General features: G+C 41.3%; 2 protein-coding genes across 10 annotated transcripts; one reads left to right on the forward strand and one right to left on the reverse strand.

Annotated features, from left to right (window-relative positions):
- Window positions 1–3,751: 3,751 nt before the first annotated feature.
- On the reverse strand, window positions 3,752–57,977 carry Rprd1b (regulation of nuclear pre-mRNA domain containing 1B). 2 transcript variants are annotated; one of them, XM_005392549.2, is made up of 8 exons: window positions 57,412–57,587; window positions 50,423–50,552; window positions 41,949–42,082; window positions 34,161–34,273; window positions 32,750–32,876; window positions 26,396–26,571; window positions 9,571–9,669; window positions 3,752–6,303 (listed from the first exon to the last, which is right to left on the reverse strand). In XM_005392549.2, exons 1-8 carry the CDS (start codon window positions 57,560–57,562, stop codon window positions 6,154–6,156), a joined length of 1,080 nt encoding a protein of 359 aa, XP_005392606.1. In that variant the 5' UTR covers window positions 57,563–57,587; the 3' UTR covers window positions 3,752–6,153. The 2 variants fall into 2 exon arrangements, with proteins under 2 accessions (XP_005392606.1, XP_005392607.1); XM_005392550.2 differs by lacking the exon at window positions 9,571–9,669 and having other exon boundaries at window positions 57,412–57,977.
- Window positions 57,978–58,018: 41 nt separating this feature from the next.
- On the forward strand, window positions 58,019–111,246 carry Tti1 (TELO2 interacting protein 1). Of its 8 annotated transcripts, XM_005392544.2 has the most exons (10): window positions 58,020–58,103; window positions 68,216–68,283; window positions 76,533–76,630; window positions 80,057–82,396; window positions 87,138–87,326; window positions 91,998–92,146; window positions 95,090–95,230; window positions 97,187–97,391; window positions 97,665–97,752; window positions 110,527–111,246. In XM_005392544.2, the coding sequence occupies exons 4-10, from the start codon at window positions 80,098–80,100 to the stop codon at window positions 110,804–110,806; spliced, it is 3,351 nt and encodes a 1,116-aa protein (XP_005392601.1). In that variant the 5' UTR covers window positions 58,020–58,103; window positions 68,216–68,283; window positions 76,533–76,630; window positions 80,057–80,097; the 3' UTR covers window positions 110,807–111,246. The 8 variants fall into 8 exon arrangements, with proteins under 8 accessions (XP_005392603.1, XP_005392601.1, XP_005392602.1 ...); XM_005392546.2 differs by lacking the exon at window positions 68,216–68,283 and having other exon boundaries at window positions 58,019–58,103; XM_005392545.2 differs by lacking the exon at window positions 76,533–76,630.
- Window positions 111,247–137,486: the final 26,240 nt, after the last annotated feature.

Raw genomic sequence — 137,486 nt, forward strand, 5'->3', positions numbered from 1 at the left:
CTCGTAGGTACACACCACGAAGAACTGAAATCAGGTGTTCAAAACTCAAGTAAAAATATTCACAGCAGCACTACTGACAATAACCAAGAAGCAGAACCAACCCAAAGGTCCATCAACTGATGAATAAAATGTGACATTTCCATGTAATAGGGTATTATCCAACCATTAAAAGGAATGAAATTTGGATACATACTACAACATAGATAAACCAAACTTTGAAACATTATTCTCAGTGAAAGAAGCCAGACACAAAAGTCGTGTACTGTATCATTCCACTTATATTAAATGTCCAGATCAGGCCATTTCATAGACAGAAAGCAGATTTGTGGTTGCCAGGTGCTGGGAGTAGAGGATAATGACAGCGAGGGCTTAATATGTATGGGGTTTCCTAGAGGGGGATGAAAGTGTTTTGGAACTAGATAGTGGTGACAGCTGCACAACATCATGAGTATACTCAACGCCACTAAATTGTACACTTAAAATGGTTTAAGTCATAAATTTATGTTGTGTGCATTTTAAAATTTTTAAAAGGTATTCACATATACACAGAGGGATAATTTATGAACTCATTTACAAGTAAATACCAAGAAAATGAACTTTTTACATAGAAATAGTGGAATGATGAACCAATAATTAACAAGTCCTAAAATAAATCACATTATGTGTAACTGTTGCAATAATCAAGGAAGTTGGTGGGTCTCTAACCATGAAGCAACTGTGTGTTCTGGTGTCCCTTGAAACCATTTATAGCGCTAGTGCATCCCCTCACTCTAGAACTCAGGCTTCCACTGCTGCTCTGGGTAATCCTATTTAATTAAAACAGAAATGCCCACTGTCACTGTTAAGGTGCAAGTCCTAACTTGGAAATTTAAATGCACAATTGGTCCCATAATGAAAATGGCTCCCATGTGAAGGTGAGGCCTCTCTGGGCCACTGCGGGTAGAAGCCCAGTAGCAGTGAGAGAAGGGTTCTGATCCTTCCAGGGACAGCAGACTGTGAAGGAAGGGAGGGGCAAGAGATAGTCCTCACCTGAGGGGTTGTGGTGAGTAGGTTCTGCTTGGTCTTGGCTCAATAACTCCCTCTCCTCCTTATCATCCCAACCTCAGCCCCATCACCAGAGGTCTCTCAGGGACCTCACCCTTCCTGGCTCCCTGCTCTCTGCACCTTCGTCTCAGTACTCCTTGAGGGGCCCCCGGCCTCCTGCTCAGATTGTGAGAGCAGACCAGTGCTTTTGTGCATTGTTCCCACAGGGTAGACTTGAATAGAGGCCATACCCACCTCTGCCATCTCCCCTGCTACCTCTCCCAAGCACTTGGCCAGCCACTGGCACCTCATCCTTAGATTTCTTTCCCCGCTAAGGCCGGAGACCTAGTGCACTGGATAGCTGCAGGGCACACTGTGAGTATGGAGGTTCTTTTCTCCAGCCTTGAGAGAAGGGGCCGGTCGTATTCAGTGCTCTCCACTGGGAGACTCCAAACACACCTGGCTCTATTCAAAGAGCCCTATTCTCATCCCAAATCCTCTTCCTTTGACTCTGCCCTGGGTGTGGAGTGGAGGGTACAGACTTACAGGTTTTTGACTACCTCCACTGGAAATGCTGCTTGTGGTATGGGTACATGGGATCTGTCTGCCTTTTAGCAATCATTGATTGGACCTCTTGTTACATATAAATACCCCACACTCATTATTCAACAGAGTAACAGCCCCACAGAGCCCTTAATTTTTCCAGACATTGTACTAAACCCTTTTCACAAACATCACATTTAAAGTAACTAGCAGGCATGTTTGCAACTGCTTTATTTCACAACTAAGAATTTACACAAATAACTTGCATTTAAGCATCTATGGCAGACATTACTCAGATACTGAGTTTCCTGGTAAGACACTCAAGAATAATATTCTGGAAGCTGAGCAACTGAAAAGACCTGAAAAGAGCTTCAGAGGTTACCTAGCTAACACTACTCATTTCCTTTAAGAAACAGCTGAAGATCTGAGCAGCTGTGTGACTTGACCAAGGTCATCACAATGACAGATCAGAAGGCAGTTATTACTTACTGCAGCTGCCTTATTCATTAAAAAATCAGATCAACTGACTTATACTGCTAATTTTAGTATTTGTCAAACCCATGGTAGAAATGAATTTTTAATACAAAATAACTTTCAGCCTAAAAAATTGAACAAACCAGGCTTTGCATACTACATAAAGCTGTATGAGTCCCAACCTACTGTGCAGGAGAATAATGGATTCTTAATTGAATCTGTGCCTCAGAGTGGAAGAATGATTTTTAAATGGGAAACCCCACAGAGGCAGTGCTGAGAAATGAGCTTAGCCAGATGAATTATTCTAGAAAAAAGTTAAACGAGCAAAACCAGGTTGGAAAATGGCTTTTTCTTAAAGCTCTCAAATCAAATGCAAATTGTTTGCACCCAGTAAACTACTGTGCTCACCACTAGTTTCCTAGTCAAGGCACCGTCTCTTGATCTGGATCCTTAAAGACCACAGTCTCCAAGGGGTCCAGCAGAGAGGGGACTGTATTCATTCATCTAGCAATTACTGGGAACCCAGAATATGTCATCCAGACTTCTCAGAAACTTCATATGCAATACAATAATCACAAGTTTTGGGGCCTGGCAGGGAACCTAGAAATAATTCAGTCCAGCACATTTCACAGGTAAGGAAACTGAGGCCCAGGGAGGAAAGTACCCAGCCCAGGAAGGTCACACAGTTAATGGCTTTAATCACGAAAGTTAAGCGTTCTGACAGATTCATGAACTCTTGGGTAGCTTCATCTTCAGCTCTGAGGACCTCAGAGTCATTCTGTGGCCTGAAGTGCTAATTAAATCAGAAGAATTATGGACTTACTATTTATAGGTAGGAGTGAAGAAATTAACTAGGCCATGAAACTGGGGGACACAGAAGGAGATCGTGTCTCCTGAGATCTACATATTACATTCAACCTTCACATTTTAAGACAGAACATGGGTAATGCACTTTCCAAAGCTGGGACTTTTGAGTGGCAGTTGGTCTTGACAGACCACTGCTACGAAAGATTTTCTGCACTGTGAGGTAAGTGCTCACCCCACTTCTGGCAAATGTTGCTATCACCCAGTGGGAAGGTTAAAGCGATCCTTTCAAGCCTATCAGTCACTTCAAAAGGACTTATTTCAAACCATTTTTCAATTATTTTGAAAGTTTTAACCAATATGTTTTCACTGAATATAAAAGGGAAAGGGAGGAAGGAAACCCATGAGAATGCGGTTAAAAGATACACCATTTGGGTTTGCAATTATCTTGCATTTTTCTTCTTTTTTACTGTTCAGAGTAGCTTTCACTTTACTGCCAAAATCAAATAGCTCTCAGGAGGCCCAGGGGTGTGAACAAAAGCACTGAAATCAAAGAACTTCCACATTTTAATCTGCCAGAGTCTGGCTGTGTGGCATGGGGAAGAGTCACCGAATCTCTCCCCATCAGTTGCCACTTCTGTACAATGAGGATAAAGTGATGGAGGCACACCTCTCTTGGGGACTGTGTGGATTGGCTAATTAAAGCTAATTAAGCCCCTGGAAAGAACCAGAAAATACTATGTAAGTGCAGAGTATTTATGTGCCACTAACAGTCAGAGAAACTCCTAAGGGACCAGACCCTGTGCAGAGAGCACATTCTGCACTGGTGATTACTAATCATCCACTGCCTACAAAGAAAGCACCATATTTTCTGGAACAGGGCAGGGAAAAGAAACATCACACAATGTTGTTCAACAACACCATCTTTATTCAAAAATAGATATCTATGAGACATTTCAGAATATACTGCTGCCACCAATGGCAGCCTATACTTCTAAATAAAGTCCTAAATTAATATACAAATTTAAGCTTTAAAAATATTCTTTAAGAAAAACAAAACAAAAACAAAGGAAGATTGAAGACTTTCTGAGGAATATGACCTAAAGGAGAGGTCCTTTAAGGCCTACAGATGCCCTAAGGTGAAACAACACAAAACCAAAAGCCACCCATCCCACTCTGCCAGATCGGCTCTCACAGACAAGGAGAAAGGATCATTTAAATTAAACAAGGGAAGTAAAGCACACTTTAAAGGGAGGTCAAGGGAAGGAGAAATAAGATTTAAACAACAAAAGCATTTCATTAAAACAAAACAAAACTAACTTCCTCACTGGAAGTCCACTAGTAACAGGTGTTAAGAACCCAACACATTCATTTACATAATTGCTACAGGTTCATTTCTTGCTCTTGCTGTAATGATTACGCACCAGTTGCTGGTCAAAGACATAAAACATAGTAGTGTGCTAAATCCATTCTGTTGTAATAGTTTCACCTAGCTGAACAGAGCAAATATCAGTCTTCTGGCTGGTTTATGGCTGGTAAAATTCTGCCTCCTTGGTGAAAGCACTGTCCCAGGCGGGTCTGTTCGGGAATAGGCCCATATATGGGAGATTAAAGCAGCACATCATATGGGGAAGGGGCTGTGTACAAACAGCAAAGACTAAAAGTTATCTTGCAATTTCAGTGAAGTCACTGATTGCCTCTGGGAGGAAAACTTTATAGGCTCATTAATTTAACAGTGACAGAACAGGCAGTGTCTATAAGCAAACAGCACACAGAAGCAAATCTGAAAAGCAGCTTCAACACTACTGGGTTCTACAGAGTTAAACCAAGTACCTGTTACAACTCTCCCTTGTTCTCACGTCACAGCAGGCAAGAGAGCTTCGGGAAGGGAAGCCTGTCATACTTCATAAAACACAGGTTATGCTTTAACATGTAAAAGAACATGTGACTTTTGGTGATCTTGAAAGTAGCAACTCAAAACAATGAATTTTCAAGCCCCTTCCACTGAATTCCTTTTCATAGCTTCTGAATTTCAGCCTTGGGGCTATCATTCCTATCACACTATTGGGGAAAATTGTTTTCTGCCCTTTCCAATGTCAAAAATTCACCTGCCAAATCAGAATGATTTACAGTTAGCAGTCTTACCCTTTATTATACGCAAGATAAAAATTCTCTCTAACTACATTATTTAGTTATCATGTCAGATGGCATGATAATGGAATTAAAACCCCAAACTAATACCTCCCACTTTCCTCATCCCCTGCCAGCTGTTTCAGTAACACCTGATACAAATACCCTTCCTCTTCCTCATGCGGGAATACAGTACATTCAGTGGTGTGAACTGACAGATGGACGCGTTTGGTGTCCTGTCTGCAGGAGATAGCCAAGCTCAGTCACCACACTGTGGACATATGTATGCCCACATGGTGGACTGATGACAGTGTGCCTGCTCTAACGCTCAGCCACAGCCATGCAGAACCAGACTCAGCACACCTGTGTGGAGCCTTCACCGTTTGGGGACACCATGCTGTCCTTAACAACCACCAGTTTTTAGAAACTTACTCTATGACAACTGGGGGGGCCCTTGAGAAATGCAGCCTGAGGAAGGCTATTACAGGAACCAAGCAAGTTACTTGCTTGTGACCACTATTATTCTTGTCTCTGACCTGTTACTCTATGTCCCATGTCAGCTATGAATCGCACTGCTCGATTCTTTAGTTGTTCATAATAAACACACTCAGCCTTGACTATACGTTGCTAGTAGAAGTAATGATAGGAAAGGGCCAACAATTTGGCAAACTTTTTATGGCAAAGCTGCCCAACAGCTATGCCACCAACCTTTTGGGGCAGGTGGCAGACTTGAAAGCCAATGTCTGCACAGCAAGGCCCTTAGTGGGAGCCTAACTCAGACAAGTCCAGCTCAGAAAGGAGGTGCTGTTTCCATGATACATGCTGTCACAGGGACAAGATTCTTCTGAAAGCTTCCAGAAGTACCCATTATTTTCATAACTTCTTGGGTATAACAGAGAGCTAAGAATGGAAAACCAACAGGGGCATGAACACATGAAGTGGGAGAAAGAGTCTGTATTTTTGCAAGTATGAATCTAAACTGGGTTCCATAGCCACTGCTCTGAACTGTGCTCGAGATGAAGGGCTGGAGAGAACTGCGTATCAGAGTCTGTGCAGCTCTTTCTGGTGGTGGGGGGCCAGGCAGAAGAGAGAGAAAACCAGGGGCCAGAGGGTTATCTGCAACCATGACTTGCCTTCTTCTTTCTGGCACAGATTGGAATCTGGAGCATAACAACTGTCCTAATCAGTTGAAAAGAGGTCACCGGCAGAAGGCAGAGGGGCCAAGCCCCCTGTGACATTGGGCAGCAATGAGAGGTCTGGTAAGCTCTGAATATGGGACTTCAGTTCCTTGCGGACCTGGGTTACCCGCGCAAGCTTCTGTTTATATTCCTAGGGAGACAAGGAAAAGAGAACACAGTTAGTCCCTGTGGGTGCTGATGGCCCAGTCCACCACTCTGCTCTCACCTTCCTGCTCTTCCTTCTCCCCACTGGACCGCCCCTCCCTACCGTGATACACACCCATGCTAGAGTTTCATTCTCAAGGGGACAAACTTCACCAAGGACAGCAGAACACAATCTTGGCAACAGTGGATTAAACAGTATTCAACTTGACACTTGAGATTTGGAAGTAAAAAGCAGTGACCTTTAGTATATGAGCTCTCTTTTAATTGGCTGTCAACTGTTTCAAAGTGTTTTATAAAATAAAATATAGAGGTTCAAGTTTCAGTTATTTTAAAGGATCCTCTCAGACATGGCTAGAAAAACCACTATTAGGCTACACTTACTAAGTTCAAGCTTAGAGATTAAGTCAGATTTATCATTTTCACAATCAAGCAGTATGATACAAGTTCAGAATAACCTACTGCCACCACCTGTAGCCAGGATCTCATTACACAGCTGAGTAGTTGCAGGAAGTCACTGATGAAGCCTTCTAAAAGTCTCCTCATCCCTATTTCCTCAAGCATGGGGCCAGGTTTACCTTCCACAACACTGGCTTCACCCAGCTACTCCTCTGAGAAGGTGAGGTGCACATTTCACTATCCCCAGGCCTGTTCAAGCTCAAGACCTGCTCAATCAGTTGCTGCCCAAAAATGTTTCTCCCAATTTCCTAACTTCCTTTGTACAAGCCACTGACTGTGCGGGCCATTTGCTCAGGATTCCTCTCCAACCTGGGAGAGACCCTTCTTCTCTCAGTCCTGGCAAAGCCCTGCCTCTATCCCTCTGCCTGGGGAAGATTCTTCTTCACCCAGGCTGCTCTGTTCTCTCTAGACATGGTAGATTTCCATGTTCTCCTAGAGTAGGACTCTCATGATGGCAGGAATGCAGTAATTATTATTATCTTTCCCTAGCTCCCAGCAAAAGTTACTCTTGATAAACCCGTATAGAAAATAACTGCGTCATGTAAGGTCCATAGCTTCTGGACTCTTTGGGGCTTATATTTCCCTGTACGCTTCTGCAAGGATAAGGAGGTCCCTGAGTGGGCCCTTGCCTGAAGCTTTTCCTGCAGGAATGGAACCAAAAGCACTGGCTGAAGTTCAGAGCCTAAGAGCATTTGTGCTGGCTCTACCTCCATCATGTTGTGTGCCCAGGGAAACATTCCCTCCTTTCCTAGCTGAAAGTGACTGAATGGACCACACCATAAGACTTTTATTCAGTGTCTAAATTTCTTGATGCTCAACACGTTAAGTAGACTAGAGGAGTAAGAAGGTTAGAGGAGTTATGCAAATTACTAATAACAACTCCTCTATCAAACTAGAAAACCACAGAAGGATAAAGCCAGAGCCTCCTGCTTCACCCAGCAAAGGCCCTGCAGTGTCCCGTAAAGAGTAGGCATCCAGCGTATCTGTCAGGGAATTAACAATATATAAAGCAAACATCAGGTACCTGCTCACATTTCTGAAACCTAGACTTTAGGCAATGGTAACCTTTCATTCTTGAAACTAGTAGCTAAGTTCAAACATGAGGTTCTACAATGCCTAGTTTCTTAGTCACTTTTTTCACTGCTGAGACAAAATACCTGATATCCAAAGTTAAAGGAAGAAAGGTTTATTTGGCTTACAGTTCATAGACATTTTAGTTCATGGGTGGCTAGCTCCAAGGCAATGTGGCACAGCAGAGGGGCATCACAGAAGAGAAACAGTTCATTGCACACAGAAGACACCAAAAGCAAGCAAGGGAACTTAGCAGCTTTTTTCTGCCCCTTTTATATTCTATCTAGACTACTGGGATTAGGGTGGTGCCAAATCAATGGACGCATTTAGTAATCACCACCCTTAACCTTAGCATTGTACCACGAATCAATCACATACTCTAGATTCAGCCACCTCTGAAAAAAAACCCCACCTCTGACTGCATGAGGCTTTAGGGGGACATCTAGACATGAGCCGTAACACCTAAGCCTCCTATTTCTTCCCACATAAACATTCAAGTGAAGTTAACGTAAAGCATGAAGGCCAGTGATCTCTTTCTGAACGCTGATTCATTTAAAAGACTTTTGTTGAACACTAGGTATGAAAAGGTAAAGCAGTTAACCCTTGCCCTGTACTGAATTCTTTGTCCAAAGCTGACAAATGAAAGCCACTTCAACTCTGAGCCATCCACTCATAGCAATTATACAGGCTTAATTGAAGGAGTTCATCAAGAACCATTTGAAAACTGCTCAGTCTCTTGTGAGTTGAGCTAGGATGAGAATCCAAGATACTTGACTCTTGAGGGATCATCAAACTAACTTACCAAGTTCATCCAGGTTAAAAGGGAAAGTGTGTCTAACTGGATCAGACACCTTAAATTCAAATAATTCACCCTGACAACTGAAGAAAAATCCCACTTTCTCCTATTTGGGATGGGGTATGATGTTTAAGCTGATACTGCATTCCACACATCATAAAAAAAAATTTCCTCCAAGTAAAAAGAAATATAGTCTACAAGAAAGCCCTTTCCAAGCCATCCTGAAATCAGGTGGAAGCTGCCCATACCTCTTCCCGCCACTGGGATACTTTTTTTCCACAGAAGTCTACTTTAAGAACAGGCATATGTGCCTAGGAAGAAGGCATCAGTACAGAAAGGTAAGAAGGAACCCATCCCTGAAAGCCATAAAAAACCACAATAGTAAAAATAAAAAAGTCCCACAAGCCAAAAAGTTTAAATACATCCGCAAAGGTGACCAGGTAAATACCCCAAACAGCTAAATCTAGGGAACAATTTCCTTTAAAACATACCTGCCTAGTGGGGACAATCTAATGACACAGCTTAACAACTTGAGAAGCGATCAGCAGGTTAAACTGTGGCTACAGTAGTATTTATAGGCCCCAAGCGGACTCAGCAGCGACTACTCTGTCTCCCACCTCTTCCCTTTTTAAAAAATACATTCAGGCTTTCAAGATAAAGTCAGCTATAAATGCTGCCGTGAGCCAACAACAACAAAAAATAAAGACTAAATCCAAATAAAATTACTGCCCAGTACAACTTCAGCCTTTGTTTCTGTTAATTCTGATTTTTATCTTTTCCCTTCCCTTCCCTTCCCTTCCCTTCTTCCTTGTGTTGCTGGAACCCAGGACTTTGCATATGCCAGGGAAGTGCTCAACCACTAAACTACACACCCAGCTCTTCATTTTCTCCCTTCTTACACTACCCCTTTGGGTTAGGGTGTGCTCTTACCAGATGCCTTTCAAAGGTTTTCTTTTTGGTTCTGGACAGGTAAAGTAGATATAGTTCAGGAAAATTCAAGAGTCTTGTCTTAATATACCGACCTGCCTCCTGGTGAAGTGTGAAGAAAGTGTGTTACAAGGCTCCATTCAGTGCCCTCAGCAATTCCTAGTCTCAGAAGAAATTCAGGTCTCTTTCTGTACTACCGCTAAAACCAGATTCATGTTATGAGGCCACCTGGAGTCTTCTGGTTCACACCAAGTGCCACTCAGAGAAATGATGGCAAGGTGGTCATACAATCCTAATTTAGAGTATTTTACACTTGTACGTGACAGATGACTAGGCCTTTAATCTAGCACGCTTCCCTGCATGGTCAGGAATCTGCCAGCTCAGGACCACACTACAGACCAACAGGATGACCTGGCTACAGCACTGCTGCCTGTCTACTTCTCTCCCACCAGCCACCTCCTCTCTGCCATGGATTTCAGGTAGTCATGTCTTCAGATACCTACCTTTCTGCAAGAGAAGACACACCGAACTCAAGAGCCCTACTACCTCTTTCCCTTTTCATGTCTAATTCATACTGAGAGGCTAAGGCTGAGTGCACCTCAGCTACAGCATCTACTGGATCCAACCTTGCTCATGGCAGAGGTGCATAGGGAGTGGTGACACAGGAGTCACATCAGACCTGCTGCTGCTACCATTTCAGGATCCGCAAGGCAGGGGCACTGGTAATAAGCTGCCTGGGCTTGTGTAACTGCCAAGAAATGTTTAAAAATGTTTAAAATGTAAAAGCTAAGGTCCATTCTGTAGTTTTGAGATAATGATTTATGCTCTGGCAAAGCTCTGGAATCTTGCCTCACAGACTTTGCAAATTTGCAGAAGAAAATGTATCTCTAACATCCTTTGCTTTCTGTGGATCCAGCTCACACTGTGAATTCAGACCATCATGGAGCACCAAGGCAATTTGCTGAAGGGAGTAGAGCTTACAAATTCTTTGCCTTTTATGGTCAGAGCTGTAAGCCAGGCCCGACATGCTGCAGATGAGCTCTGGGATAAGAGGGTTAGAAATGACAGGGGCTAGCGATGTGATGACCTTTCTACAGGAATTTCATTTTCAGAACAAAATTGTAAGTGTTTCCTCTAACAACTCATGTAAGAAATGCTGATGAAAATGTAAACTTATTTACACTTGGTTGTCAAACATATTCTCCTCCCTGGTAAGAAATATTTACATAAGAAAAAAACATGTTAGTATTAACTCCACAGGCAGGGACTTGACTTGCTGAGACCCGCTCTCCAGTATCAAGATTCATGTTTTCTTTATAGCACCCTATTGTGCTATTGGACATATGGTACGTAAAAAAACAAAACAAAACAAAACAAAACCCACACACTGCTTGACTACCCCCAATCAATAGTCACAAAGGGTAGTTATACACAAAAATAGTTAATTAAGGGCCCTGTTTCAAAGGTGACCTGCCATGGTATGGTCAATTTTTTAACTCACAGAACTGTTTTACTGCATGCAGAGAGAACCAAGCCAAAGAAGCTGACCCTTGAACAAATATGATTTAATTCACCCACCCAGCCCTTTTTATCCTACCAGGAAGTTTACCCCTCATCATTTAGGCCTATGGAACCTACACTTAGAAATCTCAGCCTTTACTGAAACCCCAAGCCAGTTGCGGTGGTGTGCACGCCTGTAATCCCAGCACTCAAGAGGCTGAGGCAGGAGGATCACTGCGAGTTCGAGGCCTGCCTGGGCTACAAAGTAAGCTCAAAGCCAGCCTGCACTACAAAGTGAGACCCTGTCTCAAAAAGAAAAGAAAAAAATTTCATTCACTCACTCACTCACTCATCATTCACTCACTCATGTGTTTTTGGAAAATATGACATAAATCTTTGAACTCAAAGAATGCCACTTTTAACTTCCCTTCTGAGATCCATGCAGGAACAAAAACCCATCACTGACCTGAACCTCTCTCCCAAGCCAGCTCCATGCTCCCGTAAGACTTACTGGTAGCTGTGCCACGTCGAAATGATGCAGTGTCACACAATGGCTATAGATACTGAGTAAGATGTTGGGGAAGATACAAGGAAAAGAAGAGATTGTGGCTCCAATCCTAATGCCTAGGACTGCTCAACTCCACTACCAAAACCAGTAATATGGGTACGCACAATGTATTTCCCAAAAGAAAAAAATGACAAAATGGCTATGATTAGAGGAATATTTCTGGAGCAGTAAAACCATCCATGGGAGGAGTGAAAGGGGAATAGGCTTCTTCAACTTGGACTACACCACAGTATTTTCAGGGTACCTCTTATTCCCCAGGGGACCCTCCACACAAAAGTGCTAAGAGAGCTTCTTACTGCCACAACAAAACCCCCAATCTGACAGAGTTTTGCAGAAGCAAGGGAAAATTAAAAGCTACCTTCTTACACATAAACTAATACAAATAAAACAAAAATAAAATTAATTTTAGGACTGGGCAATTTTTCAAACCTTAATACAACTATAAAGCTAAATATTTATAATTTAATAATGTGCTTTAAAAAGTACTTATTAAAAATACATCTGGGTCCTTCAAAAATGCTTACACTTATGCCACGGTACTTCTCATAAAGCTCAAGTGCTAAAGATGAACTAGTAATAGTTAAGGAGAATTTTCTCCTAAAGTTGACCATCAAAAAAAGTATGCTATATTAAAGTAATAAAGACTTCACAAACGGAAAGCCAATGATGGTTTTGTGGAAAGTTGGGTTACAGACGTTGTAGAGACAAACATTGAGGGTATACCAGACTATTCACACTGTTTCTCCTTTTGAACTAAATACTGGTAGTCAAGTGTTCCTGGAGAGCAGCTGAGAAACACAAAGTAGAAATGAAAAAAACAATTTTCACATAAAATCACCTTCAGAAATGCTTATTATGATTTTAAGTGCTAGCAGGTCTGTCCAGGCAAGGCAGTGTGTAGGTCACTGGTCTGATTTTAGATACAGATCTCTCCCATAAGCAAGAAGATTTCATCCATTCCTTCCTACCAGCAAATTAAAAGCAAGGAAAGTATGTTTCCAACCTCCTCCAAAGAGGAAGAAGGTACATCACGTTCCCCTGACTGCAGGGAGGTGGCTCTGGCAGGCTGCAAAAAACTCTGAGTCACAAAAACCAAGTTCAAATCCTATTCTCTGCCTGTGGTATATCATGTGACTTCACAGGGCTCCCTAGTACATAAGATGGAAATGGAAACAATGACTGTGCCATGCAGTGTTGTAAGGTTTGGATGAGCTCAGGTACTACTAAACTGTGCAGTGTGAATCAACAGACGTGAGGAAGAAAAGAACAATCAGTCCTCCCGTTTTACTGCTATATAAGCAATACTTAATCTTCCTGATTCATATATGAAGATCTGCAGAGCTAAAGAGAAAAATGGAGTACAAATCCTTCTTTCCACAAACTACCTGAATATTCCTTAAAATTTAGCACATTTACTAATATGCTAATATGGAATATGGAAAGTCCTTTGATTAGTGGCTAATATGGAATATGGAAAGTCCTTTGATTAGTAGCTCCCTTCTTTTTAATGGTCCACCTCAAGATTAGGAAAAAAGTCACAGCATTCTTTAAGCTAGGTGGTATCACAGTCTAAATCCATCAATCTACAGGCCCAGAAACAGGAAGGAATGTGTCTATGGAGTGAGCCTAGATCTCATGGGACCTCTAGACTCAAAGTGGAAGAAGTCCTCATTAAAGATATACTCTGACCTTGCCTAGAGATGAACCAAGCTCCCACTGTACCTGTTGCCCCAACACCAAAATGCTGGGGTAAGCATCATCATCTGCCCTTCTGGGGATGGGGGTGCAAGAGCAGGAATAGAGATGGATTTATAATATACACCCCGGGGAGTAACATCTAGCAAACAGAATGACAGACTATGTGATGCTCTGAGGAAACGAGGAAGCTAGGACAGTATATATGGGAAGAGAGGGGGAGGAACTAGGTTTTACAGGGGCAGGCGTCTGAGAGACTCTTGCCTGAGGAAATACTGTATGACCTGAGATATAAGCAATGGACAGGGAACAACTAGGTTAAAAAGGTAGCTGGCAGAAGTAAAGAGGACAGTATTCCAGTAGGTAGGGGGAATACCATATATAAAGCTTGAGACAAAAAAGGGTCAGCATGGACAAAATGCCACAGAACACAGCAAAAACATGTTGATGAGGTGGACAGAGACCAAGCCATAGGAGGACAGACAGGAATTTGAGCCCCTACTTTAGGAGCAACAATTAGCCATTTCCATGTTTCATCAGGAGACGACATGCTGAGTGCTGCACTTTGAAGGCATCACAAGGCTGCCTGGTGAAGAATGGACGAGGATTACACGGCATACAAGCAAACAGATGGGGTCAGTACTGAGGCTATGGCAAGGGTTCGGGGGAGAGATGATGACAGTCTGAACTAAGGAGACCAAGAGAAGGGCAATAGATACAAGAAAAATCTGTTCTAAGAAAAATCTAAGGAGACAAAAGTCACAACGGGTGACTACTCTGTTGGAAAACAGAAGGGAAGTCAATCTGGCAGAATTTCAGCAGAGAAACAGCAGGTGACTGGGATAAAATGAGGCTGAGCAATACATCTGGAAAGTGGAAAAAGTCAGGGAAAAATAGGTGAGGTCTATCACTTAGTTTTGATGAGTGTCAATGCCATTCCTTAAGCTAGGGTAAAAGAACAGTAAGGAAGAAAACGATCTTTTCCAACTTATTCTTTGAAGTGTGTGGGTTATGTAAACCATTAGCATACAATTGATAACTGAAGCCAGGTCAAGTATAAGTCACCCAAGGAAAGAGGTCCAAGACCTGGGATACAGCTCAGTGGTACAGCACTTGGCCAGTAGGCATTAGGCCAAGGGTCTGATCTCCAATCCCACAAAAAGTAAAAATATTAAAAACATGGAGTAGTAAATGCTATGGAAAGCTCCAAAAAGAGAAGGGCAGATGAAAGTACTGAGAAGTAGCTTTTGGCTTTAGTGACTCCACTCTGCAGGGGGAATCTATAGATAGTACTTTAGTAAAATGTAAATTTCGCATTCCAACCTGCACTGCAGTAAGGGAAACGGACAGAGGTTGAGAAAATGTGCTCATAAAAATGCAATTAATTTTTTTTTTAATAATGGAGAGGCAGGGCAAGCTTTGTGCTGAGCAGGACAACCTCAGCCAGTTTTCTGCAGGTTTTTTTCACAGACAGGAAAATATCTGGCCTTGAATGCTTAGGCACCAAAGGAAAAGCAGAAACTAACAGGTTCAGGTTAGTCAGGGTGTTGGAACCTATTATCTTATACGAGGGTAAAATCGTCATTTTATAAATGAAACATCACATCAAAGATGTAAGGAAGGCTACAAGGATCAGTGGACTCTGGAAATCAGAAACAGGCAATTCAGCTCATTATTACTAAATCACAACTTAGGTAAATGGGTTCTTTATAAAAATAATTCCTAGTATGCCTATGTTTACAAGAACAAAAACAGGCTGGGTATGGTGGCACAAGACTGTAATCCCAGCATCTGGGAAGCTGAGGCAGAAGGATGGCCAGGAGTTCAGAGGCCAGTTTGAACTACATAGGGAGACCTTGTTTCAAAAAAACAAAAACAAACACGTAAGAACAGAAACAACAAATAAAAGAAAAGGAGTCCAACAAGCATCTGATACATACAGAAAAAGTAGGGGTATCTATTAGTAACCACTCCCCAAACCCCCAGGAATGCTCAGAAGGCTGCTGGTAAATTTTGTTGAGTTCACATTTGCAAAATTACTATACTTGAAATTCTCAAAGTAGCTAATGAATGAATGAAACAAAGAGATGTTTAATTACAAAGGACTTAAAAATAAGGGAAAGAACAAAAACTGGCTGGTAACATCCTTTTCACTCAAAGTTTGCCATACTTTTTGGAGCTCAGAGATCTCATTTCCAAAAGTTTCCCTTTTAACACCTAATAATAATCAGGATATTTCTGTCCTAATCCCATAAAAACTGTTTCTGATCTTATTCACAGTTCTATATACTTATACAGAGAAAGACAAAGTCAAAGACACAATTTTTTTTTTTTTTTTTTTTTTTTGGTTTTTCTCCGGTACCGGGAACCGAACTCACGACCTTGCGCTTGCCAGGCAGGCGCTTTGCCGCTGAGCTAAATCCCCAGCCCCTTTACTTTTTCTTTTTTTTTTTTTTTTTTTTAAAGACACAATTTTGATGATGGCAAAGTACACAATTTCACTTTCTCCAAAACCTCATCTTAAAGTGGGAGGAGAAAGTCTACCTAACAACAGCAGGAAGATTCATAAAGACTAAAATAGACACTTGCTCAAAATAACATGTACCACTGTATCTAAAAGGCAGCTACTCCAGGTCAAATTTCTATAACCTGAAACCTGCTTTCAAAATTATGTTCACTCAAGTCAATGTTGTAAGTATCTGCTATTTTCCCACAGCTGTCTCAAATGTAAACAAGAATATTTAAAAGCCAGACGAGAGCCCCATTTGTCTAACGGAACTATCCAATGTTTAGTCCTTCATGAAACATAGACTCATCTTTTAGCTTGGGGTGAGTTACATTTGAAAACTCAGTGAAGTTCTAGACTGCCTAAAGATGCTGTGAAAAAGAATGATAATGCATACTGGTGGCAAAGACCCGGAATGCATAAGACCCTCAGTGCACATAAAGACCAGCAGACATCTAAAGTACACACAGACCACTGCGAACTGTACAGAAGGTAAATCACTCAAATGCTGAGTTAGCCCACAGGAGACGGGTGGAGAGAGAGGCTCAAAAGGGAACACTGACTATCCACACACGCTGGTATTCAAGCAGCCATTTAAAATGCTTAGAAAATTTTGTTAACAAAGGAAAAAAATGTTAATGAAAAAAAAAGCATGACAGAACACTCTACACATTTTAATCCATTTTAATTTTAGTAGTAGTAAAAAAAAATAAAGGAAATATACCAAAATTAAAAATAGTTCTAGAAGAGTGAAAAAAAATAATGCTTAAGACTGTGAACTAATGAGTTTGTTTTTCCTCATATTTATTTGCTGTTTCCTCTGATGTGTTACGTTTACAATCAGAAAAAAAGAAACCAAGAAAAAACTGAGAATTAGGTGAGTATAAGAATGTTCTGGCAGGCAGGGAGTGACAAGGGGCCCAGATGCTGGAATGCACATCTATGCACTTGATGTGTTGTACACATCAGTTGAAAATCGGCACAAAAAAGCAGATTTAATGCTGTCAATGATATGGAGGTATACAGTTCACTGACAGAGCTTCCTTGCTCAGCACAACAAAGGAAAAAAGGTTGTGCTACAAATACGAAAATGCTGTGGCTAAAAATATGAAATTCATGCTGGAAAAGCTTTGAAACTATCACTTTTCCAATGTGAAGTACATTACAATTTGGCTTTTTTTTTCCTGGAGTGAAAAGAAATATCATAGATTTGATATTATAATAAAGAACTTACACAAACATACCCAACAGATGAAACTCCAGATGAAAATCTGGCCTCAGCTGTGACTGAAGTAAATGAGAAGAATCCAAGGGCCTAATATACACCTTCTAAACAACTTCACATCACCCACAGAACCTGCACATCAACTCCACTAAAGTCCTCATGTATTAGAGGGAAACGTGAAGAAAAAGAAAAGACTTCCATGTCGAAGCAGGGAGGAAAAGGAAAATGAGCAGGCCACAGCCTGCTATGTGAGAAGGGGTATGAGTAAGTCCCCCACGGTCTTCCGACAGGTGTCAACAGACTGACCTGTGTCAATAACCACTCTCATGGCCCCTGGAGGTGACAGCACTGCTGCCCTAGGGAGGGGGAGGCTGTATGCAAAGGAAGGGCAAGGAATGTAGAGGACTGTTGGCCAGGTGTGCCCGCCCTTAGGCAGGGCCTCTTCCTTCCCAAGGAGCACAGTGGATGACCACTGGAGTCAGGAGACTGGTACTGGTCCTTGCTAAGTTCCGCTGTAACCCTGAGTTACTTATATAAACCCTGAGCTTGGTTCTCTTATCTAAAATGAGGATTAGATCACCTGCTTCTATCTGCATTTACCACAAGTGACAATGAGTCACTGGCTTTGAACTTGACCAGGAAGGGCATAGAATTCACTCCAAAGTTGATTTTGGGGAGAAAAAAAAAGGGGGGGGCTCTCTATCTCCACCTACTTGCCTGTCCCATTACTGAAACTAAACGTCTAACCATCTGCACTCTAGTGAGGTGGGGAAATGCTGCCAAAAATGACAGGAGGCCATTAGTTTGGTTTAATAGCCCCTCAGCTGTAGCCAAAGAATTTTTTTTCCAGTTGTTATAATCATAATGCAAACAGAAATATGAAGAGTCACAAGGCAATGTTGGATTCTAGATCATTCCCCCTTTCCTAGCTGTGTTGTTTGAAGTCAAAGACCTTATACCTGAATATTCACTGCAGCCCCAGGGGGAGGTGGCAAGCCGTGGAGAAACAGAAGCAGGCCTAGTTCACTGAGCCATTTCTCCCTCCTACAAGAGCAAGAGCTCATTCACGGGCACAGACAAGACAGTGAAGAAGAGCTAGTTCTCTCACTTAGGTCACTCCAGAATGCCTCTTCATTCTCCCTATATGTCATTTCTCCACAAGGTTCTCACAAACTGTTTAAATGATTCAACTTTGGCCATTCTTCTGTGTACCATTATTTTCCTGCTGTTTACCTCATGAAATAAAATTTTAAAACAATACAAATCTAACAAAGTTATCTGATGACTGTCCTAGACTTTATTCCTGGTATGTGGCTAACTGCAGCCTCTGGGTCTACGTTTCTTCAACCAATTCAGAAAACAGACTACCTGACCTCTAAGGTTCCATTCAGCTCAACAATCCTGTTAATGACTATACCTAGACACCCAGGCTTGTATGTGTCACTTTATTCAGCAAAGCTGGCTTTCAGACTGAGCTGCATTCATAAACATATATATACCTTCTAGGTGAGGACTGACACCAACTACTGAGAGGTGACACTACTGCTCTCAACTTGTGGTCCCTGGTATTTATGGCACCTAGATACAGTCTTTATAATATCAAATGCATCAGTTAGTGGCCCTCTAGGATGCTTTAAAATTCTGCAGAAGAAACTAAAGCAGACTTAAATAAATGGAAAGGCATCTTGTGTTCATGGACTGAAAGACATAACTGTTAAAATGGCAACAGTCCCCAAATGATTCAGATTAAATGCAATCCCTATTAAAATTCTAATGGTCTCTTCTGCAAAAATGGAAAACTGACACTCAAGTTCATATGGAATTGCCAGATGTCATAAATAGCCAAAACACTGAAAAAGAACAGTTTGAAGACTCATGCTTCCCAATACTGTATTTAGCACAAAAGCTACAATAATTGAGAGTATGAAAGTGTAGTATCATCATAAGCTAGACACAGAGTCCACCAAAAAAATGTATACACATTTCAGGAAAAGAAAAATAGTATGATGTTCTATGAACAACAGATGGTATTACCCTCGGATGGGGCGGGGGGCCCTAGAGGCTACCATATACCACAGAAAACCCACTGTACTGCCAGTCCTTAGAGGAAAAACTGAAAATGCATGTGCAGTGATCTCAATGATCAAGGCTACCCAAGCAGCAGTTCATCACACTAATAAATGCTGAAGCTAATGGCCACCACTTGGAGGACCGATGTAATTATAGAGGCCAAAGGTAACTTGTATTAATCTCATGATGTCTCAATGAATTTAGTAATAAAATATTTATACAAGGTTTTCTTTTCCTGAAGTGTGTATCTATATTTTTGGCAGTCTATATAAATCAATAGTATAGAATTGAATCCAAAAACAACCCACATATCTATAGCCAAGTAATTTTTTTAAAGTTTCTTGGTACAATTTAGATACACAATGACCACATTCATTGTAGAAAACTTGTACCTGTAAAAGATATATCTTAGATCCTCTTTTCCTCCCGTCCCCCTCCCTTCTTTTCAACCGCTTTCCTTCCTTATTTACAAAACTTTGTTTCCATTTTATCTTTTTTTTTCTCTTCCTTTCCTCCCCACCCCATTCCCCTTTACTTCCTATTTTACATTATCTATTATATATTTTGGTTCTTATTTACATTTTCAGTTTCTCACACCAAAGAGACAATGTAATATGTACACATGTGTGTCCAATTTATTTCACATAAGAGTACGGTTTCTAGGTCCATCCATTTAGCTATGTCTCAAGTTTATTCTTTTTTACAGCTGAGTAGTACTCCACTGGATAAAAAAATCTTTTTATCCATTCACCCATTGACGGGCATTAGGGTTATTTCCAAGATTTAGTTATTACAAACTGTGCTGCCATAAACATGAGTGTGCATACATTGTGGTGGTATGACACTTTTAATTCTTTTGGGAAGATACCAAGAAGGAGAATACTTGGGTCAAATGGGACCTCTAGTCCTAGTTTTTTCAACAATCTGCACACTGATTTCCACAGTGGCTGCACCAGTCTACACTTCTACTCACAGTGGAGAAGGTTTCCTTTCTCTCCAAACCCTTACTACATTTGTTCTTAGCTAATTTCTTGATGACAGTCATTTTTTCTGGAGATGGCATCTCAGCATTCTTTTAATTTGCATGTCTCAAATGATCAGTGATGTTGAACATTTTTCATGTATTTATTTGCCATCTGTACTTCCTCTGAGAAGTGTCTATTCATTTCAGATGCCCATTTTTGAATTGAGTCCTTAAATTTGGGAGGTCTGATTTGAATTTTGACAAGGGTATGAAGCATTTAGTTGGAGGAAAAATGCTACTAGGGCAGATGGATATCCACATTCAAGAAAATGAAAATAGTCCCTTACCTCACACCATATGCAAAATTAACTCAAAATGGATCAACAACCTAAATATAAGAGCTCAAACAATAAAGTTGCTAAAAGAAAATACTGTGATAAATCTTCATGACTTAAAATTTGACAATGGATTCTTAGCTGGGACACCAAAAGCATAAATAACAAAAGAAAAAAGTTGGAACTAATCCAAAAACAAAAAAGGGACAATAAAACTTGACTTCAAAGGATATTATCAAGAAAGTAAAGTTGGACATGGTGGCACACGCCTGTACTTCCTAAACTCTAGGAAGTTGAGGCAGGGGGGTTGTTATATTGGAGACCTGCCTGAACAACTCAGCAAGACCCTGTCTCAAAATAAAAAATTTAAAAAGGAATGCTGTAATTTGTAAAAATAAGAACTCTTTATAAGGTGGCTCATTGTAGGAAATCCTGTGCCTTCCCCTTTGAGCACAAATGTTGCCTGAACAACAGTTTGCTGTAAGAAACATACCAGATTAGCCACCATTAGCATCTATATCTACTTTGCGTTTAAAAATCAACTGGTAATTCTGAAACACTGCAGAATGGATAAAAATTATTTTGTGATCATAACTCTTTGTTGAACTAGAGTATTTTTGCAGCATTCCTTGTCATCAGAAACACGGTTAAAGCTTAAAATTAGAAGCAACAGAAAACTAGCTTGTAAAATTTATCCAAGTAGAGTGCAGGCGAGGATGTCTTGAGGAAATAAACATTAAAATTTAAAGCAATGTTTTACATGGGGGAAAAAAAAAAGAAAAAAAAAGAAATGCTGGGGTTGTAGTTCAGTGCAAAAGCCCTAGGTTCAAATTACAAGACAACTTAAAGAACAGGAGAATACATTTATAAATCATGTACCTGTAAAGAGTGTGGTATCCAGAATATATAATGATCTCTTATGACTCAATAACAAAACCCAATCCAAAAATGGGCAAAGGACTTAAACAAACATGTCTCCAATGAAGATACACAAATGGTCCCAAGTACATGCAAAGATGTACATTAATCATTAATAATTAAGAAAATGTATATCAAAACCACCATGAGATACCACTTCACATTTACCATGCTGGCTACAATAAAAAGAAAGATAATAGCAAGTTTTGGGAAGGATGTGAAGAAACTGGAATACTTGTACACTGCTGATAGTAATATAAAATACTGCAGTTACTATGGAAACATTTTCCTGGTTCCTTAAGAAGTTAAACACAAGATTACTATACGATCTAGCAACTCTATGCCTAGGTATATATACACCCAAGAGAAATGAAAATATATGCCCACACAGAAGCTCGTACATGAGTGGAGTGTCTACAATAACATCATTGGTAACATCCAAGCAGAATTCAAATGTCCATTAACAGAAAATTCATAAATGGCAGAACCATATAACTATTACCTTATTAATATTCACCCATAAACAGGAGTGAAGTATTGATACACATTACAGCACGGTTGAACTGTAAGACACTATGCTAAGTGAAAGAAGCTACACATTTACAGGTGATAGTTGGATAATATTGTGAATGTGCTAAATGCCACTGAAATGTACACTCTTTAAGATGGTTAATTTAGGGTTATATAATTTCACCTCAATCAACAAACAAATCTGCATCTAGGAATACAAATTACATCTACAGCCGTTCTGTCAGTGTCATATAGTTGCTGTGCTTCAATATACTGTAGGTTCACCACAGGGAGGATGGTCCCCTTTTAGTAGTAGATCACTGACAGACACCATGAGCAGAATGCAAAGCATTGACACATATACCTGATGCAATTACACATACCTGACTCTTTCTGAAATTTTTAAAATGCTTATACAAATAGACCTCCTCACTTCTTTATGGCTTTGACTGACATACCCACACCATGCTTTATCCACACTGACAACATATTGATTCTGTCCACCCAACTCAGGCTAAGGCTTTTGAGCTTGAGCAGTCACTTGGGCAATAGTCACTTCTCTTAAAAAAATTCATTTTGTTCTAAGAAATGACATTCAGAGTCTTTTCTGGTATCTTTGGCCTTTATCTTTCTAAATCAACCTTCAAGCTTGGCATGGTGGTGCATGCCTGGAGTCCCAGCTACTTGAGTGGCTGAGGCAGAGGGATCACATGAGCCCTTGAGTTCAAGGCAAACCTGGGCAACATAGCCAGATCCTTTGTCTCAAAAACTCAAAAACAAGGGAAAAAAAGGCAAAAACCAGCCAGGTGTGGTGGTGTACACCTGTAATCCCAGCACTTGGGAGGCTGAGTCAGGAGGATCGTTGCGAGTTTGAGACCAGCCTGGGCTACAAAGTAAGCTCAAGAATAGCCTGAACTGCATAGCGAGACCTTGCCTCCCAAAAGACAAAAAAAAAAACCCACCAAACCAAAACCAGAGGCTGAGGCAGGATGGTTACAAGTTTAAGACCAGCCTGGGCTATATAGTGAGACCCTGACTCAAAACAAATAAAAAAGATTGGTGATATAACTCAATGATAAAGCTCCCCTGGTTTGAGTCTCTCTAATGCAATGAACAAAAACAAAACAAACTCCAAACCTTTTATCAACCTTCTTCTAGAGCTCCCACATTGCATACCTTATCTCTGGGCTGCTATTTGCATTTAATTCCACATGCTTGCTTTTCTTTTTTTAGTTTTTATCATGTTTATGACAAAGCATTATAAACAGATTTTTCAGCAGCTTTCTTTCTCACTTGCCCTGAGTTGAAGGGAAAGGTGATAGGCCAATGTCGATCATCACACCCAGAAGAAAAATAGGATGGTAAAAATAAAAGATTACTATCTCAAAATGAACCACAATTCTTCTGAAAGTAGAACAAAAGAGAAAATCCATGAGTTTCTATCAAATAGTCATTTTTACTAACATACTCTTTATAACCAAAAAATCAGATTTGTTAAACCACTAACACAACCGAAAAATAATTTTTTCTTAACAGGAAAAGGTTACATCAAATAATAGATTTCAATCACAGAATATTTATTGAGGAATATGTTCCTGGTACTGTGAGACCCATCAATGAGCATAGTCTAGCAGACTTTGGAAGTCTTGCTGAAGGCATATGATTCAACAAAGAGCTCATGTATTTGATAATTTTCTTATACTTTCTAAAAACATCTGGTCAGAGGAAGCACATCTTGCTCATCTTTGTACATCTACTGACTGGTACAGATACTGCTGACTCTGAATGTTTAAGTAGCCTCGTCAAGACCTTTAGTCCCCCCACTGGTGGTGTCCAAGACCTCCTTCCCACACCCTCTGTGTTCGTCTTTCTTCACATGCCTGCCTGGACCAGTGTGGCTGCTCCCCTTTTATAAATATACTTCTCTTCTTCAACTGCTGTTTCCTTTTACAAAAAGGCTTTATTACCTCAGAGGAAGTTTGGATTTACCGTAAGCCACCATCAGAATTGTCAATTGTTTCCTTAATCTACAATATGCACAATCAGTTAGCTTGGTTTTATGTTTATCTATGCTGTTTACAGGAGAAAGACTTCCTTGAAACACAATCTCCCTTTGTGAGCCATAACTCCCCCTCTTACATTCTAGGCTCTGCACCAACACAATGCTTATCTCCAGGTTTAGGAACCATAAAAACCTAACATACAACTCTCAAGTGAAAGAAAAGAGATGTCTGTTACATAAGAGAACATAAAAATTCAAAAAGGAAATATAAATAAATGGAAATGTTAACAAATTAAAATTCAGGGGGGGGCAGAAAGAAAATATTTCAAAAAATCCTAAGAATTTCTTATTTTTATACACTAAAAGCAATGAAAGGATTAAAAATAAAAGATTTAATTAGTATTCTGACTTGGTAGTTTTAAAATAAGGTCTGTGCAACCAAAATGAAGGTTAGAAACAATTGGTATACCCAATGCACAATCCCCATCAGCAAGACACTTTGGGAGGATTTGCAGAAATTCACAATACCAAAAACAGCTTTCAAGTTGCACATCAGGTTTCACCACCACCACAAACATGTGATGTAATAGGACCATCCCATAGTGAGAAGTGAGAGAAAGCAAGATTCAGAAGAATAGACTCTTCACATTTTCAATAAGCATGGGTAAAGAATTAAAGCCATCTCTTAAAATCTCATTCTACCTAATCATTTATTTTCTAAAATGTAGCTAAGTTTGCTCTATTTTTATAATGACCGTTTCTGTCCAAGTGGCTGGATGACGTGGCTTTGGATAGGAATCTTTAGTTCAGACTCTGTGTTTTGCAGTGCTGAGGTTTTTCTGTTCTCCTCCTTAACCATGGGTATTCATTCCAATGCCAGTCTACTAAATGAACTAGCACGGGAGTGTGAGCAGAAAAGTACAGAACATGGCCAAATCTCTGGTTCATTTCTATACCTCAGTGACCTCATATGGTACCCAGTAAACCACTGGTTCTACAGAAACCAGAATGATTCTTGAATAGACAGGGGAAGGACAACAAAACAAAGAGTTAACCAGCTCTACCAACAGTCTCCTTCTCAAAGACTCTGTCCTCTATGGTAGTTTGCCATGTTCCACCCAATAACAGCTGCTCATGATAATCAATGTCTGACAGATCAGAGAAAGCCCTTAATGTGTCGCCAAGGGGCAGTTCAACAGATGGCATGGTGACTTACAACCAGAATCATTAATTACACTCTCTTATTAGTCCCAGGGCACAGTGCTGAAAATGCTTCCTCAGTGAAAGATGAGCATTTCAGATAAATGACCGTCTGGTACTTCCTATGAAACTCCCTTTAGGATTTCTGGTCAGTGCCGACTTCTATATCCAAGCCATAGTTATTTTTAAGGCTGTTTTCCATATTCAAGCTAGGTAGGAATAGGCAGTCCCTACTACCACTACCTCATAATCAATTCAGGTAAGGACATAGTAAAAAGAAGTGCTCAAGTCAGATGACTGCGTGGGATGACAAACACTACAATCTCAGTCTGAGCTAACTCAGTGTCCCTTCTTTAGGGCCAGAAAACAAGTTCCTGAGTTTGGAGGAAGGGTGGCTTTTCCGCTCCTTTACCTACTGACTGGGCTTTAAGAAGCGTTTCTTGTAACAGAATGTGGTTGATTCTCCTACTCAGATCTGTCCTCCCTTCACAGAACTGGCTAAAATTCTTCCTTGTATCTTTTAAAAAGAATAGACAATTCTTAAAAAGAAAGCTTAACAGCTTGAGACAAGCAAAAAATCTTCAAATGTCTACCCTGCTGTCTCTGGTATCCCAAGAGATGAGGCCAGTGGCAGCAAACTTATGGCACACGTGCCATAGCAGGTTGTGTGTATCATCGAAAGCTCTAAAAAGTTTGTCACTGTTGGACTAGGCACTGGAGTTAAATCAGGTACTTAATAAAGGAGTTAAACAAGTGTACGGCAATGAATGTTTCTGAACTCCTCCCAAGGACCCTTAGACTCATGTCTTTAACTCAGGGCAAAAAAGTGTTCCTTCTCAACAGCTGCAGAATCAGGCTCTATAAACATTATTGTGACACTTTAGAACTCACATAGAACGAGCTTAGAGGCACATGACTTGTTGGCTTTATTAGCACTGATACAAGTCAGAAATAAACCTCAAAACAACTCAAAAGCAATTTTAAAGAATTTCCTATATATCACTAAACATTCTTTGGCTTTGCTCTCTTTTCTGTACACTTTGATGTGCAATTTGTTTCTCCTGTGAGGTAAAACTAACTCAGTATTAAAATCCTAAATGCTGTGATTAAGGGTTCGCTATTTTCTCCAATCCAATTGGTTCTTTTCTGGACATATAAAACCAAGACTTAAATTTTTAACTAGGCTCAAATAATTATAATTTCTAATCGGTGTTCCAATCTCATGAACTTATAAAAGATAAAAACATGTTAATTAATGCACAATAAAAAAGTGTTAATGTGGGTTATAGAAAAGAGAAACTTGGGGAATCTGGGTCTGCTTTGCAACGTACTCACTTCTAGTTTTTTCTCCTTTTCTGACAAAACATCCTTCTGGTTCTGGGTGTACTCCACCAACATCCGAGCCAGCTGGCGCCGATCTTCCAGTTCTGCTGCCAGGCGTCCGTTATATTCTGCTAGTAACAGACATGCTTCATCTACTGTTTTTGAAAGACGTTCAGCTGCCTCTTTGTCTAAGTATAAATGAGACCAAAAAATAGAGACAACATGCAAATCAAATAGGTACAACTGCAACCACTTCTGGGGGGAGGTTTACAGTTTCTCTCCTGTCATAGAGAGTCCAAGAATAAGCCAGGACCTGTAGACAGACAATGAGTTGGCTGGCTAAGAAACCCAAAGGCTTTCACTCTGAATTACCTGAAGTGGGGTAGCTGTATAGAGAGGTAAAGCTGACAAGTATTTTTAAATGTCTATTCCTTCAAAATCTGTACAAACGAAACAGACAGGAAGATACATATTTTCTTTTTTTTCTTGGTACCAGGAATTGAACTCAGGACCTTGTGCTTGTCAGGCAGGCGCCATGCCACTGAGCTATATCCCTGACCCAAGAGGAAGACATTTAAAATCATCTATTAAATGATTTTTCTTGCTTTTGTGAACTTCAAACACTTTTGTTTGTATTATTTTGTTAAGTATACTTTTTATATTCCCCTGAAATAAAAAAGCTTTCCTTTCTTGGGTGTGTAAACCAAAACAAAAAATAAATAAAAAGCCACAGGACAAGTCCAACATATGATCAGCTGAGCTGGGACTCAAAGCGAGAACTTTATAATGGACCTGGAGTGTACTCTACCTCTTCAACAATATAAGCCTTGAGCCTGAGTATAAGCTCTCTTCCTACATTTAGCACAGTAAAGGGTTTGATAAGGAAAAGAGGCTTTCAAATGTTTTAGATCATGACCCACTGCAGAAATACACTATAAACATAAAAATAAGAGCAACATTTTATAGAACAGTGCTTCTGTTTACTACCTACGACTTCAAAACAGTGTTGGTCATTACCCACTGGACGGACAACAAGTCCAATTAATGGTCACAACTCATGCTTTGAGGAAAAAAAGAAACAGAAGTGGTAAACAAAGGCTCAGCACAAAGAAATGAGAAGAAACAAAGGAGGACCTGTATCTGTAAAGAACTGTTAAAATTATGTATGAATGGTAGTGAGATTAAAACTACAATGTGTTTATGTATGGGTACGCTGTTATCGCTTGCTTAATCTTTCTTTTCTTACATAGTTAATTTATTAGGATATTTGAGGCAAAAAAAAAGACAGCAAAGAAAACATCCAATTTTTAACATTTTAAAAAAGTCATTTTTCACCCTGAAGAACGTGTACAAAGAAGTCAACCATTTACACAAATAACTGAAACCCCAAAAAATGACTTTTTACAGTTCATTGAGTTACAAAGATAATGCAGTCCAAATGTAGAAGCAAGATCTTGCTTCAGGGCACTTACCTGCGGCTATGTCCAGTGCTCAGCCCTCCCCGATGCAGAGGAGCAGCTCTTGCAGACAGCTGCTCACCTATGCATGAGCATCCCTCTCCCTCCAACTGACACCGACTTAGCTTCTGTCTATATTTCCTGTGTGACATCTGTTCTTCTCTACCTCAAGAAGTACAAAAGCAAACCCACAGCTATTCCGACCAGCTAGCACCTAGCACTCTGTAGCTATCACTCCATTTCCTTGCCTTCCTTTTACTCCGTACACATTCCCCACAGCCAGCTCCTCTCTTCCACGTTACTAAACTGACTCCAATCAGGCGTTCAAACCAATCAATCCTCAACTCATAACTTTACAATCTGCCTAACAAATATCTGAGCACCTACTGAGTACCTGGGTTCTCCGAGAGCAGGGAACAAAAAGGATAAAAACTCTACTCTTGAGATTACAGTCTCAGATAGGAAAGGAAACCAAACATTCCAGTACAGTACATATAGGAGAAAGAATGGGGCATTGGGATGGGGCGGGACATAATTTTCAACAAGGTGTCACAGTAGGCATCAGTGGGGTGATAGATACATAACCAAGGACCTAAAGGCAGGGGAACATCTCTCGAGGAAGAAGGAACAGCATCAATCCAAAGGTCCTGAGAGGGAGGGCGCCTGGGGCCCGTAAGAAGCCCAAGGACTTAACAGTGAGCGAAGGGAAAGCAGTGAAGCCCACGAGGCAATAGGGGCCAGGCTGTGTGGGCTGTGAAAGCCTCTGGCTTTTACTCCAGACGAATGGAGTTGGAGGGTGGGGCTGTCCTGCTGGAGTGTTCTGAGCAAGAGGAGGTGTGACCCAACTTTGGTTTGAGAAGGTCACTTTATCATAATGTTGAGAACAGGATGATGACTGGGAATGAGGGACAAAGAAGTGGCAGACTAGAAAGGAAACTACTGCAATCATTCCAGGGAGCATATCAGTGACTGTACAGATATCAAGTACTAGTTTTGGTCCCAATCAACAGGAATGAGTTGAATTTACTGAGATGGTGAAGACGACAAGAAAAATCATTTTCAGAGGGAAGCTCAGAAGTTTAATTTGGAGCAGGCTAAGTTTGAAATGCTGGGCATGGGGGCGCATGCTTGTAATCCCAGCACTCAGGAGGCTGAGGCAGGAGGATCACTGTGAGTTCAAGGTCAGCCTGGGCTACAAAGTGAGTTCAAGGTCAGCCTGAACTACGTAGTGAAACCCTGTCTCAAAAAGGCAAAAAAAAAAAGAAGAAAAGAAAAAACATTCAACCAATAAGGAGGATAGCTATATGGGGCTCAAGTACAAAAGTGAGGCCAACAATGAGGATATAAATTAGGACACTATTAGTATAAAAAAGTGTTTCAAGTCAACAAACTGGATAAGAGCTATCCATGAAACTAGTTACAGAAGAGGGTTAAGAAATCAACAGTGAGAGGTCAAAGGGAAGTGAAGAAAAGCACCAAGAAGTAGAAAAGCCACTGCCAGGAGGAAAGCTGGAAGAATATGGGGTCTTATTTGGTACTGCTGCTTTAAAAAACTACAAATTAGTGGCTTAAAATGTCATAAATGTATTATTTATTACCTCAGCCCCTTCCTCCATCTCTGAAGCACATCCTGCAACTCTGCTTCCAAAGTCTTATCTCCTTCTCTCTTACAAGGACCCTATGATTATACTAGGACCAACTGGATAATCCAGAATTTTCTTCCCATCTCCAGATCCTAAACCCAATCACATTTACTAAGCTCTTTTTGCCGTACAAGAAAACATATTCAAGGTTCTGGTGATGCAGACTTAGGCTTCTGATGGGGGAGCATTATTCTATCTACCAAACTAAGTAAAGAAAGTATTTTCAGGAAGAAGAAATAATCAACCAGGTCAAAAGCTATCAGGGGGTTAAGTCAAACTAAGGGCAGAGAATCTACCATTGAAAATGGCAATGAAGTCACAAGCAACTCTGACACACGCAGGTTCAGTAAGGGAATCAAGACGAGAATAGTAGGGCAGAAAGTGGAGACAGCAAAAGTAATCCATTTAGGGTGCTGTGTTTAAAGGAACAGAAAGGGGTGTAATTGTAGGCCTGTAATTCTAGCTCTCAGAGGGCTAAGGCAGAATGATCAAGAGTTCAAGGCCAAGGGCTGTGGATTTAGCTCAGCGGCAAAGCGCCTGCCTAGCAAGCGCAAGGTCGTGAGTTTGGTTCCCGGTACCGGAGAAAAACCAAACAAAAAAAAAAGAGTTCAAGGCCAGCCTGGGCTACAAAGTAAGACCTGTCTCAAAAGAAAAGAGAGAAGGAGAGGAAGACAGGAAAGGGGGAGAGAGGAAAAGGAGAGAAAGAAAGGGAGAGGGGAGGAGAAGGAGAGAATGACAGGGAGACAGAGATTGAAACAGAGAGAGAGACAGAGAGAGAGAGACAAGAGACATAGAGACAGGAGAATATGAACCAGAGAAATAAAGCAGTGACTAAAGAAAGATATGACAAAGAACATTTTTTTCCTATATGGGGGAAAAAATACAAAATGTTATGGGGCTGGGGACAGCTCAATGGTAGAGCATGTACTTAGCATATTCAAGGCCCTGGATTAAATCCTTAGCACACTATCCATACAAAAATATTTTTATGCTATTGAGAATGATCCAGTAGAAAGACATGAAAGATGCAAAAGTGAAGGGTGTCTTCTCTCTCTTTCTCTCCTGTCTCCCTCTCTCTTTTATTTTAAGACAAGGTCTCACTTTGTAGTCCAGGCTGCCCTCGACTAGGTAAGAAGAAGCAAATTTAACTTACAAGAAGAAGGAAGGTTTAGAATACAGTGTGTTCATCCAGAGAAGTAAGAAGCTAAGGTTTATCAACTACTTTCCCTAGCAACATGCAGCTGCACGGTACAGAAAGGAGAAGAAACGCTGGGTTTCAGACTGACGGGTGCCACGGGGTAAGGAACGTAGGAGATGACTTATTGTTTAGTGTGTATAGAGTTTCAGTTTCACAAGACAGAATTCTGGAAACTGGTTGCATAACAATGTAAAAAGCATTTAACACCACTGAACTGTAGACTTTTGCATTATGTATACTGTACTACAATTTAAAAGTAAAAATAGGCTGGGGAGTAGTCAGCGGTACAGTGTTTGCCTAACGTGTGTGAGGCCCCGTCAATGGCCAGCGCCACAATAAGGAAAGAAACAGCCAGGTGTGCTGGTGCTGGTGTAATACCAACATCCTGGAAGGCTGAGGCAGAAGACAGCAAGTTTGAGCCCAGCCCAGGCAACTTATTGACCTAGCAAGAGCCTGTTTGAAAGAAAACAAATTTTTTTAAAGGGTAGGAGATATAGCTCAGTGTGAAGGCCCTACGTTCAATCGCCAGTGCCACATATAGATAAGTAAATAGTCCTTATAATAATTTTTTAAAAGTTGGATCTAATCAGTTTCAGGGTTTTGTCAGATGGCTACAGTAAAGGAGGAAAATTACGGATGGTGTGTATGAAAGGATAGACTCTGAGTATAAATAACGAGGACTCAAGGGTTAGACAGAGGTAAAGGGGGACACGGAGAGTGGCAGCTGCACAGGTACAGAAAGGAGAAGAAACGCTGGGTTTCAGCGTTTGCCTAATGTGTGTGAGGCCCTAGTCAATGGCCAGCACCACAATAAGGAAAAATGCTTTTCATCAGCACTCAGGAGGCTGAGGCAGGAGGATCACTGTGAGTTCGAGGTCAGCCTGGGCTACAAAACGAGTTCAAGACCAGCCTAAACTGCATAGTGAAATCCTGTCTCAAAAAGACAAATAAATAAATATTAAAAAAAAAAAAAATGCCTCTTCTGTGGTTTCAAAGGTTTCTCTGTTGCACTGTGTTGTCCCACTCAGCACAGGTAACCTTCAGGGATTTCTCTCTACTGCTTGTTGGCAATTCCTTCCCTCAGGCAGCATCGTGGCCTGTTCCTAATTTCTTTGGTTCTCTGCTCAAAGACCATTTCAAACTCCCTGGCACTTACTCCCTGAGGGAATACGGGTGGCACAGTGAGGGTACAATGAGCCTCCGACACTTGCTGCATGAAGGAAGTACTTCCTGAGTAGCCTTGACTTCTTTTATGTGAATATGAGGAATTCAGAGAAGCAGCTGAATCACGAAACTGGAGGGGAGAAATACAGTCCTCTGAAAAATAGTGGAATTGAAAGCTTGTACTCCTATCATGGAAAAAACACAGACCTCGCAGCCTAGGTTGGAACCTCAAAATCCACTACTTGTTTGACTTTGAGCAAGACACCTAACTTCTCAAAAGTCTTGATCTCTTTGTATGTAACATGGGGATACGCATTCAGCAATCTCCAAAGATCATCAAGCATAAAGTAACTAGCAGAGAGTATACTGTTAGATTAGTTCACACTTCATTCCTTCCCTTCAATTTCCTATGCACAAAGCAGGAATAGTTGCTCCCCTGTTTAACTGGGAGTAGTCAACATTAGGGCAACATGATATGACCAAGTGTACACTTGGAATTCTCATTATTGAATCATCTATAGGTTTGCCAAAATATAGCGTATAAATCACAAAGCCCTGTATGATAAATTATTTTCTTTCAGAAAGTCGTGAGTTTAAGGCCTATTTCCTCCCCACCCACACTGCTCCACATATATACAATTTGTACTGTGTTATCAACTAAGTTTATTTAAGGTGCCATGTTGTGGCATGTTGGCATTTCTGCAATAATTCTTTGAATCATTACTCAAGCTTTGGCTATTCCAAGCGTTTCTCTGTTCTGCATGTGATTCATCTGCAAATCACAAGGTGGCAAAGCATCACCCAGAAAAGTCTATGCCTGCAGGCATCAGCATGTCCTAGGGTTTGATGCCCTACAGGGGAACAACAGATCAGTCCCGCTTTCACCTAGACTCTAGCTTCTCACCTGTTATTTTTTCCAATAGAGAAACATCTTGCACTTCTTGAGGCAGAGAGGCAATTTTCTGTCGAACAGTTGCATCCCCTGATGCAGCATTTTCAAGATCCTGCAAAGCTTTAATTAGTTCTTCAGTCTATAAAATGAAAACACAATGATATTCATTAGGACACATAGAGTTCAAAGAAATTTGGTGGGAGTTAAATGAGGTGAAAGTAAATTTAAAGATGGCTTTTCTTGACTTCTAATAAAAATTGTTCTTAGTTCTAGAACTTATATGGAAGTCAGTGATATAGATTGCAAGGGAATGTATAAAATCAGTTTTTCTAGATCTATATAACAAAATGTGAATAAAATTTAATGTAACTGAAAGAACGCGCACACACATACAGTGTGTGCTATCTTATTAAATTCTTCGATTTACTTTATGAAATGATTACCTCCCCCATATGAAATGTGTAAAATTCATTAACTACAAAGGGGGAAAAACAAGGAAAGCAAATTAAGAATTCATATTCTGCATATACCAGTATCAAAAGAGATTTATTACACTGTCAGAAAGAAGCAGAATGCTGACAGGAAAGCCAGTCCACAGTGACTACAGATGGTTAATTTGATTACTCTGGAAAGTGATAATCGAAGCTATTCTCTTTTAAAGTTTTTAGGTACAGATGTATAACCTAATATAAGGTCATTAACTCCCAGCCTAATCATCATTTTCACATGATACAAACTAGACAGGGTTCTATTTTCATAAACTCTGAACACACCTATGTGTAATAGGCAAAAATAAGAGGCGGCATTGTGAGCCAGTGAAAAGGGAATGGGCTCTGAAGTCAGACAGACTTGGATTCAAATTAAGACATCGGGCCAAGTTACTAAGCTTGTCTTTTTGAGCCTCACTTTCTTTGACCTTAAAGAGATGAAATAAGGAAAACACAGACTTCATAAGCTAACCTAATAAAGAGCTAAACCATACAAACACATGACTAAAGACTGCATTTTACTATTTAAATAGGTTACAGTGTAGCAAGCTTACTATTGGCACAGACTGTCCTTAGATACTAATGAGCTGTTTATTTATAAAACAAACCACCAAGCTATTAGAGACAAGCCAAAGCACAAGACTTTTGAGTATCTCTATAGCATTATGTACCCCTTTCACAAAAACCTATTTTTAACAATATTTTTAATTTCTAGGAGTGCAAGAAAAAAAAAAAATCCAAGTACTTTATAAAATGTAAACTCATCCACAAGTCATGGTATGTGAGCTTCTCTGAGTGGCTCCTGCATGCTCTGCCCCAAGAGCTACCTTTTGGAGATTCCATACCACTGGTCACCAGCGCCACCTTGTGGCCACCATCTTCAACTAGCGGTCACTTCAAGCCACTTAGCCCTACTCTCTAGGGGTCAAACATACCAAGAGGGGTCCTGCAGAAGGATCCTGGGGAGAGTAGCTTCCCGGGTAGTCATCATCCTCCTCCTCCTGTATTTGCTGAAAAGTTCGCTTCAGAGATTTCTTCTCCTCTGTTGCTAGAGGAAAGGAAAATGATAAATCTGAGTCACATATCCTACACTTAAGAGTCAAATGCTACACACAATGGAACACAGGTAAAAACAGAGCAGAGGGTGTTTGCTTTCAGAGATGACCTAACATTAATCTTTATGCCAGTTATTTTAAATTGGCTGTAGTTCCTTACATTACTGAAGAGTCAAAAAAGGTCTTGGTCTGTCATCTCAAACTGACTCTGGAAAAATACTGAAAACAACCATCTAAAAGCAAAACACACCAAGTTTATCATATTTAATGAAAAACACAGTATCTTTAAAGAAAAAATCATTAGAAGTAAAATGGTAAGAAATTCATTAGACAATATAATGAAGTAAACCAATGTATACAAGGATTTAAGAATATACTGTACATAAAATTAGATATTTTATAGTTTCCAAAAATAAATGAGAATTCATCAATAAAACTGTGTTCTAGATTCCAAATACTGTACCAATATCTTTTAAACTATTCCTTTAAAAATAAAAAAACCCTAATTATACCTTAAAATAAAAAATAACCATTACTGAAAAATATGATTGACACTACTGGGAGAAATTACTAAGTTATTTTAATTTATCCACTTAGGTTCACAGGTTACCTTTTTATTATCTGTACCTTATGTCTTTATATTGTTATAACAAATGAGTTACTTTTAAAATCGTTCCTACTGCATCAAATTGGACAAGACAAAATAAATGCCAAATAACTGTGGGAAAATTGAAATGATAGGTTCTTGTTTAGAAAGTAGAGCTAGGGGCTGGGGATTTAGCTCAGTGGCAAAGCGCCTGCCTGGCAAGCGCAAGGTCGAGAGTTCGGTTCCCGGTACCGGAGAAAAACCAAAAAAAAAAAAAAAAAAAAAAAAAAAAAAAAAAGAAAGTAGAGCTATACTCTTCATGTGTGTAAGGCACTGCAATAGCCTATTTACATTTACTCTTTTCAACAATTCTAAGATATAGTATCTCCACTTCCCAGGTGAGGAAGCAAAAAGCCTGGGGAGGTTAAGTAACTGATTTAAAGGTATGCTCCCCAAACCTGTGCTCTTCCACTGCACTGAAATTATTAAGCACAACGCAAGTTCCCTCTCATCTGTCAAAAAAAGGGGGACACCAGGCACCCTTCAGAATTTTGTAAGTTACACGAAGAATAACTCAGGTAGAATATACACTCTTCACTAAAACAGTTTCTTCTGGAGCCAAGTATGTAGCTCTTATTTTCTACCTTACGCGTTAACTGACCAAACTATGATGTGAAAGCCAAGTCAACAGCATAAATCCTTTTTTTTTTGTCTTTTTGAGACAGGGTTTCGCTATGCAGTTCAGGCTGGCCTTGAACTCACTTTGTAGCCCAGGCTGGACTTGAACTTACAGAGATCATCCTGCCTCAGCCTCCTGAGTGCTAGGATTACAGGCGTGTGCCACCATGCTGGGCTATCATTTTTTCTTAATGTTTTGTTTGTTCTATACTAAAAAAAGAAAAATTGTAATACTTGTAGTTCTTGTTTTGCATTACTCTATTATGCACGGATTAGTTACCATCATTAAATATCAGTCCAACAACAAAGCTCAAATTTCAGTTACCATGCATATTAACTCTGTATTCTTGGTTTTGTTTTTTTTTTTTTTTTTTTTTTTTTTTTTTGGGGTACCAGGAATCTGCACTTGCCGGCTAGGCATTTGTGCCACTGAGCTATATCCTCGGGCAACTCTGTATTCTTGGATAAAGTACAAATTTCTCTAATACTTCAGCCCCTAAATTATGATCAGTAACCAATCACATTACTTCAAAGTCTGTTTAAGATGGACTACAGCACATCTGCTACTCAGTCCACACACAGAAGGCAAAGCATGTGGACATGCTTCCTCACTTCCCAGTGGCAAGTCCACATGGCAATTAATAAAAATGAATAAAAGAAATAGGGAATTGGCCGCAAAGATCAAAAGGCCACAAAGAAACTACAATAAAAGCTAAAGGTGGAATTAAAATTCCAGGGGCACAAAAACGAAGTTACAAAAAGGTTGAGTCAAAAAAAGAAAAAAAAAAAAGGTTGAGTCTTAGCCACAAGAACTTAGTAAAGAAAGGACCAAGGATATAGCCCACTGGCACAGCACCTGCCTGGCAAGTACAAGGTCCTGAGTTCGAATCCTGTACCCCTCCCCCAAAGCTATTTAAGGAATGACAATGTCCTGGAGGAAGAGATACTGACAGAAAACTTCATACCAAAGGAACTCTCAGGGATATTTTACAATACTGAGAGCACCGAGGATAAAATGTCGAAAGTACGGTTGTTCACTAAGCCCCAGAAAAGATCCTTGCTCTATATCATGAGCTCTAGAAACTAGAAAGCAAGTGCTGTTCAACTACTCTTTGATATACTGTTACAAAGAAAACACTTTAATCTTCAATGTTCCTAATTCTTTATCACATAATAAACTGTCTTACACTTTTGTGTTTCTCTATACATTTGTACACAACTGTGAGTTTTCAATTTTGACAAAAAAAAAATCACAGAACAATTTTAATTTTCTCCATTCTTAAGTTTTCTTTGTACAGTTTCAGCTTGCAGTCACCTTTAGTCTTGCACTACTAGGCAAAGCAAGGATTGCTGTATTTTTTAAATAGAAAATGTATTTGGGGATAGTTTCCATATGAAATACCTGATAGTACTTTGCACACAGTAGATGCTTAATTAATGTTCTGGCGTGCGGTATGACCCACATAAACATTCAGCCACTATAGCATCAAAGGAGTGATCATTACAATGTGAACAAAGATCAAAATAAAATTTACATTGTTTTGTTTGCTGCCAAGGACATAAAAGAGTACTCAATAAACTGTCAGATACAGTAAATTATAATTTGAAAATTTCAAACTCACACAGAAATTACTACACGTTATAAAATCCAAACCCTCAGGACCCTACGGAGCACTGAATTTTGGCGATGGAGCCTTAGATCAGCCTCTGCTTTCTGCACTTCATTTCCCTGACTTCACATCAAGGCTCACAGGCTGTGGCTGGTCGAAAGCCAGGAAGCTGGTCAGTTCCCATCTCAGTGCACAAGACAAAGCCTGCTGCTCCCTAATCAGGGGCTCTTCTAACCATTCATACTGCCACTCACCCACAGCACAAGGCTCAACTCAAACTGACACAAGATCACTGTAGGGTCTTTTCTGTTCTTTGCTGATGAAAGAGGATGCAGTAGGAGATGTAAACCACTATCAGCCTACTTCTCCAGTTTACTCCTATTTTCAACTGGAAAACCCACTGAGGGTACAAATCTAAGATTCCTCGAGATTAATTATTCGTCCTTTCTCCTGTAGGCTCCTATTCTCTGAGCTACCTATTTCCAGTCTGAAAACTTGCACTGGGCCCATCTTCAAAGTACAAAGCTTTGGAGACCACCAGAATCTACCCCAAAGTTCCACCTTCTAGCAGATGCTAACCACTAAGGGATGTCTAATCCTTTTCTATACATGGCCTCTTATTGATAACTGGCCCTTTATCCCACCTGTGGAGACCGCTGCCCCATCTCCCTGCCTCTAGCTGCTTTTTCCAGTTTAGATACACTCTATTATTATTAATCTGGTCTTTCTAAGGCTTAGCTGAGTGGCCCATAGTGACTGTACATTTTCCTCCTGAGTTCTAGCTCACCAATGGCAACATCACCTTGATTACCCCTCCAGTTCCCAATGCAGTTCGACCTCTCTTTTAAAGCACCTAGTCTTTATAAAGCTGCTGGCAAGCTTTCCTCTTTGAAACGAAGTATCTCATTCCTTTACCTCCGACCAGAGTGGGCAACCTCCTGAAGAGAGAGGAGTCACAGGGCTTGGAAAAGTGTATGCGCTACACCAAAAATGACATCTACAAAGCTGGCAGGTAATAGGCCCAGAATTCTCAACTGGGTTAGACAGTCACTAAAAATACCTAACAAAACTGTCAGTTACCTTCTTACATCAGAATTTTGTTTGTTTACTTGTTTATTTGTGGTGCTTGGGATCAAACCCACACTTTTACACAGGCTGGGCGAGTGATCCACCACTGACCTACACCCCTAGCACTTTCCATTTTAAATTTTGAAACAAGGTCTTGTTAAGTTGTCCAGGTTGCCCTTAAAGTTGCACCTCATACCTCATGTACCACCACACCTGGCCTATTACATATATAAAATTTTTGGTGGTGCTGGGGATGGATCCCACGGCTTCACGCATAGTAGGCAAGTACTCCACTACTGAGCTACACCCTCTGCTCCCTACACTGAAATTTAGAATAGGTTTTCCACTATCAATTCTGACCACAGTATTTATGCTCCCTTTTTTACTCACTCAAGCACTGTTTTCAGGAAGGGAAGACCCTACAGGTGCTCAATGTTTTCGTCTTCATATTGCCCAGCTTCTCTTCTATCCTCCAACTTGTCCCTGTTTCTCCAGGAGGCCTTGTATTCAGCTAACTTTCAAGTAATCCCGGTTACATAAGGGTATGGTACACCTCTCACAGACCTTGTGGTAGAAACTCCAGCATTACCGCAGGCTGGAAAACTAATCGTAAGGCAAAAAGCTGCCTGAAGTCCCTTAAGTCACACCACAAAACACAACTGTCTACCTGCAAAGCTGGATCTTCTACAGAATACACTTGAAAATTTCTAGGATTTAAAAACAAAAACTAACACTTGAGATATATATTACTTTTAGAAAAAGAATCAGATAATATTGTTGGCAACAGTTCCCTCATTGTTTGTCTCATCCCTGCAAAATAAAGAAAAGTTTTTAAAAAGCACATTAAATTTTACTCGTGGGAAGAAAACAGGCTGCGACAAAGAAAGGGTTAACATTTGAGGGATAGTTTTAAAAAGCAATCTGCCCACATCACCTCACTGAACTAAGCAATTAAATCCACACTAGAACCTAGGGCGGTAGGGCTGAGAGCTCACTCTCTTAATGACCATGATCTCCAGCCTTGCACAAAATACAGGGAACTGAAAACACCAAGTCCGTTAAATATTAGAACTGAGAGGCAAACAAAAATTCTATCATCACTCCATAATAATTTAGCTGCATTATGTCAAATAATCCTTATCACAACTCTAAGATCTTACTATTAACAGCAACACAGTGAGGACCTGAGCCCTAAGTCACACAGCTTTAGAAGTGACAGAGCTGAGATGCATACTCTGGAAACACAAACTTCTAAACTTCACTGAATTTCAGGCAAGTTGGGATACCTACTCATCAATTCACACCATCATTCACGTCCATTATATCTATGTGCTTCCAGGAAAAAATACAGTGCAAAGAACATCAGCCTTAAAGTCACATAGACCAGGGTTTGAAATCACCACTCATAAACTATAGCTCCTTGGACAAAATTACTATACCTTTTTAAGCCTTTCTAGCCTCACCTGACATGAAAATAATACCAAACTCAAAAAAATAATTGTAAAGATCTAAAGTAATACATAGACAGGCAGCAGACAAGCTAGTACACAACTGGTGCTCAATAAACTGGTTCCTACGTAACTATCTTTCTTTCCTAAAGCCTTCCAAAACTGTGTAATTCTATGTGATTCATGTATGATTCAAGTAAATAATAAATTTCTACCCAATCTAGCAACAATTTTAGTATCCCCAAGAACAGAAAGGCAACTTTAGAATACCTGGGCTTCGCACCTGGAGACAGATATATAAAAACTCAAGACGTCTACAGTTCCAAAACAAAATTCCTGAGCTTATCCACGCTCTCATGTTACAAGAACTGTCAAAGTTCCACAAGAAAAATTTTATTTCAAAAATAAACTCTATGAAATTGCTTGAAGATAAAGAATTACCCAGGAATAAAAGCTGAAATATAACAGACTATTCAAACTTGAGAACAATTTTCTGGAGAATTCATCAATATTTTGAAAGGACCATAGTAAAGTATTCTAGTAACTCAGATCCAGAAAGGACAGTGAGATGAAACCAATACACACGCTGAAACCTTCTGATATGTTTTCATCTTAAAGACTAACAAACCGGAACTATTTTTAGATTAACATTATCCTCCATAGATTCTGCCTCTTATTGTCTGTCTAGACCCTCAAAAAAAAAATTCAGAAACACAACGGAACTATTTTCAAGACTGCGACAATTCCCACTTGTGTGACAGCTCCCTGAGTGCAGAACAATTTCTCATTCCTCTTTTGCTCTTTCCTATTGCACCTAATTTAGTTGTTTACTCAAAGCACATGTCCAGCAAATGCTTGAATTGAAATTCAACACTGGCTTCAAGCATCCTTTTTCAGAGTTCACCTGTTTACCCTAAGGTGCTTTTAAAAATCAACACTGTTTACTAAATGAACTGTAAGGCAGAGTGCAGGAAAGAATGCTGGGTAATTCCCAAAGCTGCACAGAATAAACACCTCCAAAGGACACATTACCAACACTATCAGAATCCAAAGTAGGAAACATCTTGTTTTTCAAAAGCTACCACCAGAGTGACCCTACAATTATTTTCTAACAACTCCAAGTAAAACAATGACCCATAGTCCAAAAGCATTTATGTCATTCTTAGAAAGCCTCTAACCTTCAGTTTCACAGGAAAATTACTGCAAAATGCATGTAATTTTAGACCTAGAAGAGATCATGAAAGACATACAATAAAGCATTGCTGAATTAATGATACTGTCACACCTGCTAATCCCAATAAAGTCTACAGCAGAGGTGTGAACATAGTACTAGTGAACAAGAAAGGAATGGTTCCATGTACCCAGACAAGTAAGGAAGCTAGCAGAGCAAGAGCAGCCCTCTAGCAGAATGCATTCACGCAGTGAAAGGGGCAGAGGGACATCTCAGGCAGAGGTAAGAGCAAGTGCAGAGGATGGTGTGCCCACACAGCATCCAGAGAGCATGGCAATTCAGTATGGACAAAGAACAGAGTGTCTATAAGGGAATGGCAGGAGAAGAATCTAGAAAAGCAGGCTGGTTCAGATGAGAAAGGGTCTTCAATACTACTAGTACTTGGATTTGATCCTCCAGCTAATGAGTATGTAGCAGTCAGATCTGATCTACAGCTTAGAAATATATGCCAACTAGAGTTGGCAACCAGCCAGAAGTCAAATGTCAAAGAACATACTCATTAGAGGAAAAATTATAAGTTCTTATGAAGAACTTGGTAAAATTCATATACATACATGCATACCTCCCAAGACATCCTGGGGCCAGTAAAGATCAAAATGAATTTTAGAAAACAATCTGACAAACATAACATGTTCCAGAACCATAACAATATTTAATGAAACCAAGTTCTAGAAGGGCTTATCTAAGATCTGTAGTAGTTAATGGCAGGAGTAGGAAAAATCTTAGTAAAGGATTCTTCCTAATTAATCGCAAGGCTGAAGAACTTTGCTGTTCCTTTCCCTTTCACAGGAAAGTCTTTGAAAGACAGAAAAGAGCTGAGGAGAACACATAGAGAAAGTTAGGGAGTGAGAGAATGAACAGCATGAGTACTAGAACCAGGCTCGCAGACCACGAGCACCACATAAATTCTCACCATCATTCATGATCATCTTTCTCTGAAGAATCATAAAATTGCTCGTGGTTCACAGCACCCCCACTGCAGCTTTTCATATTTGATTCGAAAGTAGGCAAAGACCAAGAGCTGTAAACATGTGGTGATGTTTCTACCTTTGGGGGGAGGGCTCTTGGAGTCCTCCATAGACAGCTTCAGCTGCTGTATGAACTCGCCGCCATACACACTTCTTTCTTGCCAGATGTTCAGCAATCTTTCTAAAGGTTTTTTACAGCCTTCATCTGCCTCTCTGCCCAGAAAAGATGAAAAGATATATGTAAGCTTAAGATCTTTTGTTTTTATTTAGGACAGATTTACTTTTTAAAAAAAGAAATCAACAACTGGCTAAATGATTTGCATATTTAAAAACAGAAGGAAAAGTAAGACATATATTATGTTACTTGGATATCCAAAAACTTGACCAGAAACTGCCTTTTCCTGTGGTGGATGGGGAAGACAGAGGAATAACATTATAGCATAAAATTTCTTCCCCTTTGAAAGATAAGACAAGTAGTGGAAAAAGCCAATGGCTGATTCTTACAGAGAGAGTAATCAAAAGCTGATCCTATTAATGGTGACAGCTTGCTTTTAAGGAAGACCTTAGTTGTCAGACATTCCAGTGAAAATTAAAATGAATCAAAAACTTTAAAGAATTAAAAAGAAAAGATTAGAAAACACAAACGTTTAAAATGGGAAATTCACCACACTAATCCACCAACACCTCTACATGCATATATACATACAATTGTACACATACATTCCAAGACTGATCTCAACTTTACTTCGTAATTATTTTAACACTAAGTCTATGTTCCATGTTCACACAAGGGTGTTGGCTGATATCCTAGAACACACCACAAATAATGCAGTCCTTTTGTAATTTATATCTGAAAGAAGCTTGATAATATTGTTCCTGGCATGGAATATGATTAGTACTCAGTGTACATCTGCTGCCTACCATAACACCTCACACAGCAAGTAGAAGACTGGGAGAAGACTTTCTGAACAGAAACCAAATTTACTCACTACCCACCATGTTCCTGCGAACTGTTCTGTAAATTTAGTGAGGCTGTGAGGATGTCAATGATCTTACACTGAGCAACTTTAACCAAGAAAGAATACCTCAACATATTAGGACCCAAGTCAAGCATCTTTAACAGGAACTTCAAGAAGAAAACATACCAAATTCAACCAGATGAGAATTCTATACACCCTCAATCCTGACAGCATTTTTTGTAAAACTTATGCTAACATCCTGTGTGAAATAAGGTTTTACGCTGGCCTGGTTAGACTGTATTTTATGAATTGTTAGTGGCATACTTCACTAAACTGGGATCAAAGGACTACATCACCAAACATAGAAAGTCATTCTTTTTTTTATCAAACTATTTTATTTTTCACGTCAGAAGTTAGGGTGAGGAAAGAAGAGAAACCGTTCTGTAAATAGTTACATTATAGGGTTCAAAGACATGACCTAATTATCTGATATAATACTTTACTCCACCTTCAAAGATAAGTTCTTCTTGCCTCTTCCTCTGCTATTAACCTAGCCAGAGTCACTCATCTCCTGATTAAGTTACAATAGCTCCATTACTGGGCTCCTCGCTTTTACTCGAGTCCTCCTACATCTGCTCTCCAGTTCTAATAATTCCACCAGCTGTGTTAAGCAGATGATATTTCCGCCCATTAAAAGTGAAAGTCCTTGTAAAGCCTTCAAGGCTTTTTCCCACCCAGCCCACTGTTTCTTGGGCTTTATCTCCTACCCATGCTTTCCCTCCCACTTAAAATTTGCTTTGCTCCAGGTGGCCACATGGCTCATTTCTGCTCCTCCTTCAAGTGTATGCTTAGTCCCACACCACCTTCTCAGAGTCCTACCCTAATCTCCACATACTATACTTATGCACACTCTTTCCATGTGAATGTTTTTCCACAAAGGCACGAATTTATCTTTTCCCTTCCTGCTAGATGACCTACAACGAGCACAAATGGTTTGTTCAACTCTTCTTGTTTTTTGAAAAATTTTATATGACCATACAGTTAATTACCTTTCAATGATCACCTTTCTGCATCAAGGTCATGCATGTCAGAAATCAACTAAGTATTTACCAGCTCAAGCAATGGAGGTTTACAGAATACTATGCTTGGAATACAAAGAATAAGGTCTACTCCCTGACCTCTAGGACTTGAACCTAATAGCCCATCAGGTCTCTATCTCATTTCCTTTCTTCAACCCTATCTGGGGGTTCATATTCTAGCAACACCCAACCATACGTATCTTCCAATCAGAGTTGTTCTTTTTTGGTTATCTGCCATTGTTCATGCTATTGCCTCTACTATGAATGGAAACTCTAAAATGGAACAAGACAAAGAAAAAGAAGTTGTAATTCAGGTAGCTAAAAAATGTAAGATACGCATAGAAACAGAAGAAGAATCTGGAAGGACAGAATGGAATCAGATTAGAGGAGGCTGGGATGTCATACCAAGCATGTTGTCTACAGGCAGTGTGAAGCTCCTGTTGTGATCAAATGTACGATTTAGAAAATCGAAGTCTTGTCTAATATAACCCAAATCACAACTAAGCAGAACTTAATCAACTGGGTGGTACTTTTTACATAAAGTCTGTTCTCTGAAGATTCTGTTCATTTGAAAGAGAAACCAATTATCAGAACAGACTCTTATGGAGGCTTTAGGGGTGGGGAGGTGGGGGTACGATATCCATCCACCCACATCCATCATTCCCAGGGGCATTTGGGACTCCAGATATGACTGGTTTTCAGTACAGTTCAGCCACATACTAATTAATAGACAATACTGCTCAATCTTATTATAACCTCAAAACAGCTTCAAATATTTTCACTACTAAAGGCTGAAGTCAAAAGAGGGCTCTGATTTAATTAATGAACATAATAGTTTATTTTCTTGAACATTATAATCAAGCAAAGTTTTGCTTAGATAACTTTCAAAAGTTATAGGTAAAATATTTAAGGAATCTTTTTACTGATGAGGTTTTCAAATAAGCTCCCATGAACTGGAAGTCACTTTAGCACCTGGAATTAGACACAGTTAAAACAATAAAGCAATTTTATAAAAAGGGAACTGTCTTTTTAGGTTGCGTTAACTTCATTTTACATCAAGATATCTTTAAATGAAAAAACACTAAAAACTGTCATCAATCTTTAATACAGACAGCAAAAATGACCATAAAAGTGAAGACGTGCTGGGTGGGTGGTGCACACCTGTAATCCCAGCACTCAGGAGGCTGAGGCAGGAGGACTGCTGTGAGTTCAAGGTCTGCCTGGGCTACAAAGTGAGTTCAAGGCCAGCATGAACTGCATAGTGAAATCCTGTCTCAAACAAACAAACAAACAAACAAACACAAAAAAGTGAAGAAGTGTATTACATGCACACAAACAGAATTGCTGCTTGAAGTGCTGGCAGGACATCTGAGACTTGCCAAGCAAGGTTTTGGGGATTTTTTCTTTACATAGCTTTATGGCACTTTAATATAATCACTGTAATTTATACATCTGTCTTCTCCCTATGGGAGGCCCATTAAGAGCAGCACTTCTTTCTAAGTATGGCAGCATTTCCAATAACATCCCATGTAAAGCTTTAACAGAAATGTTCCTTTACAATTGCTCAGAAAAAAAGTTTAACATAGAACACTGGAGGCTACTACCCTTAGAAAAGCCTGTTGACAAGTTGGCCCTAGATGACATCTAGGAACGGGACTGCAGGAGTATTCCCATCATTTCCTGAATGTTTGGGGGGCTACTTTGTATAAACTGTGCAAACAATATGGTCCCAAATGAACACCTGCTTTCTTTCTGGAAGCCTGGAATTACCATAGATGATGCCCTACATGACCAATGTCAACAAAAACTCTGGGTGCTGAGTCGCTAATAAGCTTACCTATTGGACTTCATTTCACACTTGCTGTCACAATTCAATGCCAGAGAAATTCACTATGTTTGTTGTTACGGTTTGTGTCTGGGTGTCCCCCCCAAAGCCTCATGCGGCCATGGGGTAGGCTTTTAGAGTTTGATTGATTATGGGTGTGAGAGCTGCACCCGCCTGGGGTGGATAGTTTGCATATGTAAGGGAGAGGAAAAGGGTGCTTGAGGCCATTCTGCCCTGGTGTGTGCTTGTTGCTTAGCTGTGTTCTGCTGACATGAGCTGTAGCCTTCTGCCAGGTGCCACTCTGCCTTGTAACTTGCCAAGTACGGACTGAAACCTCCACAAACTGTAAGCGAAATAAACTTTTCCTTCCTTAATTTTGGGTGTCAGGTATTTTGTCCCAGCAACGAGAGAAAAGTAACCAAGACATTTGTGTGACTCCACCGGCAGGAACCCTTAAAAGGTTATACCTCGGGTGCTCTAGTCTTCACCACATGCCCCCTCTTTCCCTTTGCTGATTTTGCTTTGTATCCTTCAGATATAATAAATCATAGCTATGTGTTCCTAGGGGGTCACCATATCTGGGAATGATCTTGCAGACCCATATACAACAATAAATGTCATGTATATGATGGTAACTTCCAAATTTATGTCTCTAGAAAATAAGTTTCTATGGAGCTTAAAACTATTTCATGGCCAGGGATACAGGTCAGAGGTGCAGTGCCTGCCTGGCAAGCGTGAGGTCTTGAGTTCAGATTCCTGGTACCAAAAAGCCCCAAAACTTACATTCATCTTCCTACCTGGCATCAACCCCTAAAATATCTACCAGCCACCCCAAACTTAACATGCCCAAAACAAAGCTCATTCCCTCCACCAAATCTTTTCCCCACTTTCAGTTCAGTTATAGCACCCTCAACCACCCATTTACATCAAAAACCTATAAATCACCTTTGACTTCTCTTTTCCTGCACTACTAGTTCCCATACAACTCCTACCAATAAAAAGAAGAAAACATCCAATAAAAGGAAGCTCTCTTCTCACTGTTTGAGTCCTGGCCAGTGTCAACTGTAATCGGTACTTTCCAAACTCATGTCTCTGTCCTGTCACCAGCTTTTACAAATCCATTCTCCATGCCAATTCATTTCTAAAGAGGAATCTTTATAAAATCTATGTTGGAATATATCACTCCTTGGCTCAAAACTCTATAATGGTCACCCTATCAGAATAAAATCCCATCTCTCTCCTAAGGCTTGCAGGGCACACTTGACTGGTACCTGTCCACCTCTCTGATCTTATTTGGGTACCACTCCTCCCTTTTCTCACTATGTTCTAACTATACTGGCTTTCACTCTGTTTCTATCAAGGTGCAAAGATTATTTTTACCTTAGGTTCTGTTCCTACTTTGCATGATTATCTCAACTGTCACTTCCTGAGGCCCTCCTTAATCACACTGTGAGAAGAGATCCCACTCTAAAGCACCAATGTTGTTTTCCTCTGTTCATATCATCACTCTCTCAAAATGTCTTGTTCATTTCATGATTCTTTGCCCGTTTTGTTCTATGCTGCACCCCTAGTATCAGGATCAGTTATTGGCACATAGCAAGTGTTCAAATACTGTACACGCTGAACGAAAAATGCTATGTGTAACTATCTCCAAACAGAAGAAAACAAGGCACTTTTGTGGTGAGCATTTTTTCAGCCTGGTTCATTAAACTGCTCTTCAAATCAAATCTACCCTATGAACATGACAGGTTTCCCTGAACTGAAAGATTTTTATTTGGGGTTGAGGGTAGGGAATGATCATAAAGATGGGTTAACTACCTTTGCTCATCAACTGGCCACAGAAAAGGCACACAGAGAGCATATATTAGGGTATTCTTGGTTGATAAGGTGCATTAGGACTTAAGTAGATGTTGAACTTTCTGCTTTAATAATGGGGTAAGAAAGAAGCCTGGAAGCGTGGGCATCCTGAATATAATACCCAAACAGGATCTTTAAAAAGTTATGAGACGGGAATTAATTAATTAATTATTTTTTGAGACAGGGTCTCGCTATGCAGTTCAGGCTGGCCTTGAGCTCACTTTGTAGCCCAGGGTGGAAGACTGGCAATAGAAAGGAATTACCAGCAATTTTTTACAGAGAAAGACCAGGTTGAATCTAACAAGATGTTCTCACAGTGTTTCCTATATAGGTTTTAGGATGTTTCCAAGTAGAAAAGTGATTTTTAAACCTAGTATTACCTGCTCTTTTCTCCCACCTCTTACTTTCTCTTTTTTTCTCAGATCTTTTGAAACAGGGTCTCACTTTACAGTTCAGGATGGCCTTCAACTTACTATAAAGCCCACACTGGCCTCAAACTCATGGAGCTCCTCCTGCCTGAGCCTCTCAAGTACTGGGATTATAGGCACCACCCCACCTCTTTCTATTTATCCTTTTCTGATTTAAAGAAGTATTAATCAGCTAAATATTACTGATCAGTTTTAAGTAAGTTTTTTTTAACTTTTCTTATAGGAAATTATTTCAATTTCCTAAATCAAATCTTTCCCTCAATGAGTCAGTATTAACTCATTCAACAGATATTTATTGAATCCCTACTCTGTGCCAGGGCAGACCACAATGTTGCCAGCTCCTGGGATACCATTTACATCATGACTATATAAATGGTATTCCCTAAAGCTATGTAACCCAGCAACTCTACACCAGACAGCTTACTAGGTGCCTGGCAAATAGCAAGGGACAAAAAAGAAATGGTCCTTCCCTTCATGGAGTTTATAATCTAATATATTCTCATATACAAGCAATGAATGTGGATCAGGTAACACATTACATACTTTTCAACACAATAACTCAAATGAGATAGGGTATCATCCCCTTTTCACTCACACAGTATTCAAGGCATGTTCAGTGTCTTAAAAACTGTAACCTAAATCTCATCAAAACAAGAAATCCCTGTCTCCAGTTTCAGATAGCTACCTCTAGCAGTCTGTTCTAAAGCTTACTCTTACAAGGATTCAGTAATTTTTTTCAAGTTAATAACACATTCTGCTACTTTAGTGTATATATACATCCAAAAAAAAAAAAAAAAGAGCCATGCAGTTAAAATTTTTTCCATCTCTAGAAAGCTAAATATCCTTGTTGTGTTTTGGATTTCTAATTTTTTACCATTAAACTTTTCAAATTCTTCAAGGCACACTTAATTCCACATTTAAGGCCCTTTACTCACATCTTAGACCCTAGAATACATTTTTTAGATTTTTAAAAAAATTTTAAAGAAAGAAAAAAAACTGAAAATGATACAAAACAAGATGATAGGAAATTAACAATGGTTATTATGCTGCACATCGTTATTTTCACAGTAGTTGCTCATTACCAGATAAAAGCATGCAAAATTGACCAAACAATATAAGCACTGACCTTTCCTTTCAATGAACTAATAGAAATTAGTAGTACAATTACCTTAGCTATCTTGTGTATATATACACTTATCTTTTTTTCCCCCTTCCTTTTTTTTACTTTTCTCCCATCCCAGTTGTTCTTTCCTTTTTGAGTAGTTTCTTTCCCTTTCACTATATCTATTGTACTGTCTGGATCTTACTTACTCTTTCAGTTTCTTACACTAGGGAGACAATACAATGTCTGCATATGCAGGACTTGTTTATTTCACTTATGAGTATGGTCCCTAGCTGTATCCATTTACCTATAAAAGCCTCTAGTTTATCTTTCTTTATAGCAAAGCAGTACTCCATTGTATAAAAATACATCTTTTTTATTCATTCCTCAGTTGATGGACATTTGGGGTGTTTCCAAAATTTAGCTATTACAAATTGTGCTGCTATAAACATGGGTGCACATATATTGCTGTGGTATGATGTTTTCATTTCTTCTGGGAGAATATCCAGAAGAGGAATAGCTGGGTCGACCTAGAATAAATTTTAACTCATCAATTTTAACTCATCCTTTCACCCTTCCTAATTTCCTTTTGCAAAGACTTGTGTATTTTTATATTTACTTATAAACGTAACAGCCAACTAAAAAAGCTATCTCTTTGCTCCTCCTTGGAAACTAATTTGTGCCTACCAAAAACTGTTGCCTTAAATAAACAAAAATGATTTATAACACTTTTCATCCAATATATGCTTTCTATATTACTTGTACATGTGCTTTATGATCTAGTCCTCTGTGCCACAAAGCACAACAGTAGCAGACTTCATACAATCTGGACAGAGTATTTACTTTTCCACATTAATTACTGTTTTTGTACTTACAGTAATGTTATTATTTTTAGTAAACCAGACATGCAGAAGGATGTAAATAAGAAGGCATAAACATTTCCACTACTGAAGATGTTACCAAGAAGTTTCTTCATGCTATTGAGCTTTTTTTGATCATAAACTAATGAGACAACTCAACCAAACGTAGGGGGAAAAAAAAAAAATCACACTCAAGGGATAAAGTCAATAAATAAGGGCAAAGATATTCTTGTAGTATTAGGCTGAATCTCTTTAATGCATTAAAATGCTTATATGTCTGAGACAGTTCTTAAGGGCACAGCAGAACATAAAACCGTAATTTGGTCTCCATAACACTCTTTGTAACGTATAAAGTTACCAACTTACAAAGGCTATTACAAAAAAGTAATGAACAAAAAAGGTGGAAAAAATACTAAAACATACACAAAAACCAGACAACATACCTGGCAACATGAGAAAAGGCATCCACAAGGACAGATTCAAATTCTCTAGTGAATTCAGGTCCTTTCCTCTTACTGTTTTGGATCACATCATTTGCTAAGTACAGAAAAGTAAGCTTTCTATTTGATTTAGCTGAAAAAAAAGAAAAGAGAATAATTTAAATTACATTAAAGAAATTCTTAATTCACAATTCTTTTGCCGTAGAGTATTCCTAAAAAAATTAAGACAAATATTATCTACTTGTGGTCAAGCTTTGTGTTATTTTAACCACAGTAACTAACAATAAAAATGAAGATAATCCAGAGTAAATTCCTAAAGTATAAGTTGCCAATATTAATGTTAAAATGAAGGCTTTCATGTATTCTATTGCAAAGATGAATATTTCTAATGCACTTTTAACTATCAAACATTCCAGAATGAAAGGTTGAGGTGAGTTTCAATTTCAAAATAGATGCCTGTAACTTATGCTCCTAAACTGAGAATTTATCTTTGGCACTCCAATAACCACAATCAATCAATGATATCAACTCTCAAGCCCAAAGGAACCTCTAGATGTACCAAAGGATTTTTACCTCAAATACAAACATGCATTAATGAATGCTACATTGTTATCGAAAATTTATACACACCTAAAATCTAGATAATGCAAAATTATGGTTCCTACAAAATCCACAATTCTTCTCTGTTATATATACAAAATGTAACATTTCCTATTACTCTGTATGGTACCATACATTAAACCATAAAAATCTCATGCAACGTGCCTGAGTTACAGTTGCTTGGGGGAACATTACTTTCATGGTTTCTATGCAGATAACTTCTTAACTGTAAAATTATATTACTACCATTTTTGGTCCCATTTTTCTTTTAAAATAAATATGAACATAATTAGATATTTCAAAACACTAAGTCTTCTCCAATGCTAACGTACCTAAAAAACTCAAATAAGCTGCACATCAATGTTTACACACCTAAGTAAGTAGTCCTGGCTCGATGGCTCTCAGAAATTCTCTATTTCTTTTGAAATGCACAGAGCAGACATGGAATGTGACATTTTACAATGTAACTACAGGAGAATAACCCAAGTTAAAAACAAGATTTTAAAAGCACATAACAGTTTAAATTGATGTCTTAAAATGCTCATAAAATTAATCATGAATACCCTAAACTATATTAACCTGATAATAACCTCGTTTAGATGGTAAACTGATAAGACTATGAGAAACCTGGAGCTATCTTTTAAGTTTTAATCATTACACAAAAGCAAGAATAAATGTCCATAGTCATAATGTCATACCATTGCTACAAAGGTACAACGATGGCAAAAGGTATTTTTTTAAGCACAATAAGTAAAAACAACTAAATCTATCAAATGAAAGTTAGTGGATTAAAAAATAAACGAGAACTTGAATAAGGCAAATTTGGCTATGCAGCGCTTCAGAAAGTCCATATACTTTATGTTAAAGAACCGAGAATTCATATTATAAAATGTCAATTTGGACATTCATCACCTGACACATTTTTCATTACAAATATGGTATCTAACAACATCGAGAGCAAAGGTTTTCACTATCTACAATGTCAATCAATTTTCATCACTTCTAAACTTAACAATAGGGGTTTACTTAAAACTTGTATCCCTCTCTGCTCAACATCATAAATGGTCAGTATTAGCACTGTGTGTGTGTAAAGCACTGAAATAGAGTCAACAATACACACACATATCCTCCTACCTTAACCCTGGGTGACAACTTCTTCAGATGACCTTCCAATATGACAAAGTAAATCCTATCACTCTCTACCTAAGTCCATTCCAAACTGATACAACTAGTTGAGTAAAGTTTAAATAATTGGATAGTCAAAAGTTTTCACTTATTTGGCTGGTTTTGACATACAGAAAAAGTCAAGTGATTTTTGGAGATGAGTATGGTGGCACATGCCTATAATCCCAGCTACTCAGGAGGATGAGGCAGGAGGGTCACAAGTTCAAGGCCAGCCTGGACCATTTAGGGAGACTTTGTCTCAAAAAAATGGGGAAAGCAGTTGGGTGTACTTCAGTGGTAGGGAGCCCTTGAGATCAATCCCAGTACTACAAAAACAAAACAGTAATTGACAGGGAAGGGGAGTCTATATACATTCAGGCCACAATACAATTATGCATCTAAGATCCTATAAGAGCAATGTTCATCAAAGTATTCCATAAAGGGAAAAGCTATACTTTGAACAGCACCTAAAGGAATAAATTAAGAATAATTCCTAGAAAATGGAAAGAAAATGTATCAGGAACAGAAGAAAGTAATATTTAAGTGAGAAAAAGTAATTCTTGTACATCTGACAAGTCTTTTGATAGTAACTCAGTGAACATTTTAGGGAAAATGACTTCACTGTAGATAAAAGTGCCTACTTTTAAAAACTCGGGATATGGAAGAACCTAAGGGGCTAGTCAATTTGAACATTAGGGCACAAAATCCTTTGCCACTACAGTGTAGGGGCATCTTCAGTTCATGAAGGACACCTGGAAATCAAAGGAAGATGCATTCTGATGCTTGGAAAAGAACTCTAGTTTTACAGTGCTGAGATGGTAGACACTAGCTACATATGGCTATTGCACACTTGACTTGTGGATAGTAAAACTTTGGAACTGAAATCTTTTTGTACTTATTTAAAGCTTTAGTTTCATACATTTTAAGTGCTCAAAAGCCACATGTGGCCCCTTATTGGAAAGCATAGGTACCAAACACTGTAATTGCTACAAAAAATTGGTATTAAGCAGTGCTGTTTAGATCCTTTACTCAAACATGAAAATCTTATCAGAAACCACAATTTCATTCCTAAACTTTTAACCTGTGTAATAGGCACTATTATCATGACCCAGAGAAACAGTGACACAATTGGCCCATCATGCACCGACTGCAGTTGCCCACCCACGGATGTGTGTAAATCATTGAAACTTTGAACAACCCCTGGGAATATATGCCATACAACGAGCCACTCTTGCTCTTGCCATTGAGAACCAGAAAGGTCCAGAGCCAGTGGAGGAGCAGCTACTGAACAAGGACTCAGAGAACATGAGAATGCAGCCTAAGCCCACGGAGTCAGAGATCCAATGGACTGGGGTCACGAGAGCCGCTCGCAAGCTGTAAACCAGGAGGACCGTGCACAATACCTGCAGAGACTCATTGGAAGCCATTCTTCCCCTGACAGTACAGGCTGTGGTGAAGCTCTGGAGAAATCTGCAGCAGGATTCCTTTTGCCTGTGCTGACAGTTGGGGAGAGGACACTAACTGGTTGTGGGGTCCCAAAGCAATGGGAAGCTGGAGAGAAAAAGCTACAAAGAATGGCTTTCACCCCAGATAGCTCACTTGAGATGTTAGTAAGAATAGCCCCCTCAGTATTCTATAGCCATGATGAGGAGGAGGCCAAGGAGAGAAAACAAAGAGACTGAGAAAAAGCAGCTGCTTTTGCTGCACCACTAGGAGAAACAGATCCCAGGTCTGATTCCCGGGGCTCCAAGAAGAACTCGACAACTGCATTCATCTGCTACCAATGTTAAAAGTCAGGCCACCTCAAGAGGAACTGCCCTAAGAGGCCCCATGGGACATGCCCTGGATGCAAAGGAGACCACTGGAGTTCGGTCTGCCCTCTGAGGTGGAGGCCCCAGAGCTCAGACCCATGCTACCAGTTAGTCCAACAGGAATGAGAGGCCTTGGGGCATGGCATGCCTTCTCCCTCTGGCCAGACCGTCATCTCCATCAAGGAGTCCTGGGTAATCATGACTATGGAGGAACAAGAAAACAGCCTGTTGCTAGTCACAGGTGCAAGTCTCTCGGTCCTTCTTTTCAATCCTGGCCTTCCTTCCAGCCATCATACCTCAGTGAAAGGAGTCACTGGTGAGGAGGTAATATGCTATTTTTGACAACTCTTAGGCTGTAATTACTTATTAGATCCTTCTTGCATATCTCTGTCTTCCTGAGAAACCACTTTGAAGATACCACCACATATTACAGCAGCCATTGATATTTTCCTACTAATCTATCCATAACTGTGTTAAGTTTGGAATGTTCCTATCCTGTTTCATAATGTATGTTTATTATTATGTGTTTCCTACAACAACCATTGAGAATAGTTAATGATTTTTCAATATGTCACTCATGTATAGCTCTATTTATATTCTTTAGAAGCCACTTTGAAGATACCAAAGTATAGCATAACAATTCTTGATAATCTCCTACCTCTTTTGTCTCTAACTTACTATTATTTGTCTATTTGTTTTCCTGAGAAACTATTTCATAGATAATAATACGTAAAACGATAACCATTGATAATTTCCTACCATTTTGTCTGTAATTTGCTAAGTCCCCCCTATTATTATGTTATCCTTCTTTTATTCTTTAAAATAAAAAATTTAAAAAAAAAAAAAAAAAAAAAAAAAAAAAAAAAAAAAAAAAAAAAAAAAAAAAAAATAAAACCCCAGAAGATCAAATTTCTCCCTCAAAGCACAATCTAGTGAAAAAGAACTAAGAAAGAATGAAGTAAATGCGAAGTTGGTCTAATGGGGTGGGTGGTAGGCAGTAACTAATTCTACTAAAAGCACGATGGGTTTGTTTAGTATCAGATGACCAGCTTGACTTTGCAAGTGCACTGAGGTACTGAATTCTTGAAAAGGCACAAGTTTTGGCATCAGTCAGCCCTAGGCTCAGGTACCATATATCTGCCCCTGAACAAGTCACTTATTCTCTATCCTAATCTTCTTATCTGTAAAAATGGAAATAATATCTGCCTATTTACAACGTAAGTCTTTATCATATGAAATTAGGGATAAGGGAGCTTCATTGATGAATGTACTCTATTATAGTAATATCTTGGATGTTGAACTCAATTCATTCCAAATTCGTATTCAAATGCCACTAAGTTCAAGAACTGAACAAATTTTTCCCATAAGAAATAATGGAAAAACAAGTAATTGGTTCTGAGACCCAAAAATTACACTTATAAATTCTTTTTTCCAGGACTTCAACAAATCTCACAATGACTTCTTTAACTCTCGTGGTTCTCAGTTTTCTTCTTTGCTTTACTGTTCATATCACTAACTTTCTTTGGAATTATAGTTATGATACTGTACACAAATACAGCACCAAAAAAAGAAAAAGCACAATGACCAATGTTTTAGTGCACTAACACAAGCACTGTATGTTGTCTGGGTGAAAGCAGCCCCTGAGATGGAAGCATCACCCTTGTGTCCCCCACAAGACTCACTCTTGGCCCAGGCATTTTCCAAGTCAGATATTTGATTAGACTATAGAGCAAAGTTACAAACACCAGGCAGATTTTTTTTTCAAACTTTTGCTATTGAAGTAGTAGAAAGTTCGAGCTTGGGGCATTTGGCAACAAAGGTATCACTATGTTTTTCAGTAACTCAGAGGGTAAAGTGAGGAATCAAAATAAGTGACATGTGAAATGAGCTTTCACAATCTCAAGATGATCAAAGAGCTCCTACCAGATAAGATTCTGTAAACAGGCAATTTGCATTTTTCACACCTTACAAATATCTGAATGGCACAGTGGGGCACATGAAGGAGGCTCTGGGAGCTCCAGGCTCTACCCCTGCAAAGGCCCAGAGCACTGAGGGGATCCCTATCTTAGCCCAACTGAGGGGTCTCTGCTAGACAGCTAGAACTGGGTCGCCTGAAACAATCCTGAGGCTTGGCATCTACCAGCCTGAGGTAGTCTGAGGCTCACCAGTTCAGAGGACTTGAAGATACCACTTAGCCACTTCAGTTTTCTTTTCTGTAAAGTAGGGTGACATCAGAGGTAGTAGAGAACACATATAAAGTCACTTCCTACACTATACAGGGCCCACTGCACATAGGGTGTCCAGAACAGCGCTGAGCTTCCTTTCTTTAGCCTTCTATCATGAAACTTCTCAGGATATCAGTAGGTGTAGGTGCCCACCTTTCCCCACCAGACTGTAAGCAACTTGAAAGCCAAAACCATGCCTCACACTGAGTGATCAACAGTCCCATCACACCAGGATTGAATGCCCACACTGTGCATGGACAGCATGTTAACTGTTCATCTGGATTACCGTTTATTTCTTACCATGATTTGTTTATTTGACCCTCAGATTTTCTCCATCTGCAAAGTTCCTACTTCATTAGGCTCTGAGAATTTAAAAAATGACGATGTATGCAGAGATATTAGCTCTGCACCTGGTACCTAATAAAGGTAGAGTTCATATCAGTTATCATCTTCATTTTGTAGATAAAGAAACTAAGGGTCTTCCAGGCTAAGTTCTGGGGTCAATAAGTATCAAAGTCAGGCTTAACTTCCAGGCCGTTGGCAGAGGCATCCTGCTATTGTGTTCAACACGGTGCCTCGCACAAAACAGACTGAGTTCAATGAGTCTGTCACACCTTGAATAGGGCCTGAAATCAATGGCAGGAGCATAAGGCTACCCACTCTACAGGGCGATCAGAGGACTGAGTGTGAGCATATGTACACAAAGGCCTGAGTATAGTGACTGGCAACGGGTTAAAGGCTTTGTAAGTGGCAGCTTACAAATGAGAAAACAGAGGCATAGGGAGATGAAGAAACAGGCCCACTATCGGTCAGCGATGGCTGAGCCAGAACCTGATCTAAGCAGAGTGACTCCAGGGCCCTCTGGCTTTTACTCCAAATGCTCAACACTAGGCCTGGCGCCCCCTAACAGTCTAGGGCTAGTACGGGCGCCGAAGGCAGCAAAGACAATAGTAATCGCAAGCGTCAGGAGCTAGAGGGGAAACCAGTTTGAGAGTCTGGGCACCCGAACCCTGGTTCTTAGTACCTCGGACAAGCACCTTATACCTCTCACGGGTGTGTTTCTTACTCTGAAAAAAGGGACACAACACCGTCCCCGGTCTCGGAAGCGCGAGACTGAAATGCGAGGCTCAGTTAAGAAACCATAAAGGTCTGGGGAGTGGGAGGGCTCAGGGGAGTGGGAGGGGATGTTTACCTTTGCGGAGCTCGCGGTGCCACACAGAGACGATGGGTCCTGCGTGCTTGCGGTGGTGGATGAGCCACAGGGAAAGAGTCTGCACGCTCTGCTGAGAGTTGCTCAGCTCCGAGAGCTTCTTCTCCAGCGCCGACTCGGAGAAGGAGGACATAGTGGCGGCGGAGAGGCCCGGCAAGGAGCGGCCTGGGCCGCCCAGGGTAATAAGGAGAGCGACCGCACAAGCCCTGGGCCTCACCTGACAGACTGCGGGACTCTTTACCAACTGACAGATCGCCAGAAGTGCAAGGCGGGGGAGGGGATGGGTCGCTGCAGTAACAGCCGCCCGCGTCTCCGCCACAAGATGGCCACCGACCTCTCACCCCGCCGCGGGAGCGAGGTCAAAGGGCAAGAGCCGGAGTAGCCGGGCACCAAGAGGCGTCGGAGCTGCAGAAAAACGCCGCTTTGTAAGTGGTGGCCTCTCTGACCCTCGCTTGGAGCACTTCGACAGAGCGAGACAGAAGGAAAGACCTCAGTTTCTCAGGCCCGGAAGGCGCTTTGACCGCTCCTGCCGGCACGCCGGCGCAATGAGCCTCACCGAAACCCTTTCTCCCGCTCCCGCGGAACCTTTCTGGCGCGGTATGGCGCGCTACTTAGGGCGTCACTTCCGGCAAGGTACTGGAGGCGGGAGAGTGAGGGAAAGGCTGGAAGACGAGGTAAGAGAAGAATGGCGGGAAAAGAAGGAGGCCAGCAGCTGGGTGCCGTTAGAGGGGGCTCTTGAGGAGACACTAAGCCTGAGAGATCATGACCTTGGTGTAGGAGGGAGACTTTCTCCCTCACCGGGAAGGCCCCAGGCCACACTTGTCCTCTATACGTACGTATCCTGCTCTTGGGCTGACCTCCAACCCCGAACCCAGCTCCTTTCTGCTGCTTGTGAGGAGCCCGTGTGCCCTTCTCACACCTTCCCCCCTTGCCTCTGGTTCTCTCTACAGACATGATTCCCCTCCTGCTCGGCCTCCAGGACCACCCTTACATACCCTGTTATGATGTTTAATGTGTTACAGTACAGTCTCATGAAAAACACGTTTGTACTCTTGGCTCTTGGTTGCTTCATTCAGGGAATAACATCTGCTTTTGCCCTCCACGTGCAGCCACTGACCTCTTAGGAAGCACTATTTGAGACTCTAAAGCTTTATCTTTTTCTTTGAGAGTTTTAAATTTCAGGTGTTAAATGACCAGAGAAATTATCTTTGTAACTGCCATGAGTGTCGCGGTAGGTAGCTTTTCATAGACATTACAGAATTCTAAAATTTCCTAATCAGTGTTGAGCATCCTACTTGTAGGCCTGCCCTAGCTTTGGAAACGTTCTTCTTGATGCCTATTTTTGCTTTTACTGCATTGTCATTCTTTGCTTTATACTTTTATCCAGATTAGAAGCATTGTAACCATAGCTAACATAGAGTGCTATGTGCTAGACACTTTCCACATGGTACCTCATTCAATCCTCATAACGAAGGTTATGAAATAGGTCTACTCTTTAACAAATGAGGAAACTGATGTGCAGAGAGGTTAAATGACCCTCCCAAGATCATACAATTAAGATTTGAGAAAGACATCTCATGCAAGCCATCCTGTTTGCTCTAGCATTTGATTCATAGTTGATTGAGTGAATTAAAAGAGGCTAATAACCTAAAACCCAGTCAATATCTAGTCATGATTGTAAGCTAGGGCTTTTGAATACACACCTAGACCATCTTTCATTATGAAGTAACAGTATCATATACTTAGCACTTTTATACCAAATCATACATATTCACCACATTCCATACATTTTGTTTTGTTTTGTTTTGAGACAGGGTCTTGCTGTGTAGTTCACAGTGGCCTTAAACTCACTGTGTAGCTCAGGCTGCTCTCAAACTGGGCGGTCCTCCTGTCTCAAGCTCTTGAGTGCTGGGATTACATTTGTGTCCTCAGCTATATTGTTTTATTTAATTCTTACCACAATCCTATGTGTTGGGTCTGATTATCACTATTGAAGATGAAAAAACATAAAACCTGGATAACTTATCCATAATTACTCTTTTTTGTGTAGTTTTGTTTTATTGGTAAGTTTTAGATACACATAATAACATTCATCGTAGAGAATTTGTACCTGTACATGATATATCTTGCTTTTTTCCCATTCCCCTTCCCTCCCTTCAACCCCTTTCCCTTCTTATTTACAAAAGCTTCGTTTCCATTTTTTCTTTCTATTCTTCCTTATCCATTCACTCCTTTACCTCTCTTCCCTCTCTTGCTCCTTTCTTCATCTGAACATTTTCTTCCCATTTACCAATATCTGTTATACATTATGGTCCTTATTTACACTTTCGGTTTCTCACACCAGAGAAACAATGCAGTTTTTAAACGTGTGTCCGATTTATTTCACTGAAGAGTATGGTCTCAAGGTGCATTCATTTATCCAGACATGTCTCAAGCTTATCTTTCTTTATGGCAAAGTAGCTCTCCGTTGTATAACCACATACACACACATCTTCTTTATCCATTCATTAATGGGCATTTGGGCTGTTTCCAAGATTTAGCTATTACAATCTGCTGCTATAAGCATGGGTACACATATATTGCAGTGGTATGATGCTTTTAATTCTTATGGGAAGGTACCAAGAAGGGGAATAGCTAGGTTGAGTGGAACTTCTGGTTTTAATTTTTGGAGAACTTCCACACTGATTTTGACAGTGGTCGAGCCAGTGTACACTCCCACCAACAGTCAACAAAGGTTCTTTTCTCCCCACAGGCCTGCCAGCATTTGTTATTGGTTTATTTCTTGATAATAACCATTCTTTCTAGAGTGAGATGGAATCTTAACATTGTTTTAATTTTCATCTCTCGAATAACCAGTGATGTTGCACATTTTTCCCCCTTTTTTTTTTTTTTTTTTTGGTTTTTCTCCGGTACCGGGAACCGAACTCACGACCTTGCGCTTGCCAGGCAGGCGCTTTTGCCGCTGAGCTAAATCCCCAGCCCCTTTTTTCCCATTTTTACTTCATCTGAGAAGTGTCTATTCATTTCAGATACCTGTTTTTGCATTTGGGTCTTTAAATGGGGGAGGGGTCTGATTTTTTTTTCGAACTCTTTATATATTCTGGATATTGGTCCTCTGTCTGAGGAACAACTGGCAAAAATTTTTTAGGACACTTTTGGTTGTCTCTTTACTCTGTTGGTGGTTTCTTTTGCTGTGCAAAAGCTTTTCAATACAAAGAGATCCCGGTTGTTGATTCTTTGTGATACTTCCTTTGTAATTGGGGTTTTATTTGTAACGTCTTTGCCTATACCAGTGTCTTCAAGAGTTCTGTCTATTCTGTCTTCCAGCAGATTTAGTGTTTCTGTTTTAATATTTAGATCTTGATCCATTTTGATTTTAGTTTAGTGCATTGTGAAAGATAGGGGTCTAGTTTTAATTTTTGGCATGTAGAAAGCCATTTTTTCCAGCACCATTTATTAAAAAGGCTCTCTTTCTTCCAATGAAGGCATTTGGCTCCCTTGTCAAAGATAAGGTGGCAGAGTATGTTTGCAGTTGTTTCTACATCTTCTAATCTGTTCCACTCACCATCAGATCTGGTTGTTTGCCACTGCCATGCTGTTTTTATCACAGTAGATTTGAGTATAATTTCAAATCAGGGATTGTAATGCCCCCTGCCTTGTCTTTGTTGCCCAGAATTGCTTTTGATATTCTAGGTCTCTTCTAGTTCCAAATTAATTTTAGGATTGTTTTCTCTAATTCTGTGAGGTGTGCTATTGGTATTTTGATTGGTATTGCATTAAATCTGTATAATAACTTTGCAAATGTGGCCATTTTCACTATATTGGTTCTTCCTGCTCAAGGACCAGGGATATATTTGCATTTTCTGATATCCTCATTGATCTCCTTTTTCAGAATACTGTATATTTCAATGTAAAGGTCTTTTACTTTCTTTGTTAGATTGATTTCTTTTTTCTTTTTTCTTTTTTTCTTTTTTTCTTTTTTTTTTTTTTTGTGGGTACCAGGAATTAAACTCAGGACCTAGTGTTAATTTTTTTTTTTGATGTTATTATGAAAAGTTGTTTCCCTAATTTCTCTCTCAGGGGGTTTGTTATTCCTGTACAGGAATGCTATTGATTTTTGAGTGTTGACTTTGTATTCCCTATCTTTTGTATTCAGCTATGCTACTGAATTTGGTTATTAAATTTACAAGTCTCTTGGTGGAGTTTTTGGCAACTTCTATATAGACTATCATGTCATCTGTAAATAATGATAATTTAACGTCCACCTTTCCTATCCTTACTCCTTTTATTTCTTTCTCTTGTCTAATTGCTCTAGCCAGTGTTTCCAGAACTATATTGAATAAGAGTGGTGACAGTGGACATCCTTGTCTTGTTCCTGATTTTAGAATGAAAGCTTTCAGGTTTTATTAATTTAATATGATATTGGCTGTTGGTTTGTCCTAGATGACTTTTATTAGATTGAGATAAAGACCATCTATTCCAACTTTCTATAGGGTTTTTATCATGAATAGGTGTTCGACTTCATCAAACACTTTTTCTGCATCTATTGAGATGATCATATAGTTTTCATCCTTGGCTCTGTTAATGTGGTATATTACATTTATTGCTTGCATATGTTGAACCATCTTGGATCCCTGGGATGACTCCTATTTGGTCATAGTATATAATCTTCTTGATGATTTGCTACATTCTGTTTGCCAGTATTATATTGAAGATTTTTGCATCTAGGTTCATTAGAGAGGTAGGCCTGTAGTTCTCTTTTGGTTAGATACTTCTCCGGTTTTGGTATCAGAGTAATGCTTGCTCCCAGGAATGAATTTGGGAATATTGCTTCCCTTTCAAGTTCATTAAAGAGTTTGAGAAGTAGTGACATTAGATCTTCTGTAAATTTCTTGTAGAATTCAGTAGTGAATCTGTCAGGGCCTGGGCTTTTTTTGTTGGTAGGTTTTTACTTACATCTTCAATTTCACTGACTGATACTGGTTTATTTTGAATTTTTATATCTTCTTGATTCAGCTTTGGTAATTCATATGTATCTAGGAATCTGTCCCTTTCCTTTGTGTTTTCTATCATATCTTCTGGATTTCTACAGGATCTGTTGTGATATCACCCTTTTCATTCCTAACTGCATAGATATGAGTCTTTTCTTTCCTTTTTATGATAAGGTTGAGTAAGGGTTTTCCAATTTTATTTAATCTTTCAATGAACCAACTCTTAAATTCATGGATTCTTTGTGTCATTTTCTTAGTCTCCGTTGCATTAATTTCTGCTCTGATCTTTATAATTTCCTCCATGGTATGAGCTTTAGGCTTGATTTGCTCTTCTTTTTCTATAAGCTTGAGATTCAATGTTAGGTTGTTTATTTGAGCACTTTTTCTGCTATGGGAATTCACTGCTATAAATTTCCCTTACAGGACTGCTTTCATTGCATCCCATAGGTTGCACTAAGTTGCACTGGCATTATCATTTAAGTGTAGAAACTGATTTCTTCTTTAATTCCATCTGTGACCTATTGGCTGTTCAGAAAGGTATTATTCACTTTCCATGTGTTCATGAAGTTCTTGTGGGTTTTTTTGCCATTGAGTTCCCATTTCATTGCACTATACTCAGATAATATGCATGTTATAATTTCAATTCCTTTTCATTTAATTTTCCTTTCCTCATATTCTATGAGCTAGTATGTAGTCTGTTTTGGAGAACATCTCATGTGCAGCTGAAAAGAATGTATATTCTGATATTGGGGGATGGAACACTCTGTAGACATCTATTAAGTCAATTTGATGAGAAATTTGGTTAAGTTTTGATATTTCCTTCTTGATATTTTTGTCTAGTTGATCTGTCTGTGACAATGGGGTATTGAAGTCCCCCATTAAAATTGTATTAGTGAGTAATGGGGGCTGGGGATTTAGCTCAGTGGCAAAGTGCCTGCCTAGAAAGCGCAAGGTTGTGGGTTCAGTTCCCGGTACCGAAGAAAAACCAAAAAAAATAAAATAAAATTGTATTAGTGCTTATTGGATTTTTAATGTCCAATCCCTGATATTTGGTACATATATAGTTATGATTATTATCTCTTCCACTTGGATTGTTTTTACAAGGATATAGTGACCTTCTTTGTCTCTCTTAATCAGTCTTGGTTTGAAATCCACTTTGTCTGCAAATAGAATAGGTACCCCTGGTTTTTCTGGGTTTCTGTTGCAGGGGTATTGTTTTCCGTCCTTTGACTTTCAATCTGTGAATTTCTTTTTGAATAAATGTGTTTCTTGTATGCAGCATATTGTTGGATCTTGCCTCTTGATCTATTCTGACAGTCTGTTTCTTTTGATTGGTGAATTGAGACCATTAACCTTGATGGTTATAACTGATACACATTGACTTATCCTTGTCATGTTATTTTCTTGTCGTTGGTTCCCCTTTCTCCTCTCTGTTTAGTTGCTTGCCTTTCCTGGTAGATTCATTCTGTTGGGGTTCATGGGGTTGTAGTCCTTTTTATCTCTTTCTGAAAGATCCTTCAGGGGCTGGGGATTTAGCTCAGTGGCAAAGCGCCTGCCTGGCAAGCGCAAGGTCGTGAGTTCGGTTCCCGGTACTGGAGAAAAACCAAAAAAAAAAAAAGATATATGAAAGGTCGTGAGTTCGGTTCCCGGTACCGGAGAAAAACCAAAAAAATAAATAAATAAATAAATAAATAAATAAATAAATAAATAAATAAATAAAAGATCCTTCAGAAAATTTTAAATTGCTGGCTTGGTGGTCATGAATTTCTTCAGGTAGTCTTTGTCATGGAAGTATCTTATTTCTCCCATCAATTCTGAAAGATAGTTTTGTGGGGTACATCAATCTGGGTTGGAGGTTGTTTTCTTTTAGGGCTTGAAATACTTTACTCAGAGCTCTCCTTGACTTAAGAATTTGTGTTGAGGGGGCTGGGGATTTAGCTTAGTGTCAAAGCGTCTGCCTGGCAAGTGCAAGGTTGTGAGTTCGGTTCCCGGTACTGGAGAAAAACCAAAAAAAAAAAAAAGAATTTGTGTTAAGGACTCTGCTGTGATTCTGGTGGCTTTCCTTTATAGGTGACTTGTTTCTTTTCTCTAACAGCTTTTAGTATTCTATTCTTGTGTTGCATTTCTGGAATCTTGACTTTTTTTTTATCATGGATAATTAGAATTCTATATGCCTCACTTACTGTATTTCAATTTCATTTTCCCTGCTTAGGAAGTTTTCTGCCATTGCTTTTGTGAACAGGTTTATGTCATTTGTGCTATCTCCTGCCTTTTTTTTTTTTTTTTTTTTTTTACCTCGAATCAATCTTATGTTATTCTTTTTTGCATTATCTAGTAGTTGCTGTATTGATTGTGTGTGTGTGTGTGTGTGGCCCCTTGGTATTTTTAAGAAATCTTTCTTTCATGATCAGTAACCACAGTCCTGGCTTCTATATCTGATATTTGGTCCTCACATTGGCTCATTGTGCTGTGTGTACTTTCAATCAAATTTTTGACCTCCTAGATATCTGTTTGAATGTGTTTCATGGGCTCTGTTTCTTTCCTATGTTGAGCATTCATGGTTTCCATCATTTTCCTAAGCTCCTCTATTTTTTTATCCATATTTGCTCTAGAATCACTAGCATGTCTTTCATTATGGTCACCATCTCTGTAGTTATCTGAGAAATTATGACTTGGTTTTTTTTCTAGAGCCTTATTCATCTGCTCTGTTACTTCCACTATTAGCATTTCAGAGAGTCTAGTTGAGTGATATTTGAATTGTTCCAACTCATTGCCCCCTGGGTTTGCCTTTGGTGAGCTGGAAGTCTGGAGTTGCATCTTGCTTAGTGTTTTCTCATTTTCTATTTTTTTGTCAGTTGAATTTTTGGGTTAATGTTTGTAAAGTGTTTATGGCAGGTAACTTTATTGCTAGTATTGAGAAGCCTTCAGAAATGATTATTTCTCAGAGATGTCTTCCAGGTGTATCTGGCTTTTGAGTTTTGAGTCTATTGCAAGATCCTACCTCTTCAATTTATTGGAGATGAGAAGTTGCTGCCTATTTGGCCTAGCCCCTTGTTCTTTGGCACTGGCTATATATTGTTTATGACCCTTTGGCAATCACAGTCTTGGCCTACCAGGAAGAACAGCTGATTAGAACAATGATGTCACCTTGGCTAAAGTAGTACAATGACTAATAACAGTAGCACCCAAACACAGCTTAGAAAATGACAAACTGTGGTAACTATTAATTTGCTACCTTTAACTGTATAAACTATATTTGGGGTTATATAACAATCTAAAACAAACCAGAAGATTGTATATAGTAAATATGTCCTCAATGTGGAAATTTTACCCTCAGGAGAGAACATTTTAAAAGAGCTAGGGCAAAAAATAGAAGAGGAAGAGATTAGAAGCAAAGCTGGAAGGCAAAGGAAGATTGTATGAAGAACTTTGGGAAACTGGTGGAGAAGATAGGAAGGTAAGAGAAAAAGAAGAGAAAAGAACAGAACAGAACAACAACAAACAAAGCTAGAAACAATGTTCATATTCATTAAAACAACAAGACCAATCAAGAAAAAAACGAGAAAAAAAGTCTACTTCAGGGCATTTCTCTGCTGTCACTGGTAGACAGAGTGGGCAGACAGAACCCAGATCTGTGTTGATTAATCCCAGCAAGCCAGCCATAAGATTTACCTTGGGTAGTAGATAATCCCTGCAAGCCTCACCTGTAGTTCCAATGAAGTTCAATTTTGTTTCTGGCTGTGAGGGTGGAACCTAATTTGTTCAGCCTGCAACATTGTGTGCCTCCTGCTAGCAGCTCCTTGGACAGCCCACTTTCCTCCTTTCTTCCTCATGTAGCTATATGCCAGTGTTCACTACTCTACCATCTCCCCAGAAGTCTCATAGTTACTCCTGAGCCAGTGGTTCATTCATTCATTCGTCAAATAATTTTTAAGCACCTATCTGAAGCACTATTCTTGGCAAACAGACAAAAGATCTGTGTCCTTGGAAGCCTATTGGAGGGGTATAAAAAGCAATATAGAATAATAAAATGAATGAGAAAGTAATACGTGCCTTGAGTAAAACTCAGTGCAGCTTGATGTGGTGGTGCACACCTGTAATCCCAGCACTCAGGAAGCTGAGGAAGCAGGATCATTGTGAGTTCAAGACCAACCTGGGCTACAAAGTGAGTTTAAGGCCAGCCTGAACTGCATAGGGAGATCCTGTCTCAAAAAAGACAAAAAAAAAAAAAAAATCCTCAATGCATTATTTATGGGCAGATAGGAATCTGACATTTATGCTGGTTAGAGAAAGCCTCATTGATAAGGTGACATTTGCTCAAAACCTTATAAGAAATCAGAACAGATCATAACCTATCCTAGGCAGAGGGGAAACTTAAGTTTAGACTATTATTGGCCTTTTCGAGGAACAGGAAAAAAGATAATAAGATTGGAGTGATTTGAAATGACCTTAGAGAATAATAGGAGACTATATCATATGGGCACTTGGAGGCAATAGAGTCTTGGTTGTTACTGTAAATGAAATGTGAGTTTGTAGCAAAAGAAAGGATTGTGGCTGTTAGGTAGAAAATAGTGATGGTACAAGGAAACCAGGAAGACAGTTTATCAGCTGTTGTAATAACCCAGGTAAAAGGGTGACTCAGACCAGGGTTTGTATTAGAGGAGGTGGTGGAAAGGTGGTGGAAAGATTCTGTGGAAATTTTAGAGGAACAGAAAACAAGATTTGTTGATAGGTTGGATATAGGGTTCTGAAAAAAAGACAATAGTTTGGAAGGCCCCAAGGGTATTAGCCTAATCAGTTTTAAGAATGGAGTTGCTGTTTACTGAATTACGAAAAGCAGGTTTAGAGTTTGGATTTGGATGTGTCAGGTTGGAAATGCCTGTCCAAGTACAGTCATCACTGAGTATCATTGGTTGTAGGACACACAGGCACACACACCACAGATATCAAACTCATGCTGATGCACGAGTCTCCGGTTTAAAATGACATAGTATTTTATATATATCTTACACACATCCTCTTGTACACTTTATCTTAAAACACTCAATACAGTATAAATAGTTGTTATATGTATTATTTAGGAACAGTGACAAGGATAAGTTGTATGTGTTCAGTGTTACAGGGGTTTTCTTCCAAGTATTTTGATCTGTGATTGTTTGACTCTGTGTATGTGTGGCCCACAGATAACTGAAGGCCAACTGTATAGATGTTTAATAGGTAATTGGGTTTGTCAATCTGGAGTTCAAGGGAGGGATCTGGGCTAGAGATGGAAATGTAGGGGTCATAAGGACAAATAAGTACAGATAGACTGAGCCTAGAATAGGTCACCATGGAGGGGTCTGAGAGGTGAAAGTATTAGGATTATGTGCCTTTTATTCTTAGGCTTTTTAATATTAGTTACACTAGTTGATTTTCAAATGTTGAGCCAGCCTTGCATCCCTGGAATTACTTCACTTCATTATGGTGTGTAATTCTTTTTGCATATTGCTGAGTTATATTTCCAGATATTTTGTTTAGGACTTTTGCATGTATCTTCATGAGGGAACTTCATCTGTATTTTGTCTAGTTTTTGTATTGTCGTTGGTTTTGGTGCCAGGGTAGTACTAATTTCATAAAATGGATCGGAAAGTGTTTCTCCCTCTTCTTTTTCTGGAGCAAATCCCACCAAACATTTAAAAAAGAATTAACATCAATTCTATGTTGTGCATGAAAAAATTTAATCATAGATACTTTTTTATTTTTATCAGATAATTCTAACATCTTTGTCAACTTGGAGGTTTCTTTTCTTTCCAAAGATACTGAGTTTTCCTCTGATGTGCTGAAGTCTCTTCGCTGGGTTCCTCCGGATCTTTTCACGATGACTGTGAGTCCTTTCAGAGCAGTGCTACATTTTCTGGAATGTCAACAGTCTAATTGCTGAGAATGGTCTTTATTCTCACAATAGAGGTGGCAAAGAACCAGTTAACTCTTACATCCCTTCCTTCTTCAAGAGCTTAGCACAGTGTATGATATGTAGTATAAGTCTTCAGAGTACTGAAGGCTTAATGTTTATCCACCTTGTTTTACTTATTTATTAAACATGAGTGAGTGGGAAGTGCTTGGCTGACACTACCAGATACAGAAAAATAACAAGTGGCAACACTAAAAGATACACCATGTGATTGGGGGAAGAGGCAAATAAATTCATCATTTTAACCAAAGACAGCAGTCTTACAGCATGCTTTGTATGCTACTGCTAGGTGAAGTATTGAACAAGTATTTCTCTATGTAGGCAGACTGTACATGTTGTAGGTTTCCTTTTCTTAACTGGTCGTAAGACTGACCTTGTGAACTTTTAAGATCATGGATTCCCAAACATACCCACCCTGCCCCAAAACAGATTCTGATTCAGTAGCTCTGGTTTGGAACCTAGGAATCTGTCCTTAAATTGTTCCCCTAGATTCTGGTAAGTAGCCAGGTTAGGAAGCTCTGGTATAGTGGAAAAAGTATGTGCAACGTTTGAAGTGAGTCAGGCTTGAGATGAATCCCATGTCTGACACTTGCTTACCATGTAAGCATCACTTAGCCTCTCAGCCTTGAGGGTGAGAGATTTATATACATGAAATACTGTCATGTGATGGATATTTTGAACAATAATAATAACAACAAAAACCTCTCTTCTTCAGTAATTTGTATCAGTAGTTGTGAATTCCTCTCTATGGGGTCAAAACCCAGTCATCCTTTCCATAGGCTGATCACTAAAATTTGGAAGTTTTAGACATCATTTTACTTATCAAATTTATTTTTTGTGGAAGAAGCTAGAATTTATGGAAATCACCCAGCCAGTTACTATAGAATCAGAACTAGAACCAGGTCATAAAATTTCTATTCTGATGCTTACCCTGTCTCCGTCTTGGAAACCTGAAAGTGGGCCAGGATACAGCCAAAATCTAGAACTGTGATTGCCCCCAAAAGTGGATATAATAAGATCTTCCCTTAATGGATGAACTACCTATTCGAAAAATAACTCACCCCAAGAGAAGAGAAATATGGCAGTTTTTACCCAGAATCCAGTTCAGGCATAGCTGATACAAAAATTCTACTGATGAAACAACCAGATTTTAGAATATTATTTTTTTAATTTAATTTATTTAATTTTAGAATATTATCAATTCAATAAGCATTTATTAAATACCTATTCTATGCTAGAAGCAATAAATAAGCCAGTCAAAGATCTCTGTCTCCTAGAGCTTATATTCCAGTAAAGAGAGAAGATAAACAGGTAGATAATCTTTGACAGCTGGTGTTAAGTACTGTGAAGGAAATTTTAAAAGGCAGAAAATGAGACAGGAGATAGCCCTCCAGAGTAGGGAGGAGTGGAGGTGGGATGGAGTTTGTAATAAGGACAATCAGAGAAGGCCTCAGTTAGAAGTCACATTTGAGCAAATCCCTAAAAAAGGCAAGGGAGCAAGCCATGAGGATATGTGTGAGAAAAGCAAATGGAAAGGCCAGGAGCACAGAATCTGTCAGAGTATCACCCAGGGTGAAGCCTGGCTCAGGTGCCACGATGGCATCTTTGTCTTTTTTTTTTATTTGTATTAGATGCTATGCCTTTTCTTCCCTCTGGCCTGTGCTTGTGATGCCCTTTTACCTTGAGCAGCCTTCTCATACAGCCCCAGCCGTGTAGTGTTCCCATCCCAATACAAATCCTTCCTCCCTAGCTACCAAGCTCTGTTGATATTCATTCTATCCTTCTCTCCCATTTTTCACTTTTTGCTTTATAATACAGTAAGTACCTTTTGAGCCGCCATCTTGTCCTCTAAGTGTCTTTAAATATAACACCTTATCCTAGACAGTGTTTCTTTTGCCTTCATCACCTGTGCACCATGGCCCAGAGATTTTAAATAGCTCATTTCTGTAACAAGACAGAAAGAGGTAGAAAGTAGGGGGAAAGACTTGCCAAGGAAGTGAGTTTATTCATATTCTCCAGTTGCAGATCTCTTTTGCCACCTCTGCAGTGGCTACTTCTCAGGACCACAGTTGGGGTCCACTAAACTAGGGTTTAGATGGCCATTAGCTGGGGAGAACAGTTTATTCATGCTTATGTTTATTTGCTTACTATCTTTACTTACTGTCTCTTGATCATTTTCTCTACTCACCCAGAGAATGATTTTGTTCTGCATGCCTCATCCCGGAATACTTCCTAAGCTAGAATGTTTCTGTCACTGTTAGTTTTATAAGCATTAAACTTTGCAGAAACACCACTTTAGATAATCAGGGTTGCACTCTATAGGAATAGAATCTAGGACTCTTAAGGCTCTAAATCTCTAAACAATTTCTTCTGTAATATTGTCACACAAGTATGATTTCATGATCATCCCATAAAGCTATGTGATTGCCTTTTATAGTTATATCAGAGTAGCAGTGTGTTATATTGTCTTCCTTACAGAAATCTGGTTTATGTATTTCTGAGCCTTAATGCATTCTTTAGATCTCTGTAGTAAATCTACATCTACAGTATATAGCATTTCATGAGAGAATATACCACAGTTTATCCATTCTGCTGTAAATGGACATTTGGGTAGTTTCTGTTTTAGGGTGATTTTAGATGGTGTATTCCAGATGTATTCTTTTGGAAAAACATGTACATTTCTGTTGAATACATGTTGGAGAGTAGAATGACTAGATCATAGGGCATGTGTATGTTCACCTTTAAAATGATAGATACTGCCACAGTTCCACACTAATTGTACCAATTTATACTTCTAGGACAGTAAATGAGAGTTCTAATGACTTCATATCCTGTCAACACCTAATTTTCCTTTGCTTGGTTTTTGGTTTTTGGTTTTTCTGGTTTTTTGAGACAGGTCTTGAAATGCAGTTCAGGCTGGCCTTGAACTATGTAGCCCAGGCTGGTCTCATACTTGCAGCAATCCTCTTGCTTTAGTCTCCTAGCTGCTGAGATTACAGGGATGTGCCATCACACCTGCTTCCTCTTTTTTTTTTTTTTTTTTTTAATTTAGCACTTTTGGTGGATGTTCAGTGGTTTTTCATTGTGGTTTTTAATTGCATTTCTCTGACTAATTATGTTGAATGTTCTTTAATTGTTGGTTGACATTTGGATAGCCTTTGTTATGATGTATACAAGTCTTTTTTCATGTTTTTGTTGGTTATCATTTTCTTAATGGCTTATTTTTTAAAACCTTTTATATATTCCATTTAAATACTTGATATGAGTGTTTTGTTTTGTTGTTGTTGTTGTTTGTTTGTTTGTTTGTTTGTTTTCCGGTACCAGGAATTGAACTCACAACGTTGTCGCACTTGCCAGGCAGGCAGTGTGCCACTGAGCTAAATCCCCAGCCCCTAATATGAGTGTTTCATCAGATAAATAGCCAATATCTTCCCTCATTATGAGTTGCTGTTTCACTCTCTTAATAGTGTATATTGATGAACAGGTCTTATTCTTAATGTTATTTAGTTTATTCTTTTAATTTTATGTATCTGTTTAAAACATCTGCCCACTCGAAGTTCACAAAAATAGTTTTTGTTTTCCTTGGAAAGCTTCGTTTTATATATCACATTTAAAATTAGTGTGAGATGAAATCCAGGTAGATGAAAGATACATGTGCATATATACATACATACATACAGTGCTTCCCTCTTACAGTTTTGTTTTCTGTGATCAGCCATCTTCAAAAATACTAATATTTTAATTGGCTCTCTCAAAAAGATTAAATTCACATAAGTTTTATTACACTATGTTATAGTTCTTCTATTTTATTATTAATCTTACTATGTCTAATTTGATAATTAAACTTAATCATATATATGAAAAAACATATGTATTTTTAAGTGCTATCTGTGGTTTCAGGAAGATATTCCACTGTGTGTATTGTGTATTTTTTAATATTGATAGACAGATAACATGATACCGTTAACTGACAAGACCATTCTTTCTTGCACTTCATTTTATTGTCACTTTTGTTAGGTGTATGTACCTAGATCTGGACTCTGTGTGATGCTATTTCTGAGCTTTATTCTTCTCCATTAACCTGTTTTTGTTTATTCCAATACACTAATTATTGTATCTTTACAGTAAATCTTGAAATAGGATTCTGTAAGTTTTCCACTTTCATTCTTTTTGTTCAGAATTGTCTTTGCTCTTCTAGGTTCTTTACATTCCCATAAAATTTTTGGAGTCATCATGCTATTTTTTTTTTTTTTTTTTTACAAAACTCCTGTTGGAATTTTGATTGAGATTATGTTGATTCTACCAGTAGTTCTCATTCAGGGGTGGTTTTTGTCCTCCACAGAATATTTGGTAATGGCTAGGCCCATTTTTGATTGTCACAACTGAAGGGGTGCTAAGAGTACATAGTGGATAGATGGATAGCCAAGATCTAAAGGCCAAAGATTCTCCTAAAGATCCTAAAATGCACAGTATAGCTCTCCACCAACAAATTATTATTCAATCAAAAATGTCAGTAGTGCTACTGTTAAGAAACTCTGAATTAATGTAATCACTATTCTAATAGGGCTTCTAACTATCTTGTTTGTTTTCTGTTTGGCTCATCAGTTTTATTTTTTCCTAATTTTTACCTTTTGAATTAATCAAAAATATTCCTTTTTTACTGCCATATAAACTTGCTAGATAGATGTTCCTTTATAATTATCTTAGAAATTATCCATCAGATTTCAACATGCATTCAGCATCTTGACATGTTACAGTCTAATACAAATTATTTTAATGCTTCCTGATACTGTCAGAATCTTAGAACACTTAACTCTTTCTCCCTCCCTGCCTTTTGTGCATTTTTATTCCCTTGCATTTTAATTTTATATTTACTAATACTACAAGAGACATAATAGTTACTGTTTTGTACAATTAATGCTTTTGTATTGACCTTTTCCATTTTCTTCATTCCTGACATTTCCATGCATCTAGGTTCATTTTCTTTTTTTTTCCTTTAGTACAGCCCTGATAGCAATTACTTCCTTTTTTTTTTTTTTTTTTTCTTTTTTTCCCTTCAAACATCTTTATTTTATCCTTTTTGCAGTGCTGGGGATGGAACCCAGGGCCTCACACATGCTAGGCAAAAGTATTCTACCACTATACTGCATCCTCATCCATGCTTTAATTTTTGAAAGATGTTCTTGTAGGGTATAAAACTCAAGATTGTTATTTTCTTTTTCTTTTTTTTTTGTGGGGGGGGCATTACTGACAGTCGAACTCAGGACCTCACACTTGCCAGACAGGTGCTGTGCCATTGAGCTAAATCCCTGGCCCCAAGATTGTTATTTTCTTCTGGTGCCTTAAAGATACAGTGACACCTCAGTGCTTGTCATTAATTGGTTCTATAAATTGTGGTAAGTACCAAAAATGATGAGTACTAAACAAATTGTCTTGCCTGGAAAGGGTAGCGAGTCACAAGGCAATTGACACTGACAAATTCTAGCTTGTGTGTCAAGTGCCAAACAAATGATGGATAACAGGACAAAATTTTCACATCAAAATTGATGAGTATCAATTTATGACTATGTTTTCATGACTTCTGGATTTTGTCATTTCTCTTGAAGTCATTCGCCTGACTATAATGTATCTGTGATTTTTTTTCAATCGAGCAACTTAAGATTTGTTGAGTTTCTTGAATCTGTGAGTTGCTATCTTTCATTTGTTTTGGACATTTTAATATTGCTTCAGCGTTATGCTCTGTCTTCTGAGACTTATTTCAAATGAGGCCTGTTTGTATATTCCACTTATCTTTTATCATTTGTATTTACCATTCTTTCTTTGTTTGCTTTGAGTTTGAAAGCTTGTTTGTTTTTGAGACAGTTTCTCACTATGCAGTTCAGGCTGGCCTTAAACTCACTATGTAGCCCAGGCTGGCCTCAAACTCACTGCAAACCTCCTGCCTCAGCCTCTCAAGTGCTGGGATTACAGGCATGTGCTACCACACCCAGCTTGGGTATTTCTTTTATTGATTGGTCTTCCAAATCATTAATCTTGCCTTCTATTAAGTCCCTTACAGTAGATGCTGTATTTCTCCATTCTGGAGTGTACATTTGGTGTTGTTGGTTTTTTGTTTTTTGTTTTCCTCATAGATTCTGATCATTTCTATGGTAAAATTCCTTATCCTTTCATTCACATTGCCTTTTTTTTTTTTTTTTTTGGTATGCCTACTTGAAAAAGGAAAGATTTTCAAATTTATTTTAAAGAAAAGCATATGAATACAGGCATGGTAGTGCATGCCTTTAATCCCAGCACTCTGGAAGATAGAGGCCAGAGGATCAAGTTCAGGCCCAGCGTGGGCAACTTAGCAAGTCCCTGTCTCAAAAATTAAAAAGGGCTGGGGATATAGCTCAGTGCTAAGACCCTGGGTGCAATCCCCCCAGTACAAAAAGAAAAAAGAGAAGCTTTTTGAAGAATAGTAACTATACATAGAGGACATTTTGTAAAAACATAAGTGAGTCACAATTTATGCTACCAAAATATTTTTGATTGAACATGTAAAAGTAAAAATCTAGCTAAAAATAAAATAAACTATGATCTTGGAATTCAGTAACTATGCATAATCAACTTTTAAGTATAAGTAAATGAGTTCAGTTTAACTCATGTTAAACAGAACATATTAAATTTTTGGAATTTTCTAGTTTAGTTTTAATGTCCTCAATCACCTGTTTAAAAGAAGACAGTGTATAACATCTTAGAGTAGGAGAAGTTACTTTAAAAGAAAGATAATTTTCCTCTGTATTTTGACAATATTAATCTCATTTATTTTAGAAGACTTGACTGTTAACTCCAGTATTTGAGTTGTTTATGAGTCTGCTTTTATTACCTACTTTTCCTCTTGATTAGCATTGTTTTGACTCTTTACATGTTCAAAACATTATTATATACAAAGTATTATATGAAGGTATATTAGTGGTCCCATGTAGTTTATCATGCTCCCGAGAGATTTGTCTTTCTTCTGCTAGGTTAACAGACTAGGAAGTTGAGTGCTTCATTTTCATCAGGGATCACCCTGGATTATTGCTATCAGTATGAGGAAGGTTCACACTTAAACTGGTTCATCCTTGTTAGACAGTGATCCTCCAGTGCTTTGATGAGTTTTGTGTTTACCCGGAATTGAAAGAGTACAGAGTCAGTTCTGCTCTTCCAAGGCATTCAGCTTACTTAGTTCTTAAGCCTAACCTCACAAGCAATTTCAAAATTTACTAAGTCTTGAGAAAACACCAACCATGTTTTAGGTCTCTCAGATCTTCAGTTTTATCACTTTAGCTTTGCAAAACACCAAATGTTATGGTTGATACATTGTGTCAAATTGCATTCTAAAAGCTTAACAAAAGTAATTCAGCATGGTAAGGACATGCCCTTACCACTGCAGGATGTTGGATGTTGTACGTTGTGTCAGCTTGAGAAGTTTAAAAGTTTAAGTGATTCAGCAGGGAGCCAGGGTCCTTACTTTGTAAAAATCCTCAGTGTGTGGAAGAGGTGGGCATGGAGATGGTATGGGTGTGGGCAGATACCGGGCATATAAATAAGGGAGGAAAGAGGTTTGTTTTCCCCCTTTGTGCTCTTGCTGCTTTTGCTATGTTCTGCTGCCTTGGACTGTTGCCCCCGTGCCATGCCACCCTGCCTTGGAGCCAGCTGATTACACACTGAAATCTCCACAAACTATGAGCTAAATAAACTTTTCCTTCCTTAATTTTGGGCATCAGGTACTTTGTCCCAGCAACAAAAAAAAAGTAACCAAGACACCAAATATATACTGATTCCTCTGTTCTCAACAACAGCCTTCTTCTAGAAGTTTTGTATTTGGAGATCCATCAACTACATTTTTATCTCTCCAGTCCCTTGTGACCATTATGTTTCTCTTTCCCATGACAGCCATGTCCTGATCCTGAGCCCATGTACAGAATCAACAAATAAACTGAGGGGACGGAGGAGGCACAGCTATTGATTGTTGACTCTGAATATTCTTCCCTTCCCAGACTATTGGTTCATCTAGCCCATGTTGCTTCCATAAGTATTAAATGCTTTAAGAAATGTTTTGTGTAAGTTATTTGGATTTTTCTAGTCATCATCAGTAGTATTGACCTGCTATACTCTTACTGTATCCTCCTTGAAAGCAGAATCTATACAGACGTTCTTGAGTGCTTGTCAGGTGCCAAGTGTTCTTCATGCTTCCGGGTGTAGGATTACCTCTGCCCTCAAAGAGTTCCAGTCTAAGGTAGGTAAGACACATGATACGTAATAATAATATCTGTCCAGTGTTGTAAGAGAGGTGTGAACCATAGTAAGAGAAAGGAAACAGATATGAACTAGCACCACTTGTTTAGAAAGTTTCGAGTTTTATAATTTTTGTATGGTTACAGTTTAGAGTTCAGCAGTAAAACTAGAATAGTAAGATTGGCAAGAGATGGGCATAGGCCTAAAGGTAAAGAGCCCTGTCAGCCATGGTAAAAAGGTGTTTGTGCTTTACATAGGGTGTGGAGAGCAGTTGAATTTTAAATGTGGAGGAAAAGGACCAGACTTTGTTGTAGAAAGATTACTTATCAGTGTGAAATTTGGAGTCCAGAAGGGCATGCATACAAAACAAGATGCCAGAGAGGAAACTGTTGCAATTGACCCAACATGGAATACATGATCATCATTATTAGTGGATTTAAAAGATGTTGAAGGAGTAGAATTGATGTAATACAGGGAATGATGGGATTAAAATGGAAGTGAAAGAAGACAGAAATTCAAAGGTTTTTAGCTTAATTAAGGAATGAATCACAAAGGAAATACAGTAGAAAAAGCAGTCGAGTTCAGTTTTGGAATGCTATGTGTTCCCGTTCACTAACTTTTAACAGTTTTTGTTGTATAGCCTAAGGGCTTAGTTTGTGATCTACCCCTTGGGGGATCCCAAGTTACCATTATGAAATTTCCAAGGTGAATAAGACATAGACCACTACCCTCACCCCAGCTTTAGCAAGAGACCCTCTGATTTTGTCTTAAACATTTTATGTAAAGAAAGTTTTCAATGCTAAAAGAAAAAAAATTATCAGTTTTTCATTCATCTTCCCATCTTAGATCTCTGTTTGAACAGGTTCCTTTCTCAAGTAGCTTCCCCTGGTAAGTTGTATAGGTGATACTTCCTCTAAATCTTTGCATGTTGCTCTCCCACCTTGAAGGAGGAGGAGAACATCTTAGCTGGATATAAGGTTTGGGGACCATAATCCTTTATTCATAGTCAGTAGATGCTGTTCCACTGTGTTTTAGCCTACATTGTTGCAAATGAGCTCAAAGCTGATCCATTTTTCTTTTGTAAGTTGTTTCTTCCTAAAAGTATGTATGATTTTTCTTTTCATCTTAGAGTTCAGGAATTTTACCAGAATGTGACTAGATAGGTACCTTTTGACTCTGAATATTCAGATAACTCTTTTGGCAGCTAAGGGAAATGTTTCAGATACTTGTTTACTCTAGCCCTCTGTGTGTTCCTTTTTCTCCTTCCAAATTCCCAATTACTCACATGTTGTTTTCCTGCCTCTATCCTCCAAGTCTCCTAGTTTCCGTCCCTGTATTCCTGTTCAGAGGTTTAGAATGGCTCTGCTCGATCTTCTGCTTACTGGGTCTCAGCAATTAGCCATCTTCTTTTTGTTAAACTTTTTTTGGTGTGGAAAATTGTTGGGGGGTTTTGTTTTGGTTTTTTGGTTTTTTGGTTTTGGTTTTTTGAGACAGGGTCTCGCTATGTAGTTCAGGGTCTGGCTTTAAACTCACTGGTTAGCCCAGGCTGGCTTCAAACTCACAGCAACCCTCCTGTCTCAGCCTCCTAAGTGCTGGCATTACAGGCATGTGGCACCGCACATGGCTCAAAAATCGTATTTTCACCTCTAAGAAATACCTTTGTCCTATAATTGAACTTAATTGCTTTTATTTTTAGTGCTTTTGTTAATCTAAGGTTCACCACCTCAAGGAGTTCTGAAATGTTTTTCTTCCCTTTTACTGCAAGGTCCCATTAAGCAGTTGCCTTCCCTTCCTACTTATTAATCCAACCACCAGTCCCTCAGGCAGGGGACAGCACAGCAGCCTCTGGACCATCACTGTGTGAGCTGATGCCCATGGGGTGTCATTAGTCCTCAGCCAGGCTTCATGGGTTCCATGCCAGGCATTTTCCTAACCTACAATGATGACTTGAGCATCTTCCCTTCCATGGCTTCTTGGAACCACAGAGACCAGGAGATTCCCTCCACCCAAGAAACCTCACGGAGACCAGCAGTGCCCTTCCTGACTGGGTCCTTGGAGCTCAGTAGGCTGGCTTCTCTCTAGGATGTCAGAGTCCTGAATGTGCCTAGACCCCTTCCTTGACCAGAGGGGAAAAGCCTCACCAACAGTCTCTGGATGGACCAGGTCTCAGCCCATACCTCTAGATACCACTGACCTACTAGTCATAGCCACTGGTATCAGGAGTCCTCATTGAATTGTAAGTAGAGACAGTCAGTTCGCTTTGTGGTCATCATCTTTTCAGAAACCACCAGCAAGGTGAATTTAAAAAAAAGAGAGCATGACTACCACACTACTTGGTATCTAAGTCTCCATCCAATGCATTTTACAGCTGTACACATTTATGGTCTCTAGCTTCAGCTCAATCCTCAGTACCCTTGGGCGATACTTTTATGTCTTCCCAGCATGCTCTGCTTCCCCAAAGGGAATGTTTGAGACTTTTATTTCTCTCCTCAGGCCTTGTGTTTATACCCCATTGTGTCCACTATTGGTTCATGACTGAATTTCTCCTCACAGAGAAAAGACTCAGGTATTACGTTGTTCATCTTCCTTACTTACCTATAAACCTGTCTTCTTCACCTACCTGCCCTGCCATCCATCTTTCCATGCTGCTAGAACCTCTTCTCCCACGATTTCTGTGATAGTGTGTGCTCACAGTTCTCCCACTTCTCTGGGCACTTGCTTTCAGTCTTTCCCAGCTCTGATCCTTCCTCCACCCTATTGGCTACCAGGGCATCTTTTCAGTGCATAGAGGTGATCATATCACCCTCCTCCATATCTTAAAACATTTCAGTGACAGTAACAGGCAAAAGGATCTGTAGTGATACAAGACAGAACTCTGGAGGGAATGGGAATTTATTACAATAGGGCTTGAGGATGTCTTCTCAGGTGTTAGAAATATTCTCTGTCTTGCTTTGGGTAGTGCACATGGGTCTAGTCATACATAAAAATTCACTGAGCTGTACGTTAAGGCAGTACATTTTACTCAATGTATACCTCAGCTTTAAAAGATAAAATCTTCTCTTATTCCTACAGGTTCCAAATTCCTTGGAATAGCATATAGATTCCTATTTATTCCTCCCCCAGATTAAGGTATAAGCATCTTCTTGTGAAGCCCCTCCCGGCTTTCCAAGGGATACAGCTCTTCCATACTCACATAGGACCTCTAAACTTAGGCCTATCATCATCATTTGGAGACTGTTTTGTAATGCTACCTTCACTTCCCTCAGTAGGCTGGAGGTCCTGAGGGATAGGAACCATCTCTTTTTGGTTTCTTTGCTCTCCTAAGACCTTGGGCAGCGGGTGGCAAATGGCCCCCATAAATGTGTGTTAATGAACTTTGTATTTGCTTTGAGTTTGACCCTCATAACTGAAAAGTTTCTTCCTTCAGCCTCCAGGATGTTTCCTCAGTGAGAAGAAGGCTGTGGTGCAATGGCAGTGTTTGATACCCCTCAGGAGGCCTTTGGCATCCTCCGTCCAGTCTGTGTTCAGCTCACAAAGAGCCAGACAGTGGAGAATGTGGAACATCTGCAGGCACAATTACAAGCTGTGAGTGATGCTGCCCTTCAGGAATTGCAGCAGTACATCCTCTTCCCTTTACGATTTACCTTGAAGACCCCAGGTCCCAAACGAGAGCGCTTGGTCCAGAGTGTGGTGGAATGCCTCACATTTGTCCTCTCTTCAACATGTGTGAAAGAGCTCGAGCTTCTTCAGGAACTCTTTTCAGAACTCTCTGCATGTTTGTATTCACCCAACTCCCAGAAACCTGCCGCTGTGTCAGAGGAATTGAAATTGGCTGTGATCCAGGGACTTAACACCTTAATGCACTCAGCTTATGGCGACATCATTCTGGCCTTTTATGAGCCCTCCATTCTGCCTCGTTTAGGATTTGCTGTATCTTTACTGTTGGGCTTGGCAGAACAGGAGAAATCAAAGCAAATTAAAATTGCTGCCTTAAAATGTTTACAGGTTCTACTCTTTCAGTGCGATTGTCAAGACCATCCTAGGTCTTTGGATGAGCTTGAGCAACAGCAGCTGGGGGATTTGTTTGCTTCTTTTTTACCTGGAATCTCAACTGCACTGACCAGGGTTATCACAGGAGACTTTAAACAAGGTCACAGCATTGTGGTATGTTCTCTGAGGGTCTTTTACAAAACAGTAGGCTTTGTTATGGCTGATGAACAGCTCAGAAGAATCTCAAAAGTCCGAGCAAAGCCTGCAGTTGAGCATAGAATTGCAGAGCTGATGGTTCACAGAGAAGGAGAATGGGTGAAAAATACTGGTGACAAGTTGGTGATCCTTATTAAAAAGATAATTGAGTGTATTTTGGTTCACCCACACTGGAAGGTGAGGCTAGAGCTGGTAGACCTTGTGGAGGACCTTCTTTTAAAGTGCAGTCAATCACTGGTTGATTCTGCTGGTCCCCTCCTGAAGGCTTTAGTGGGCCTTGTAAACGATGAGAGTCCTGAAGTCCAAGTCCAGTGCAATAATGTTCTGAGACACTTCGCAGATCAAAAAGTAGTGGTGGGCAACAGAGCTTTTACTGACATCTTGTCAGAAAGCCTGCATTCCCTTGCCACATCTCTTCCCCGCCTCATGAACTCCCAAGATGATCAGGGCAAATTCTCTACGCTGTCCTTATTACTTGGTTATCTGAAACTCTTGGGCCCCAAAATAAACTTTGTCTTCAACTCTGTGGCCCATCTCCAGCGACTTTCCAAAGCACTCATCCAAGTTCTAGAACTGGATGTTACTGACATAAAAATTGTTGAAGAGCGGAGTTGGAATTCTGATGACTTGAGTGCTTCTCCGGAGGGCCCCACCACACGGCGAGGAAACCAAGTGCAGAGAAGATATTTCCGCTTCTTCACTGATGAGAGAGTTTTTCTGCTCTTGCGACAAGTTTGTCGGCTTCTTGGATATTATGGGAACCTTTATTTGCTGGTGGATCACTTTATGGAACTTTACCAGGAGTCTGTGGTTTACCGGAAACAAGCTGCCATGATCCTTAATGAACTGGTTGTAGGGGCTGCTGGGCTGGAAGTAGAGGATCTTCATGAAAAGCATATTAAAACAAGCCTAGAGGAACTGAGAGAGATTGTGACATCTTTACTTGAGGTATACACGAGCCAAGAAAACTGGTATTTGGTTACCTGTATTGAAACTGAGGAGAGGGAAGAGCTAATGATGAAACAGTCAGATCTCCAGGCCATCACATCTGGTGTACACACCTGCCAGATTGTATCTTTTCCAGCCTTCTCAAAGCCAAGCCCTACTATTTGTTCCATGAACAGCAACATCTGGCAAGTATGCATTCAGTTGGAAGGGATTAGCCGCTTTGCTTATGCACTAGGAAAAGACTTTCGTTTGCTCTTGATGTCAGCCCTCTATCCAGTACTAGAGAAGGCTGGAGACCAAACCCTGCTTATTAGTCAGGTGGCTACCAGCACAATGGTAGGTATTTGTGTTGCTTGCGACTATGACTCCCTACAGGACCTGATCAATCAAAATTCAGACTATTTGGTGAATGGCATCTCCTTAAGTCTGCGCCATCTATCTCTGCACCCTCATACCTCAAAGGTTTTGGAAGTCATGCTGCGAAACTCAGATGCTACCCTGCTTCCTTTGGTGGCAGATGTGGTTCAAGATGTCTTGGCCACCCTGGACCAATTCTACAATACGAGAGCTGCTTCCTTTGTCAGCGTTCTCCACGCCCTGCTGGTAGCATTAGGTACGTTGAAAGCCATGTTTTTAAATGTTGACGGGGGGATAGTACTTAATATTCTAGTTTGCCCAGTCTTACTCTTTTTTAGCATTTGTGGTTATTTCATGGAGAATATTTGAAAAGCTTTCCCTCCAGTCCCACATTATGGTATGGTTCTATTGTTTATTTTTTATGCTTTCAATAATCTACTATTTATTGAGCACCTGCTCTGTGTCAGGGATATAAACCTTATGGGCTAAATATCAACATTATTTTTATTTTACAAATATGAAAAACGAAGGCCCCGTGAGATCATGCCTAGCCAGGGTCATACAATACGGGATAAAGTCAGGATTTATGACAATTTTATTCTTTCCAATATACCAAACTGCTGCTGCTGATACTTAGAGTTAGCAGTATCTATGCTAATGGAGAACAGAAATAGCATGAATTATTCATTCCACAGATGGTTAGAACAGCACTGTCCAACAGAACTTTCTGTGATGATGGTACTACCCTGTATATCTGTTCCAATACAATAGCTACTAGCTGCATGTGGCTAGTACGACTGGGGAATTGAATTTTCACTTTTGTTTAATTTTAGTACCTGATATAGCAACATGTAGCCACATGTATTATACTGGACAGAGGAGATCTAAAGTTCTTTTTAACCTTTTAATTGTATAAGTTGATTTGCATTTTTCATCTCCCATTTGATCTTCTTAAGTTCCTGCTGGAGATGCTAGCCCACCATCAGAATGGCAACATTTTCTATAAGCGAAAAGAATCTCTCAACTGGACAATCTTTGATTGAAAAAAATGAGCTATAGACCTGGGTGTCTTTTATCCAAAAACCTACCTGCAGTATGTATTTTAGTACTGCTAATAGCCTTTGAGGCAGCTAGAAAGGTTCTTTACCTCATTTTATCAGGTGAAAAAGCCAAGAACATGTAAGAAAGTTTCTTGGGTAAGGTGTCTGGGGCAGGGTCTGTGCTCTACCCGTAGCTGATGCTATTTCCAATGTTCCTTCCTGCATTCCTGAGCATTTACAATAGCACAAATGTTCTCTCATTCAATAAACAGCACCTGCCATATGTCAGATACAGTGCTAAGTATTAAGGGACAGCAGTGAACAAGATGAATAAACTTAGAGAATTTTCCTCCTACTGCAAGAGAGATGATAAACAAGTAAACAAATCATTAAACAAGCTCACTCCAGACTCTGATAAGCACTGAGAAGGAAATCAACACCTTGATGCACAGGAGTAACAGGGACACCCACTTTAAATTGAGTGGTCAGGAAGGATAAAAAGGCCCCACGTATGTACAGGGCTGTCACATTGTTTTTATGATTTGTAAGAACATTCAGGCAAAGGGAGCTCCGGGTGTGAAGGCCAGGAGGAAAGAAAGGGGTGGAGATATTTGGAGAATGGAGAAGAGATCATTAGAGAGAGAATGGTACAAGATGAAACTGGAAAAGAGGGCAAACCTTCAGGGCCATAGAGGCCAAGGGAAGGAGTTTGATGAAACAGTCAGATCTCCAGGCCATCACATCTGGTGTACACATCTGCCAGATTGTATCTTTTCCAGCCTTCTCAAAGCCAAGCCCTACTATTTGCTCCATGAACAGCAACATCTGGCAAGTATGCATTCAGTTGGAAGGGATTAGCCTCTCTGCGTATGCACTAGGAAAAGACTTTCGTTTGCTCTTGATGTCAGCCCTCTATCCAGTACTAGAGAAGACTGGATACTTTGCAGTCACTCACAAGCCTGTACTGTGGCCAGTAGGTAGGGAGGAGGCAGCTCTGAAGAGTACTCACCAGGGCCTGCCCTCACGGAGCGCCTCCTGAAACTGGCTGGCCACTTAGGCATAGCAGACTAGGACTGGCTTCCATGGGCCAAACAGATCCACCTTTACACTTTGACAAATTATACTACATTTCAATTTGAGATTTAAACAAATTCAAAAGGCCAATGACATACATCTCTTGGGAGATACCTCAATTTAAGTCTTGAAAATTGAATTGCTTTAGATTGCTGGTGTCTTTGGTCATCTCTGAAAGAAAGTGGTGTAATCCTCTGTAGTGCTTTTTTTCTTTTTAATTGAGGAAGAGGGTCTCTTGCAGCAAGGAAACTGAAGATGGTTAAAACTGATTCTGGAACTTCCTAGGAAGACAAGCAAAATTGAAAATAGCTTTTCTGTAAGTTTTGAAATAACCCAGAATACACTTGCATTTTTTTTTAAGCTTTTTTTCTTGTTTGTTTTTTTGTTTGTTTTTTTTTGTCCGGTACTGGGAATCGAACTCATGACCTTGCACTTGCCAGGCAGGTGCTGTGCTGCTGAGCTAAATCCCCAGCCCCACACTTGCATTTTTAATGCATAGTAAGTAGTAAAGTTGATACAGTTATTCATGAATCAAAGTAGCACTTTATGCCAGCATTTTTGTTTGTTATCTAACTGATCAGTTGTCCAACCGATGATCTCTTTTAAAATGAGGATGAGGCGAGCATGATGGTACATGCCTATAATCCCAGCACTTGGAGGGCTTAGGCAGAAGGATAGCCTTGAGTTGCACCATAGCTGCCAGTGTGGGTTACATAGTTCAGAGTCAGCCTGAGCTACATACTAAGCCCCTATCTTTAGGTAGGTAGGTAGGTAGGTAGGTAGGTAGATAGATAGGTAGATAGATAGATAGATAGATAGATAGATAGATAGAGAAGTGTGCTGTCAGAGAACTGAGAGGTCTTAAGAAAGCCCCGTACGTTTTAGAAAATAAGTTGCACACACAGTGTTTTACACGCATCCACAAAGAAAGCAAGAACCAGAGGTAACCAGGCATGGTGGTATGTGCCTATAATCTCAGCTACTCAAGGCTGAAGCAGGAGGATTGCAAGTTTGAGGCCAGCCTGGGCAATTTAGAACCAGACTCAAATATAAAAAAATAAATAAACAGAAAGGGCTGAGGATGTAGCACATACATAGAGGGATGCTGCATTTTCATGGCTGCATCATATCCCACTGTGGCCGCACTGTAGTTTTTTTAACCAGTCCTGTCTTGATAGGTGTTTTGGTGGCTTCAAATCTTTTGCCACCACCAAAAAAAAAAAAAAAAAAAAAAAATTAATGAATATCCTTCCAGGTATTTTTGAATATGCTTCTATATATCAGTAGGATAAATTCCTGAAAGAAATGCTGGTTTAAAAGGGTATTATATTTTAATTTTTGATTGAAAGTATCAAATTGCTCTCCTAAGAGGTTGTATCAATTTAGACTCCATCAGCAATGTAAGAGTGCCAGTTTTGCCGCGCCCTCACCCACACTGTACATTACCAAGCTTTTGATCTTTGCTAACCCGATAGTAGAAAAATGGTACCTTATTATAGTTTTAATTTGCATTAAGAGTGGGGTTGAGCTTCTTTTCATATGTTTAAAAGCCATTTGTGAGCAAAGATATTTTAATGTCTGGCGCTAGCCTGGAATCTAGAAATAATCTTTATACAGCATCTAATACTAGCCATGTGATGCTGGGTCCAGGATTTAACTGTTTGGAAACCAGTCCCTTAGAGTACACTAAATACCTGATTTACACCTGGGAATGATGCATATAAGAAATATCATAATCGATCCCTATGTACAGGAACCTCCGGATCCTAGATTGAAGGCTGTCATCTCAGACATTTGCTCTTAGCTACGCCCAATTGCCTGGCCCCATCATTTCCTGTCTGCTGTTACTCTGGCTCTGTGCAGAGGCCCCTTGATGAAAAAATGAAATGAGCAGGTGGTAGAGGTTATCAAAGTCTACTTCTCTGCTATCTACAAAAGGAGGGTGAGGGACTAGAGTAGCAATTTAAGTATTAAGAGCCATTCTTGAAATGAAGCTTTGAGGGGACCCCAGGATACAAAAACAGTTGAATTGGAACTGCTCTGTTAGGAATAGACTCTGGGACACACCCCATCCCCTTTAGCCTGCTGCCTGTTGCTGTCCTCCCTGTGGAGATCCCTGAGGCCCCTCAAGGCACAGGGTGAAAACGACTTGAGTCTGCAATGTTTCAGGCTTATTCTGTGATGACCTATCAGAGGTACTGGAGCACCACCAAAGGGAAAACTTCGGAGAGAAAATGGACAGCCTTCTGTTGTGTTAGAAATACAGTGTGAGACTGTCCATTCTTAAAGTCTGTAGTCTGTCTTCTGCTAATGAGTAGATATCCTGTACTCAGAATTTGCCAGTTTACCTATTCTCCAATCTCATGTATTTTTTCACTCAGCATGTATTTTGAGCGCCCATGCTATGCTGGGTACATTGGAGTGTAGCGTCTAATGGGAGATTAAGATACCAAGCAGTACACACAAAATATACAGTTACAAACTGTAATGAGTTGATACAAAAGGAATGAACATAGTGCTAGATAGCAAGACCTTGCATAAGTGACCTAAGTTAGATTGAATACTGAAAAGATGGCTTACTGGGCAAGTTCTAATTCTACTAAGACATGAAAAGTGATTTCCAATTAGCTAGTTATAAATTAAGGGGAAAAATACTCAGACAGTAACTATAGCATGTGTAAAAGTTCTGAGGGAGGAAAAGTTTTGGTGCATTGGAGGAGCTCAAAGATAGTAAATAATCAGACAACTGCAGTAGTAGAAGATGAGGCAGAGAGTAGATGGTGGGGAGGCCACACAGGCCATGGCAAAGAGCTAATTCTACTGATGAAGTGCTAATGCTGCTTATTAATGACCAAGGTGATCATTACAACATTTTATCTACAGCCCAGTGGTTCCCAGAAACAAGTTACACTGGGCAACCCCAAGATCAAAACTTAAAGGAGGAGGGAAGTTATTTGCACCAAACTCTTGAGAATAACACTACAGCTGAAGACATTGAACAGTTTGTGCTGGGGTACCTCAAAGAGAAGGATGTGGCAGAGGGAAATGTCCTGGAGTTTGACAGTGATGAAGGTAATTATTACTTATTTTGTCTTAGTTCTTTCTTTCTTTTTGAAATAGACTGTTGTAAAAACAGGGAAGCATCATTCCACAGAGATTCAGAAATAGCAAAAAGTCACTCAATTTCACTATGCTAACGTAGCCATTCTCATTTTTTGTTTAATATTTTTCCATTCTTTTTGGGTATAAACCTATTTTTACATGATTGCAGTCATGATTTTTGTTTTGTGGTGTGGTGCTGGTGATGGAACTTGGGCCTCATGCATGCTAGGTAAGCTCACTACCACTGAGCTACACCCGCAGCCCCCTGCAGCCATAGCCATAGCATCATACCCTTTTTGTGACTAGTTATAAGCAATGCTCCATGTTGCTCTAGAGGTTTCATAATTAATGTTTTAATAACTGTTACTAAGTGTCTACTCCCCGTCAGGAGGATTTTGTTGCTTCTAGCTTTTTCTGTAGTAAATGGTGCTGCAGTGGATGATTCTGTACATGTGAGCTTCTCTTCTCCTGGCATATTTCTTTCTTATTGTTGTTTTTCTTTGCAGGGGAGAGTTGCCTTTTTGAGACAGGGTTTCACTATGTAGTTGAGGCTGGCCTTGAACTCACTTTGTAACCCCGATGGGCTTCAAACTCACAGCGATCCTCCTGCCTCAGCCTTCTGAGTGCTGGGATTACAGGTGTGCACCACCACGCCTGGCCTGGCATATTTCTTTATAAATTTCCAAAAGTAGGATTTGTGGATCAAGGATGTGAACATTAGTTAATGCTTGCCAAATTGCCTTCCAATACGGTGGTATTGATTTATACCTTTCCTTCAGCGGAACAGGATTAATACTCGTTTCACCACAATCTTGGTGAAACCAAGGTAAAAGTAAAATTACCAATTTTACTTTTCCTAAATTGTAAGTTTAAAAAATTGCTTTTGTTCTTTTACTTCATATTTTCTTAAATTACTGGCAAAGTTGAACTTACTTCTGTTTCTGTATGCTTTTTTGTCATTGTTATATTGTTTTGAGACAGGGTCTTTCATGCTTTGTAGTTTGTGCTGGCCTTGAATTCACCATATAACCTAGGCTGGCCTTGAATTTGCAACAGTCCTCCTGCCTCAGCATCCTGAATGCTGGGATTAAGGTGTTAACCACCACTCCTGGCTTCTGTATGCTTCTTTTCCAACGTTTTTCCTACCTTAAGCTCATTGTTTGTTCATATGCTTTGTCCATTTATTTATTGCTAAGAAGAGATTCCAATGTTTTTCTTACCTATTTATATGATAAAGGAAAAGAGAGTTCAGGCTAGTAGCAGCTCTGGCCTCTTGTTTTATTCACAAACTCAATCTGGAGCTTCAGGTCAGGAAAGGATTAATAAATTATTAGAATCTCCTCTGCAAATATAAAATGCCAAGTCATAATGAGCTTGGTGGTCCCAGAACTATCCTAAGTCGAACTGAGTCCCAAATTAGTTTGTTAGGTTGGAATTGAGCAGATTTCTTTTTTTTTTTGTTCTCCCCTACCCACAATCTGTACTGTAAGATTCTAGTGAACTAAAGCCAGTACTTCCAGGATAATAGGAACTAGTGGTGTTTCTGGATAGGCTTCTGTCTGGATGTCCTTCCAAAGCCTCATGCAATAGGTAGGGCTTTTTCAGAGGTGATTGGATCTAGAATGTGTGGCACTGGAATTGATTCATGGTACAATGCTATGATCAAGAGCACTAGTGTAGCAGAAAATGCCCCTCTCCTGCCAGTATACTTCAGTTTGTTAGTTGCCCAGGTAATAGTTCCTGTTTCAGTTCTGGTTGCTCCAGTCTCTTAGAAATGGCTGGTCACTGTGATATATATAGCTGGTCACTGTGATGCACATTGTATAAACCAATCTCCAGTTGACAAGCCATTCTGCCTCTGTACTTCCAGCTTACCTAGCTCATATAAGCCCTAGACCACCAGAGATCAGAGCCTGATATTCTGGTAATGATCCCGATCAGTGCCTGTCCACGTAAATAAATCTGCCTCTAAATCCTGCGTGTCATTTCCTGTTTCTGCTTGGCATTGCACTAGGATTAAGGGTGTGAGTGCTACCTGTCCTGAGTAGTCTGGATAAGATAAAAGGGGGAGAAAGGTGTTGTTAAGGCCTCTTGTTGTTTTTGCTACCTTGGTTAGCACCACAGGAGCCATGAATTATTCTCTGTGATGCCTCTCTGCCAAGTCACCCTGCCTTGGACTCAAACCTCTACAGACTGTGAGCTAAATAAACCTTTCCTCCCTTAACTTGTGGGTGTTGGATATTTTGTCTCAACAATGAGAAAAGTAACTCAGACAAGTGGCTTGTTGCATTAACTACAGTAAATTCTTTCTAAATAGCCCTGAAGCATCACAAGGTCTAAATAATGGTTGATGCAGAGTTGAGTCATTGCTGTCCCCACAGACAGAATTTTCTTGATTAGAAATATGTTGGGCTTTTTATTCTCATGTTTGTTCCTTGACACAAACAAATTTTTTTTTGTGAACTGTGCACGTCACCCAAACCTGGAAGCCCTGAAGAAGGGAAAGCATCTTGATCCTTCATAAGCTAGATTGCCTTTCTGGTTTAAAATTCAGGCACTGTCCATTTCTTTATGATTAGAATCTTCTGTTTCTAGTGGATATTGGGTCAAAGCAGACTCAATGAATCAAACCCTCTTCCAAAAACAAAATCCACATCTCTCAAATAACATTCTACAGTAGGAAAATTTCAAATGACAAATCTTTATCTGGGAAAAAAAAACCACACATAGCTCTATCATTCATACTATTATCATTCATCACATATAAACCATGTACTTGGCATTACAAAGAATGTTTGGCTTGATATTGGATTGACATCAGTATTTTGTTTTAACCACATAAAAGTACCTTCTATATCCGTGATCCTTTTCTCCAAGAAATCCAAGCATTCTGCAAGTGCATTTTCATCTATCTTTCCAGCACCTGTTAGAGACAGGTGCAGCCTCTGTTGTAAGATTCTGTTTTTCCAGCAAAGGAAACTAAAATGAGAAAATGTTAAGGGAACAACACTCAGTTCAGTGGAAATGAGCACAGCTGGTAATTAAGGATTTAGGGACAGGGATGGGGGCGGGAGTGTGAGCAGAAGAAAATTTTTCAAGGTGGGGAGTTTGGCCTGAGTTTCATACAGTTCTCGTCTTTCTGGTATTTTTAAGTTACAGGCTTATATCTATCTCGTACAACACAGTATTCTTTGTAGTAAGAGAATGGTAGTAGCTGGCAGCATTCTTCCCATTTACTCCTCTCCACAAGCAGATGAGATATATACTTTGTCTGTTTTAGCCAGGTGAGGTAATGTAGGAGAAACTGCCATAAGTTGTGGAGGCTAGACTTGTACTGAACTCTGACCAAGCCTTATTCATTTTGTATTACACCAGGCTGCCCTGGTCTCTTCTCTCATACAAAGATGAGTGAGGCTTAATACTGGCCACCAAAAGATCTTAAAGACTGGCGGAGAAGATATATATCAAAAGATGAAGTAGAAGAAAAGAATGGAAGTCAGAGAAAAAGCCAGCTGGGGAGGGGCCCAACCTCAGGATTCCAAATTAGAACTCTGCTCTTTGTATGTTTCTATTTTAAATATTCATTAATTGAAATTTAGAAAAGACCAAAAATATAAGAAAAATTTTTAAGTGATCTATTATCTTATCATCCTGTCACTATTGATACTTTGTTGTACTTCCTCCTATGTAAAAATTTATATAATGTTCATGCTGTACATACAATTTTATACCATATTGCCAGGCGTGGTGGCTCATGCCTGTAATCCCAGCACTCGGGAGGCTGAGGCAGGAGGATCATTGTGAATTCGAGGCCAGCCTGAAGTACAAAGTGAGCTCAAGACCTGCCTGAACTGCATAGTGAGATCTTGTCTCAAAAAAAAAAGGCAATTTTATACCATATTTTTTCTTTTTAACATAGTATTATTTCATAAGCATTTTATCTTATCACTAAAATCCTTACAAAGTATAATTAGGAACCTTGTAACATACCATTTTATGGATATACCATGGTTTATATACCCATTCCCCCTTGAGTGGACATATAGGGTATTTTTGTCCATTTATGATGTTAGAACTAAGTAGCTAAGACTGGATAATTTATAAAGAACAGAAATTTATTTTCTCACACTTCTGAGGCTGTGAATTTCAAGATTAAGGTGCTAGTGGGTTCATTTATCTGGTAAGGGTTGTTCTCTGCTTCCCTTGGTCCCTTGTTCATATGTCCTTCCTAGGAAGGAGCACTGTGTCCCCAGTGGTAAAGGCAGAAGAGTCAGCGAGCTAGATGAAGCCTCTTTTATACAGGCCTTGATCCCAATCACAAGGGGAGGAGCTCTGTGGCCTAATAACCTCTTACGTGCTCCACCTCCTACCGCTGTCACATTGACTGTGACGGTTCAACTGTAGAATTTTAGAGGGAACACATTCAGACCATAGAAGCGTGTTCTTCCCAGTGTGTAGCTGATAACAGTTAATGCTGCCATAAATGTTTTGACTTGTACAGCTTGGCCCACATTTCAGATGGTTTCCTTAAGACCCTTTCCAAGACATTTTCCTCTTAGTACTGTTCCTAAATCAGAAGCGGAGGATCAAGCTGGGTTGGAGCACCTCTCATAAAAATTACCAATTATGCTCTTCTTGCAGAGGAGCTGTCAGTCCCTCCAAAATTGGATGAGAATGACACCCTTCCAGATGCAGAACCACCACTGCCAGTGCAGATCCAGATAGCCAAGGACGTGATGGAACGCTGCATCCACTTGTTGTCAGATAAAAACCTGAAGATCCGCCTGAAGGTCAGGGTGTATCCCCTTCTTTGCACTCCCAGAACAGCAAGATTAAATGTGATCTGGCTGGCAGTGGCTACATGGATGAGCATGTAACTTCCCATATCTCCTGGTCCAGTGTGGTGGCCATGAGAATGCATAAAGAGGAATTTGTCTGTGGGATGACACTTTTACATCTCCCTTTACCAGCTCAGATGCCAAAAGGGAGCTGATCTTTATGAAGAACCACAAAGTTTTTGAGATTCATTGACTGTCCAAGCGAAAGAAAATTATGTGCTTTAAAAGAATGTCATTATCTGAGCTGACTTAATGCAGAATGCAGGTTTTAATACTTGGACTTGGTCATTCTTCCAAGTCTGACCCTTGTCTCTGTTTCTGTTTCTATTTTCATCCTAGGAAAAACCCCAACACTTTTCATGGTATTACATCCTCATCCTCTTGCTCAGCAAACTAGGTAGCAGTTTGCTGAGCAAGCACCCCATTAGCAAGGACTTAAATACACAGTGACTCAGTAACACGACAGTGTGGTGGAGTGGTAGTGAGTGCCAGGTTTTTGAGAAATGCTCTGGAGACCTTATGCCCAAAGGAAAACTGCTTTCCTCTGCATTTCCAAGGAAGAGGGAGAAATGACTGCCTTAGTTACTCCCTGGTGACCATGGGAGCACATTGCCTTGCTCAGAGATGGGGGCCACGGTTGGAAACACTGATCCACAGATTATCTCAGTTCTCAGGTCTGTACTGTGTGGAGTTCGTTGTCTTACAGAGACATCTGTACATTCAGCAAACACTTTTTGAGTGCTTGTTAAATGCAAGGCTTTAGTATAGGTACCTGGTTGATACATTTAGCAAACTCCTAAATATCCTTTAAGATCTTCCCTGTTACGGGGTTTTATAGCAACTTCATACACATGGTGGTCATTAAAAGCATCAGTACTGGAGTCAGACCTACATACCTAAATGCAAATCTTTGAGCCAGATGTGGTGGTTCACATCTGTAATCCCAGCACTCAGGAGGCTGAGGCAAGAGGATCCCCATGAGTTCAAAGCCACCCTGGATTACATGAGTTCAAGCCCAGCCTGAACTACCTAGCAAGACCCTGACTCAAAAAAGAAAATTAAATTCAAATCTTTGTGCTGCCCCTTACTAGCCATGTGACCTTAAGTAAGTTAGTTCACTATGTTGAGCCTTAGCATCTTTACATGTAACATGGAGATGAGGCTACCTGCCTCACAGGTTGTTGGTTACAGAGATAGAATAGCACAAGGTATGATATATACACTCATTCATTCACTCACTAAATTCTATTGAAGACTTCTGCAGGCCAAGCAGAGAGAATATGGAAGGAAATGCAATGGGCATGATCCCTGTCTTCCTAGAACTTGTCTGTTGGGGGGAGAGAGGCAATTCAAAAACACACATCTAGATCAAGTTAATATTAGCAAGGTAGTAAGCAGGTGCTGTGGTAGAAAATAGTAATTCACGTATGTACAAGGGCTGATTAAAAGATACAGTGTGTGAGCTGGGCATGGTGGCACGTGCCTGAAATCTCAGCACTGGGGAGGCTGAGGGAGGAGGATCATCATGAGTTTAAAGCCAACCTGAACTATATACTGAGATTCTGTCTTAAAAAAAAAAAAAATTAAAAAAATACAGTGTTTGTTTAAATGTTTAAAAATTACTACAGTAAAAGACACATTGCCTAGCCAGGTGTGGTGGCACATGCCTATAATCCCAACACTCAGGAGGCTGAGGCAGGGGGATTGTTGCAAGTTTGAGACCAGCTTGAGCTACAAAGAGAGCTCAAGATCAGTCTGAACTACATAGTGAGACCCTGTCTCAAAAAAAGCCAAAAAAAAAAAAAAAAAAAAAAAGATACATTGCCATTAATCCTCCTCAAAATACTCAGCCTTGCCTTGAAAACACCCCATCATTCTTACCCCTTTCTGAATCACTTCTAGAAGTCTTTAGTGTCTTTAGTTGTGCCATTGTGGACACCTCCATGTCCTGACTCAATTTAAAACATTGGCCTTTCCTGGTCATTTTGACCTTGGGGAAGAGCCAGAAGTCTCATGGTACCAGATCCAGTAAGTAAAATGGACACACTATAATTTTTTTTTGAGCCTGCCTTTCCATTGGATGGCACTGTAATTTTATCACATCTTATAAAGACACGCACAAGAGAGGACTTCCAGAACCACATCAGAAAATGGCAAAAATGATGGGATAAATGTTTTTGAAGAGGGGAGAAGTATTTTGAGAGGGGATCATGGCAATATGTTTTCTACTATAATAAATTTTTAAAAATTTAAACATTCGCTATATATTTCAATTAGCATTTGTGCTCTTCAGCAAACTATGTTGAACAAGACAGAGCTTACATTCTGATTTAGACTAGGTCATCTCAGACGACCTCTCTGAGGTGTTAACATTTCTCAAGGGTGAGGAGCCAGCCATGCAAAGGGACACAGGCAGAGAGAAAGTAAGCAGCAGGGAAAATGTGCACCTTTGAATCACAACATCTAATGCAACTTGTCCAGTTAGTGACAAAATTCAAATTAAAGCCAGCCAGCGATACCAAAGCCACTTTCAGTATACTGCTGTGTTCTCCACAGTACTACCAATGAGTCCCCTCCCAAGGACAGAAGCTGTTCTGTTTAGCATTTCTGTTCCACCTGTGTGGACCAGGGCATAGAAGGCTCCTAGTAAAGATTAATGTTGGCAGACTCCACTCTTCCTAATTAAGGTCTTTGTCCTATTATCATAAGCACCTTAAAGGCAAGGAAGCATGTGTATTTCATCCTTGTGTGTCGCTGACCTGGCCTGTAGTCAGAACTCAGTAACTAGTTACTCAGTTAATGCATTGCTCAATCTTATTTTTTAAGTAGTGGCCTGATTCCAAGTACTTGGTTTCAAACCATTACTGTCTGCTGAAATCGTATCTTTTCTTTCAGGTTTTAGATGTGCTGGGTTTATGTGTAGTTGTTCTGCAGTCACATAAAAACCAGCTGCTTCCTTTGGTTCATCGGGCCTGGCCCTCACTAGTGCACCGACTCACAAATGATGACCCCCTGGCAGTCCTCAGAGCCTTCAAGGTACTGCATTGATGCTGCACTATCCGTCATGGGGATACACATCATAAACACAGAGCTCACCAGGCTCTTTTGCGTTGCTTCTCTTTTTATGTGATTGCAATGTCACAGATCTTGACGAAAGTATGGAAAAGTAAGAAAAGCGCAAAGAAGAAAATAAGTCACTTTCCTATTGCATTTGAGTCAGGGTGAACTAGCAAAGCAAAGGGCCGCCAGCATGTATTGAACATCTCCTGTGTGCCAGGAAGTGAACTTGGCATTTCCCCCACACACATAAGCTCATCTCATAGCTGTGCAAGGTGAGTATATGATCTCCATTTTTCAATAGAGGAGGAAGCAAGGTCAGAGAAGTTAAGGAAGTATCTCAAATCATACAACTAGCAGGTAATAGAACTGAGATCTGTGAGTTCATGCTCATGCTCATTGCAGTGCTCAGAAGTCAAGGTGAAGGGGCCTGCGTTCTAGCCCTGGACATCCCCTGTCTAGCCAGACAGCGGAGCAAAGCCCATGACCACCCATTTTCAGGCAGTGCATAGGAATACCTCCCCACCTTCCTCGCAGTGCTGTCAAGGATAAAATGGGACTCTGCTGAAGTGCTTTGGAAAGCTAAAAGCCCTGTAGAGATGTCAGGTGCTTTTCTCCCTTAGTTTGGCTCGTATTAGCACATGTATTTTAGCTTATTTATTTCTGTCCTTTCTTATTCTAAAAGGCACTTCCAGCATCCTTCAGAGATACATTTACCATGGCAAGCTAACATAAATTAGAACTGGGTGAGCAAGATGAGGCAAAGAAAAAAGATGTGTAGGGACATAGATGAAATTGAGAATGCAGTGAATGTACTTGGCAAGAGAAGTTTGATTTTCTGTAAGAGTCTTCAGCGTATACTGTGCCAAAATACCAGTTTACATTCAAAACACGTAAAATTGTTACTATTTTTTTCCAAAGCAAAATGTATAAAATAGCAAGTTTGTGTGTATGTAGAGAGAGAAGAAAGGAGGGAGGTATTACTAAATCCTACTCAGATGTGTTTTCCTTTATGAAAATTACTAGGCTATCAAATATTATAGCAAGTGTAGAAAAATGAAGAACTATAAAGATGTGTGTGCCGAACCCGAAACTGTATTTTCCACACACAAGCACGTTGATGACACCGGAGGTCTGCAAACGCTGTGCAGTCCAGCCCAGGGACTTTAAACGAGTGCCTTCCTCTTTGCAGAGTGGGCAAATGCTCTATGTGCTGGTTACACCTTGCTTACCAATTTTTAAAGAAATTCCTGCTCTATACTCAGTCTTGTGCAGCGGGGCAAAACGTTTCAATATGTTCTGCTAGAGAAAGTTTAGAATGAGACACGTAAAGAAACTGCCTGTTGTGAGATAGAATAAGAGTGATATACATACGCGATTGTGCGGTCTAACAGAAGGAACATGGAGTCATCTTTAGCCCCAGGGACTGGCCTGGGTTCAGCCAGAGACCTCAGCCTCCCCAGTCCTTCCCTCACTCAGCATACCCTACCCCGGGCCTGCACATGGCAGGTACTGGGCCTTAGTGCTTGTGTTTGCTCAGCTAGCGAGACTTAAAAGCCCAAGTCTTTTCTCTAGGGATGTTAGGGAAATTTCAGAGATAATCCATGTGAATTGCTTTAAGCTTTTTTTTTTTTTTTAATGAAAAAAAAGGGAGGAAAACCAAGTTATTAATCATATTATTCATCCAACTCAAGATTCTTTGAATTATTCTCCATGTAATCTGTATTTATGGATAGAAGCAGCTGTGCCTTAGGAGCAGAGACCTCTGAATTCATAACTGTCAGAATCACCAACCATGGGCAAGGAATTAGCAGCAGTAATTCTGTTTTGCTTTTTTCAAGTAGAGACCTAGATGGAATTAAATTACCAAGCGTTCTTTAGTCCTCCTACTGCCTCGCTGATGTTCAGTCAGCAAGCTGGGGACTGTTTCTGCAGGTTTTGTGCACACTGGGAGGCAAGTGTGGTGATTTTCTTCGGAACCGGTTCTGCAAAGATGTGCTGCCAAAGCTGGCTGGCTCCTTGGTTACCCAGGCTCCCATCAGTGCCAGGGCTGGACCAGTTTACTCGCACACACTGGCCTTCAAGTTGCAGCTGGCTGTCTTGCAGGGCCTGGGTCCCCTCTCTGAGAGTCTGGAATTAGGTAGGTACCAACTCACCTCACCTAGATACCAACCCTGCATCCTGTCTCATCCCTGCCTCGTGTTCTTGCCCCTCCTCTCCTTTTGTGTCATCTTCATCCGTCTTTCTTTGGCCCCATTTGTCCATCTGGCATGCATTTCCTGACTCTTAGGATGGGGTATAGAGCTCAGGGAATGTTGCCCAGCTGCTCCAGATTCCCCAGACAGCAGTTGGTTACTGCTTATCCCAAATAAAGTCTGAGGGCCAGTGCTTGTTTTGTTTTTCCTCTCTGCAGGTGAGGGTGACCTGAATAAAGTGGCTGATGCCTGCTTGATTTACCTCAGCACCAAACAGCCCGTGAAATTACAAGAGGCTGCCAGGAGGTACGTCTGCTTGATCACCTGCATCTCTTTATGTTTGTTCTAAATTATAGATGATTTGCTAATGGCGAGCAGATCTGAAGCATCTCTGCTCCCCTTTCTCTCCTTGCCAGGTTAAGATATTTTCTTGAACTGTGCCAACTCCAAAGATGGTATTTTTACTAGATGCATTTTCCTTTATAAGTAACCTTTTCCTCTGCTACATTGTCCACAACAATTTTATAGGGGCAAAAAGCGGAAAGATCGTGTGTTGGAGAGGACCCAGCACCCTCCTCCTGGTTCAAGGATGAACCACTTCTGGGTCCTGTTTCTGATAGCCCAGTGTCCCATGCCTCACCTCCCTCTACAGTAAAAAGAAAGCACTAGGTTACAGATCTCCAAAACCCCAACTCCATGGAGGACCTTAGATGATAGAAAAGTATGTGCAGAATTAGATGCGTTTTCAAGCAGGCACATACATGCCTCTTTCTGGAGTCCATACTGTAAAATAGGTAAGCAGCAGAGACCACCAGGCTGGTGTAAAGGCAAAATGGCATGGAATTTATTGTGCCTGGGTTCAAGCAGAAAGCACTATAATACCTTCTACCTCGAACAAAGAGAAGCGTGTCCCTTTTATTGGGACAGAAAGAAGGCAGGGGACATTAGCCGGGAAGACCCCAATGAACATCTGTGGCTAAAGTTTTCTGGCAATCTTGCATCTCGGTGGACTGAGTCCTGTGAAGTATTCTTTGTAAATGTTTGGGTGTCTCCAGATGTCTCCAAGTCCTGCAAAATTCCTTGTCCTATCTTATCTCCTTTCCTGTGTTTGCCAAGTGGTGAGCTGAATTCCCTGCAGAGTAGTGCTTCTGCTGGCAAGCAGGCTGGGGGCTGGGAGAGTCAGGCCAGGTTGGAGACTTACACATACCGTTCACCCAGTCCTAGCAGGAGTCTATCACGCAAAGAAAGGTAACAGCCACTTAGTGGGCCTTTTCTGATTCTGAAATTACATAATTCTAATTTCCAGGAGTTTTGGCCATGCTTCTAACAGAAGAAGCTATTTTTAGTTGCCTGAGTACTAAGTGATTTTTCCTATAAACTGAAACTCTGACAGAGGGCATCCCAAACTGCACTGTTGGCTCCCTTTCCCCAGCTGTCCTTCCAGCTGAGAACAGCATCGCTCCGGAGCTGTTTCCCCTGCGTGCCTGCTCTGGGCTGGGCCGGGACTGTCTGGCTTGCCAGCTCCACGTTCCCGAGCAGTGCCCCTCCTTCCTCGGCATCTGAGACAGGGCCCAGAGTATCCGTGCTGGGGTAGGAGGTGGGATTCACCTCACTCCTTGAGGAGCTGAAAGGCTGCTCTGACTGTGGAATAAGGAGAGCGACTTGCTCTTTTATAACCCTTGTACTCCCTGGGAATGATGGGAATATCTTTTTGAATTGATTTATTGTCTTTGCAATTTTTTACTCTTGATTTCCCCAGTAGCCTTTTTTCTTTCTGTCCCTTTCCGGTCACATCTCTTAGGCCCAGAATCAGTCATGGTTTCTGGAGCAGAGGATGCATCCCAAGGAGCTTCTTGTCCCCAGGCATTCTTATTCCTTAAGGAACCAGCTTAAGGGAAAATAGTTCTCCCTGGGCGGTGCCCCAAAGCTCATTGTTGCGTGGTTTAAAGTGCAGCCCACAAACATGATGAATTTCTTTTCAGGTAAACTCTTTGAGGAGCGTGTTACCACCAAGAGTTGTGAAGACCTGATTTTCACAATTCCTTGTCCCATCCTACTTTTTTTACTACCACTGCATCCCATCCTTCAAGTTTAGAGCCATCAAACAAGCTAATATTCGCAATTCATTATCTTTTCATTTTCTAATTCTCTTTTTTGTGGCTGAAAGCAATTAAACCTGGAATTGGCCCTTGCTGAGTGTGGAGTTGGTATTCAAGGTGCCTCAGGAGGAGGAACATGCAGCCAGACCACTTGACTGCAGAGGCGCCTTTGTTTGCTCCACCGCATTCCACTCAGGCTTGAGTCAGATGACCTCCCTCTGCCAGGCAGGGAGCAGGGGAGGAAGTGCAAGGTTGATTGCTTCACACACACATCATCTGCAAACTCTTTTGAATTGGGGGAGGGTGTTGTCCTTGATCAAGAGCTGATTTGGCATCTTGATTCAGAAATTATTAAGCTCTCTAAATGGGAAAAGAAGCTGGAGACAATAGGTAACCTGGTATCTTTGTGCGCTGCATTACTGTGCAGAGAGGGTGATGGTGAACTGATTAGCACTGAAGCAGTCACCGACACTGATGGGCAAGCCGTGTCCCCTGACTGAGTTGAAGTCTCCATTGTCCGGCCGTCTTGTCCTTAGTTCTTTTCTTTCTGTCCTACCCCACATCCCTTACCAAGGTAAAACCTATCTGCCTACTTGGAAAGTCTCCCTTAAAACTACCTACTTCTTGGGCTGGGGATTTAGCTCAGCGGCAAAGCGCCTGCCTGGCAAGCGCAAGGTCGTGAGTTCGGTTCCCAGTACCGGAGAAAAACCAAAAACCAAAAAAAAAAAAAAAAAACTACCTACTTCTCTTCCTTTCCAAGCGTTGTGGCTGGGGTTTACAAAAAGCCAAGCTAAGTATTCAGAGCCAGTGGAAGTCAGAGCTGCTCAGAGATGACTCATCTCCCTTCACAGGTATTAAATTCCCCACCCTGCTCCTCTGTCAGCCAGAGGACTGGCTAAGGAACCTGTGAGGACAGGGGCCTGCTGTGAGGCCTCCCACCTTCCAGAGGAGATGGATGCGCACCATGGCCTGCAGAGCAGTTGTCAGCGGCCCCTGGGTTGAGGGGCTTAGGACCTCAGAGGCCATCATATTGGAGTAGACACAAACTTGGCTGTGCCATGAAGATTTCTCTTTATTTTCACTACATGTGGGTTTTTCCTTCCTATTTGCTTTTTCTGGCTTCAAAGAATGACCAAGACTCTGTTTGCTTTTTTTAATTTGTCATATTAAATATAGCCTTTGTGGCAGGCTTTTACATCAGGCTGTAAACTCGGGAAATGGAAATTGATCAGGGGGTGGTTGATATAACCAAGGCTGTAAATGCTAAGAACGGAGATGCCATTCCAGTTTAATGCTTTTATCTAGTGAATATGCCTTGTAAGGAGGGGGCATAAATCTTGCAACTTGGGGGGGAGGGGGTTGGATATAACCTTTCTGCTTGTTACCACCAGGTGTCACTGTTAGAATTGGCAATGCAAAAAAAACAAAAAACAAAAAACCGCTCTCCCAAAGTCCATCGAGCAAAATAACTTCAATGGATAAAAAACATAAATCATATTTGGGTGTAGGAGGAGGGGGTCAAGATATCAGGAGCTGTACGTGGGCAGCATCCCTGAGGGTAAGCATTGAATTACAAATAACAGATCAGACCAGCCACACCCCCATCGCAGCCCAGTGCAGAGGCAAATTTAACTGATTTAAGTTCCCAAGTGGACCCAGAAGCCTGCAGGATATCTCCCAGCATGCAGTGTGTCTCCACAGTTCCGTGCCTTTCTGACCATGGAGCTTTGCCCTCCTATAGATGAAAGGAATTTGACATGAGAGCACACATCCCAAATTTCTATTTTTTCTTCAAGCCAGTATGTGTACTCAGCCTGGCTCAACTCTTTTAGAACCACACCTCTTGGGCCAGTCTTTTACTAGCCTCTGAGGCTCCCTGCCTTGCAGCGTGGTCTTACATCATCTAACTGGGCCAAAAGGAAACAAAACTAGGCAGTATCAGCTTTTAAATGGAGGAAGTCCATGCCTGATAAATCTCATGATAGAGAAACAAAGCTTTTAGACTGCTTGGTCTGTACCAATTCTTACCTCCACCTGCCAACTGTAGAGCCTGCTACAGATGCAGGGTGCCAGCAGGTAGTGACCAGCTGGTATACCTTCTGGTCCTGTACAGGTACCTGGATGCTTTATTGCTGTAGTCCTTGATGTGAAAGAAGGGGGACATTGCCTCTTCAGCCTTCTCTCTAGCCATTTTATGTGACAGCAGAAGGCACCCATCTTTTTTTCCCTTAGTACATGTTTGTAGTACACAAGGCTTCATTGTGGGAAATAAAGTACATGTACATAATATATTTTAATTCTTTTTATTCCCCTTCCCCTCCCTCCTTTCCCCTTCTTCCGTCTCAAGGTCCCCTTCCCACTTACCAAAGATCTACCTTCCTATTCTCTATCATCTTTTTCTTTCCTCTTTAAATATTTATACTTTGGGTTTTTTCATGTAAGAGAAAGTATGCAATATTGAAGTTTATGTATGGGATTATTTCACTTAACATTATGGTCTCAAGGCGCATCCATTTTCCTACAGATGACTCAGATATATCCTTTATGGCAGGGTAGTACTCCATTGTCTATAAAAACCACATTTTCTTTATCCATTTATCTGTTGATGGACATATAGGCATCTTCCAAGGTGTAGTTATTATGAGTTGAAAGTAGCAGTTTTGGAGTTGGACAGTCCTAGGTCAGATCTTATCTCTGTATAACCCTGAGCAAATAGCTTAGTTTCCTTGCATCTCATTTCCTTCCCTATAGACTCAGGGTGGTGATGGTGCCCTCCTCTGGGGGTCTTTGAGCAGATGGATTGCTCTCATGCATTCAGGAAGTCTGCTCAGTACTCCTCCATTCTGCAGATTGGTTAAGGAGCCCCTGTGTGCCAGGCACTTTTCTAGGCATTGAAAATAGAGGAAACAAGACAGAAAAGACTTCTGCTGTCATAGTGCTTGTGTTCCAAAGATATACCGATATGTTGTATACACATTGCACACACGTATGAACTTGGGTGTAAGGGGCTGGGGATTTAGCTCAGCGGCAAAAGCGCCTGCCTGGCAAGCGCAAGGTCGTGAGTTCGGTTCCCGGTACCGGAGAAAAAACCAAAAAAAAAAACAAAAAAACAAAAAAAACAAGAACTTGGGTGTATCTTGTAAGTCTGCTTCATCTTTACTGAATTCTGAACAGGGCTTTTCATATCAGGAGGATCTTTTTCATGTTAATTGTGCCACCTCTGCCCATTCTCCTATTTGTGTGAGAAGTCAGGACCAGGTTTGAAGGTTCATTTACTGTCTGACTTCCTGCTCTCTTTCTAGCAGTAGGATCCTAGCCCATCAAAGAATCAGCTGGTACCTTCAAACCCCAGAAAAACACAGACTGGCACAGGCTCATTCATTTCATCCCTGTCAGAGCCCAACTCCTCTCTTTACCTACATATAGGCCTATTATATTTGAACAGATCAGGAGCCACAGAGGTGAGCCATTAGTTCAGCTAACTTGAAATGAGAAGCTCATTGCCTTGAATGGTGTGGGCAGTTTGTTTGAGGTTGGGCTACAAAGCTATTTCCCTCTTGGATTTCACCCAGGGTGGAAATGAGGGCACTCGTAATATTTTTCCTTTTGGCACTTGATTAATAGTTGACAAATTCAGACCTGAGTAGTTAGCTTTCCCATTATCTATCTTTTGACAAGCATTGCTGCTTTTCTTTTCAAGGCCCATTGTTCTAAAAATACATTCAGATGTGAAGCTGTTCACTGTGCATATACCGGCATGATTTCATGGTGTCAAAGATAAGAGACATCTGCCATGCAGATTACAAACAAAGTAGGTTGCTGGGTTTCAGATCTGAAGCCAGAAACTTCTGTGCTACTTAAATCAAATGCTCCCGTTCCTTTCCCTGCTTCCGTGGTGTTGTCACATGACTGATAATCTGCCAGGTTCAGCTGCTTTACCACCCAGTGGGGATGTGTGCACATCGGGTACATCGGGAACAGGACGCTCTTGATGGCTGATGAGCCCAGTGACTGCACTGCCTGCACAAAGCGGATGTTAGTTGGCAAAAGCGTTGGTATGACACAGGGTAGCCATTTCGTCCCTTTACTGAGTCTGCCATCTGTCTAGAGCCCCTAGGAAGTTGGGGTGAATGTGATAATCTCAATACCAAGTAAAGTAGCCATGGAAATGGCCTCAGTTGTCTTTCCTTATTATGCCTGCAGGTGGGGGTGCGTGGAAGTTAGCCCAGGGTCCTTCTAGTGCTAGAAGTGCACTCCACCACTGAGCTACACCCCAGCCCCTATTGCAGAGATTTTTATTAGATCTCTTACGATGAGCCAAGTACTGTTTTGAGAATGAAGATTTCAAAGAGGAATACCAAGTTAGAGTTGGCCCACACTGCTGTTTGATGGCAGTGTAGCCTAGGTGAGTTAACTTCTCAAAGTCTGTTTCCTCTTCTACGAGGCTGAAATAACAAACATCTACTTTCTACCTAATACAATTATTACAAGGCTCAATAAAAAATTTTCACACAAAACAACACCACAGATTAAAAAGTTAATAAATAGTAGTTGTTCATCATTAAATGTCCCCCTTAATTCAAAAAATGACTTAAGGCATCCTATAAATTGAGTTTATGCAACAAGGAAAAAAGGAAATAAATGAAGGAAATTTTGAAAAGGGAAAAACAATAAGTGAAAAAGCAAGAGAAACCCAGAACTGAGGTTGATACATGAAGTGCAGAGTTAAGAGCGCAGCCGCTTTGCTTGGCTCTGTGCTTCCTAACACACAGAGCAAAGAGGGAAATATCATCTGATATGCAGCTTCCAGTAAATACTGGAATAAGCCTAAGAAAAGAAAAAGCTTTTCAGAAAGAAGCACAGCGTTCCTTGTTACTGAACCATAAGAAAATGTCTCCATGGGTCATCTTAGAAGAGCACAGAGTATTGTTGTGACTAACATGCTCGGCATCCTTGCAGTAAATACAGAAGTATATTTTTGAGAGCCATTTCTTCAGGCACCCATCAGTGAGGGCTGCTGGCTTAGAGCCAAAGCACAGGTTACAGGAAAACAGTTCAGGGACGAGTGGGGCAAAATAGACCACTGTGGAGATGTCTTTATCTTCCAGGGAGGGGCCGGAGACCCTGCATGTGGCCTGAGAGTGCAGCCAGCCTGTGCCAAGGCCGGAGTCAGTCTGCACAAAAGGCCGCTGTGAAGTCCGTGCCAGACAACGCTGTCATGGGACCTAGGCCTTCGGAGGCCTGGGGATGGAAATATGGCCAGATGGAAAGGGCTGCTTTTAAATCCCAACCACTGGGATTTAAATTCTACTAGGTCCTGGCTTATTTTTGAATTGTCTGTAACAGATTGGGCCTCGGTGCCATATTCTTTTAAATATGCACAAAGTAATGGAATCATTCCACTGCATTTATGATACTTTATCTTTGGTACTTTAGGGGCACCATTAGCATCATGCGCTTCCATTGGTGCTTATGGTTTTAAATCCTGACCTCAGTGCATTTAAATGTTTTTAATATGGGTCTGTGTGAGTATGCATGTTGGAGTTAGATGGATAGATGAATGGTTTTGAACAGGTAAATATAGTTAAGCCTAACAAGTACGTATAGCTGCAAAGGTAATTGGTAGTATTTATTTTGGAGAGCAAATTGTTGCTTCCAGTCATAATCCTCCATTTCCAACATTTGAAAACAAAAAACTACCTCCGTGCAGAGGAAGATAGCTAAATTGAATAGCAAGAAAGGACAGGCTTGAAATACTGGTTAACCAATGAACCGAGACCCATTAGAGTAAATTACCGAGTATGGAAACATAGCCCCACTGCTTGCCGGCTAGGACGCGTAGACACCCTGAGCATCCATTTGTTTCAAAGGCAACACACAGCCTCATTTTCAACAACAACATGCACAGAATATGAGAGAAGAGCGGCCAGAGAAGAGAGGAATGGGGAGGCTGTTCTGCTGGAGAGGAAACAGGCAGGCTAATGTCGCTTTGTGGGTCTGCCAACTTCCCAACAAGTGACTTCATTTTCAGATCACATTCAGTCCTTCCTGTGCAGACATAGCCTGCGTCATGCTCCTAAGGAGATATCCCACATAACTTCTTTAGAAGCCCCAAATAAATAAATAAATAAACAGATCACAAAGCCACAACTTCTTTACCACTGGCATTTAGACAGCTCATGAGAGCATTTTATAAATCCAGAAAGAAACAAGGAACAGCAGATCCCTCAAGCAAGTAATTGACAGAAAAAGAATAGCCTGTCACCCAGGAGAGCTGGAAGCCTTACGTTTCAGTTACAGTTTATTTAGCTTTTGCCGAGTCCTGATTGGCTGCCGGTTTTCTGGAGTTCCCTTTGAGCAGATGTTGTCTAGACAGAGATGGTGAGGACATACTCTGTAGTAGTCACTTTTGCAGTGGAGGGGTTTGTTTTTGGTTTTGCCATATTGAGGCGGGTGACCCAGTGCTCATGCTGGGAAACTGCCATGAATGTCAGAGCCAGAAGTCACCCCAGAGTTGGTCAGATCTCACTCCCTTTACAGAGGCGTGACTTGCTGTGTCTGCTCCTCAGGAATCCTTCCCTGGCCCCACTCCACTCATGCTGCTTAGCGTGGCCCTCGCCGTATTGCACCATGGGCCTCTGTGATCTGCTTGCCTTCCACACCAGGCAGGGCTCGGAGACCAAAGCCTTTGTCCTTGTCTTTGTGTCCCAGCACCGTACACAGTGCCTGGGCTGCACCAAGTGCTAGCAAACGTGTGATGAACCACGAGGAGATAGGACCCGGCTGACCAGATTCCAGTAGTGCATTTTCTACCTCTCCAGGCCACTTCACCCCCAGCTTGCTCCCTCAAAGCACCCCAAGGCCGATCCTGAGGGAGTGAGCTGCTTCTGTTGTTGGGCATCTGGAGTTTATTAGGTGCTTACTGATACCCATCAATTGTAGATAGGCTGAAGTGCAGGGAAATGGCTGCCTGCGTGAAGTAAAATTCAATAAAACCGCATTTTAAGTGAAAAATCAGTATAAACACCAGGCTTCTTTGCCATGGAAACAGAGGTTGCTTAGAAACTGCCTAACGGCGAGTTCTAAATTTTTTAAAGTCAAGTTATCATTTAAGCTACACGGCCCTACAGGTTATTGAGAGATAATCACTCGCCTCAGGACACAAGAAGGCATGAGGCACAGCTGAGTGCCTCCCCCTGCTCTGGGGACCAGGTAATCTCTTGATAACTGTGCTCCCCAGAGCCACTCATTTGGGCCTAGGGGAAGGAGAAAGAAATTTTTGTTCAGGAGTTAAATAGTGTACATATATTTTTTTAAAAGCGTTTCTCTTTGGGTTTGAAAAAAGATGGAACTGGCCATTTGGCATGTTCAACAGCCATCTCTGCCATGTTTCAAGATATATTAGGAACATTTTCCAGGCAGTTACCCCAGTAGCTTCAAAGCAGAGGTCCTGCCTTTGTCTTCTGGCTTTCAATTATGCAGAATGGACTTCCAAGGGCTTCAGCTTTGCTCTGGGCTCTCTCCTCTCTGGGAGTACCTCATCCCAGCGCAGGCTGGGTGGAAACTGGCCCCAGAGCAAAGTGGTATCAGACTTCCTGGTCCTCAGGCACAGCTCCCGAGGGTGGAAGCCAGTGAAGGTCCAGGTTCAGAATTTGTCAATATTTAGAGTTCAGCAGGTCATGTGCCTCCTGCCGAGCAAGAGCGCAGCTGTGCGTGCCAGCCATCTGGTTGCATGGCACAATGTTTGCTCCTCACCTCAGGCGTGTGGAGGGCAAAGCAGACTGCATTCGTTTCTTCCTAAAATTAAGCCAAATTAGAACTCTATTGCCTGAGAACTGGAACCCCCACCAAGTCAGTGTGGAGGAATTATGAGTGAGACACAAGACACATGTTTTGCCCTTTCCCCGTGTGTGAGAATTATCTGTGGCGTGGTGGTGCTGCTAGAGTTGGTAGTGATAATTGTTCCTTAGACACACACACATACACAGATTCCCTCTGTCTCTCTCTGGAAGGAATAGTGTTTTCATTATACACTTCAAAGTGTTTCCTGCACCTCCTCTTCCCAGAGCCTGAGAACAAACCTGGGAGGAGGGTGGGTTGGCTGTGATCAGCCTCCTTTGCAGAAAGAGGAAGCAGGTATACAATGCAAAACAATTTGCTTCGAGCTACAGAGGCAGAAGGAACTTGCATTGCTGCCTGCCATTCTGGGGTGTCCACCCCTTTAAGAGCAAAGAAATAAGACGCAAATTAATTCTTCCAAGAGTTTGGCTTTTGCTTAATAAACAAAGGTGAACTTTGCATACATTTTTTTCTTTGCTTCCCTGTTAGCATTTTGTTTGGAGATCTCACAGGGCAGAGAGTGGCTTCTTTCCTTTTCTGCCAAGGAATACAACATCCACATTTAGCATGTTAAAAAGGGTTCTGAAAATGAACATTGCCATGTTTTCATGCTACGTAAGTCAGAGCAGAGCTGTGACTGAACTGGGCTGTGGCCCCACTCTACTGGATGTTGTCCAGATAAAAATATTTGAAGCGATAGTGCCATGCTGTAGCTTGAGAAATTGTTCCAGTTCTTGAAATCAAGTGAAACCATTTGCATTCTAACAGTCTTTGGCACTAGGGAAAACTGTCAACTCTGTCACGTGTAAATAGAAATCGTTTCCCATTTCTGGTGGGGTTTTTTTTTTATCATTTCCCTTGCCACTCTAATTATCAAAGATATTTTTGTTTTTAAACAAAAATTCTCTCCCACGCAAGCCCCATCTCCTTTCTGCGGTGGAGTGGAAACGATGAATTAGAATATTCTAATCACTTCTCCAGCAACCACTGTACAGGTTATAAACACAAGATTATCTTAAGCAAAGAAAATTTAACATTGTTTAGGCACAGAACAGGCCTGGAAATTTTCCAAAGTGCCCCCTCTCCCCCAGCTGCTTCCTTTACCTCTTGAGCATGTGTCTGTTAAATGCAGGGAAGAAAGAAAAACTAGCTTTACAGAGGTAAAACCCGAATCCCTTGAGGACATTAATTTCAGGTCAACAAAATTAAAGAGCAAATATTTAGTTTTGTTTAGCAAGCATTTAATTTCCTATTTGGTGCCCAGAAGTATATAAGAGGATCCTAGGAATAATTGTCAAGACAAACATGTGGTCCATCAAATAGATCCTATATACAGCTGTCTGTCACTGTCTGGATAGGGTTGGTTCTGGAACCCTTTGCAGGTAACATACACCCAAATCGGAGGATATTCAAGTCCTTTAGATAAAGTAGGATAATATTTGCATAAAACCCTCCTGTATACTTGAGGTCATCCCTAGATTACTTACAATACCTGATGCAGTGTCAATGCTGTATAAATAGTTGTTACACTGTATTGTTTAGAGAATAAAGACAAGAAGAAGAGTCTGTACGTGTTTAATACAGACACAATTTTTTTCAAATATTATCAATCCATGGTTTGTTGAATCCACAGGCAGAACCCACAGGTATAGAGAGCCGACTGTATTGGTTAGTAGGGAATCACATGTGCTAGACTTTGGGGTTTGATGTGTGCTTTCACCCTCAGCAAAACCCTGAGTGAGGTACATCTGCCATTTTTAAAATGAGGAAACAGACTGAGACAAGTTGAATAATTCTTGCAGCCGCACAGCTGGTGATATCATGATAACGTGGATCCTGGAATGTTCCTTGTTCCTTAATGATAAGCAGCTGACCTCTCCTTCAGCTCCTTACACAGGATGTAACCCTCTGGAAAGGCAGGTCATCTTAGTGAGCCACTAAGTGAGCCACCTCATACAAATCACCGAATCCTCTTGTCTCATTAGAGACAAGAACCCCTCTCTAATCAAAAGGTAACCGGGGGTTTCCTGTGTGCCATCCCATGCCCTCAGGGAGCTTGTCTTGTGAGGAAGGGAGATGGCCGGTGAGCGTGTAGCTGGTATGTGCAGGAAAGGTGTCCCGAATGAGAAGAAGGAGCAGTGTACCTGGGCAAAGTGGAAAGGTAGTGCCCCTAGCAGGTGATGGGTGGGCTGAGGTGGCGGGCCCCATCCTTTCTGGGACTGAATAGCCACGGCTTTGAGGTTTACAATGGACTGTCTGTGACAGTGGCCCTGAGCACGTGATCAGTAGTTCAAAAACAGGAGTTAAACTGATAAGAGGCAAGGGCTACAACCAAAGTACAGGCCAGGATAGAGAACGTCATCCTTAGAGGGTGCATGGCGGCCCCAGGCCCTTGAGCCCTGTCTGTGTTGTATGTAGGACACAGTGCTCTGCCTCTGCCCAGCGTCATGGGCAGGGCTCATCTGCTCTGGCCCCTTCCAAGAGACAAGTGTCCCTGTAGAGCCAAACCCTAGGAGCAGAGGAGCTCCTCACAGGAACCACGAGCGTGTATCCAACCCACCAACCACCCACTGCTCTGGGTGCCCAGAAATGGCCCAGCTGCAGAGTTCAGCAGGGAGCTGGGAGCCCACACGAAGACCTGGAGACAAAGAAACGGAATGGTTTACCATGTCCCCGAGCAGGACAGAGAGCCCTGCTCTGGGGCTGGTCTGGCCTTACGTGCATCCTTCTGCCACCCCCGCTCTTCCTGAGCCCAGCAGAGGCAGTAATGAAGGGTGGGCTTTGTCGTTTTTCTCTTCTTTTTTTCAGAAACTCCAGCTTTACACTCCAGAACTCAACCTGTGCCTTTGCCAAGAGCTTGTTTAATGTCAATATTGTTCTGCTGAGACTAATTACTATTTTACTCTATGTCAATGGATATGAAACTGTTTACCTCTATTTCCGTTAGGCTTTGGGACCGTCCTAATGGGCCTGTCTTAGCAGCTAAAGTAGGTTTCTTCTGGTGTTTGAAGTGATTTGATGTCATTATCAATTTCTTCTCAGATGGCTCAGTAAACAGCCCCTGGGGTGGGAGCACACCAACTCGCCCCTTTTCTCCCTCTGTCCTCCACATCGCCTGCTCACTCCTGCCCTTTCTCCACAGCGTCTTCCTACACTTGATGAAGGTAGATCCAGACTCCACCTGGTTCCTCCTGAATGAGCTTTACTGCCCACTGCAGTTCACACCCCCTCACCCCAGCCTCCACCCGGTGCAGCTGCGGGGGGCCTGTGGGCAGCAGAACCCCTACACCGCCAACGTGCTCCGTCTGCTCCGAGAGCTGCAGTGCCCACCCCTGTGTGAGGGGCAGGCCCTGCCTCCTGGAAAGAGCACCCTCCACTACCAGCCAAAAGTTGGGCCAACTGTACCCCAGCAGCAGAGATGAATGTGAAGGTGGATCAGACGGCCAATCGATTGATCGATCACACAACTGCTTGGAATTGGATTGAAGGAAAGTAGCTGACTGTTATTTATATTTCATTCCTCCAGTTTTCAAATGACATTGTCTCAGGGCTCTAAGGGTTTAACTCCTTAGCATACCATCTCCACGGCCCTACCTGCCTCACAAGGCACACACACACACACACACACACACACACACACACACACCCTGAATGATTAGCGATGATATGTGTCCTGGCCTTGTTTAAGTGTCACACATCCAAGAATCTTAAGAACATAACGCTGCCATCACAAATACATAGATGGGTCCCTCTCCATCCACACATTGATTCCCTCTAACAATGAAAAGGAGCTAATTTGTTGTACCTGACCTGTTCTTTGGAAAAAAATGAAGTAAAGATCCTTTTTTGATGAAAAGTGTGATCAAGAGTTCACTTTGAAGTTGGTTATTTAAATTGGGTGATATGTTTAAATGAGTTTATGGGGTGTTTTTTTTGTTGTTGTTCTTTTTTTTTTTGGTGCCAGGAATCAAACCCAGGGCCTCACACTTCCAGGCAGGTGCTGTACCACTGAGCTACATCTCCGGCCCGAGTTTATGTTCTTGGATGGATACAAAGAACTATAGTACAAAATCCAATAGTGCAAAACAGAAAGCAGTGAAAAATAAGTCTTCTCTCCCCATTTCCCAGACATCTGGTTTCCCTCCCTAAGGCAGCCACTCACAACAATTTTGCAGGTACCTTTTAAGTAGGAAATTAATTTCTTAATTGGTTGCTGTAAGTATGTAAAGAAGTCTATACCCAAACCCTGGCTTCACTGGCTGTCAGCATTTGGCCCTGGCTATCAACGTCTTGCTCCATTTAAACCACTGCTCATTTGCTTACCCCTTCACCCTCCTGGATTATTTTCAAGCAAATCCTAGATGTCTTATCCAAACTGCTGGGGGTGGTTTTATTTGTATTCTATTACAGTATTAGGGGTTGAACCCAGGGCTTCACACATGCTAGGCCGAGCACTCTACTGAGCTACATCCCTGGCCCTTTTTTTGAGATGGGATCCTGTGGAGTTGCCAGGCTACCCAAAGACTTGTGGTCCTCCTACCTCACCTTTTCGAGTAGCTGGGGTTATTGGTGTGTGCTACCACAGCTGGCTTCTAAACTCTTTAAAATGTATAACCACAATACTGTTATAATACTTTCTAAAAATTAACAATGATCCTTTAGCATTGTCAAATATTAAGTCAGTGCCTCGGTTTGCCCAGCATGTTTGAATCGGGATCAAAATTAAGGTATGTACATTGCTGGTATTGATGTGTCCCTTAGTAAATCTTTTTTTAATTTATAGATGCCCTTTCCACCTCCCTTCCCTTTCCCTTGTAAATTTTTTGGGGAGGAAACAAGGCCATTTATCCTATAGCATTTCCCACTGTCTGGATTTACTGATGGCATCCCTGGAGGGTCATTTCACAGGTTTTTCCTGTCACCTACATCTGTAAATTGGGAGGCAGTGCAAGAATCTTGAGTCAGATTTGACTTTTTTTCTTGGTTGTGTGTTTTGACCTAGTCCTCCCTAGGTAGTATCACTTCCATCAGGAGGCACATAACGCCTCATCTCATAGGGTGGTATTAGCAGCCACTGGGGTCTCCTGCTATCTCCATCCCCTCTTGGGATTGCTGGATACTGCTCTTCTAATTCCACCGTGCTGGCTTACGTTTAGCCACAGTGCTCATGTAAAGGGAACTTTCCCTTCCTCAACCATGTGGTATCCTGAAACTACTGTTTATGTAGAAAAGGCAGGATAAATACTTGACTTTTTTCTAGCTAAGGAGTTTAACACAATGATTATGTAATTGTAGGCACATAGCCACACTCTCACACACGCACACGCACACACACACACACACACACACTGCAGGATCCCAAGAATGAAGACGCTCCCTCACCAGATGCACAGGGATTAAGGCGTCAGCTAGCCAAGTCTTCCAGTAGCATAGATAATCCCCAAGCTATGGAAAAAGCCAGAAGGTGGCCAGCATGTGGACACATTGGAATAAGGGTCCTCAGCTAGTTCTGGAGAGGTTTGGTGATTTCCTTTAAGGGTCTGCCTTGCCAGGGTAGTGAGATGTCCAGCTTGGATCTAGTTGGCAGTAGCCTGGCTCTGGTCCTGCCTCTGCTGGTGAGCTTCTGGGAGCCTCTCTTCTCTCTGGGCCTCTGTTCCCCAGCTAGAAGAACAGAGAAATTAGACCAGAGGGGATGGTCCTCATCTTTAGAGTTCTGGGTACCTCCAAGCATGTACTGAAATGAGGACCCATTCCTCAAAGCTCCTTTCCTCCTCTCATACAGGAGGGCACTGCATCTGCTGTAGCTGCCCTCATTGAATTCTAAGTGCAGCTCCAGAGACTACCTGTGACCCCAAACTAAGACACCCCCCCCAAGTATGCACTATCATTTAGCTTTCCCAGCTTTGAAGTTCTAGGATGATCTCCTTTGGGAAGAGAAGAGAAGTGCCTTTAATTGAGAGAATGGTAAAAAGATTCACAGCATTGTTCCTAACTCCACTGGGGACACAAAGTGATAGGCTAATTCAGTCTCCCGGCCCTGACAAATGAGAAAACAGGTCAGAGAGGTGGCGTGACTTGTCGAGCGTTACATAGCCGCTCCCCACAAGATCAGAGCAGGCTGCCTTCTCACAGTGGCTGGGTGCGCCAGGCGGTGGTGGTATCCTGACCCCAAGGGCAGATGCTCACACACGTCCTGATAGATGGGCTTGGGAAAGCGCCCGGGAGGTAATGAGCACAGGTGGGTTTGCCATGCTGTCCCACCTCTTCCCTAAAGAGGTGAGGTGTCCTGCATTGCTTCCCCATCCCTGAAGGCAGACTGTTGCACTTGATTTAAAAAGAAAAACAAAAACTAGAGCACCTCTCCAATGATACTTTGACAACTTTAATTTTGAGCCCGTCCAGCTGACTCAGTCTAGGCCTTGTTAACAGAGGTGCCTCCTTCCCCTCTCTTCTACTTCCCTGGGACAGGAGGACTTCTCCTCCCTCCAGAGGGGAGCAGCACAAGTATGGCTGTGGCTGGACTTCAGGGTAGGTAAAGAATAAATGGACAGAAGCCAAAAGGCCCTGAACTTTAGGCAGAGATATCTGAGCTGTGCTCTGCAGGCAGTAGAAGGTTCCTGGAGAATTCAGGAAGGTGTAGAGCAGGATCCAGGGCATCTTATGCCAATGGCTGGGAAAGGGTTGGCTGTGATCCTCAGGAGGCTCCGTACTGTAGAAAGTGTGGATGATTTGGAGATCAGTGGAACTGGGCTTCATTTCTGACTCCACCTCTGACTATTACGTAGCCTTGGGCAAGTCACTTTACTTTTGAGATTGTTTTTCCCATCCCTGAAATGGAGTACCTGCCTTTGCCTCTTCCAGCAGCTGCATCAGGGAGAATAAATGCTGTAATGTCTATAAAGCAGCTATCACAGTGCCTGGGGCGCTACCTGCTTCCCAGCTCACTGCCTATGGCTTTATCAAGGATGCACCATGTATTCCTCCAATTCAGCTGAGGATATTTATAGTTAACTCTCAGCATAAACACTCAGGAGCTGAAGGGACCCACAGTAATGAGAGAATCAAAGAAGGCTTCTAGGAGGAGGTGAAATCCTGTAGGACAGGTAGTCTCGGCAGGCAGAGAGGCTCAAAGGCATTCCAGACAGGGAAAATAAATAAGCCTAAGGCATGCAGGCCTATCTGGTGTCTACTCATCCTGGCTCCTGCCTCTGTCTTTTGATCCCACTTTCCCTGGTTGCCTTCATTCCCCAGAAGCCTCGCTTGATAAAGTGTCAGTGATGGCAAACCAGTAATAGTCCCAGCCTTATACTTCAGTTCAACACATGGAAGAGAGGGTCCAGGAGTTTGAGGCCAGGCTGAGCAACATAGTAAGATCTTGTCCCAGAAAACAAACACCTAGAAGGGTGTGTGTCTCCTCCTGGCAGCACCAGCCAAAGCCCCAAGATCTACTCCCATCAACTCAGCCTATTCTTTGTCCAGCCCAAAACCAAGCATTGTCTGCCTACAACAGATGCCAGCAAACATGCCCTGGAAAGTGGCAGACAGGGAATCTGTTCAGCTTTGCAGGCTGTAGGTCTCTCTCAGCTTTGATTTATATATATAAAACAATCTTTTAAAAATGTGAAAATGATTTTTAGCTCAAAAGCCTGACAAAACTAGGGCAGGGGTTTGCTTACCACCGCCAGTCCCCGAGACAAACATTCCATAGGCAGGCCTGGAGGTGAGGGTCAGGTCAGCTCACCCTAACCGTATGGAGAAAGAGTTGTGATGGTGTGGTTTCCCCAAAAGGAAGGGCTGTATTTAGCTACCAGGAAAAAAGAACATGCTACGGTAGGGAGCAGTGCGGAACGGCAGGCAGTTACCACCCCAGATGTGTGGCCCGACAGTCTGGGAGCTTTCAGGTTCTGAAGCCACATTTATGGAGGGTTCCAACCTTAAAGGATCAAGAAGTTGGTGGAAGGTTCTTGAACAGGTGAGTCAGGTACCAAAAGCAGCATTTTAGGAATATTCATTTCATGGCGGCACATGGGAGGAATCGGAAGGGAGAGAGACTGGCAATGAAATTGTGTTTCTGAAAGTCCCAGGACGAGAAAATGTACCTCTTCCATCAACTCCAAACTGTTTGACATGCCGTGGTTCATGAGCAACTTGAGGCACATAAATATGTGCTTTAAAGTTTAAAAGTAAGAAGTGAGATGAATGGAACGTCTGATGAGGCTTCCTCCGGCTCCATCCAGAGAGTGCAGGAGCCCTGGAAATGATTTTCTGCAGCTCCAGCTGTGATGAACAATGCAGGGTCCCTCTCCCTTTGTGTGGCTCGCCCCAGCCCTCTGCGTTGGGCTTGATTAGAAGCCAAGTGCCCGCATTGCCTTTCCTCCACAGTAAGGAATAGAGGCCAAATTTCAGGAAATAATTCCGAATGATGGTGGACGCTGTCGAAGCGTTGATTGCTTTATAAATGGCATTCTCTCTGCAACCCCCCCCCGCCCCCGCCCCTCCACCACTGAAGTTTGGAGGCTGCGGCTTTTCAAATTACGCTTGAAAAGCAGCCTGATTTCCCACAGGAATCATCTCCTAGATTAGGAGCTGTTCTACCTTTTCCAACAGTTTTACCCGGAGTACAAAGCCTGTCCGCAGAGGACGAGGAGGGAGCAGGGCCCTACCCACTTCAAAGCATTCAGCACCCACCGTTTATGAAGGTCTCACGGTAGCCACAGCCCAGCGTCAGGGACTGACTGCCTTTGCAGCACGAAAGGGTTAAAAATCGCGGATGAATGGCGGCCTCCACCACCCGCTTCCCTTTTCCCTCCTTACTTAATTTGCCATTCTTTTTGCACAACAGCTCCTGGGGTGTCAACCTGCTCTCTCAATCAGTACCCTCACGTCCTCAGCTTCCTCCCACACAGGCGGGCTCAGAAGTAAGGAAAGCACCTTTCAGAATCTCTGAGGCCGTTTCCAAGGGAAGAGATGGGGGTGGGGCGCTGGAGCCGAAGTAGTGGAGAAGAGTCTGAAGTTTCTTGAAATAAAACACATTGCCTTCTCCATGGCTCGGGTGTGCAGTGGGGCAGACCTAGGTACAGCTCGCCTCCCGTTAGCCCCGTCGCGTGTCCTTCCTCACCCCATGGACCCCACCCATTGCTCTCCTGCTCTGAGCAGCGACCCTGTCCCCGAGGAGGCCGGAGAAGCCACAAATAGGAACCAAACTGTGCCACAGCTCAGAGATGACCTTGGGCCCTCGCTTTCCTTCCTTGAGCCTCAGTTGCCCCATCTCCAGGTGAAGAGTTTGGAGCAGCATCCAAGCATCATTCTGCCCCCTAAAGCATCTGTGATCCGGTAGTACAGTGTTGGCAGTGTGAGAGGCAGTTGTGTAAATCGGTACATACTTTTTGGAGGCCAGTTGGACAGAGCACACAACAGTACATACACATAAGCTGTTTGCTACAGCGTTGTTCCTAATTTACAAAAACCCACAAATATTGAATGACTATATGTGCTGGGCTTTTGGTGGAGTGCTTTACATTACTACCTCATAGACTGAAAGCAAAAGATAGGAAATAAGCCAGTCATAGGATTTAACTGTCCGTCCAAAAAAGATGGGAACATTCCCTACACCCCCTGACCAACAAGAAATTCTGCTGAATTCCACTGAGGAGTGGTATGTAAGAAGTAGGGAAATATTGCTGTAAGTATTTCCTTAACATAAATATAAAATCTTCTTTAAAGATATCAAAATGTAATACAACCACCATTGTTAATTCCCTACCACTTTGTTTGTAACTCTGTATTGTCTGTACTGTGCTTGTGATATGTTGTAACATGTTGTATGTCTGTTAATGTTTCCCTCCTTTTATCTTTAAAATAAAAAAAATAAATAAATATAAAATCTTTTAAGTAAGAGAAGGTTGGGGGAGAACGAGGTGGATTAGTTGAATGGACAGCGTGGTACATCCCTGTAACAACACGCTGTGCAGGATTAAAAAAGAGAAAATGGCAATGTGCAAGTTTGAAATGCACAGACCCTTTGACTCAGCAGTCCTGCTTTGAGGACTTTATTTGTCCTTGTTCAAAAATGAATACAGTGTTTGTTGATTCATTGTTTGCATTAATAAAAGATTGGAAATAACCTAAAAGTCCATCCGGAGGAAACTGCCTGAATGAGTGCCTCACAAACATGTGTAGTGTACCATGTAGCCTTTCAAAAGAACAAGTCCATTCTCTGTGTACTGCTCCAAGAAACAGTATTAAAGGAAATAGCAGGGGGCTGGGGATTTAGCTCAGCGGCAAAAGCGCCTGCCTGGCAAGCGCGAGGTCGTGTGTTCGATTCCCGGTACTGGCAAAAAAAAAAAAAAAAAAAAAAGGAAATAGCAGGTGGAACAATAATGCTGCTCATGTGGGAGGAGGGTACTTTATGTGCAGATCCCTCCATAAGGACACCCAAGTGGCAGCTTGTAAGAATGGGAACAGCACTGGTGATGAGAAGACTTAACAAGGTACCCTGTGTTTACTTCTGACTTTTTTTCTTTTTTACCATATGCATGTGTAACTTTCCAAACATTTTATCATTAGGATAGGAGGGAGTTGTGAGTCTACTTCTATGGAAACCTCACATTAGTGTCAGGGGCCTAACATCATCTGAGACCCCTCCCTTGTGGTTTGCATTTCTCAAGAGGAACTAGGGCTATGGGGCAGGAAGGCGGTGCTCATTCGGAATAAGCGAAGGGATCTGGGAGGATTCGCTTTACCCTGCGCAGGCAGCCACCCCGTGGCCCCTGGAATAAGAGAAGATGATCTCCTACCCATACCCAGCTCACTAGCTCCCTCGAAAGACAGCTCTGCCTCCGAGGTTTTCCTAACTGCCCAGGCTGGATCAGGGCTCTCCCTCAGTACTCTTAGAGCACTGCACGTTGCCCTCTGCCCCATCCCGAGCCGCAGTTCACGCTGAGGCTTCAGCTTTTCCTTCGTGGAAGGGTTGTACGCGGCCCCTCCTCTTCAGCACCTTGGACAGGAAGATTTCGACTCTCGTTTCTGACTGTGCAAGTGACAGAGCCCATGAAGAACAAAGATTAGGTTCGAATTTGAGGCTCCTAACATGGCATATCAATTGCATCTGTTTATAGAAGGAGATTCAAAATCTGCTAGTTGGAAATTTCAATTCATAAGCGTTTTTTAAGGTTTCCTGTGTACCTGGCCCAGAGACAAAAAGATATAAATTCTGCCTCTTAGGAGCAAGGCTCAGAGAGTTAGGAAGGAAGCAGCAACAGAAGCTTGTATGGGGCAGAGACAAACAGCAGCTCACTGGAGACTCTGGAGATAGATGACCTGGGTTTGAATCCTGACCATGCTGTGTATGCCTTGGGCATGTCTCCACTGCGCTGAGCCTTGATGAAATGGGAATAAAAACAGTACCTCCTGGGCTGAGGGGTGGTTCAGTTCTACAGCACTTGCCCACCATGCACAAGGGCCTTGGTTTTGTCCCTAGAAACACACACACACACACACACACACCCCTCAGTACCTTCATGAGAGCATGGTAAGAGCCTGACTGACAGAGTGCTAGACTCCTGTGCTGGCTGGTGCCTGGGAAGTGCTCTGAAGGACCCTGTGCTGTGATGAAGATGGTGCTATTTAGAGGTATGTATGAAAGCACATGTTATGGCTTGTGTCCATATATCTCCTCATACAGTCAGAGGTGGGGCTTTTTCAGAGGTGTGATTGATTCAAGGTGCAATGCTAGGAGTAAGGATGAGTGATTACTAAATCAGTCCGCTGATTGGTTTGGCACCGCCCTAATCCTGGTAGCCTGGATATAATATAAAAAGGACAGAAAGAAAACTGCTAAGGTCCCGTGCTTGCTTTGCTACCTTCTGCCTGCCATGAGCTGTTTCTCCTCTGTGATACCCCTCTGCCATGCCACCTTGCCTTGGAGCCAGCTGACTACGGACTGAATTCTGTACAAATTCTGAGCCAAATAAACCTTTCCTCCCTTGTGGATGTCAGGTATTTTGTCTCAGCAATGAGAAAAGTAACTAAGACAGCACAGAGATTGAACTGAGAGGAAACCAGATGCTTCGTGGAGGGGAGGCCATCAAGCTTGCATTTCTTTATCTGCCCATCAGGAAAGGGGGTTGGGGGGCAGAAGGAAAAGCAGGTACAAAGCGCCCACTCTAGCAGGAACTTAGAAGCTAGGCCCGCAGATGCCCATGGTGACTAAAAGCTGAATGAAGCTTGGCATCTCTGCTTTTATTTTATATCAGTCTCCTCCGTTACCAAAAGCTTTGGATCAGATCCCTGCTCAGCTTTGCACAAAGGCCTGTTAATCATTTAAAGTGTCTCTGTCTAAAAACTAGTAATATATGATTTGTTAGCCCTAAATTTACCTAGTCCATCTCATCCCCCTTCAAGACTGTGGACACCAAGATATGAGTAACTAAAGTAATTTTCAGGATTTTCAGGACATCCAATTGCCAGCTTTTACAGTATCCAATGCCAGAACGCTGGAGTGATGCCTAGAATGCTCCAGCCACTGTCCTAAACCTGCAGTCACCTTGAATTCCAGCAGAACCTCTACGGACAGAACATCCCACGATGAGATCACCCTGCTTAGCAGGGGCAATCATTTCACTGCCACTCAGGCCATAAGGACTTCTCTGGAGCAACCTCGTGGAACCAGACCTGAGATACCACTCAACGGGACCACTGCTTGACTGGGCTCACCTATGCTCCAGCTATGCAAACCCTGACCTTTGCTTTGTTCCTCTTTTCTATAAAGCCCCAAAGTTTCTGTCAGCCCCTCAACAACAAGTCTTGAACCTCTTTGTTTGTTCTTCCTGGCCATGCTGAGTAAAACTTCTCTCCTGCACTTTACCACTGCTCATCTCTGATTAGTTTAGGAACAAGTAGCTGACCCTGGGCTGTTGGATCTCCCAAAGCTGGGACTTTTGCCTTGAAGCTCCAGTAACACTACAACACTCAGCGTTGCTCATGTTGGTGTGAAGTAGGAGCAGTGGACAACGGAAGTGAAAACAAGGTCAGGGCTTGGGGAAGAGAGGCTGGTGTGCGCTATGTCCTGAAAGGTGGGCCTGGGCTCTACTTCTGATGGATACAAAGTGGGCGTCTGAGGAATCAGCGCTGCCCAAGGAAACATTGCCATGGGGAAGTTTATTGTCTGGGGCTTTTCTTTAGGGCTCCATTTTTGTTTATGAGCCCTTGCTTTGCCACTTGCCACATTTACCGGCCTTGTGAACTTTGACAAGTCAGTTTTCTGTAAGATGGGAATAATAATAGAAGTGCACCCCCATAGAGTTATTGTAGGTCTCGGTGAGTTAGTGCATGCAAAGCACTGAGCATTGAAGCTAGTAGTTATCACTCAAAGATAGCAGTTCCTGCAGCATACAGATCCCTGGAGCACAGGTCAGAGTGAGACCAGGAAAGAGCAGACCTACCTGATTGTGCACAGCCCTGGAAGGCCACAGTGTCTGCCTCAAGGATCAGAGGCAGCCTCTGGCAGTGGCTCAGTGTGGGGAGGAGCAGGGGCCTTGGGAAAGCTCCTCTTCTCTCCCAGCGTCAGTCCCCACGTGTGCAAAAGCAGGCAGTGGTGGCTATCGAGTTGCTCTTGATGTGTGGATGCCTGAGCGGATTCGAGGCAAAGGTGAGCACACCCTGGGCTACTTATAGAGACAGGGGAGGCTCCCTGTTAACCGCAGCAACAGAGTCCAAGGCAGTGGTTGAATTACTAGTGGGCTGCCAGGTAGCTACGTTCTCAAATTAGACCCTCGACCAGCTGTCAGGGAGTTCAGCACCAAGGTGTGAGCTGACTGTCCTGGCTACGTAGCTCCCTCTGATCTTCACGACCCATGAGACTGAATATACATCCATTTAACAGCGACAGAAACTGGACTCAGGGCTGACAGGGCAGGTTCCTCAGGTCCCACTGAGGAGGGACTCGGTTGCGGCCCAGAACATTTCTAGCTTCTGAGCACTTGCTTGCCGAATCCTGGGAAGTATACGCAAAAGAGGGGCACAGTCCTTGAGACTACACTCCTGTCTGGGAGGCCAGAATTCCCCAGAAACATTTTCATTTACTAATGGATTTAATGAGTGCAGAACTTCCTGTTTTAAACAAACAAGTGATTAGCATTGACTACAGATGCGAAAATGTATCCTAATGAATTGCTAATTAGCCTCCTCTTGCAGGGGTCTTTAACTGGCAAATTCTCTGGCTACTGGAAGTTTTAGCCAGTCTGCCTGGAATTCTTTCATTCATTCACCCATTCAGTATATATTTATTGAACACCTACTGTGTGTGTTACTGAACAAAACAAGCAAGATGCCTTCTTTACAATCTGACGGAGAAGACAGCATGGATTGACTTGATTCACAAACATAGTAACACACTTGTAAGACAGGCAGCTTGGACAATATGCAATAGGAGGACTTAATCACGTCCTACGGTGGGGTGGGGTGTCCCTCAGAGAAGCCTATCTAGAGGACATCTTGAGCCATGATCTAAAGACTACTAGAACTTAACTAGATGAAGGGGGAAGGGAGAAAGTAGAATAGCACACGCAAAGGCTGTGCAGGGCAGGGTGAGTCTGAGAAAGAAGAGTCCAGTACGAGAAGTGTACAAAATGCATGGGAGCAGAGGGGCCGGGAGCAGCCCAGCCCACATGCCTCCGGCCTTACCATGCGGGAACCCGCTACAGATGAGGAAGACCTCTGTCTGCCCCTTCGGCCGGCCAGGAGTGCTGGTGAAAGAAGCGGGAACCGGAAACAGCCCTTAGCCAGTGACTGATAGAAGTTGATGCCTATAAACCCCAGCTCCTCAGTCCCTTGGGTAGGCTGACTTTAAGCTGCAAATTCTGTACAAGTTCCCAGAATTCTTGACAGGCTTGAGCCTCTCTTGTGCACAGTGATGTAACCTGTTTGCCTGTGCAGCCTTTGTTGGTCTCGCTCCCCTACTTCCCTACTGCTGCCTCCTGGGACTGCCTCCCGAGTAAACTACTTGCCCTCAAATCTTTGTCCAAGTGCCTGCTTCCGGAGAAAACTACACTGAAACATCTTTGAAACAAGGCACCCACGCTTCTGGGTACAGTGTTACACACCTGTAATCCCCACACTCTGGGAGGCCGAGGCATGTGGACCATGGGTTTGAGCCCAAACTTAGTGAGTGATACAGCAAGTTGGCTGTAGGACCCTCCAGCGCTGCCTGAAATAAGTCACTCAGAAGGCAGCTGCTGGGGTCCTGTGGGGCCAGCAGGACATGCCTGCCCGCCGATCCCATCTTCATGCTTCCTGCTCCGAACACACGACCCTTCAACTGCTCTCTGCCCTCTGTAGCTGGTGTAGAGAACCCTGAGAAAGGAGTCACAGTGGCTGGCCTAGGGAGTCCAGGGCAGGGATGGGACACAGCTGCTGTTCTCAGTGGCCTGCTTTTCTTTGGTGTGGCGCATTGTCACTGCAGGCATATCCAAACCATGGTCCTGTTTTTTAATGTTAGAATAAATAGTATAGTATAGATAGATAGATAGATAGATAAATAGATAGATAGATATAGATACACATATTGGGCCAGGCATGAGGGTGCATGCGCATAATCATAGCACTTGTGAGGCTGCGGCAGGAGGGTCGCCATGATTTCAAGGTCAGCCTGGGATACATGGTAAGTTTAAGGTCAGCCTAGAATACATAGATCCTGTCTCACAAAAACAAAACAAAATAAAAACAAACAAAAAAGGAAGTTATGCTATTTTCATACATCAACTTTATTATATATTTCATATATGCCCCAAGATGATTCCTCTTCACACACTGTTGCCCAACAAGCCAAAAACTGGACACCATGGGTGAACTGAAAGCATTCTCTCTAGAGCTGAAGAATGAGCATTTTCTGAATAATAGAGCGTAAGGAGCTCAAAGTGCTTTAGCCATTCAAGACAAAGTCAGGCTCAGAGTAGTGCAGTAGGCATCCATCCTTCACCTCTTCCTAGGCCTCATGCAGGTGCACAGTTACTCATGATAAAGGCCACATCTTCCAGGTTCCCTTGCAGCTAAGTGTTCTGGACAGATAGGCTAAAATGATTTGAGCTTCAGACAAATATCCTTAAAGAGAGGCTGTGTGACCTTCTCTCCCCTTTTCCTCATTCCTGCTGGATGAAATGCAGACCCAGTGTGGGGAAGCAGAGCAATCATCCAGGCTGAGAGTCAGTAGATATTGTACCAAGTGGTTAAAATTGCCAGCTAGCTCAAACCAAGCATCTTATGAAATATGGGGAAAGAAAACAGGGCCCTCAAGACTTCCTTTGACAAGATGAGATGCAATAAATCCAGTCCTTGACTCAACTCTTAAAAGCTGTTAATGTCTATTAGAGACAAATCTTTTATTCACAGACTCCTTTGCTGGGTACCAAGCCCTGTGCCAGTCCCTGCAGATACAGCAAGCAACAGGTTGCTTGGAGTCTGAGCCTCCCAGAGCCTTCACCACCATTCCTGGCACTTTGTCCTAAAGTGTCTTTACAGCCACCTCCAGTGAAGATGGCACTGAGTTCATGTTTTAAAAAATAAACTCTGCTCCCCAGCTGGAACTCTCATCCATTGCAGATGAGAATGCAACATGGTGCCACTGCTTTGAAAAGAGTCTGGAAGTTTCTGACGAAGTTAAGCATGTACTTACCATACCACCCAACAATCCTGCTCTTAGGTATGTACCCAGGAGAAATAAAACACATCCACACAAAGACTTCTATATGCATGTTCAAGGAAGATTTCTATAAAATGGCCCTGGAAATAATTCAAATGTCCATCAATAGAAGAATGAATAAACAATTTGTGACATATCCCTACAAAGGAATACTACTCAAAAAAGGAATGAACTGTGTGTATATGCAGCAGCATGGAGGAATCTCAGACTCACTGTGCTCAGTGAAAGAAGCCAAACACAAAGGAATCCATCCTGTATGACTCCGTTTATGCAAAATCTTTGGAAATGTAAACTAATCTATCCAGAGCAGATCAGTGGTTATCTGAGGCTGGGGCTGGAGAAAGGAATGAGTTGCAGGGGAACAAAGGAAGCTTTCAGAAGTGAGGAAAATATTCTTTTCTTGATTGTAAGAGTGGTTATATTTATCAAAAATCATTGAATTATGCACTTAAATTGGTGATTTTTTGCATGTGAATTATACTTCAACAAAACCAATGTTTAAAAATACAGTGTCTAGCTCGGAGTGGTGGCACACACCTGTAATCCCAGCACTCAAGAGGCTGAGGCAGGAGGATTGTTGTGAGATTGAGACCAGCCTGGGCTACAAAGTGAGCTCAAGGCCAGCCTGAACTGCATAGTGAGACCCTGTCTCAAAAAGACCAAAAAAAAAAAAAAAAAAATCAGTGTTTATGAATTACTGGAGGAAAAATAACTTCTGTTTTATACTATCATAACAGATAACTTTTATCTTTTAAATTCCAAAAAAAAGCTCATCCATAAATAAGGAATAGAAAGTAATGAAAAGGAATAGAAACACAAAAATAAATGGAGGATGTAACCCCAAGTCTACCAAGCTGCAAATCTGGAAGCAGGCAACAGTTACCAGAAATTCAAATCCTATACATGAGAAACCAAAAGAATTGGACATCTAGCATTAGACTCATGGCCTGAAACCATATCTCAGGTAACCAGAGGGAGCAGGCACAGGTCTAGCATGTGGAACTTGCGCCCAGCCACCCTGACTCATTAACTGTACCTGTGACATCTCTGATATCATTAAAGACCAGGAATCTTGAGCTGCCAAAGAAGCTTGTTTTGAAACTGGGGTCTTACGGGACTGGGCTTAGGCAAGGGCAGAGAAAGATAAAGGACAAAAATGCTCCTCTTCAAATCAACCAGCAAACTCAAATTCTGAACCACATGAAGAAAATGGATATCAAGAAAGACAGTCAAATTCAGCACTTAACAGATGAATCCACTTGGAGTAAGTGCAGGTAATAGGACATTCTGGAAGTAACTTTAAAATAAATTTAAGATCTGAAGAAAGGTAAAAGAAGGAATGACTTGTAAAGAAAGAGAAGTTATAAAAAAAGAAGTTACAAAGCAATAAAGAAATAACTATTGATTTGAAAAAGAAACAATGACAAACCCTAAAAATAAAACATATCACAGAAGTAAATAGGATAAACTCTAATAAGACACAGTTGAAGGGATAATTGGTGAACTGAAAGATTTTTCTGAATAATCACCAAGAAAGCAGAGCAGTGAGACAGAAAATCCTAAAAATTAGTTGTCATGGTGAGGAGTTTCAAAGATTCTAATGTATAATAAAAATTCTAGATGGATAGACTATAGGATATAAAGGAGATTATGTGCTACTGTAGTTAAGACATAGTGGCTGAGATTATTTCAGAATCAAAAAGTCAGTGCTCAGATGGAAAACATATACCATGTGCTAAAGAGGATAATGGAAAATAAATTTCAACCACAACACTGTGATAATAGGGCAGAATGTCAATAAGTCTCAAGAGTTACAAGAGACTAAAGACAAATTGCCTACAAAGGAATGCCAGTTGAAATGACAACAGGTTTCTCATTAGCAGCAATGGATGTTATTCAGAGAGAAGTAATATCCTGAACATGCAGAGAGGAAGAAATATCTATTACTCTATACAGAGCTAAGTAAAAACTGAAGGCAAGCAAATTACAGGCATATATAGGCTACATAGATTAAGGGAGTTTACCACTCATATCTTTACTGAAAGAATTACCAAAGGATATATTTCAGCAGAAGAAAAAGTGAAAGAAAACATGAAGTACAGAAATTCATCAAATACATTGGAAAATCTAATTAATTTCTGGCAATTTATTTATTAATTTGTTTATTTTTGTGATGCTAGCAGTGGAACCCAGGGCTTTGTACAAGTTAGGCAAGCTTTCTACCACTGAATTACATCCCTGGGCCTAAATATTTATTTTAATGATAAATAGTGCAAGTAAAACTCTAGACAATAATGACAAAGGTGGGAGATGAGTGGCCAGTTCAATTGGTAGTTATGTTGTGTTCATGAGGTTGTCTTTTCAGGAGGAAAATGGAGATACTGAATAACCATGCTGTTGGGGAAATATATAGTTAAATAACTTTGTTAAAAATTTAAATGAAACCACTAAAAGAGATATAACTTACAGCATTTGCATCAGAGGGGAGGTAAAAGGAAGGGGCAGTAAAGAAGATCCTTCAAAAATCAAGAAAGTAGAAAAAAAATGAAGTAACCACACATAGTCCTTCTTCTCCTGAGAATCTCCTAGTAATAGAACACACACATAAGAAGATGGTAGAAAATAAGTGCAAATAAATCAGTAATCACAATAAATGTAAATGGATTAGACTTATGTACTAAAAACAGAGACTATGAGATGAGACTATGTGATGAAACTTTTCTTTTTAAGAAAAATCAAAATCCAACTATGACCTCTATAGGAGACATACCCAAGATAATGACACAGCAAATGTAGAAAATGGATATAAAAAGATATCCCAGGAAAATACTACTTAACAAGAAACCTGGTTTACCAATGTAAACATCAGACAAAACAGAATATAACACAAAAAGCACTAGTGGGGTAAACAGAGTTAATATGCTTATAATAAAAGCAAGAATTCCTTCAAGAAGATTTTAAAAAATCATGAGTTTAAAGCCTTCCCTGGCATTTGGATGGAGTTCTTTTGCAGCTACACTTATTCAAGAATTGATTGTTCATTAAACTGAAACTTCATGCAAGCCGAAGTCCCTTAATGTGGAAAGGATGAAGCATGAGGACAAAAGGAGATTAAAAAATAAGGTTGCTTACTAAATTATTAACCATACAGCTATGGGCTAAATCAACATAACTGCAACTAGAACAATAAAGGCCCAGCACACCCTAAATCACTTGCAGCAGATTTGCATATTAAATTGGAACACTTATGTAGATAGAGCCTAGAAAATGGCCTTTATTAAAATGTGCCCACAGTTAACACTTTCAGATACTAAATGCAACTCAGAAACAGCCTCCTCTTGTTTGAGAATAAGGCTGAGGACAGCAAAAGAGCTGTTACAGACGAGGAGATAATGGGGACTCAAGGAATCTGGGGCACTTCTCAACAATCACATGTGATGACCTTGTGGGAAAAAAAGAGAAATGAACTAAAGGAGGAACAATTAGGTAAATCTGTCTTGAGCCCCAAAGGGCAGCTGATTAATAGAGGCTGTTAAGAAGCAGTGCTCTTAACTGTGGAGTTCTATAACCCAGATCCAAACCCTGGGCCCCTCATTTATTTACCAACTGGATGACCTTGATAAGTTTTTCCTTCTAATGTTTCTGGATGTCAGTTGCCCCAGAAAGAGATCATTGTGAAGGCTAGATGTTGTGAACACACCCACCCTGATTTGGCACACCATAAACAATCAACAAGTGATACTTACCACTTATAGACTAGAGAGGGTGCAGGAGCCACATGTATGAAATAGGGTTTAGAGTTTGATTGAGCTAGAGTTCCATGTTATGAGAAAGTACTTTGGAATGTGGGATGCAATAATAGACGTATGCTGTCTATATTGAGGGAGGTGATAACTCTGCTCTGATTACTTTGAGTAGTGATTTCATTTTGGGGAACTGTGTTTTCATAGGGTCCTTGACCCATGATTCTCAAACTTTAGTGTCCAAGGCCAGTATCATTAACATCATGTAGGAATTTTTTTAGAAAGACAAATTACTTGGCCCTGTTCCAACCTTACTGAATCAGAAACTCTGGGGTGGAGCCCAGGTGTTAGCATTTCAATAAGCTAATATTGACAAATGCACTGGTTAAAAAAAATGCACAGTGCATGCTACAGTGTGAAAACAACTGCCCTAGTAGACACACATGTGAGGGGTGAATAGGAACCATGCTTCTTAGGTTATGAAAAGACCTGAAGATGTCCAACCCTGAGCAAAGAAGATCTGACTAATCTCAATAAAGGAAGAAGGAGCTGATTTGTTTCTCCAGATCACCCAGTGATACCGGGGACAAACTGTGCAAAACATGAGGAGACAAAAACAGCACAGTGGGTGGACTAGAAACACCCGCGCCACCAAATGCAGAAAATGCTGAGAGGCTCAAGAAAGAAGCAGACAAATCCAGGACCGCAATTTAGTCACTAATGACTTCGGAACAGAAGCATGTTGTAGGTATCAACAACACGGGGGGATCCCACACCCAGAACAGGAGGAAGGAGGTTACACGCTCAGCTAGTGGGACTTGGCCAACTAGAGTATATTTGGGCTTTCTCTAAATCATCAATATGTTAAGACCTACAGAAGTCTGGGCATCAGTGGCCAGCACAAAACACTCAGTTGACTATTTCAATGACTTTGTTTGTCCTGTGGGGTTTGGAGTGCATATCAAAGTCACCTGAGGCAAAGTAACAGTTACAACCAAGATGGCTGTAGTCACGTCAAGCTGGAGCCCTCCAGTGGATTCGGGATAGTGTTCTCAGCTGCAAGTAGGAGACGACTGACCCAAATGGTCTTGATTGTGAGAGATTTCTTGATCGATGGCGGGAGTCCAGGTATAAGGTGGTTCTATGTCTGGCTAAACCACTAGCTCATCTGTGTCTTCAAAGACCCAGGCTTTTTCTATTGGTCATCTCTGCCTCTCACATGGGTCAGTAGCTTCCTCATGGATGCCCAGTGGTTGGAGAAATCCCCAGCCTCACATGCTCAGACACTGGAAGTAGAGAAAGCTTAGATATGTCTTCCTTGTGTCTCCTTTTCAGAGTCAAGAGACTTTCCCAGGAGGGACGCCCCATCCTCACGTCTCATCGGGTATGACCAGTTTACATGACATCTCCTAAGCCAGTTCTTAGCAAGGACAATGGAATCATCAGGACTGGCTTAGAAGAGATTTTCTCAGCCTCTTGGGCACCATGGACCCCTTTGGCAGTCTGGCAAAGCTATGGATGCCTTCTCCCAATTATTTTTAACCATATCAAACTAAAGGAGAGAAATACAAAGAAAGCCAATTATAGTGAAATACAATTTTCAAAATACTTTTAATGTACGATATAAGAATAAATGTGTTCTTTGTTAGTGCAATAAATAAAATCCAGCAGCCATTCCAATAACAACCATAATTCTGAAGTGCCGATGAGTGTAAACAATGTTCTGAGGTACGACTGCTTCATGACATGAAGAATATTTGTGAGTTTTACTGGTGAGAAAGTCACAGGTATTGCTAATATTACTGCAGTTTTTTCTTACATTCAGAAGAAAAGGAAATGCTAAGTGTCAGCGAAGAGTTCTTGAAAATACTTAAAATTTTTGTCCCCATCTAGGTTTGTAAAACCCATGTCTTCTCCCTCTATGGAGCTTTGGACTGCATGTGAAGAGCCCCTGGCCTGGACTAATCAAGATTCACATGCTGAGACTGGGCAAATTTTCTAGACAAGTGGTCTAGAAGGAGTGTGGACACCTAAACTAAATCAGCATTAAATCAAGCAAAAAAGAAAAGAAGAAGAAGTAGGGCTAGGGAGGGAGGGAGAGGCTGGAGGAGGTGCAGGCAGGCCCAGCTCCTGGCTCCAGGGTCTGCCTGAGCAGTGTCGCGGGGGCCTTTTCTTTTAGAGAAGATGTTGTCAAGGGGACTCAGACACCAGATGGTGCACATACTAGTATCCCTGCCAACCTTGGCATTCTCTCATTTCCCCCATTTTATTTACTTTTGTTTCCTGATTTCTTTTCTTTAAATATTTAGATGTCTTTCAAGGTTCAGATGTAATAGTTGTCCTTTACAAATAGCCTACTATAGCCAGGTGTGATGGCACACGCCTGTAATCCCAGCACTTGGGAGGCTGAGGCAGGAGGATCGCTGTGAGTTTGAGGCCAGCCTGGGCTACAAAGTGAGTTTGAGGCCAGTCTGAACTGCCTAGTGAAACCCTGTCTCAAAAAGACTAAATAAAGAAAGAAATACATAGAAATAGCCTACAGGGCTACATCTCTTCTATCGTGGGTCTCAGAGATGATCACACTCTCAGCTTGCTACCGTATATACATGTTTCCAGACACCTTGCTGTGCGTGAGGGAGAGTCTAAGAATTCACAGACCTTAGCCCACAGAGCTGCTTGCGGGCTATGAGGTTCTCCAGGCCCTGTCCAGGCCCCAGCCCATGCTGATAAATTTGAGCAGCCTCACTGTACCTCATGCTCAGTCCACAGTGTTCCCATAAATTCTTTTAGTTACTTTCTCGTTGCTGGGACTCAGTACCCGACACCCACAAGTTGAAGGAGGAAGGGTTTATTTTGGCTAAGTATTTGTAGAGGTTGCAGTCCACTGTGATTTGGCTCCAAGGCAGAGCAGCATGGCAGAGGGGCATGGCAGAGAAGAAAGAGCTCATGGAATGACAGCAGGAAGGAGAAGGAGATGAAGGAGAGAGGGACATAGACCCTTCCAGGCCATGCCCCCAGTGACCCAACCAGGCTTCACCTCCAACCTCACATTTAGCTATAAACCTATCAGTGGACTAATTCACTGACAAGTATCACACTCCCATGATCCAATCATCTCCCCAAATCCTCACCTATGAGCACACAAGGCTTTAGGGGGAACATCAGATAGAAACCATAACATTCTCCAAGGAAACTTAGAGGTTCAGGCAAAGGAGGTAGATCTAATGCCATATATCTCAGCGGTGGCAGAGCTGAGATTTGAACTCATGTCTGTAAGACCCTAAAGCCCATGCATCAAATATTATATCTGTTGGCTTTTAGAGCAATACCTAAAAGTGACTAAAGAAAAGCACTTAGCGTTACTCCAGAATTTTTTTTTCTTTTTGGTGGTGGCGGCAGCAGGGGTGTGGACATATTCCTGGGACCTGGCTTGGATGATATCAATGTGAAATTGACCATTCACCCTGAAGTATCCAGGAGCCTCATCAATAAGCTTTGAGTCTCCTAAAATAATCACAGAGACGGTGAACATATATTCAAAAGCCAGCACTGGTGACAAAGGAAGCGTTTATGGTAAAGTTAAAAGCAAGATAAAATATCTTCTAGCAGTTCTATCATTTAACATTGTCATGGAGATAATGCCCAATGCAATTAGACAAGAGAAAGGACTGGTAACACAGCATATAGGTTAGAAAGAAATGAGAAGGATAGCCTTGCTTGCAGATATCATTCACTTGGCTGGGTTGTGGGTGGGGAGAACCAAGTGAAAAACTATCATGAGCCATAAAAATTCAATAAAGTGGGTGCATATGAAAGTTAAAATACAGAAACTGGGCTGGGGGGATAGCTCAGTGGTAGAGCATATATACATGTGTACATAAGCATACACTTAGCACGCGTGAGGCCCTGGGTTCAATCCCTAGTACCAAAAAAGTAAAGCAAAATATAGAAGTAACCAGCCCTCGTAGCTATACAAACAAGAAATAGAATATATAACAGAAGAAAAACTTCATTATCATAATGGTAACAAGAAATTAACTCAAAGAGAAGTAGGTAAAATCTATAAGGTATCTTTTTTCTTTTTCCTATTTATTTATGCTCAGGTGGGATCTCACCATATTGCCTATTGCTGTATTGCTGGTCTTCTGGGCCCAAGGGATCCTGCTGGTCAGCTTCCCAAGTCAGTGAGACTACAAGCACACGCCACTGAGCCTGGCTTGAAAGAAATTTGTAAATGAGGGGCTGGGGATTTAGCTCAGCGGCAAAAAGCGCCTGCCTGGCAAGCGCAAGGTCGTGAGTTCGGTTCCCGGTACCGGAGGAAAAAAAAAAAAAAAAAAGAAATTTGTAAATGCTTTCTCTTCCCTCAATATCCCATTGTAAAAAAGTTTTAGTACACAAAAGTTAAAATAATAAAACAATTGTACAAATAATTGTACATATAGCACCACCCTGATTCTACAATTGACATTTTTCTATATTTTCCACATATTATCTATAGCAATGCATACATTTATGCATAGTTATATCCTTCTATTCATCCAGACATCCATCTTACTCCTAAAGCACTGTTTGGAGATGCACACAAAAGAAATCTTAAAGCAAGAGCACATACCAGGGAAGCGAGTGCTGAGACATACAAAGACATCATCATAAATATGTAAATTTTTGCTGTGTTAATTTACAAATTTAACATAATCTCATAAACTTGAATAACCAGTTGAATTTTTTAGCTAGATGATTCCAGTTCCTGTAAAAAAAAATCGGGGGCTGGGGATTTAGCTCAGCGCCACAGCACTTGCCTGGGAAGCTCAATGTTGTGAGTTCGATTCCTGGTACTGGAAAAAAAAAAAAATCAAAGAAGAATCCAGGCAAGTTCTGAAAACAAAAATTATACAGAGAGGAGGAGTAGAAAGTTTTAGGATGCAATAAAATTGTTATGAAACTATAATAATTAAAATGGTGTGGTACTGATCCATGAATGAGATGAAGAGGACAGAAGAGAAGATTAAGAAGAAGTCCACATATGTGAATTTGGAGTATAAAAATGGTGGCATTTCGAGTCAGTGAGGAAAAATATAATGGCAATAAGAAAATTAAAAACCTAGAAAAAATAAATTGGAACCCTATCACAAGGATCAAATTTACATTTCTATAAGTGAACAACTACTTTGAAATGATAAAAGATTAATAGGTACAAACTGCTTAACAATACAAATGATTAGGGGATGGGGATTTAGCTCAGTGGCAAAAGTGCCTGCCTGGCAAGTGCAAGGTCGTGAGTTTGATTCCTGGTACCGGAAGAAAAACAAACAAACAAACAAACAAACAAGCAGAAAACAATACAAATGATTTTACTAGGCACAAAAAAATAAAAAAAAAACACCAAACGAAAGTCAAAACAAACATAAAAGAAGAAAAAGGCTTGAAATTCATCTCACAGTTGTTATAAATTGATAAATGACAACCAATAAGCCAATAGAAAAATAGGCGTAAGCCAGGCAGGGGGGCACACTTCTGTAATCGCAGCACTTGGGAAGCAGAACCTGCTCCAAGTTCAAGGCCAGCCTGGGCTACACAGCCAGACTCTATCTCAAAAAAATAAAGAAAGAAAGAAGGAAAAAAGGGAGGGAAGATGGAAGTGAGGGAGGGAGGAAGGAAAATAAGCAAAGCTTCTAAGCTGTCAGATCCCAGAGAGTACAAATGGTTCTGAAATAAACAAAGAGCTGCTCAACTCCACCTTACCCGATAGGTTGCCCAAGATCAACCCGCTGTGCCCACGATCGGTGTGTTTGATTCGGGTTGCTGAGGTAAGGATGTGAGAGGGTGCACGTTCTCACACAGAGCTTGTAGGAGAGCAAAGTGCTCCCCCTTCTATGCGAAGTCATTTACAGTATTAAAAATGCACAAACTCTTTGACCCAACAATTCTAACCTCCAGATATCTATCTTACAAACACATTTGCATATGCATGCACAGATTTATAATCTAGGAAATTCGCTGCAGTGTTGTTTATAAGAGCACACAGTTGGAAACAACCCAAATGTTCATCATTTCGGGACTGGCTAAGTACATTCTGACTTGTCTCTGTAATGGACTATTCTACAGCCATTAAAACTGAGATATATTGTTAACCTAAATATAGATGCTGGCTCATGGGAGTCTGAAGGCCAAGAGGGACTCTAGATATCTGAATTTATAACAAGTATCCCCTATCCTGGGTTGGATTTTGATGTTTTTTTGTTGTTTTAGTTTTGGTTTTTCAGTGGGGACCACTGTGTTACTCGGGTTGGCCTTGAATTCCTGGATTCAGGCAATCCTCCTGCCTCAGCTACCTGCATAGTTGGGACTACAGGCTCACACCACCATACCTGGCTCCCAAGTTGTTCTTAGAGTGGAGCATAAAGAGAAAAGTGGTTTGCAGTTATGCAGAGGGGCACCTGCGTACCGCCCATAGGCGCTTCCCTCCCTGGAGTCACCCTCCTCTGCTGTCATTTCACCCCCCGTCACCACCGGCAGTGCCTGGAGGCCAAGCACAACTTGGTTCTGGCTTTCATGTACAAACTACAGCAATATTAATAGCAGTCAGAATTTCCCAGGTGCCTGGTGCAGGCATGTGGGTGCTATGATTAGGAGTATCGGGGTTTTTTTTAAGCTTTATTGATATACAGTTTACATACCATGCAACTCACCCAATTAGAATATATATTCCATGGCTTTTAATACATTCACACAGGCCAGGTGTGGTGGTACACACCTGTAATCCCAGCACTCAGAAAGCCGAGGCAGGAGGACCACCACGAGTTCCAGGCCAGTCTAGGCTGCTACATAGTGAGTTCCAAGCCAGCTGGAACTAGATGGTGAGACCCTGTCTTAAAACAAACAAAGTGTTCCCACAGTTTTGCAACCATTATCACAGTCAATTTTAGAACATTTATATCTCCCCCCAAAGGAAACTGTCCCCATTTCTCTGCTCCCTAAGGCCTAGACAACCACCAATCTGGTTTTTGTCTACAGATTTGCCTGTTTGGGCATTTCATAGAAATAGAATTATAGGCTATGTGGGTTATTGTGTCTGCCTGTTTTCACTTGGCACTGTGTTTTCAAGGTGTGTCTGGTGTTGCATGTATCAGCACGTCATTCCTTTTTTATTGCCAAATGATATTCCACTGTCTGGACAGCCCATACTTCATTTAACCATTCATCAGTTGTGGACACTTGGGTTGCTTCCACTTTAGAACTATTATGAGCAGTGCGGCCATAAATATTCATTCCCAAGTTTTGTGCAGACATATGCTTTCGGTTCTCTTGGGCATATACTCAGGAGTAAAATTACTGAGTCATGCACAGCTCTGCTCAGCATTCTAGGGAAGTGCCTGTCCACTTTCCAAAGCAGCTGCACCACTCCACACTCCCAACCTCAGCAGTGCTCCCCCTGCTGGCCCGGACTTAGTATCTCTCTTTTTCATTCTAGCCCCTGAGTGTGTGGGAAGTGGTTTGGGTGTGGGTTTCCTGGGAACATTCCCACTACACAGAAAAGGTAAGGAGAGGAGGCTGTCTGAGGCCATGCAGCAAGGATGGTCAGGAGTGAGACTCTGAGCCAGGCACTTTCCTCTGCCCCATCTGCCTTCCCAATCCCTCTATGGAAGAGGAGAATGGAGTGGAGATATAGGGCTTGGGCAGCTCAGATGAGATCTCATGGAAGCCCCGAATTCTACTTTCACTAACTCACAGCGCGCAGTTGGTGGGACAACTGGTGGTCAACTTGTAACCCTCAGCTGAACTGAGTAAGCGTGGTGCTGGGTGTGGGAGGCCCACCTGGGGACTGTTGCCAGCAGCATAAGAGGCAGAACTGGAGAAGTATGGCTGTTGGGAGCTGGTAGAAGCTGTTGGAAGCCTGTTGGAAGCTGAGAGAAGCTGTAAGGAGCTGCTGGTTTTCTTGGAGGAGCTTGTCGTGTTGGATTTCCTGATGAACTTGGCTGTTTTCATCCTCCAAGGAGCTCGGGACCTTGTTGTTGCTGAGAATGGTTTTGGTTCACTTTGAGGGAGCTCTGGTCCTCTGAGCATCGCTTCCTGGCTCCAGGGCGGGGAGATGGTGCACTGCTCAGTCTCCTGGAGAAGCTTGTCATGTTGGCTTTCTTGATGGGAACTCAGCTGTCCTGATCAACATAGGAGCTCGGGACCTCATTGTTGCTGAGGATGGCTGTGGTACTTTTTGGGGGGAGCTCTGGTTCTTACTTTGAGCATCCTTTCCTGGCTCCAGTGCAGATCCCTCAGCCTGCTAGCACAGATCCTTCATCCCACTGGCACAGACATTGTAAATTCCACCACTGACCTTTGGGCCTTCCCGTCGCAGATCCGTGAAACAGGTCTTCATGAGACATTGTCATGGGGTCTAGGCCTCCAATTGGATTCATGGGAGGCATTGTAATGAGCTCTAGGTCTTCAGCTGGACTCATGCAGGACATTATCGTAGGATCCAGGCCCTCAGCTGGTCAAAATTCTTTGGTGTTTAGTGTATGGACAGATTTCTTGTACTCTCTAGTATATGATTCTTTGGGTGACTATTATAAACAATATTATAAAATATGTGTCCTATATTCTATTGTTCCCCTTGCAAAAAAACTCAAACCACGACAGTGTGCAGGATGCTGAGCAGTGTATCACTTTAGCATGAGCTTGGTTCTTCCAGGCCTTCTTAGAGGGACTTGAGCTGTCCAGGGCCTATGTTGCACTTTGACATTTCTGGAAGGGAACATATGCTTGGAATAAAGGCTGCCGCTGGCCTGCAAGGACCACGGTCAGACCAGGCAACCCTGCACTACCTGAACTCTGCAACAGGTCTGGGCCCTGCCTGCTTCACAGCCTGGCTTATTTAAATCTCCATTCATCTATTATCCGTCCTCCACCCACCCTTCTCTGACCTCAGTGTCCTCGTCTGAAAACTGAGGGTGCAATGCCTGCATTAGGCTGTGGTGGTGGTGCACAGGGCCGGGAAGCCGCGCTGTCAGAACCATCCCTGCACCAGGTCCCAGGCCCCGAACAGCGATGCCAGTGGCTTCTGCCGGTGCACAGAAGACGGAGCATCTGGCTCAAGCAGAGTCTCAGCAGCACCGTGGCAGGTGGAATCCTCAGCCATGATGAACCAAGGGGAGTCCAGAGCCCAGGCATGGAGGGGGAGGGGACACAGAGGGTCCAACTTGCCCAAAACAAGGCAAACAGGCTTTGGGCCAGGGAAGGTCTGAGTTTAACATCCATGTGGCCTTGGCAAACTCTTCAGCCTCCCTGAGCCTGTTTCCTCAGCTGTAGCAGGCAGCCAGTGATCCCTCTTAGGGGAACATGAGGCACTAAAGCACCTGTACCTCTGCCCTGGAAACCACCGCTAGAAGCTCATGTTCACATGTACCAGAGACAGGGATGAGGATGTTCACAGCACGGCTGCGGGCAAGAGCACCCAGGAAACAGTGCATCCCAGGTTTCTGCCAACAGCAGAGGAGCTAAGTTGATGAACTGTGGGATAGTCACATGGTGGAATATTATACAGGAGTAAACATGAAATTATAGGTGCATGTAACAGCATGGATGACTCTCAAAAGTATTATGTTGCATGAAAAATAGTCTAAGGTGGGCATGGTAGTGCACACCTGTAATCCCAGCTCTCTAAAA

The sequence above is a fragment of the Chinchilla lanigera genome, unplaced genomic scaffold (genome assembly GCF_000276665.1).
Source record: "Chinchilla lanigera isolate Chin_1 unplaced genomic scaffold, ChiLan1.0 scaffold00044, whole genome shotgun sequence".
NCBI classification, from domain to species: Eukaryota; Metazoa; Chordata; class Mammalia; order Rodentia; family Chinchillidae; genus Chinchilla; species Chinchilla lanigera.

What these genes read in the sequence shown, in the direction of transcription:
- Rprd1b (XM_005392549.2), bottom strand. Translation starts at nt 57,562, where the DNA reads ATGTCCTCCTTCTCCGAGTCGGCGCTGGAGAAGAAGCTCTCGGAGCTG. An exon ending in GCCTTTTCTCATGTTGCCAG is followed by an intron (nt 42,083 to 50,422) that starts GTATGTTGTCTG and finishes TTTTCTGGGCAG; the next exon opens with AGAGGCAGATGAAGGCTGTA. An exon ending in TCTATTGGAAAAAATAACAG is followed by an intron (nt 26,572 to 32,749) that starts GTGAGAAGCTAG and finishes ATTTATACTTAG; the next exon opens with ACAAAGAGGCAGCTGAACGT.
- Tti1 (XM_005392546.2), top strand. Translation starts at nt 80,098, where the DNA reads ATGGCAGTGTTTGATACCCCTCAGGAGGCCTTTGGCATCCTCCGTCCA. An exon ending in CGCCCTGCTGGTAGCATTAG is followed by an intron (nt 82,397 to 87,137) that starts GTACGTTGAAAG and finishes TTTTATCTACAG; the next exon opens with CCCAGTGGTTCCCAGAAACA. An exon ending in ACCTGAAGATCCGCCTGAAG is followed by an intron (nt 92,147 to 95,089) that starts GTCAGGGTGTAT and finishes CTTTTCTTTCAG; the next exon opens with GTTTTAGATGTGCTGGGTTT.